This window comes from Oncorhynchus mykiss, chromosome 5 (genome assembly GCF_013265735.2).
Source record: "Oncorhynchus mykiss isolate Arlee chromosome 5, USDA_OmykA_1.1, whole genome shotgun sequence".
NCBI lineage: Eukaryota > Metazoa > Chordata > Actinopteri > Salmoniformes > Salmonidae > Oncorhynchus > Oncorhynchus mykiss.
In genome coordinates, this window is record NC_048569.1 from 28,489,421 (window position 1) to 28,633,599 (window position 144,179).

Below are 144,179 nucleotides of genomic sequence, written 5' to 3' on the forward strand. Positions count from 1 at the left end.
CCATGCAGATCTATGTGGATACAGTAGACAGTTAACTGTCCCTGAGCTTGGCGACATTGATTTGGATCTTTAGATAAATGAAATGTAAAATGTGTATTAACCTGTATATTTTACACTATAAGGAATACATTGAGGAATGACCTATCTGTTTTCTGAGTATATAAGAGTTGTTTTGTTTTCAGTATACTGCTCAAACAAACTCAATAATATCCAGGAGAATGTTGAAATCCCAGTTCTATTTTCTAAATCAAATCAAATCACTCAGTGCACAATAAACGTTAACAAACTGGTCACGCACTGTAAGTTCAGACTCAGAAAACGCACCACCATTCAATGATTATACACCTGCCTTCCTGACTAGCTCTGAGATGTGTGTGATCTGCCATCTGGTGAAAATAATAAAGTACTGCAGATATTGCTATTGCCAAATCCACTTTGCTGCTTCCCTCTTGTGTTGAATCAGAGAACTGTCATTGGCTACAACTGACTACAGGGTAAAAGCGCCATCTAGTGGACAAAAACAACACCTGCTCAGCTAAACCGCTATACTGCATTCATTGCATATACACAGCTTCAGTTCGTTTACAGAACATTGCCGTCGAAATAATAGCTAAGCATTTTTATGCGATTCCATTAACCATGATAATTCACATAGATTTTTCTATTGTGTTATTGACTGTACATTTGTTTATATGTAACTCTGTGTTATTGTTTTTCTCGCACTGCTTTGCTTTATCTTGGCCAGGTCGCAGTTGTAAATGAGAACTTGTTCTCAACTAGCCTACCTGGTTAAATAAAGGTGAAAAAATAAATGTAAGGACCAATTATCATATTGTATATAGTAGATCGAGTCAGGGTCATTTCAATGTGACCCTGACACATTTGGTTATAAGATGAGCTCAGAGATGGTAAGGAGAAGAAGAGTGATTTCTCATGTCAACAGCTCATTAGTAAGCTATAAAAATAAGTAAAGAGAGTCGCACACTCTATATGAATAAACTCCAAGTAATTTATTGTGTAAAACACCAATGTTTTGCCTTCACTGTGCCTTCTTCAGGGTGATGTCATGAATGCTTGAACCAGGTTGTGTAGACAAACAGTGCAATTAGTGCAACCAATGACAATAGTGAGGGGTGTGTCATTATTAGGTTGATTAGAATTAATTGAGTGAAACTGTTAAAAGACAATAGTTTACAGCATATACAGTGGGGCAAAAAAGTATTTAGTCAGCCACCAATTGTGCAAGTTCTCCCACTTAAAAAGATGAGAGAGGCCTGTAATTGTCATCATAGGTCCACTTCAACTATGACAGACAAAAATTAAATTAATCCAGAAAATCACATTGTAGGATTTTTAATTCATTTTTTTTGCAAATTATGGTGGAAAATAAGAATTTGGTCTCCTACAAACAAGCAAGATTTCTGGCTCTCACAGACCTGTAACTTCTTCTTTAAGAGGCTCCTCTGTCCTCCACTCGTTACCTGTATTAATGGCACCTGTTTGAACTTGTTATCAGTATAAAAGACACCTGTCCACAACCTCATGCAGTCACACTCCAAACTCCACTATGGCCAAGACCAAAGAGCTGTCAAAGGACACCAGAAACAAAATTGTAGACCTGCACCAGGCTGGGAAGACTGAATCTGCAATAGGTAAGCAGCTTGGTTTAAAGAAATCAACTGTGGGAGCAATTATTAGGAAATGGAAGACATACAAGACCACTGATAATCTCCCTCGATCTGGGGCTCCACGCAGGATCTCACCCCGTGGGGTCAAAATGATCACAAGAACGGTGAGCAAAAATCCCAGAACCACACGGGGGGACCTAGTGAATGACCTGCAGAGAGCTGGGACCAAAGTAACAAAGCCTACCATCAGTAACCCACTACGCCGCCAGGGACTCAAATCCTGCAGTGCCAGACGTGTCCCCCTGCTTAAGCCAGTACATGTCCAGGCCCGTCTGAAGTTTGCTAGAGAGTATTTGGATGATCCAGAAGAAGATTGGGAGAATGTCATATGGTCAGATGAAACCAAAATATAACTTTTTGGTAAAAACTCAACTCGTCGTGTTTGGAGGACAAAGAATGCAGAGTTGCATCCAAAGAACGCCATTCCTACTGTGAAGCATCGGGTGGAAACATCATGCTTTGGGGCTGTTTTTCTGCAAAGGACGACTGATCCGTGTAAAGGAAAGAATGAATGGGGCCATGTATCGTGAGATTTTGAGTGAAAACCTCCTTCCATCAGCAAGGGCATTGAATATGAAACGTGGCTGGGTCTTTCAGCATGACAATGATCCCAAACACACCACCCGGGCAACGAAGTAGTGGCTTCGTAAGAAGCATTTCAAGGTCCTGGAGTGGCCTAACCAGTCCCCAGATCTCAACCCCATAGAAAATCTTTGGAGGGAGTTGAAAGTCCGTGTTGCCCAGCAACAGCCCCAAAACGTCACTGCTCTAGAGGACATCTGCATGGAGGAATGGGCCAAAATACCAGCAACAGTGTGTGAAAACCTTGTGAAGACTTACAGAAAACATTTGACCAACAAAGAGTATATAACAAAGTATTGAGATAAACTTTTGTTATTGACCAAATACTTATTTTCCACCATAATTTGCAAATAAATTCATTAAAAATCCTACAATGTGATTTTCTGGAATTCTTTTCTCATTTTGTCTGTCATAGTTGAAGTGTACCTATGATGAAATTTACAGGCCTCTCATCTTTTTAAGTGGGAGAACTTGCACAATTGGTGGCTGACTAAATACTTTTTTGCCCCACTGTAGAATATATTAGGCTATTGTTATTATATTGCAACATAATTATATATTGTACATAATATTAGCATCAACATACATTGTTTAATTTAATTTCACACAAATATGTAATTGTTTCCAATTTCATAAAATTGTTGTCGTATGGTTCAACCATAATGCATAATAAGCATCATCAACATGGGTAACATATTGGCTGTATTCTGATAAGCTGTAGAAATCATATATTGTTCATAAAGAAGAGAGTAGAAAGAAGGATTGTTTGTTCATTAGAAAGACCTGAGATCAAAGTCAATATTCAGACCACTAGGCGTCAATGTTTTTAAATATCCAGTAGGCTTCCCTATGTATTAGTAGGATCTCGATGTTACCCCCTCTCCTTGGTAAACATGCTCAATTCATGTGAATTTGATGGAGGAGATTGGATGGTTAGCTTCAACAAAGTGAGCTGCTACTGGATAGTCAGTGTTCTTCCACCTGATTGAGCTGCTGTGTTAAAATCAAATCAAAGTTTATTTGTCACGTGTGCCGAATACAACAGGTGTAGGTAGACCTTACAGTGAAATGCTTACTTACAGGCTCTAACCAATAGTCCAAAAAAAGTATTAGGTATTAGGTATTAGGTGCACACAATGCAGATAGTCCGGGTAGTCCATTTGATTACCTGTTCAGGAGTCTTATGTCTTGGGGGTAAATACTGTTGAGAAGCCGACACCGCCTGGTGTAGAGGTCCTGGATGGCAGGCAGCTTAGCCCCAGTGATGTACTGGGCCGTACGCACTATCCTCTGTAGTGCCTTGCGGTCGGAGGCCGAGCAATTGCCGTACCAGTCAGGATGCTCTCGATGTTGCAGCTGTTGAACCATTTGAGGATCTCAGGACCCATGCCAAATATTTTGAGGGGGAATTGGCGTTGTTGTGCACTCTTCCCGACTGTCTTGGTGTGTTTGGACCATTCTCGTTTGTTGGTGATGTGGACACCAAGGAACTTGAAGCTCTCAACCTGCCAACTACAGCACGGTCGATGAGAATGGGGGCGTGCTCAGTCCTCCTTTTCCTGTAGTCCACATTCATCTCCTTAGTTTTGGTTACGTTGAGGGAGAGGTTGTTATTCTGGCACCACCCGGCCAGGTCTCTGACCTCCTCCCTATAGGCTGTCTCGTCGTTGTCGGTGATCAGGCCTACCACTGTTGTGTCGTCTTCAAACTTAATGATGGTGTTGGAGTCGTGCCTGGCCATGCAGTCATGGGTGAACAGGAAGTACAGGAGGGGACTGAGCACATACCCCTGGGGGGCTCCAGTGTTGAGGATCAGCACATTTCTACATTTAAAATAGTCTAATTTATTGTCCAATGATTGCACATTGACGAGTAATATTGACGGTAAACGGCAGCTTTCCCACTCGCCTTCTGCGGGTCCTCACGAGGCATCCCGCTCCGTGTCCTCTGTACCTGCATCTCTTCCTCTTGCAAATAACGGGGATATTGGCCCTGTCGGGTGTTTGGAGAATGTCCTGTGTGTCCTGCTTGTTGACGAAAGAGTCTTCATCTAATCCAAGGTGAGTGATCGCTGTCCTGATATCCAGAAGCTATTTTTTTCTGAAAGATACGGTTGCAGAAACATTTTGGACAAAATAAATTACAACCAACACAAAAAAACCACATGAAAGCACAATTGGTTGGGCGACCGTAAAACTGCTGCCATTTCTTCTGCCGCCATTTTATACTATGGGTTGTTATGTGTTGTTTTAATTGTCTTTTCGTTTGTCCTACGTATGCTTTCTCACATGAACAGGTGATGAGATAGATTACTCCCTTTGTCTAGCATGAGATGATCCCCCGAACATGGATTTTTTTTTACCTGTATGTGGGTGTCTGGAGAAGGATGTTGTTGTAGTGCTATTGCACTGTGCATATGAGCCACATTTGTAGTTCCCATTTGTAATGGGTGTCAAGAGTGTCTGAGTGGGCTCAGGGGGCAGGTCAGATCTCAGTAAGCTATCCCCAAACAGCTCATCAGTAACATTAGACTGCCTGAAGGCACATTGGACAGGAAATGTCAGAACAGGACACTTCCTGTGTCAAATGGACCATCCACAGTGAGGAGGAGGAACGGGTGGGTTTTCCACAATGTTGTTTACAGAGACAATACTACAGGCCTGTGGTTTTAGCTCTGAGAGACTGACTATGTTACAGGAAGACAGAAGGTAAACCATGCAGCATAGTTGCTTGCTAGGATGAAAAGATGGAGAAGATGGATGAATCTGAATATTGATGAGAACTATATGTGGAAAAATATATTTATACAGATTAGTCTAAGGCAGAGGAGAAATGTGATTGATGTGTTTGATGCCTGAATCCCACAAAGGGCTAGAAGACGTAATGTTTGACTCTTCACCTGTGCCAAATACTCACGGCCATACTGCCTAACATGAAAGATGTAAATGTGATTGACTAACTTTCCTATTATTTTTCTGTCCACAATTCTTCTGAAGTCAGTCCAGGAGCGCATCTCTTTGCAAATGTATGTGTGCAGCTCAGACACAAATTAAAGCTTACATCACTGTGTGCGTATCATCACGATCATACCTCAAGTACGTTTTTTGGGCAGTTCAAGGCATTCCAATGCGCTGACTATGATGCTATAGAAGAGAGAGAACCTCAGTAATTCATCACATTCCTCATCATTGCAGAGGGAGGAGAAGACAACCTGAGGTTGCTCTTAGGGGTGTTTCTGTGTCTGAACTGCATCACCATTAGATGGATTTATTTCACTCTGGGCTTATGTCCACCCCAGTTCCCACGCCAACACACGGCTCAGTAGCGACCCTCTCCTCCTTCACAGTCCCTCTGCTCCGCAGATAGACCCAATGGAAGTCATTTCAGAGGAGAATTAACACAGGAGGCTAATACTTCCACAGAGCAAATTGGATTTCTGCGCTCGGCTGCCTCCTGAGTATCACTGTATTACAGAAGACCAAAGTTGCTCTCCTCCTGGTCAGAAAGTGGACACATGAGACTAGATCATGACATTTTACCACAATTTATCACTTACACGCTTAGAAAAAGGGTTCCAAAAGGGATCTTCGACTTTCCCCATAGGAGAACCCTTTTTTGTTCCATGTAGAACCCTTTTGGGATCCATGTAGAACCCTAGGGAACCCTTTTAGGTTCTAGATAATATTTTTTTTCTAAGAGTGTAATGTGCTAGTGGTCTCAGGCTGTATCCAGCTTACAAGGTGTAGACTGGCCAAACCAGCCAATGGTCACTCTCTAGTCCCAGTCTGCAGTATTGGCATTCTGATTTTGTTTAGTGGGAATTGAATCCTCTGGCCCTCATAACACTGTGTGTGTGTGTGTGTGTGTGTGTGTGTGTGTGTGTGTGTGTGTGTGTGTGTGTGTGTGTGTGTGTGTGTGTGTGTGTGTGTGTGTGTGTGTGTGTGTGTGTGTGTGTGTGTGTGTGTGTATGTGTGTGTGTGTGTGTGTGTGTGTGTGTGTATGTGTGTGTGTGTGTGTGTGTGTGTGTGTGTGTGTGTGCTAACTCTGTAAATGATCCTCTGGGAAGTCGTTTTTCCTGCCATTGTCATTCACTTCTATAATTCTCAAAATTCACGCATAATCAAATAAATTAGCCTTTATGCTAATTCCTTATGGCTCAATTATGTTAAAAGCGTGGTTTGACTGACAGACTTAATTACAGTCATAATGTTGGCTGAGATATTACCAGCAAATTACTCTGTAATGGATATGAAAGCCTGGTTCCCTCTAGATGAAGACAGGCTGGGATGAGTAAATACACTTTGATGTGTTTGCAGTGATGAGCTGCCTGTGCCCCAAAGCAGTGACAGGACACCACAGAGGTCAGTGCTGAATGAACTAGCTTAAATAGCTCAAACTAAGGATTTGATTTGATGTGCACAGAAAGACAAGGAAGATAATTTACCCTAAAAGAAAATTCTGTGTTAGGTAATACTGAGTCATCAGACTAATCGTGTCCAGTCCCATATATCAACATATATAGTTTATTTGTTTACATATCATCCTACTTATGTAAAGGTCCAAATGTAGTACTTACTGTACTTTCCAAGCCCTTTATAAGGTTTTCCCCTTATAGGATAACAGTAACATTACTACTAGTGTTAGTTCATTCACGAAGATGACAACACCATTTCATCTGTCTCTTTAATTCCATATAATCCCTCATGTCAAAAATGTAACTGATGTTACCCTATAGAATAACATGAATGTGACAACACCTATTTATAAAGTCTGTCTGGTTAAGTGCCTTCAGAATTTGTTGCAGTAAAGTGCCTTCTCCCTTCTCCATTGTAATATCTAGCATTGTTCTGTTAGTATACTGTAGTGTTCTTGGCATTGCATTGAGACCTATGATGAATGTATTCAAAACAAATGTGAAGTCATTGCACATTTTATGCTCCTCAGATGAATCACACAGTGATGGTCTGTTAGCATGATAGTGAAACACAACCCGTCATTTGCAGTGAGGAATGATGCTCAACACTGGTATTTGGACAACTGCAGGGGGTAATAAATTAATCCAGCGACACAAACACATTAGTTCAACTCTTTCATCACATTCTCAAACAAGGTAGCGTCCTCCTCTCCTGCGGTGTGGATGACAGTAAATACCAGTCTCTCTCTCTCCCCCCCTCTCTCCTCTCTCTCTCTCTCTCTCTCTCTCTAGACCAACCACCCTACTTTCATTTTTGTCTTAAGTAACCTTCTGTCTTATGTAACCCTACCAAACGTGACATATCTTACTAATTGAGTGTCCCGGATTTACATTTACTATGTTACGTCTAGTCTATGAGACCAGGCTGGTCTCTCTAACAACTCATATACTATCCTTCTCCTCCGGAACAGGATATGAATCAACAGTCTCTACTGTGCTGCTGCCTCGCTCCTGATAACTCCGTCCAATTAGATCACACAGGGAACACACAGCCAAAAGCCAGCTCTTTTCTAAAGGTGACAAATATGACAATTACCTGCTTCTGCTGCTCGTGGCTTATTGGCTGATCCATCATGGCACTAATGTTAGGTTGAGACAAGGCATATTGGGAACACCTAGATGAATGCATCACTCGGTACTTCAATAAAGGACTGTATACCTGTTTTACTGGAGAATTACCTTGGTTATACAATATCAAATCTGTTGTAAGTTTCCTTTATTATGTGCTTATGCCTCTGGCCCTCATAGGTGCAGGGGGTTATGATGACTAGCCGTTTAGAATTATTTCTCTCTCTCACTCACTCACTCACTCTCAGAATGTGTACTGCATTCATCCAATGAGGGTTGGACATGTTGTTGCATGTGTGGTGTGTGTCAGAAAACCATCCATGGAAAATAAACTTCAAGTCCGGGTATGTTTTGATATGAGTGGATGAGTACAGGAGGCGTAGGTAGAGAGAGATAGATGTATGCCAAAATATACATAGGGTTTTCAGTTACTTTAGTTAGTCTTATAGCAGCTAGTAAGATGATCAGAGGACTCCATTCCATTGAGAGGCCATTCTTGAGGCCAGATTACATAACACACAAGTGAATGCGGAATATAAAACATCTCAGTCTACAGAAAACTGAATCCTTAAAACATAATAGATTTGAAATGATATAGTTCCATAAATTACAAGAACCACACAGAACTAAAAACACACAAGCCACAGCAGATACACTCCTTCCTAGCCCTTTCCTGCAGTCAAATGACCTAGTGGCCTCATGGGTGGAATGTTCATATTTTTCATAATTTCATCATTCATAAACGTTATTCTTTTAAACACTCTGAAAATCCTGTGATTCTATGTCAAACAGTTTTGTTATATTTCAGTCTTCTGTGATGTATATAAAGTGTAATATTGGGATGAAAACTGAAAAAAAATACATTTCAACTCTATATCTGACATGGTACAGGTGTCTTCTTTTTTGTAAGCCCATAACCATGTGTGTAAGGTGTATACTTTTGTTTCAACGTAGATTTGTTTAAGACTACTAAGACACACTCGATGTGACCCTGATTTAGTCCACTGCAGTAAAAGGTTAATGAGCTGTGGGACAGAATAGCCGACTACGTATATGTGGTCCTCCCTGCATCCACAGAACTAAAAAACTCTTCTAATATTTTTGTGGACTTTGATTCTTCTTGTCAGTCTGTTAACAGGATTAGAGAATCCAGGACAAACATGTTTATTGGCATAGATTAGAGCACTGGCATGAGAAGGGGGGGATTATTTATACTCTGAGCTCTAATATTCACCAAGGTTACACACAGACAGGTGTCAGTGATCATAGGCCCACAATATTTACATAATAAAAAAACAGACAATGAACATGGAACAGAAAAATGACCAAGTCTGTAGCTCAACCCAGGCTCAATCATACATAACATGGGACAGCACCTGGAGCCCAACTTCTCACCCATCCGGTTAGGACAGAATGACAGGGATTTAAATACTTTACCCATAATGCATTCAACCAATGGGAAGCCATTTCAGATAATGATTCATTAACATCCAAAAAGTAGTGAGTTACATTATAAACATCGTAAGATAATCAACATACATGTTACCATAAGCACACAGTTCAATGAAGGTGCTAAACTTATCCTCCCTGTGGGAATTGGCAACCTTTGCACTAGGCTACCCGCAACACAGGTTAAACCCTGCATTAATGGCCAATCATTGTTAAAAACCCACCACTGTTTGACACACCTCCCTGGGATGACGCATCAGGAACACCTCTCGTATAAAGGGGTTGTTTCACCAATTGAGTACTTTTTGGATGTATAAGTGTTTAATTTCACTACATTTTTACATTCTGTCATAAAGAGATCAAACTAAATTCATCCGCTGCTCTATGTTCACTACATACTTCAGTCTGAGACTACCATCGTTGAAGTCATTTGTAGAGGCGTCGAAAATGAAGGGTGCATCATCAGCGATTGCATCATCGCTAACCAATCAGAGTATCAAAGCCAATGACACATTTTTTAAACGCCAATTTATTGACCTGTGTGTTCTGGCTCTGGTCCAACCCATCGGTTGCTGGGACCAATTAGAACGGTTAAAATGTGTTTGTGTTTCAAAAATTGTCGGGGATGTACTCCGTGGGCATGACGTAGCTGGAGCAAGGAGTCTAGCTAGCCTGGCAAGGGGATGTACATCGGGGAGCTGATAAACTGGGCTAGTACAACTACAGGCAAGGAGTGAAGTTCAAGTTGGAATATGTGAACAATCTTCCAACATATACACTTTATCAGAGTGAGTATTTTCTGTATTTATCTGCATATACCTGGAGAGAGTGACTTTCCCTGTCATTGACTGTTTGATAAGAGTGAGACAATGAATGCATACAGACCTGTCATTGGCCTCTATTAGGCTACTATTTAGTGACTGCATTGTATCAAGCAGTGATATCCCCAGTTGTTGGAGAGTAGCTCAATCTTGACATAGACTTTTTATTATTTCATTTCATATTGACATAATGACAAAAAAGAAGTTGGCCACTTGTTTCTGGCAGCATATGAACCTCTATGTCAACACATTGTTGTACCATATCTGACTCCTGCCAGATGAGCCCCCCTGACTCCTGCATGATGGACCTTGACCTATGAGTAATATAACTTGTCACTCAAAAATCATCATTAGTTCTTAATTCTGAGGTAACTGAAATAGATGAGGGTTAATCCTTTTGATTTGATTACGTTCTGAATCAAGGAGACCACAGAGTTAGCTAAATCTGTGAATCATTCAGACAAGGATTGATATCCATTCATATGAGTTGGGTATTAGATCAAGTAATGGATGAGCTAGAAATATGGCATGGATTTCTTTACCCACATGCACTGGGTGATTCATTCATCTGGTACATTGGCTGCTGTAACGGTTTTCGTCCTCCTCTTCTGAGGAGGAGTAGGAAGGATCGGACCAATATGCAGCGTGGTAAGTGTTCGTCATATTTTTAATTAAAACTGAACACTACACAAAGTGAAAACGAAACAGTTCCGTGTGGAAAAACACAGACACAGAAAATAATCACCCACAACCAAAATGGGGAAAACAGGCTACCTAAGTATGATTCTCAATCAGCGACAATGATTGGCGGCAGGGTAGCCTAGTGGTTAGAGCGTTGGACTAGTAACCGGAAGGTTGCGAGTTCAAACCCCCGAGCTGACAAGGTACAAATCTGTCGTTCTGCCCCTGAACAGGCAGGCCGTCATTGAAAATAAGAATTTGTTCTTAACTGACTTGCCTGGTTAAATAAAGGTAAAATAAAAAAATAAAAAAATAAAAAAATTGACAGCGGCCTCTGATTGAGAACCATACCAGGCCAAACACAGAAATACAACATAGAAAAAAGAACATAGACTACCCACCCCAACTCATGCCCTGACCAAACTAACACAAAGACATAATAAAGGAACTAAGGTCAGAACGTGACAGTACCCCCCCCCCCCCCCCCCCCCCAAAGGTGCGGACTCCGGCTACAAAACCTGAACCTATAAGCGATGGTCTGGGTGGGCGTCTGTCCGCGGTGGCGGCTCTGGAGCGGGACGTGGACCCCACTCCACCATAGTCTTGGCCAACTTAAGTGGCGCCTTTGGAGCGGCGACCCTCGCCGCCGACCTCGGAATGGGGACCCTTGCAGCGGCCCCCGAATAGATGGGAGACTCCGGCTGCGGCGTGGTGAAGGGCGGCTCCGGCAGCTCCTGACTGACGGGCGGCTCCGGCAGCTCAGGACGGACGGGCGGATCTGGCAGCTCAGGACGGACGGGCGGCTCTGGCAGCTCAGGACGGACAGGTGGCTCTGGCTGCTCAGGACGGACGGGCGGCTCTGGCAGCTCAGGACGGACGGGTGGCTCTGGCAACGCTGGACAGGAGGGAGACTCTGGAAGCGCTGGACAGGAGGGAGACTTTGGAAGCGCTGGACAGGAGGGAGACTCTGGAAGCGCTGGACAGGAGGGAGCACCTGGAGGGAGGAGACGGAGAGACAGCCTGGTGCGTGGAGGAGGCACCGGATGGACCGGACCGTGGACGTGCACTGGAGGTCTCGAGCACCGAGCCTGCACAACCTGTCCTGGCTGGATACTCCCCGTAGCCCGGCAAGTGCGGCGGGGTGGAACAGACTGCACTGGGCTGTGCTGGCGAACCAGGGACACCGTGCGTAGGGCTGATGCCATATAACCCGGGCCGAGGAGACGCACTGGAGAACAGATGCGCTGAGCCGGCTTCATAGCTCCTGGCTCGATGTCCACTCTAGGCCGGCTGATACGAGGAGCTGCGATGTAGCGCACCAGGCTATACCTGCGCACTGGGGACACCGTGCGCCTCACGGCATAACACGGTGCCTGCCCGGTCCACCTCTCTCCACGGTAAGTTGGCTCAGATCTCCTACCTGACTTAGCCACACTCCCCGTGTGCCCACCCCAATACATTTTTGGGGCTGCCTCTCGTTCCTGTTGCGCTGCCGTGCTAACTTCTCATAATGCCACCGCCCTGCTTTGGCTGCCTGTGCCCAGGGTCCCTTTCCGGCCAAAATCTCCTCCCATGTCCAGGAGTCCAGAACCCTCTGCTCCTGGTTACCACGCTGCTTGGTCCGGTTGTGGTGGGTGATTCTGTAACGGTTTTCATCCTCCTCTTCTGAGGAGGAGTAGGAAGGATCGGACCAATATGCAGCGTGGTAAGTGTTCGTCATATTTTTTATTAAAACTGAACACTACCCAAAATGAAAACGAAACAGTTCCGTGTGGAAAAACACAGACACAGAAAATAATCACCCACAACCAAAATGGGGAAAACAGGCTACCTAAGTATGATTCTCAATCAGAGACAACGACATCGACAGCTGCCTCTGATTGAGAACCATACCAGGCCAAACACAGAAATACAACATAGAAAAAAGAGCATAGACTACCCACCCCAACTCACGCCCTGACCAAACTAACAAAAAATACAAAATAAAGGAACTAAGGTCAGAACGTGACAGCTGAATGGGGCCTGATTGACAAACCAAAACATTACACAAAACGAGATGTTTATCGGGCGTCATTTTAGAATCATATGTTCCAGATTTAATTCAAACTCATTGGATCCATTTTTCTGAGAATGGATAATGAAAATGTTAAAACTCATTTGTGATGGGATCAGTCAGATGCTGCAGTTTGCGAGGTCAGCCATAACTCAGACATTAAAGCACAGTAGGAGGGGATGTGCAAGAGGAGAAGAGACAGGAAATATTCTCCCATAGAGGAAATATCAGTTATTTCTAAGAATAAATGCTATGTTTTGTCCTCCATTCACTCCTTATCTTCCTCATCATAATCTTTAATGTAAATTATATATTTTGTCATAATTACGATCATTATCATGCCCATTACTGTCATTATTACCCTCTTTATGGTCTTCACCATCTTTACCATCGTCATCATCCTCCTCCAAAGTCTCCCTATAGGACACACAGAGTGTTGCAGTACATGTAAATGTTAAGGTAACTTATAGAATACATGGTTATGTTGCAGTAACTGACCGAATAATGGAAATGTAGGCTTGGCCCTAATCTATGTACTCTCTGTCACCTCTGGGTCTGCATGGCAAATGTCGCAGGAAAATGTGGAAAACACAAAGGACAATGATTTAATGACCAGTACATACCTACTCTGAGGGCACAAAATGCATCTCTCTCTCTCACACACAGTATCCAGATAACTGATTACTAGAATGTGTGATAGAATAATACTACTGCAGCCATGATTGGTATCTATTTGAAACTTCTTCCTTGAATATTCCTTGAATGATAGCCTCGCCTGGTTCACCAACGACTTCTCTGATAAAGTTCAGTGTGTCAAATCGGAGGGCCTGTTGTCCGGGCCTCTGGCAGTCACAGGGCTCAATTCTTGGGCCGACTCTCTTCTCTGTATACATCAATGATGTCGCTCTTGCTGCTAGTGAGTCTCTGATCCACCTCTCCCCAGACGACACCCTTCTGTATACTTATGGCCCTTATTTGGACACTGTTAACAACCCTCCAGACGAGCTTCAATGCCATACAACTCTCCTTCCGTGGCCACCAACTTAAATGAAAGTAAAACTAAATGCATGCTCTTCAACCGATCGCTGCCTGCACCTGCCCGCCCGTCCAGCATCACTACTCTAGACGGTTCTGACTTAGAATATGTGGACAACTACAAATACCTAGGTGTCTGGTTAGACCGTAAACTCTCCTTCCAGACTCCCATTAAGCATCTCCAATCCAAAGTTAAATCTAGAATTGGCTTCCTATTTCGCAAACAAAGCATCCTTCACTCATGCTGCCAAACATACCCTCTTAAAACTGGCCATCCTACCGATCCTCGACTTCGGCGATGTCATTTATAAAATAGCCTCCAATACCCTACTCAATAAATTGGATGCAGTCTATCCCCATTGCCATCCGTTCTGTCACCAAAGCCCCATATACTACCCACCACTGTGACCTGTACGCTCTCGTTGGCTGGCCCTCGCTTCATACTAGTCGCCAAACCCACTGGCTCCAGGTCATCTACAAGTCCCCCCCTTATCTCAGCTCGCTGGTCACCATAGCAGCACCCACCTGTAGCAGGTATATCTCTCTGGTCACCCCCAAAACCAATTCTTCCTTTGGCCGCTTCTCCTTCCAGTTCTCTGCTGCCAATGACTGGAACGAACTACAAAAATCTCTGAAACTGGAAACACTTATCTCCCTCACTAGCTTTAAGCACCAGCATCAGAGCAGCTCACAGATTAATGCAAAGTACATAGCCCATCTATAATTTAGCCCAAACAACTATCTCTTCCCCTACTGTATTTATTTATTTATTTTGCTCCTTTGCACCCCATTATTTCTATTTCTACTTTGCACATTCTTCCACTGCAAATCTACGATTCCAGTGTTTTACTTGCTACATTGTATTTACTTCGCCATCATAGCCTTTTTTTTGCCTTTACCTTCCTTATCTCACCTCATATGCTCACATTGTATATATACTTATTTTTCTACTGTTTTATTGACTGTATGTTTGTTTTACTCCATGTGTAACTCTGTGTTGTTGTATGTGTCAAACTGCTTTGCTTTATCTTGGCCAGGTTGCAATTGTAAATGAGAACTTGTTCTCAACTTGCCTACCTGGTTAAATAAAATAAAAAAATAGAACTCTAATGCCATCTACAGTATGTGGATGTATGATCTCTATGGTAATTTGTATCTATCTGTACAGAGTGAACTCTAAGTTACTCTATGCAAAGGGATTATTGTCTCTAGGAATTCTATCTTTTTACATTGGTCTCATCCCCCACACAAGCCTTTAGATGCCGTGACATCCTGTTGAGATTGGGCCTGGGTGATCATGTAAACTATCGTTTGATTGGTCAATGGTGGTTGGTTTTGGTTTGGAAGAGTTACACCTTCAAATGTAATAAATGCAATGACATGCCTTTGTTGTCTATTCGCTTCTCTGTCCTGCCCATTGAATAAGATTGTATGGAAATCATAGGAGGCTGCTGAGGGGAGGACGGCTCATAATAATGGCTGGAACAGAGCGAATGGAATGGCATCAAACACCTGGAAACCATGGAAACCATGTGTTTGATGTATTTGATACAATTCTGCTAATTCCACTCCAGCTATTACCACAAGCCTGTCCTCCCCAATTAGGTGCCACCAACCTCCCGTGACTTAAGCTTTATGCCTTGTATGTGATTTCATTCATTTTGCTAAGTTATTAAATGTCTGCTCCAAGAGTAAATAAATATCTTCTTCAAAGTTATTAAATATCTGCTTCAAGAGATGGTCTGATGAATGCATAGCTGCCGAAACACGTTAGCCTACCCGGCTGAAAATTGAAAGGTGACTTCATCTTGCCCTTTAAAAAAAAACTTTTGGAGAGCCACCGTTTCCCAATGTTCTTGAACTAAGGATGTAACTTGATGTCAATGTCATATATGGCAGAGAACTCAGCAATTAAAGTGATACAGTGCACCTGTTACCCACTCCACAACAAATGATTAAATATCTGCCTTTAGTATTCCACTCTCAGACCAGACCATTGCCTAATGCTTGCTTGCATGTTCTTTATGGAGTCTGATAAACATTGTAATAGGCTAATTGCATAGTCTTATCATAGGTTGCAGGTGAGGTGAAGTACCAGTCAAAGGTTTGGACACACCTACTCTTTCCAGGGTTTTCCTTTATTTTGACTATTTCCTACATTGTAGAATAATAGTGGAGACATCAAAACTATGAAATAACACATATGGAATCATGTAGTAAGCTAAAAAGTGTTAAACAAATCAAAATAGATTTTTATATTTGAGATTCTTCAAAGTAGCCACCCTTTTCCTTGATGACAGCTTTGCACACTCTTGGCATTCTCTCAACCAGCTTCATGAGGTAGTCACCTGGAATGCATTTAATTAACAGGTGTGCCTTATTAAAAGTTCATTTGTGGAATTTTTTTCCTTCGTAATGCGTTTGAGCTAATCAGTTGTGTAGGGATGGTATACAGAAGATACCTCTATTTGGTAAAAGACCAAGTTCATATTATGGCAAGAACAGCTCAAATAAGCAAAGAGAAATGACAGTCTATCATTACTTTCAGACTTGAAGGTCAGTCAATGAGACACATTTCAAGCGCTATGATGAAACTGTCTCTCATGAGGACCACCACAGGAAAGGAAGATCCAGTGTTACCTCTGCTACTGAGGGTAAGTTCATTAGAGTTACCAGCCTCAGCAATTGCAGCCCAAATAAATGCTTAACCAGCATGACTACCACAGCATTCAGCAGTGATACACCATCCCATCTGGTTTGCATTTAGTGGGGCAATGACCCAACACACCTCCAGGCTGTGTAAGGGCTATTTGACCAAGAAGGAGAGTGATGGAGTGCTGCATCAGATGCCCTGGCCTCCACAATCACCAGACCTCAACCCAATTAAGATGGTTTGTTATGAGTTAGACGGCAGAGTGAAGGAAAAGCAACCAACAAGTGCTCAGCATATGTGGGAACTCCTTCAAGACTGTTGGAAAAATATTGCAGGTGAAGCTGGTTGAGAGAATGCCAAGAGTGTGCAAACCTGTCATCAAGTTTAACACATTTTTGGTTACTACATGATTCCATATGTGTTATTTCATAGTTTTGATGCCTTCACTATTATTCTACAATGTAGAAAACAGTAACAATAAAGAAAAACCCTTGAATGAGTAGGTGTGTCCAAACTTTTGACTGGTACTGTATATACTGTATATACTGTATATAATATAAGATAAACATTACCCCACAAGAGAAACACTTGAGTAATTGAGGAATACAAAGTATATTGAAAGCAGGTGCTTCCACACAGGTGTGGTTCCTGAGTTAATTAAGCAATTTACATCCCATCTTGCTTAGTTAGGGTCATGTGTATTTTGACCATTATTTTGGCTACCAAAGCTATGCTCCAATCGGATGACAAAGCCCCCATCAATAGGGGACGAGTGGTGACTGAATGGTTTGATGAGCATGAAAATGATGTAAACCATATGCCATGGAAGTCTCAGTCACCAGATCTCAACCCAAATTGAACACTTGTGGGAGATTCTGGAGCGGCACCTAAGGCAGCGTTTTTCACCACCATAAACAAAACACCAAATTATGGAATTTCATGTGGATGAATGGTGTCACGTCCCTCCAGTAGATGTCCAGACACTTGTAGAATCTATGCCAAGGTGCATTGAAGCTGTTCTGGCTCGTGGTGGCCCTACACCCTATTAAGACACTTTATGTTGGTATTTCCTTTATTTTGTCATTTTACCTGTATGTTGAGAACAGTTCTTCCCAGAGAACATTATGAAACATCAAACACAGGCCCTAACAATCATGCTAAGGCTTCCTTACATGTTTGTGGCCACACAGAGTCGGAACTAGAGTTTTATACAGGGGGTGGCCAAGGCTACTTCAGGGGGTCCATAAACCATGACAGAAAATGAGTGTGTAACCCTAACCTGGCATCTAAGGAGCATGAATGAATTCTATGATTGCTGATTAGAGGTAGAAGTGGTAATTCACTTAACCCGGAGTTCCTCAATGTGGCAGATAGTGAAGTAACCCTTTTGGACCACAAAAAATCTTTAACATACTATGAACAGTCAGTGTCTCTACCTCGGAACTGCAACTCAATGTATTTCTCACACACAGACACACACACCACACACACACACACAGAGAGAGAGAGAGAGTACTGTACTCACATACTGGAGAGACTTGGGTCACTCTGTTTTCATGAATATGTAATCTGGGTCTGTAAGTGTTGAACATCCAAAATATTTTCAGAAAATAAAGCTCAAGCACCAAGGAGATAAGATTGCAATGTTTGTAGCCCACAAATGCTTATTTACAAAAAAATACATTTACAATAAATCACACTGCAATTTGACATACCAGGTATCAAGCAGAAATGGACATGAAAAATAAAAATAATTTTGGTGTCCATCCATATTACAAACTTACAGTATCATATTTATGCTCATATATATTATGTTAACTAATAGCAAAGACAAGTTTTGGAATTGGCCTAATCAAGACCAAATTAAATCTGTGTGACATGATTTTCTTTGGATGAATCATTTTAGAATGTCAGTGTACTAGTTAGTACACAGTGAAGGTTTTAATTATGACCAGAAGGACCGCCTAAGTGCCAAATTATCCTAGGTAGATTTAAAATAGCAGAATTATGCAGTTCTGGTGAGAACTGGCCAAATGTTTCACAAACTCATACATGTTGATGGTGTAACGGTTTTCTGTATGTGAAAGAGAGTCGGACCAAAATGCAGCGTGTCTATTGCGATCCATGTTTAATGAAGAAACACACTAAACACAAACACTACCAAAACAATAAACGTAACGAAAACCGAAACAGCCTATACTTGTGTAAACTAACACAGAACAAGGACATCAGGACACTAAGGACAATCACCCACAAACACACAGTGAAACCCAGGCTACCTAAATATGGTTCCCAATCAGAGACAATGACTAACACCTGCCTCTGATTGAGAACCATATCAGGCCAGACATAGAAATAGACAAACAAGACATCCAACATAGAATGCCCACCCAGTTCACGTCCTGACCAACACTAAAACAAGGAAAACACACACGAACGATGGTCAGAACGTGACAGATGGAGCGTGCCCTTCTTGACTCAACACTGAGAATTCTGAGGTGACTTAACCTGTGATCAACCATTGTTGTCCTAAGGTGGGTTTTTATAATGTTTAATGCTGAGAAGCTTCTCTCGCAAGAAGCACTGCTGACTGGTGTAACAACAGAAATCTTACAAAGTTGAAATAGCTCATGAAAGACCTATGTATAAGGTTCTAGAAACACAACAAAGTCAAGGAGAGTAGATGGTCTGTCCCTTCCACTTTTCACTCCCCTATCAAGAAGCCTCTTGGTTTGATGAACCTCATGTTTGAGGTCCTCTAAATCTGACCCAAAGGTCTGAGCAAAGGCAAACAGAGGCGCCTCACTATAGACTGTTGTACTTTTTGGGTTGAGAGACTGGACCCCTTGCATTATCTCGCAATTCTTCTTTGAAAAATGCCCCTGCTGCACAGCTGTGAGACTGTCAAGCACCTGATAAAAGATAGCTGTTTGGAAGCTCTCACCATCACTTTGGTCACTATTTTTCTGTCCTACACTGCTCATCATCAATGAGTTGTGAATTCTTAAGCTTGTTAGGCTGTCTTTTACACACTGTTTGTACACTTATTTTGCAGTGCTCTGCAATCTCTTCAACCTCTTTCCATAGTTCTCCAAAGTAACCCTCACCTCTGTAGTCCTGTAATGTGTCTGTAAGGGCACCTACTAGATCCACAGCCCTTGCTAGGTCAAGAGAGCTTGATTGGAGCATGTCAGAAAGACATTTGGCATCACCAAGCACCTTACAAAAGGTAACCAAAAGCCCTATGAAATGTACATTTTTCTGAGAAAGAAAGCCCCTTGCCTCCACTGATCTATCACCACTATTTTCAAGTGTGATATCCTGTAGCACTCTCAGAACTGCTGGAAGCCTGTCCCTCAGATTATAGCATGCCATGTATCTGCGTGCCCACCTTACATCAGTAAGTCTCCGTAGTTCCCTGGGCTGCTGCTGTGGATACAGCTCTTTCTGAACTGCAAGCCACTTGAGATGAACGTACGAGCCAGATACAAAGTTATAACGCTTCTGCAGGAGAGTAAAAAAGTTAACTGCCTCAGGCACTGATTTTACAGCATCGACAAGAACCAATTTCAAACAATGTGCATTACAGTGCACATAAAATGCCAATATTGTACTGTTTTTAATCCGTGCAGACACAGCAGAATGCTTTCCAGTCATGACGGATGCACCGTCATAGCTTTGCCCCACAAGATTATTTCTGTAGTCCAGACCATGTTTTTCAAGATAATCAATTATCATTTTGTTAGACCTGCTGCATCTAAGCTTTCAGCTGACTGAAAGTGTAAAAGCTTCCGTGGATGACCCTGTTGTAATAGCACCTCACAACTAAAGACATCAATTATTTTTTCTTCAAATCTTTGGTTTCATCTGCAATTACACTAAAAACTTCACATTCTTTTACTTCTCTTATTTCACTTTGTACCGTCTCAGCTAAGCCCTCAAGAACTTCGTTCTGGATTTGGTGGCTTGTGTACTTAGCATTGCCACATGCAATCATCCTTTTTCTATATGAATTGGTCATGCATTGCTGTTTCTTCTACGATTGTAAAAAAAATGACGCTTGCTGTGAGAGTCATCAGACTCTCGATGACCTCTCTGCGCTATATTTTGAGTGGCAGTTAATAGGAGCACATCTGCAATTGTTTTAATGTAAGTACAGTTTTTCTCCACTTTCTTTTTCCGGTCCTCATTTATGACATCTAACATTTATAAGTTGCTGTCAATATCCCTTTTATGCTGATTCCATTCATACATAGCAGGGATATGACGCTCTGCTTTCGAATGGAGCTTAAACCCAGGATCTTTAAACAGCGCCTATTTCCAGTTACAGAAAACCTGACTGTGATGTGAATAGCAAACATTTTATCTGCAAATTGTGGTAATCTTTTGAGTAACAGTAACAGATTGATAATAACAATTGTTCGATTTGAGTTCGAGTACGAAAATCTAACCGAGTTAATGGATTTCAAATTTCTGAATGTTAACTTGCTGAACACTGACAGCTGTAGCCTACTAGTTAACCCACATTAGCTAAACATTAGTATACTGTAACTTAAGACACTGCACTGTATATGCGTGTATGACTAGCCCATATGTAAACATAATGTTAGGCTCTCTCTTATCTGATTAACTGTCTGTTAATGGAGCCAAGGGTCTAACGTTAACTTACACAGAGACTCAACTTTCGTCAATGCTGTTCAGGAAACCTAAGCCCGATGCTAAACTTAAAAATTTACTTCAAATATGATGCTTTCACCAATCGCGAAAAGAGCTTGTAGAGCCGTGGAAATATTCTCTCTTCTTCTTCTGTATGTTCTTCTTATTCTTATGTATCTCGCAACCAACATTAATATTCTCTCTTCCTCGTCCTTGATTTGAAAACTTCTAAATAAACGCTTCCTTCAACAAGAGGTGAAATGAGATGTCAATCAACGTCAAACTGCCACCCAGGGGTGGCAAATCAGATGTCAAGGGTGTCCAGTGCCACCCCGGAGACCCCTCTGGCTATGCCCCTGCCTCCACAGCCCCTAAAATTGGTTGTGAAGGTCAAATGATCTTGTATTTCTGCTCACCAGTCGCTATTAAATGGCCGTGACAGCCATAAGATACAACAATAGTTTCATTCTGGAGTTGTTTTCACACGTTTCTGATAAACGTTTTTCTCCCATAGTGTGTGTTAATGTTCACCTAAGGAGTCTGTACCCAGGAGCCTACCAGACAATATGTGACAATAGGTATATACTGTAAATGTTCCCTCGTTTCATTTTAACCAGACCTCGCAAGACTGTTTATAAGCTTTTAAACATATTATGTCTGGGCCTAACTCAAAACATGTTTTTTTTATCAGCTAACACAGTTGAGTGGCATTCCTGTGAAACGTTATTCTTCCTTTTGGAAGTTCACTCTCGGTCTACCTGGAAAGTGTTTTTTCCAAATTCTGGGAATGACCAGAGATACATGATCCCATTCCAGGCACTTTGTGATCTTCCCAGCCAAAATTAAGCTCTTGTTTTATGGATAAATAAGGGCCAGGCTTGCTCCACGGGATCACAGGAAACATGATTTGAGTTAGTTATTCGCAGGAAGTGTGGACATAGATACTGCTGGGGATATATGATAAGAGTAGAAATAACATTTATGAGGAAGAGCTAACCATACCGTACATTGTCAAAACCCTGCATAAATCAAGACAGATAAACGGTGTGTATTTGATCTGAATGGAGAGCGATTCTTGTGCTATAAACATGACAGTGATATCATATGAGCTTATAACCTAAAGTATGATAAATCATGGATCTATAGGGAAATGCATATTCATCATGCAAAGTCAACTCTATCAGCAATTCAGATAAAGGGAGTTATTTTCATTACTATTCGTATGTGAACAAGGGCCTCCAGGGCCCTATACACCAGACCTGTGAGGGTTCCCTTGTCACGACCCTTTACTGTGACCCTCATTGCTTACCACTTCCTGTCAGATATTTTCCCACCACTCATGACCCGCTCACCCTGCCAGGATGACCTCGATGGTCATTTTGACGTGACCGCTCGCACCTCACTTAATCGAAACCTAACCTTAGTTCAAAGGTCAAAGTCATTTTCATGATTTCCTCTTTTTGGTATTTGGAATATAAACACTTTCCATGCCTTTCTCATGACAACAGATGACAATATACAAATTATTAAATGGAAATGGAACACAAACCTTGTGAAAATTGTAATTTGCAGATAAGGATCAAGTGTTTTACCATTGTTAAGATTGCAGGTGAAGTGTGTGTTCACAGGTCATTTCGTGGTTTACATATTGTCAAATAAACATCAAGTTGTAAAAGTGTGACCATTTTACCTTCATTTCCTCAGAGATGACCACCAAAGTCAAACATGGACTAGACATTTTTTATGATTCCAGTACGCACTTCCCTTGTGAGTTTCATATAGACATGCATACTTGTGCAACTAAATCTTAATGACTATGCATGATGAATATTTCCTGAAAGGAAGGATGTAAGAGAACTCTCGTTTAACGAGGCATTGTGTAGTTTAAGTGTCAAACAAATCACCTCTCTGACCGACCACCAAAGAGAAGACTCAGGAGATGTATGTACAAACATACAGTTGAAGTCGGAAGTTTACATACACTTAGGTTGAGTCCAGAGTAATTAAAATTCGTTTTCAACCACTCCACAAATTTCTTGTTAACAAACTGTAGTTTTGGTAAGTCGGTTAGGACATCTACTTTGTGCATGACACAAGTTATTTTTCCAACAATTGACAGATTATTTCACTTATAACTCATTGTATCACAATTCCAGTGGGTCAGAAGTTTACATACACTAAGTTGGCTGTGCCTTCAAACAGCTTGGTTAAATTCCAGAAAATGTCATGGCTTTAGAAGCTTCTGATAGGCCAATTTACATAATTTGAGTCAATTGGAGGTGTACCTGTAGATGCATTTCAAGGCCTACCTTCAAACTCAGTGCCTCTTTGCTTGACATCATGGGATAATCAAAAGAAATCAGCCAAGACCTCAGAAAAAAAACTGTAGACCTCCACAAGTCTGGTTCATCCTTGGGAGCAATTTCCAAACGCCTGAAGGTACCATGTTCATCTGTACAAACAATAGTACGCAAGTATAAACACCATGGGACAACGCAGCCGTCATACCACTCAGGAAGGAGACACGTTCTGTGTCCTAGAGATGAACGTACTTTGGTGCAAAGTGCAAATCAATCCCAGAAGAACCGCAAAGGACCTTGTGAAGATGCTGGAGGAAACAGGTACAAAAGTATCTATATCCACAGTAAAATGAGTCCTATATCGACATAACCTGAAAGGCCCATTAGCAAGGAAGAAACCACTGCTCCAAAACCGCCATAAAATAGCCAGACTACGGTTTGCAACTGCACATGGGGACAAAGATCGTAGTTTTTGGACAAATGTCCTCTGGTTTGATTAAACTAAAATAGAACTGTTTGGCCAAAATGACCATCGTTATGTTTGGAGGAAAAAGGGGGAGGCTTGCAAGCCGAAGAACACCATCCCAACCATGAAGCACGGGGGTGGAAGCATCATGTTGTGAGGGTGCTTTGCTGCAGGAGGGACTGGTGCACTTCACAAAATAGATGGCGTCATGAGGCAGGAAAATTATGTGGATACATTGAAGCAACATCTCAAGACATCAGTCAGGAAGTTAAAGCTTGTTCGCAAATGGGTCTTCCAAATGGACAATGAGACCAAGCATACTTCCAAAGTTGTGGAAAAATGTCTTCAGGACAACAAAGTCAATGTACTGGAGTGGCCATCCAAAGCTCTGACCTCAATCCCATGGAACATTTGTGGGCAGAACTGAAAAGGCGTGTGTGAGCAAGGAGGCCTACAAACCTGACTCAGTTACACCAGCTAAGGTCAGAAGGAATAGGCCAAAATTGTGGGAAGCTTGTGGAAGGCTACCCAAAACGTTTGACCCAAGTAAAACAATTTAAAGGCAATGCTAACAAATACTAATTGAGTGTATGTAAACTTCTGACCCACTGGGAATGTGATGAAAGAAATAAAAGCAGAAATAAATCATTCTCTCTTCTATTATTCTGACATTTCACATTCTTAAAATAAAGTGGTGATCCTAACTGACCTAAGGGATTATTATTAGGATTAAATGTCAGGAATTGTGAAAAACTGAGTTTAAATGTATTTGGCTAAGGTGTATGTAAACTTTTGACTTCAACTGTACCTCCAGATGTACATATACTGTAGTTCTACTATACATCTGTAAGTAATGTACTTTGTATCCCTTTCCTGCAGTCAAATTACCTTGTGGCCCCATGAGTGGAATGTCATTAATATTCTTCATAGTTTCATGCTTAATCAACTTCTGTTTTTTTACACCGATAATCGGGTGTTTCTATGTCAAGCAGTTTTGTTATATTTCAGTCTTCTGTGATGTATATAAAGTGAAATATTTGAATGTATACTTTTATTTCAAAATAGATTTGTTTATGACTACTAAGAAACACTATGTGACCTTCATTTAGCCCACTTAAGAGTTCATTACAATGATTCACAGGTCTTTTCAATGGTACACTTTTGCTTGTATTAGACTGTTTCAGTGTACATGTTCAATCCACATGACAGCTATTAATCCACACCATGGCTTGTTCTGTAATATGAAAATTCACATGTTAGGTTCTGTAGGCCATTACAAGACCACTACCCACCTCAGCAGCATCAATCAAACTAAACATTGAGTTTAGGAGCCCACGTGCTGATGGATTTTGTTTTTGTACATGCAAAAGGTAATTTGAAATGCTATAATCAAGCGACTATGACCATATCTGTGATTGTTGGTATTGTTGTTGGCAGGCAGGGCTCTCCACTTTAGCAAACCTGAGCAGCCTATATTTAGAGGAACATCATTGTGGTAAAAGAGTGATAAATAGTCTTAGCAAGGACTTATTTCATGGGGCAGGAAATAGCAGGATAAAGCTAAACGTTGAAGACTGTAATTATCCTTGGGGATAGATCACTCAACAACACAGGACAGGAAATGGATGGCACATGAATCATGGAAAAGCAACATGTTGAATTATACAGCCTATATTTCACATCGTAATGCTAATGTGCTCATGCCCAGTCTTCCCTAGACAGATGGTGGGTTAATAAATATATTTGCTCGGACATTGGAGTCATGTAGCCATCTTTGGTCTCACATCAGCTGCAGATTGATATTATGGTTTTACAGCAGGACCTACACTGGAGGACGTGATGTATTACTCAGCCAGGAGAGGGCGCCTTTCTTTATCAATCAGAATGATCCCAAACAAATCAAATCAAATTGTATTTCTCACATGCGCCGGATAGGTGTAGACCTTACAGGGAAATGCTTACTTACAAGCCTTTAACCAACAATGAAGTTGTAAGAAAAATAAGTATTAAGTAAAAAATAGATAAGTACATTTTTAAAAATAAAAGCAACAAATGATTAAACAGCAGCAGTAAAATAACAATAACGAGGCTTTATACAGGGGGTAACGGTGAAGAGTAAATGTGCGGGGCATTGGTTAGTCGAGGTAATTGAGGTAATATGTGCATGTAGGTAGAGTTAAAGTGACTACACATAGATAATAAACAGAGAGTAGCAGCAGCGAAAAAGAGGGGAGGGGGCAATGCAAATAGACTGGGAAGCCCTTTGATTAGCCGTTCAGGAGTCTTATGGCTTGGGTTTATAAGCTGTTAAAAATCCTTTAGGACATAGACTTGGCGCTCTGGTACCGCTTGCCATGCGGTAGTAGAGAGAACAGTCTATGACTAGGGTGGCTGCAGTCTTTGACAATTTTTTGGGCCTTCCTCTGACACCGCCTGGTGTAGAGGTCCTGGATGGCAGGAAGCTTGGCCCCAGTGATGTACTGGGCCATGCGCACTACCCTCTGTAGTGCCTTGCGGTCGGAGGCCGAGTAGTTGCCATACCACCAGCTCTCGATGGTGCAGCTGTAGAACTTTTTGAGGATCTGGGGACCCATGCCAAATCTTTTCAGTCTCCTGAGGGGGAATAGGTTTTGTCTTGCCCTCTTCACGACTGTCTTAGTATGTTTGGACCATGATAGTTTGTTGGTGATGTGGACACCAAGGAACTTGCAGCTCTCAACCTTCTCCACTACCGCCCGGTCGATGAGAATGGGGGAGTGCTCGGTCCTCCTTTTCCTGTAGTCCTCAATCATCTCCTTTTTCTTGATCACGTTGAGGAAGAGGTTGTTGTCCTGCCACCACACGACCAGGTCTCTGACCTCCTCCCTATAGGCTGTCTCATCGCTGTCTACCACTGTTGTGTCATTGGCAAACTTGATGATGATGGTGGAGTTGTGCCTGGCGATGCAGTCATGTGTGAACAGGGAGTAAAGGAGGGGACTGAGCACGCACCCCTGAGGGGCCCCCGTGTTGAGCGTGGTGGATGTGTTGTTATCTACCTTTACCACCTGGGGGCAGTCCGTCAGGAAGTTCACAATCCAGTTGCAGAGGGATGTGTTTAGTCCCAGGGTCCTTTGAGGGCACTATGGTGTTGAATGCGGAGCTGTAGTCACTGAATAGCATTCTCATTTAGGTGTTCCTTTTGTCCAGGTGGGAAAGGGCAGTGTGAGTGCAATAGAGATTACATCGTCTGTGGATCTGTTGGGGTGGTATGCAAATAAGAGTAGGTCTAGGGTTTCTGGGATGGTGGTGTTGATGTGAGCCATGACCAGACTTTCAAAGCAAATCATGGTTTCAGACATGAGTGCTACGGGTCAGTAATCATTTAGGCAGGTTACCTTAGTGTTCTTGGGCACAGGGACTATGGTGGACTGCTTGAAACATGTTGGTATTACAGACTTAATCAGGGAAAGGTTGAAAATGTCAGTGAAGACACTTGCCAGTTCGTCAACGCATGCTCGGAGTACACGTTCTGGTAATCTATCTGGCTCTGCGGCCTTGTGAATGTTGACATGTTAAAAGTCTTACAAACATCAGCCATGGAGAGTGTGATCACACAGTCGTCCGGAACAGCTGATGCTCTCATTTATGTTTCAGTGTTACTTGCCTCGAAGCGAGCACAGAAGTAATTTAGCTCATCTGGCATGCTCGTGTCACTGGGCAGCTTGTTGCTGTGCTTCCCTCTGTAGTGTGTAATAGTTTGTAAGCCCTGCCACATTCAACGAGCGTCGAAGCCGGTGTATTTCGATTCAATTTTGGTCCTGTATTAATGCTTTGCCTGTTTGATGGTTTGTCGGAGGGGATAGCCAGATTTCTTGTAAGCTTCCGGGTTAGAGTCCCGAACCTTGAAAGGGGCAGCTCTACCCTTTAGCTCAGTGCGGATGTTGCCTGTAATTCATGGCTTCTGGTTGGGGTATGTACGTATGGTCACTGTGGGGACGATATCATCAATGATGAAGCCAGTGACTGATGTGGTGTACTCCTCAATGCCATCGGAAGAATCCCGGAACATATTCCAGTCTGTGCTAGCAAAACAGTCCTGTAGCTTAGCTTTTGCTTCATCTGAACACTTTTTTATCGACCGAGTCACTGCTTTAGTTTTTGCTTGTAAGCAGGAATCATGGAATTATGGTCAGATTTGCCAAATGGAGGGCGAAGGAGAGCTTTGTACACGTCTCTGTGTGTGGAGTAAAGGTGGTCTAGAGTTCTTTTCCCTCTGTTTGCACATTTAACATGCTGTCAGAAATGAGGTAAAACGGATTTAAGTTTTCCTGCATTAAAGTCCCCAGCCACTAGGAGCGCCGCCTCTGGATGAGCGTTTTCCTGTTTGCTTATGGCCGTATACAGCTCATTGAGCGCGGTCTTATGCCAACATCAGTTTGTGTTTGGAAATAGACAGCTACATAGAATATAGATGAAAACTCTCTTGGTAAACAGTGTGGTGTACAGCTTATCATGAGATTCTCTACCTCGGGCGAGGAAAACTTAAAGACTTCCTTAGATTTCGTGCACCAGCTGTTGTTGACAAATATACATATCTCGCCACCCCTTGTCTTACCAGAGGCCGCTGTTCTATCCTGCCGAAAATGCGTACATCCTGCCAGTTGCATGTTATTCATGTCGTCGTTCAGCCATGACTCGGTGAAACATTAGATATTACAGTTTTTAATGTCCCATTGGTAGGATATACATGATTGTCTATTGTATTATCCATTGATTGTACGTTGACTAAAAGGACTGATGGTTAAGGGAGATTACCCACTCGCCGTCAGATCCTTACAAGGCACCCAGACCTTCGTCCTCGATATCTCAGTCTCTTTCTCCTGCGAATGACGGGGATGAGGGCCTTGTCGGGCATCTGAAGTAAATCCTTTGCGTCCGACTCGTTAAAGAAAAAGTATACCTCCAGTACGGGGTGAGTAATCACTGTCCTAATATCTAGAAGCTCTTTTCGTTCAAAATACACAATGGCAGAAACATTATCTACAAAATAAGTTAGAAAAAACGCAAAAAAAACCCACACACAATAGCACAATTGGTTAGGGAATCGTAAAACAGCAGCTATCTCCTCAAGTGCCATTACCCGCCAAATACCACTGCCACCTACCTACATTGTCTGTGTTTTAAGTGGTAAAAACCTTGGGCCCTGCAATTGTTATTTCGGTCCAAAGGCCATAAGGGGTATTTTCTCAGCAAATCTGTTGATCTGTGTGTGTGTGAGTGTGAGTGCGTGTGTGTGTGTGTGTGTGTGTGTGTGTGTGTGTGTGTGTGTGTGTGTGTGTGTGTGTGTGTGTGTGTGTGTGTGTGTGTGTGTGTGTGTGTGTGTGTGTGTGTGTGTGTGTGTGTGTGTGAGAGAGAGAGAGAGAGAGAGAGAGAGCAGCCTAAGTAATGTGAGCTGTTAGGGTTAGCTTTGTGTTTGGCCATTGTCGCTCTGAAGTAAATATGAAAATAAAGCTCTTCACAGGAAGGCCCTAATTAGTCTGTCACACCCTGCTTACCATGGAGGTTTTTTTCCTCCTCTTTCGTTTTCCCCCTGTCAGGCGCGGTCACAAGTGTCAGATTTAATCTGGCACAGGGGTCGACTGAGCCCTGAGGTGTGTGAAGAAACCCATACTTTTTGACACTTTGGTGTGCGTGTGCGTGCATGTATGTGACTGTGTGTGTGATGGATAGACCAGAAAGAGTGAGGGATGTTGGGTAGCTAAACGGAAACAAACTGCTAAATTCAATAAAACACCATAGAGGAACTCATCTTCTTCCCCGAAAAATCTGTGCATTACCATTGTAAATAATTGTCTCATTCTTTCTGGATAGTTTCCTGTTGTTTCACAAACTGAATCGAATTACAGGTGTCACCATCAGTCAGGGCCCTAGACAGGCCAGATGATGTAGAGATCTGGGGGATTGATTAGTTGTTTTCAGTGAGATCACATTTATTACCCATAAGACAGACAGACCAACAGAATCCATCACTAACTCCCCAAATGAGGCTCACAATCCCCATATCCTGCTATAAGGTACACTTAAAGCCTTAAAGGTACACTACAGGGGAAATGGGGTTTTATCAATGACCAGACTGCACGTCTAGGGGGTAGGGTCAGGGCCAGGAGAGGAGTATGGAATTTGGGATAATATGACATAAGAAGCATGAGAAACAATCACTTGTGTATGACACAGGGTCCAAAGCAACAACAAAACATGTTTAAAACATTTTGGGTGACATATGCCAAGTCCCACTCCAGAGCCCTGTTGACCTCTCCTGGGTGACAGGAGTAAGTGATGGGGGTGAGGCCGTAAGGGGTTGGGGGCAATGGCTCAGTCTCAAGGTTACAGGGGGCAGGGTGTGGGGCAGGGCTCCGATCTCACCCCAACAGGTCCGGTACTGAAGGGGGATGGGTGAGAAGGTGTGGACACAGCATGTTGCTACGTTCTTTTTATAGGCTCAAATTGTAACCAGTGATATAACCATCATGATTGTATTTCTGTGGATCTAAACATGCTGGATAAAACCATAGTTCTCCCTGTTGATGATCAAGCACAATGTTCTATTTTGACCAGCCCTTGGTCCTATTAACATCGTCTCGAGAGTGAACTATTCATTTTTGTTGCAATAATCAACGTTTTAATGCATTCTCCTTCCTTTTCACATGAGACTTCCTCCATCCATCCTGGACCAATAAGATCAGCTGTATGAACATACACTACCTTGAACTGTTCATAATCAATGCCCATCACAGTAGAGACGTACACTGAGTATACCAAACATTAGGAACACCTTCCTAATATTGAGTTGCAACCCCACCTTTTGCCCTCAGAACAGCCTCAATTTGTCAGGGCATGGATTCTACAAGTTGTCGAACGCGTTCCACAGGGATGCTGGCCCATGTTGACTCCAATGCTTCCCACAGTTTGGTCAAGTTGGCTGGATGTCCTTTGGGTGGTAGACCATTCTTGATACACACGGGAAACTGTTGAGCATGAAAAACCCAGCAGCGTTGCAGTTCTTGACACAAACCAGTGAACCTGGCAACTACTACCATATCCTGTCCAAAGGCACTTAAAACTTTGGTCTTGCCCATTCACCCTCTGAAGGGCAGACATACACAATCCATGTCTCAATTGTCTCAAGGCTTAAAAATCCTTCTTTAACCTGTTTCCTCCCCTTCATCTACACTGATTGAAGTGGATTTAACAAGTAATATAAATACTGTAAGGGATCATAGCTTTCACCTGGATTCACCTGGCCATTCTATGTCATGGAAAGAGCAGGTGTTCTTAATGTTTTGTTGATGTGTCTTACTTATGATATCCAGCATGCAGAGATGTGCTCGCCCCGGTCCTGAGGGGATCAGTAATCGTCTGGAATAACTTCCAATTAATGAACCAGATGGTATTTTCACAGTAACACCTGGGATGTCCTGGCACTCACAGCCCAACAATTAATTTCACTTACAGTAATATTTCAAAGTGTGTTAGCCCCTACATCACAGTGTCTTGTTTTTGTACACTGGTTATATGAAAGCTGATAGATAGGTGCAAGGGTATTTCTAATACTCTGTTTGATCCGACTAGCCTCGTTTTTTTGCGTGTCTGGCATGTTTTTCCCCCTGTAATCCCGTTGAAAGACACAACTGCCTGCGATGACTTCCAGCGAACCATAGGGGCACAAAATGGAAATAGCTAAATTAAATTTTTTGGGTACATATATCTTAATATGCAGCTCGAGTCCTGCAGTGGGGAGCTGCAGTGGCTGGCCCAGTGCACAGGGTCAATTGTGTTAGCTGGGCAAATACAGCGATATGACAGGAATACAGATGGAGTTAGAGCGAAATTTTAGTTTTGGTCTTCTACTCATATTCATTATTTTGTCTCCTGTAAAATGAGCAATTGCTCTTAAGCCTACTCAATTTGTCGATTACATTGGTATGTACCTATGAGAATGAACAGTATTATGTTTCAGTTTACTCATAAGGGCATTCATGTCATTTAATTAATTGTACTGTATGTAGTTGAGAGCAAACTGAAGGAGGTACACTTAGAAAAAGGGTTCCAATGGGGTTCTTCAGCTGTCCCTATTTTGGTTCCAGCTAGAATCCTTTTTCTTTTCCAGGTATAACTATTTTGGGTTCCATATAGAACCCTCAGTGGAAAGGGATCTACATGGAACCCAAAAAGGTTCTACCTGGAACCGAAAGGGTCCTATCTGGAACCAAAAGGGGTTCTTCAAAGGATTCTCCTATGGGAACAGCCGAAAAAACGCTTTTACGTTCAAGATAGTACCTTTTTTTCTAAGAGTGTACGTATGTTATAGAAAACAGAACACCACTAACTGGCCTACATTTTATTGATGATTGACACTGTGTATGTCACAGGCGGTCAGATTGATTGGAGATAGGGGAAATGACCTCAGTATGGGTAGTATGTCAAAAACATTATAGACCAGAGAATATGGTGGAGCAAATGATCGGATGGAGCTCCCAGCCACAACGTTGAGGTTAGCCACTTCACTGTGAACTCTAGCGAGCCCTGCTGCATGTTCCCCAACCCATGGTGATTTAAGATCATCTGGCAGAGCACTGTGGGACAGTTTAGGAGGATACTATGGGAGAGTCTTGGACGACAATGTAATATCCCTCTCTGAAAAAAGGTCCGCAGAAGAGGTTTCAGCAGGAAATGGAGAATGAGTTTACGATGAGAACATCCTCCTGGCTTCTTCTCCTCATAACATCATTAAAGTTCTCCTTTGATATGAATCTCAGTCAGGGTCACCCAGCACCGTCAATTTGATTTGTCTAATACCAGCCCTCCTACAGATGGCCTTAAGTATGTCTGTAATGGAACAGGGCAGGGGAAGGGGGATGACTAGCCTGACATTTCAGTGATTAGGTTGTGCCCTAGAGTATGACTGGAATCCAACCATTTTCACCACAGCAACAGGATAGAAAGTTGGAACAGATGACTTACCTAAAGGTGATAACGGTATAATCGGAGGTCTTATGAAAAGTAATCTCCCACAAAGGATAATAGCTGGCTTTTAAGGTGATAGGCTGAATGATTGCATGAACTTTTCTCACACAACCACAGGCTTTTGAATGTATTACATTCACAATTTTATATAGCATGATGTCTTTGCAATTATATGATGTTCATTGTTGTGCAGAAAATGTGATCTCAAAACAGATTGATTAATAACTATGGACTATGAGTATTTTTCATGAGTTGTTCATCACCCACATACAGTAAAGTAAATTACAGGCAATAGAAACAAGAAACTAGTATTGTTAGTATGGAGGGTACATGCACACAGCTCTTTACTTTCCTGTTCATATTGAAACAAACTTAGAGGCTGAATGATGTAATTAGTAGCTTGCTCTGGTAAGGATGAGGTTACTGTTGATCTAAGACGACCTCTGTCCATTAAATCATTATTATGTGACCAATCCAGTGTCTGATAACCAAATATTGGTTGCCTCTGAGTGTCCAATAATTGATAGCTCTGGCTTTCCGTAAAGAGTGGTTAGTGTGCTGCGGCTTCCATAGGCTTGAAACCAATGGAAACACGAGCTAAAGGAGCGTATGAGTCATTGAAGGACACAATATGTCCACGGACCGGTCATATGAGAGGCAGAGGAACCATTAGACGTCAACTCTGTTTCTCCGTATTTCACTCCTGAACATATTAGAGGGACATTAGAGGGACACTCCCAGGGTGGGAGGGAGGGAGGGAGTCAAGCTTTTTTCTCTACATTTTCTTGTCCACTGTGGCACAACACAATACTGAACTTCTCTGTACTTAATACAAGGACACTCAAATCTGACCTTTTAGTGATGTCCATCAAGCCTGTTTGTTTTGTTGAAATCGAGGCACAAAAATATGCATCTTGAGAACATGGATTTCCATGTACTTTGGTGCATTATTTAAAATGTTATGTTATGTACTAACTACATCCGTGTGACTCTGAAGAAGAGTCTGAGGACATCTTAGGTCTGTCTTCAGTGTCCCTAAGTGGTCCTAAGTGGTCCTAAGTCTGGCTCTGTAGGCACCATGCAGTGAAGCATGCTGGGAACCTGAAGCTTGGAGATTTTAATTAGAGAATGGTAAATAATATTGCCATTTAACTGACTCACTGTGACTGTACGGGGGGATGCCCAGCATTTCAACAGTTGGAAAAAGTTCCTTGATTTAGTGGTTGCTTACACGTTTTAATTGTGAGGATTGGCAAAGGAAGTTGACATCTTAAAATGCATCTGCATAATTCTGTAATTAAGTATTTTCCAGTGGATCCATTTATGACTGAGCACTTAGGATTAATCTAATGAAGAATGAAGCTCTGAAGTTGATACTTGCTTCTTACGAAAATTAACTGCTTTAATTGCAGTGCAGGGAAAATGCACTCATGTGGTCCAGAGATTGTTCTGAAAGCCCCACAATCTAGACCTCTCAGCATTTTGTGTGGCATCACGTTTCTCCCATTGCCACTCATTTCTCATCAATTTATGGAAATGCAAGACATCATGAAAATCTGGCAAATCAACATGGAAGATTGACTCAGAGTTAGGCTATTTATGAAAATGCTTTGCAGAGAGACCATTTGTATTGAAGATGGATGGCCATTTATTAGAGGGCATTTGTTTCAAGTGCATTTCAGTAATTTAACAGACAATCTTATCCAGAGCGACTTACAGGGGCAATTAGGGTTCAGTGTCTTGCTCAAAGGGACATTGGCAGATTGTTCACCTAGTTGGCTCAGGGATTCAAACCAGCAACCTTTCAGTTACTGACCCTGTGCTGTTAACCGCTAGGCTACCTGCCACCCACACATCTTCCACGACACTGAAGCTTTTCTGAATGTTTCACTGCCAAGGCCTCCTCATGAAATGTAGGCCTACTAAGCACATTGCTCCTTGAAGACTGGAGGGTTCATATATTATTTGTGAACCCCAATTGCAATCACAAGACTTTCTCAGAAAGCAAAGCTTCACTGTGCTCTGAAGGGTTTAGGCTCGATGAATAGTCACCTGGAACATCGTTATTGATCTCTTGAAGTTTTACTGGCACATGCCTATTAATTTAGAAATTATTCAAGCTTGGATCTTGTAAAAAAAAAAATGAAATAATGACTAATCTATGAGTCATTCCTCTACTTACACACCTCATTGTGAGTGTTTTGTTAGTACCTCTACTGCTCCTCTTCAGCCTGGGAACCTAATGATTCAAGCACTAGAACTCCCCACTGGGCACACAACATCATTTCAACGTGGAGAATTTAGTCACATTTAGTTGAGACATTGATCAATGAGATTAAATCCCATATTTACCCATTACACAGCCAGAAGTTAGTTGAAATGTCCAATGTGTTATCACTATGCATTCAACCATGTAAAAGCACAACAAAATTCCAATGAAAAAACAATGTTTGATTTTTCGTTTAGTTGTCACCCAAATGTCTATCGCTGCTCTATCACCCATTTAAAACACAGAAAAGTTCAAATGGGAATACAATGTCTGATGTTTTGTTTATATATACACAACAGATTCATGTGTTATCACTGTGCTTCATCTAATAGCAGAACCAAATTACCTGGATTGTGCAGATTATTACAGCAATTGTGAAGATCTTCACAGAGCTGCGATGAACTATCTTGGATATACACGTTTTATAAGATGAATGTACAATGTTTAATAAGAAGATATGTATAGTTACAGTAACCAAAAAATGTGACCATGGATGTCTTACTCCTTTTAAGGTTGAATGTTACATTCGTTTGCAAGATAGCCTTAACTTGATTTACTGCATTATTTACTGTAATACAAAATGAATAACCAGAGCTTGAAACCCTAGTCCTATTGTACTGTCTATTTTTGGTTGAATTCTAGGTTGAATTGAAACAATAGCTGTTGATGACTTGGCAAATGCTACATAGTTGATATTTGAGTTGATGTTGCTTCAGTGTGATTAAGTTTAATTGGAGTTAGGATTTAAGCCGTTTAGATGTTTTGGTGTATAAAGCCATAGTATGACATGAAGACTAGACCGGCATGTTGATTTTGTCCACCCACACCACTAGCGATCAGGACACGCATGTCACGACTTCCTCTGAAGGTGGCTCCTCTCCCTGTTCGGGCGGCGCTCGGCGGTCGTCGTCACCGGTCTACTAGCTGCCACCGATTCCTTTTTCTTTTCTGTTGGTTTTGTCTTGATTGTTTTCACCTGTTCTGCCCCCCAGCACTCCCGCTCCAACACCCACGGAGTTAGGGGGTGCTGCAGCTACGGGAACCGGAGGAGGAGTCTCCTCCTGCATCAGTTGTGGTCAGAGAAGGCACACTGCCGATCGGTGCTGGAGGATCTCGTCTGGGAGTTGAGAGGGCAGGCAGAGCACTGCTCGGACACCCCAGGTGAGTCAGCACCAGACTCACCCAGAGCTCCCTGTTGGTCACAAGTTCATACTAATCTCTTTTCCTGAATTTTCCCCCTCTTTCCAGCATAAGGCGCTAGTCGATTCAGGTACAGCTGGGAGTTTTATGGACCATGTGCTCGCTCATAGATTAGGGATTCCGCTGGTGCAGATAGGCCAACCCTTCCCCCTGCACTCCCTAGATAGTCGACCGTTAGGGTCAGGACTGGTGAGGGAGGCCATGGTTCCACTGGACATGGTAACGCAGGGGGGTCATAGGGAGCGGATTAGTCTCTTCCTCATTGATTCTCCTGCGTTTCCAGTGGTGCTAGGGATTCCCTGGCTATTCACAATCCTAAGATTTAATGGAAACAGGGGGCTCTAAAGGGGTGGTCAGAGGAGTGTTCAGGTAAGTGTATAGGAGTTTCCGTTGGTGCAACGATGGTGGAGAGTCCAGACCAGGTTTCAACTGTGCGCCGTCTCAGTTGAAACCGTCTTCTGCCGTCTCAGAATATGCCGATTTGGCTATCGCTTTCTGTAAAAAGAGGGCGACCCAATTACCACCTCATCGACGAGGAGATTGCACGATAAACCTCCAAGTAAACGCAGCACTTCTCAGGAGTACTCGCTGTCACCGGAGGAGACAGTGGCTATGGAGACATATGTCACTGAATCTCTGGGACAGGGGTACATTCGGCCCTCCACGTCACCCGTCTCCTCGAGTTTATTTTTTGTGAAGAAGAAGGAGGAAGGTCTGCGTCCATGCATTGATTATAGAGGTCTAAATTCCATCCCAGTGAGGTTTAGTTACCCGCTACCTCTCATTGCTATAGCGGTGGAATAATTTCACGGAGCGTGCTTTTTCACAAAACTGGATCTCAGGAGCACGTATAACTTGGTGCGTATCTGGGAGGGAGATGAGTGGAAGACTGCGTTTAGTACCACATCTGGCCATTATGAGTACCTCATCATGCTGTATGGGTTGTAGAATGCTCCAGCCGTCTTTCAATCCTTCGTTGACGAGATTCTCAGTGACCTGCACGGGCAGGGTGTGGTGGTTTATATCGAGGACATTCTGATCTATTCCGCCACACGCACCACGCATGTGTCTCTGGTGCACAGGGTACTTGGGCGACTGTTGGAGCATGACCTGTACGTCAAGGCTGAGAAATGTGTGTTCTCCAAACAAGCCGTCTCTTTCCTGGGGTATCGCATTTCCATATCTGGGGTGATGATGGAGTGTGACCACTTTGCAGCCGTGCGTAATTGGCCAACTCCGACCACGGTAAAGGAGGTGCAGCGGTTCTTAGGGTTTGCCAATTACTACCGGAGGTTTATCCGGGGTTTTGGCCAGGTGGCTGCTCTCATTACCTCACTGTTGAAGAGGGGGCCGGTGCGTTTGCGGTGGTCAGCGGAGGTGGGCAGAGCTTTTAGTCATCTGAAGGCGCTGTTTACCGATGCTCCCGTATTGGCTCATCCGGACCCCTCTTTGGCATTCATAGTGGAAGTGGATGTGTCCGAGGCTGGGGTTGGAGCCGTGCTCTCACAAAGGTTTGAGTACGCCACCGAAGCTCTGCCCCTGCGCCTTTTTTTCGAGGAAGCTCGGTTCGGTGGAGCGAAACTATGACGTGGGGACCCGGGAGTTGCTGGCTGTGGTAAAAGCTCTAAAGTTGTGGAGACATTGACTTGAGGGGGCTAAACACCCTTTTCTCATCTGGACTGACCACTGTAATCTGGAGTACATCCGGGCAGCGAGGAGACTGAATCCTTGCCAGGCAAGGTGGGCAATGTTTTTCACCAGATTTCGGTTCACCATCTCCTATAGAGCAGGTTCCCTTAACACTAAGGCCGACAAGCTGTCCCATCTCTATGATACCGAGAAGCGTTCCATCAATCCTACTCCCATACTTCCGGCCTCATGTCTGGTGGCACCGGTGGTAGGGGAGGTGGAAGTGGACATCGAGCGGGCGTCATGGTTAGAACCCGCGTCACCACAGTGTCCACCGGCCCGGAAGTACGTGCCGCTTGGTGTTCGTGACAAATTGATCCGGTAGGCCCACACACTACCCTCTTCGTGTCATCCGGGAATTGGGAGGATGGTGCAGGGTCTTAGGGGGAAGTACGAAGTACTGGTGGCCCACTTTAGCTAAGGACGTGAGGTTTTATGTCTCCTCCTGTTCGGTGTGCGCTCAGAGTAAGGCTCCTAGACACCTGCCTAGAGGGAAGTTACAGCCCCTCCCCGTTCCACAACGGCCTTGGTCACATCTGTCGGTGGACTTCCTCACCGACCTTCCCCTGTCTCAGGGGAACACCACGATCCTGGTCGTTGTGGATCGGTTTTCGAAGTCCTGCCGTCTCCTCCCTTTGCCCAGGCTCCCTACTGCCCTGCAGACTGCGGAGGCCCTGTTTACCCATGTCTTCCGGCACTACGGGGTGCCTTAGGACATTGTTTCTGATCGGGGTCCCCACGTTCCGGGTTTGGAGGGCGTCCATGGAGCATCTGGGGGGTCAAAAGGTGGCGCTACAAAGTATTAACTTAACGGGGCTGAATCATTTTGCACGCCCAATTTTTCAGTTTTTGATTTGTTAAAAAAGTTTGAAATATCCAATAAATGTCGTTCCACTTCATGATTGTGTCCCACTTGTTGTTGATTCTTCACAAAAAAATACAGTTTTATATCTTTATGTTTGAAGCCTGATGTTTGAACCCAGATGAGAAGAGGAAGTGGCCCCAAGATCTATTGAACCCAGACGAGAAGAGGAAGTGGCCCCAAGAGCTATTGAACCCAGACGAGAAGAGGAAGTGGCACCAAGAGCTAATGAACCCAGACGAGAAGAGGAAGTGGCCCCAAGAGCTATTGAACCCAGACGAGAAGAGGAAGTGGCCCCAAGATCTATTGAACCCAGACGAGAAGAGGAAGTGGCCTCAAGATCTATTGAACCCAAACGAGAAGAGGAAGTGGCCCCAAGAGCTATTGAACCCAGACAAGAAGAGGAAGTGGCCCCAAGATCTATTGAACCCAGCCTAGAAGAGGAAGTGGCCCCAAGATCTATTGAACCCAGACGAGAAGAGGAAGTGGCACCAAGAGCTATTGAACCCAGACGAGAAGAGGACGTGGTCCAAGGGATATTGAAACTATTGAAATGACTGAAAAGGTCTTATATCAGGGTGAAAGGGTTTATGTTCAGTCACAAAACTACTGAAGTATTTCATTGTATGGGCGTGGGTGAGCTTTGCTTGGATATGAGAGAGCTGTGCCTCTCGAGAGGTACATATACAGTTGCACCACTCGAGGGGCGCATATTCAGCCGTTGCGTCTTTGGTAGTAAACAATTGAACTTCATTCGGAGTTGACTCTGTTTTTGTCAATAAGTTGATTGCATATTGAATCAGACTTATCAAATGCTAAAGTTTGGTCACATTTCATTTGCAATGTTTAACCTACCCTTTGGAATGACTTTGATAGCAACAGTGAATCTATTTCGTTTTTAAGTGGAGATCTCTAAACAATCATTCTCATTATAGCACATTGGTCATAGTCAGTGACAAATATCATAGCTAAACAGGCTGGGCTTAGTTAAACCCCTGAATGGGAGACTAAAGGGTAGCTGTCTAGATGCTGCCCAGCCTATAGTTTTTCATGATAGTGGATATAACGTTGAACATCTCTGATGTTGTTTTAGAGGTGCAAATTCAACATATTTTATGCAAGTTTGGTCTATGTTAAAATGTAGTTACCATGACAACATAATCCTGTTGTTGAAATGATACACTCAAAACTACAGTTTGTCAAATCCAATGTATTTTCCACGTAGATTCCACGTCACAACACGTTGACAAATGATGTTGAAACAAAGTTGATTAAACCAGTTTGTGCCCAGTGGGTCTGACACACTAATAAACAGCGGTCTGAATAGAGAGCTCCTTGTGATTACAGTATAACCCTGCCTTTTAAACTGTCTTCGTAAACAGTCAAAGTGATATCCTGCCTCCACTGCTGATGAATTGCCACATTCATGAATCTGTAGATTGAAGGGTTCAGCCAAAATCCTGTCAATCATGCATTCAGAAATGCAAGCTAACTGTCTGCAGCAGAGCACTTCAGCAGGTTCAGAGGGTCTAAATGGGAGGGTAGAATGAACGTTCAGCATAATGGGTTTCTTAAGGCTTCACTTCCCCAGGTGGGTCACTTTTGTGGTGACTAAGCTGATGATAGCTGGAGTTTAGACAGATGCACGGTGCTCGGTGGACTCAGTGATATGTCTACATTTCCATGAACAATGTTGACACCTGCAGTCAGCGGATGGCTATATAGAAAGGTGATTTACCATCCCTCTAAAAACTCAAAGGGCTGTGGAAGCAGGGAGAGAATGAAGCCGGTGCGTTCCTGTGCCGAGGTGAGAGCCGTTCTCAAGAGATGGCATAACAAGCTGCGACCGTAGCCGCGATATCCGCCCATTAAACAGAAACCCTGGGTTCGCCATCGTTAAGAAGCAGCTGTGTTTGCGTGGGTCAGGACTGACAAAGCGCCGGCTGGCTTCTGATAAGCTAATTTTGAAAAGGCTCATTATGTCTGATAAAGACTCACATAAATCACAGAGCAGCGCTGACCTGCGGCCGGCCTCAGACGTTTGGCAGGGGAAGCAGGGGGGAACTCTCAACGGGGCTGACTCCGAACGCCTCACATCTCATTACGTTTCTTTCTTGACAGAGTTCCAGCCGCATCTTTGATTCGATGAAGGGTTCCAGCTTTACATACCAGTTCTATTCTGTTCTGTGAGTCTAGATAAAAGGAAGCTGAGAATGTTATGATACATAATCTCCTGATTGTGGTGGGTGGATGTGTTCCTTGTTGACATGAAAGACTACGATAAAGACCTGTGTAGGAGTTGGACAACCATTAGCGCAAACATACCGGCCAGATAAAAAGAAGTAATAGACAGTTAACTAGGTCTACCCTTTCCTTGATCTAAAAAAACTAAGGATGGTGGTTTGAGTTCCTTCACAGTTCTTCTGCAGTTTAACCTCTGTAACTTTCCACTGACATGTTCCCTCTCAATGGCATAGACCACATACTGCAGACCATTTACTGTTCTCATATATGAGAGAACATTGGACTGAGGATAGAGAACACTGATGAATGGAGTATTCATTCACTATCACTAGATATGAAACATTGGCTTTATTTGCTTTCTCCTGAGTTTTGTCCATCTGAAGGCTGCACCCTATTGGCAGTACCACTGGTATGAGCCCAGAGAAAGATATTAACTGGCTCATTAGAAAACATGCTGGGAGAGGAAGCCATAACTGGCTCGAAGTACAACATGAGACTTGGCTCATTGAGTTATATATCTGATTATTTACTAATGGTCTGTTTCCTGAACAGATACAAATTGATCCGGTTGACTTCTGTTACTGGGTTTTATTCACCACTGAAACATGTTTTATCACAGTGCTGTGAATTGTGAATGGGCATAAAACAGTTGGCTGTTTCCCTACTTGTACTATAAAAAGAGAGCGAAAAGAAATATAGTGGAAAACTAAATGTACCGAAGCCTCTGTCTTAGTCATCATTCTTGTGGAAAACCAAAGTGTTTCCCTAATGCCAGAGTTGTGGTGAGTGGGAGAGAGGGTAGCCTTTGTGTGGGAATATTAGTGTAAGGATGTGTATGACCTTTGACCCCATACACACTGACTGGGTACTAGAAAGCCAACAGCCTCCAACTGCTCCTTAACACTCCTCCTCTCTTCTTTCACTAATGGGACATTTCAACATTACCGCAGAACTTTGACATGCCTTGTTATTCTTAAACATGCCTAATTTCTGCCTGGCACATTTGAAGCCAAGACAAATATTCTCTTTCACTCGCCTCTGTGAGTTTAGATTATCGAGGAGGTTTTGACAACGTATGGAAAAAGCATTGTCAGACAGAAAGCAAATGCTGTGTGTACATTGCTTCAACCCAGCTGAGGGAGCTCAGATCTGGACAATGCCTATATTGCAGAGGAAAGACTAAGAGTATCATTGTGTCTACCCAGTATTATATAACACCTGGCTTTTCCTACCTTCTCCTTTCCACCTTTTCAGCAAATGTGTTCATAGGTAAGGGGTAATATTTGGGGTCTGAGGGAAGAACTGTTACCGTCTCATTTATAACATTTTAGTAAATTGACAGACACTCTTATCCACAACTACCCAGTAGTTCTCTCAGTAACAACACATCTCATTGGCTGTGTCCATAACTCCCTACCTGCTCCCAGCATGCACTGGGAGTTGTGCCTGTGAGTAGCAGTGGGTGAGTAATGAACCATAGTCAGTCATCTGTCAAACCCTACAGCCTCTGTCTGCTAGCCACAACACCCTTCTGGACCACAGCTCACATGGAAACTCTGTGTGTCACTTCTGAACATGCATTTTGGTCAGGTGTCACCAAACTGTAACGCCATGCTAATTAACTGAGCAATAAAATCATTCACCCTAATTAACAAAGGACTGGCCTATAAAAGGAGGGAATGTCAAACACTGGGAGATCACTGGATTTCTGCACACAAAGGACGGAATGCAAAGTGTGTGTGTGTGTGTGTGTGTGTGTGTGTGTGTGTGTGTGTGTGTGTGTGTGTGTACCTACTGTATATATTATCAGTCAGTAAAGAGAATATCTACCCCTTAACAAGACAGTATAATCTGTGCTCTAATTACACCGACTACTGCTATTTAACAACTGAATTACTGTTAATTTACCATCTTTTTGACTCTCTCTTTTCTCACACAGACACAAGCACTACAGACTGGCTCCCATACTTAAACTCTGTCTGACACATACCATTGACTGTCCCATTTAACTTTGTTCTAATTCTGCAGAGCAGAGACTGTGGCTGTTTCCTCCGTGAATTTGTGTGTTGTTGAGCTGCTCTGTCCTGTCTGTGAGCCGGCTCCTGGGATGTGTGTGTGAGTGTATAGTGGGCCAGGTGGCCCCCTGGGGCCTGAGGCTGCTGAGAACACCTGCTGCTGTAGCCTAGAGGACTCTGCTATCCCAAGTGCCCAAGCTTGTGTAAAGCATGTTGTTTGTGGTCTTGTTATGTTATTATCCCACAATGCAAAGCAAAAGTGGAATCTTACTGGGAGCAGAAACTCCTCATGACCCATCAGTACTGCCCAGAGCACTGTAGGATGACTTTCACCATCTAATACATGTGATGTTACTACAGAAGTTGAACTATCTCCCCTGTTAAAGTGGGAACTTCCAAGAATTAAAACTTTTCCACGCCTGAAGTAATGCCTTATCACAGGTACGTAGGAGAATCAACCATTCTAGTTCAAAGTGAAAACATTTCAGCAATTCTCATCGATTCGGAAAAAGAGGCCATTCTTCACTTGTTCAATTAATTTTCTTGTCCGGACCTACATGTGTCTGTCTGGATTATAGATTTAGGACTCCAGTCAATCTGAGAAACGTATTCTCTGTTTTCTCTGTTTTCTCTTGCTCTGTCTCTCTCCTCAGAAATCCCATTCAGCTCAGGGCCATCTCTGCCATTGAGAGAAGTGGGAGATGAACACCCCATCTTATTTATAGAGTTTTGAGTAGAGTTCCAGATGGCCTATATAAAACTGAATACAGTACCACTTCATTTCAGTAATAGGGCCTAAGATTAGCCACTGAGCCATTGTGAAGTCTATTATCTAACGTCCAGTAAACTGTCCCTAGCCAAGTACAGTACGGCGGTAGGATTTCTGAGGATGATTTTAAAACAGGCTTTCTCATCATGGGAGTTTCCTGTCACTCAGCCATAGGGGGCAAAAGTTTTGTCTTCTAAAGAGATGATACCATCTTTTGGGTACTGGTTTCACATCTTATTCCTGGACCATTCTTTTTCCTATGTCAGTCAGAGTGAGAATCCCATCTGCTTAAACCGTTAGCCAAATTGAAGAGGACAGAATTAAAGTTTGAAAATTAAGTGTCTAGAATTAAAGTAGATATTATAAGCTTCCCCGGTGAGATCAAATTAAGTAGCCATGTGAGGCGTGACAGTGATATGAGGCGGAAACAAGAATATCAGGAATTAGAAGACATCTAATGTAAATCTTACCACTCAGTTAATTATGTTTCACATAAACAAAGTTTGAATTTGTTCATCAAATCCCATTTTGCTCTCAAGATACAGTGTATCTGTACCTGGATCCCTCAAAATACATACTTCAATCAGAACATCCAGCTGCTAACTATTGAGAACATGCTCCTATATGCATGGTTAATGAATACTTTCCATAAGTCTCTCCTTCATCTATGCAGGATGCAGATCTCCAGTCTTAAGCAGCTGACCTTCCATTGCTGACTGCGTAGATCCAACAAAGCTGTGATATCATGGTGCCCCACGGTTATCGGCCAGACTAAACATCAGGCAGACAGACTACAGTACGCTTCCTGTTGTTGACATTTCTCAAGGCGGCAGGTTTTCCTTGCGACTGAGTTAATGAACGTGATGCTCCCGAATGTCACAGCGGTCTAAGGCACTGCATCTCAGTGCAAAAGGCGTCACTACAGTCCCTGGTTCGAATCCAGGCTGTATCACATCCGGCGAGATTGCGAGTCCCATAGGGCGGGGCACAATTGGCCCAGCATCGTCGAGGGTAGGCTGTCATTGTAAATAAGAATTTGTTCTTAACTGACTTGCTTAGTTAAATAAAGGTTAAATGCGCTCATACCTCCCGCTAAGGCATCTGTTGGGTGAGACTGAAAACAGCTTCTAGGCTTTCATTTCAAAGAAAGATGATCCAGCTATACCACCTCATCTTTTTACTCTCTCTCTCTCTGTCTGTATCTGAGGTGGTTTATATTTAATAACACATTAATAGTAATCCAATCTTACACTGATCATGTAAAATTAAGTATGTACGACACACTCCCATGGGTGGAAACATATCCCTCGCATTAATCACTGGAGTTTCATTGTCAGAAGTTGATCCACAGAACAGACATAAATCTCTCTGCCTAATCCCGTTGAAGAGAACAGGGCAATTTACTCATCTGAACCAGAGAGAGGATGGATATGGAAAGTGATTATACTTCACCTGACCCTCCACAACGCAATACAGAGCTATTTGGAGTCTGGCTCACTGTACACACTGTACAGACATTCATGAGCGAGGATAACCCTTATCCATTGTATACTAAAAGTCAATTACATTCTGTTAGCATACCAGACCACAGTGCTGGCTGAGAATAGCAGTGTGGATGCTACCCTAAAGAATATGATGAAGTGTGGTCATGGGCTTAGGTGTCACTGGATTAGGAGAGGAAGAAAGGGTCAAAGAAACCAAGGGGCCTCTCGAGCGGCTCAGCGGTCTAAGGCACTGCATCGCAGTGTTAGCTGTGTCACTATAGATCCAGGTTTGATTCCAGGCTGTGTTGCAGCCGGCCGCGACTGGGAGACCAATTAGGTGGTGCACAATTGGCCCAGCATCGTTCGGGTTAGGGGAGGCTTTGGCCGGCCGGGTTGTCCTTGTTCCAACGCACTCTAGCAACTCCTGTGGCAGTCCGGCCACATGCACGCTGACACGGTTGCCAGGTGTACAGTGTTTCCTCTGACACATTGGTGAGGCTGGCTTCCAGGTTAAGTGGGCATTGTGTCCAGAAGCAGTGCAGCTTGGAGGGATTGTGTTTCGGAAGACGCATGGCTCTTGACCTTCGCCTCTCCCGAGTCCATACGGGAGTTGCAGCAATGGGACAAGACTGTAACTACCAATTGGGGAGAAAAAGGGGTGTAAAAAAAGATATACATTAAAAAAACTATTCACAGGTCTTCTGCCTTAAATGAGGCAGCTCTTTTCTCCACCAATCTTGTATACTGTTGTTCAACTGTGTCTTGTTGTTGAAGACGAAACACATGATCGTTATAATGATTCTCTCTTGATTGAGAACTCTCTGTTCTTTTTCTTTAGTTGTTGTTTGGTTCCCAGGGTCTCTATTAGGATGTAGCCTAAATGTCTGATAAGGTCTCTGAAGCTCTCACTTGTATTGTAATTGGCAGAGATATCAGAACATGAACTACACTGCTGTTTGGCAAAGGGCTTCAGTGTCAAAACCACGGTCTGCTCTCATGAGAGAGAGAGAGAGAGAGAGAGAGGGGGGTGGGGTGAGAGACAACACGGAGAGAAAGCAAGGGTAATGAGAGCGAAGCCTAGCAGCTTTTGGCAGAGATCCTAGGAAATCACTCAACACATTGCAGGTTCAAGCATGATTGTTTGAAGTTGTGTTGTTTTTCTAGTTGTGAATTCATTTCAGATAATAGAGTGACAGCTGTTCAGTAGTAGGGCGTGTAATTAAACAACTTTGTATGCCTAACGCATACTGCTAATTGACAGTTGTTGTCATCTCTTCAATTTTTTGTCAAAGAGCAATGAACAAAAGCTTGGCATCTATTGGATTTTCCATCCATTAGGCAAAACAGTTGGGATTCAATTTACATAAAAAGGAAAAGATAATACAAATGAGAGACACAATAATTACAACAATGACAAATAACTTTTATTAAATCTTTTTTTGTAGTTAGTCATAGCTGCTCCAACACATTTGTGTATTTACAAATAATGGCCTTCGTATGAAATACAGTACATTTGCAGAACATTCTGGTGAAGAGAGTTGGACCGGGAGAGAGGGAGGAGTTACAACAGTCTGGGGAGGTGAGGACAATAGGGCTGGGATAACAGACCGTCACTGGGGACAGGGACAGAGGACAGGGACAGAGAACAGGGACAGACAACAGGGTCAGAGGACAGCGACAGAGGACAGGGACAGAGGACATAGGAGGGCACAGTGGTGTCAGGTTCAGGCTACATGGCTACAGTAACAGGTGCCAGGTGAAGAGCTCCTCCTAAAAGACTCAATTCACCCTGTAACACAACTGCATCTCATACTGTACATCAACTTTTGAATGGAAAATTACACAAGTTAACTGATTCATGACATTGTGATATGGACAGAAAACCAACACTTAACAAGCTTTACAAAATCTCCTGAATTCAGATAACAACATGGTGCTGCTGACTACTGAAGCTTCCTCTGAAACCATTGTAGTGAAGATTAAGAGGGACCACAGACAAACTAAGCATGTACAGGGACTCAAAACATTAGGCGCCTAAACCACATTTCAGATGCAAATACTACTAAGCTCTGGTCAAAAGAGGAGGGCGATGGGAGTGCAGTATGGTTCTTGGATGAGCATGGATGGATATAGTGCACTTCCAATAGTAGAGCCCTTAACTTGGGCACTTCAACCTCCACACACACACTATAACATTGATATGTGAAAACCTTACACAAAAGATATTAAACAAATGTAATCAACAGTTTTTGTTATCCAACATTGACTTTATTCCCTCACTAACAGCATTAACAATGTGTCTTTGTTAACTGCGGTTGTCCTTCAAAGAGGTGTGAGATCCACTGCTCTAACACTACAGCTGGATACACAGTATCCATGAGACAAGCTGATCCTTGTTTCCCAACATTGACTGGCTGAAGTGAATGATGTCAGTCACAATGAATTTCAGCTTTTCTTATTTAAAGTCTTGTTCAAACTGAATCCCACACTTGCAGCCAACAGAGGCAGAGGCTAATGTATTTCTCAGTGATAGTCCATCCCCTTTACAAAGGATGTGAGTTGGTCTCAGTACACTAAATAGACTGTGTATCAGACAGTGGAGGGAAATATTTACCGTGTTCCTGTGTTTGAGAAGCCCATCACTATTGATCTCAGCTGGCCTTCTCTCTCTCCTCATTACTCATTCCAGTCCTCTGGTGGTAAAAATTACCTCTGGGCTGAACAGGACACCTCTCTCTCCCTGCTAGTGAGCCTATCCAGAGGCTGAATAGGACACCTCTCTTCCTCACTCTCTCTCATCTCTCGTTCTCCCTCCTGGTGGTCGATTTTTCTCATTCCAGAAATAACTAGCGCATGGCCCCCCAGCATGTGGTCTGCTTGGACACCGCTCCTCACGACATCAAAGACACGGCTAAATCACACTAGAGCTGCAGCTGCTACAGATGAAACTAACGTTGCCACAACCTACCTTCAACTTTTGGAGAAAGGTTGGAGGTGTTGGGACGTGTGGGTTGATCATCACTGAATGGTCGCTAACCTATCAATATCAATGAAGGTTTTTGTTGTTTGCTTGGGGAAAAACTCAAGAATATTACTAAGAACATAATTGAAACTAATCGTACTAGTTATAGAGTCATCCCTGAACCTTTTGTTTATGTACAGTACATAATTGTAGTTTTGTAGAGGTTATGACAATGTTGAAAAGAAGTAGTGGATGGTAATATGGGCTGACTTGTTAGGACACATACAGTTTGTGTTTACTGTTACAGGGAAGAAACACAGTTATAACACACATTCTTACACCCTGATACAACATCCAACTATGTCCTCTTCCCTGAACTCTGTTAGATAAAAACAATCCAATTCCATTTTGAGTCCAAGCCCAGATATTACATGTGTATGAAATATAACTACACCTTTCCAAAATGAAAAGAGAGACTGGTGCTTTTAAGTGGTGGGATGTTTTGGGCTTGTCTCTGCACTAGTTACAGTGACTGAACCAGAACAATCAGAAAAGGGAAAGAGCACAAGGACTCAACAATAAATAGGAAAATACATTTGCCTGACAAAATACCATATCAACTCCCAGGCTCCTCGCAAATATACACCCGTGTTGCTTGCTAAATTTGAATTACGTGATTCATTTAAAAAATACATGAATTGATCACTAATTCCCCTAAAAGGACACAAATTTCTAAACATGAGTGCTTCTTTTTTTCCGGTTCAGCTAAGATCGTTCACTCCCAGTCTCTGAATCATCAAATCCAACCCCCATCTCATGAACTTCTAATGGACTCTTCAAAGGCAAGAAAAGAGAGCCCCCTCCCCTTGGCAACAGGACTTCTCCAAGCAACAACCATGGCTCTGGATCCTTGATTCACCATTGATTGACCAGCATGCCTTGTCCTCATTTGATTGGCCAGTATGTCTTGGCCTCATTTGATTGGCCAGTACTCCTTTACTTCATTGCCATTGGCTGATCTGATCAGTCACAAGCCATCTTCAAATTATCATAGTTATTCACTGTAAGACTTCATCATATTCTAAATCAAAGTCATTTGGGGGCCTGAAAAAAAGTTATTTTTAGTAGTTCTTGTTCTGTTGTTTCATCTTGCAAAAGGTATGGTGGGACCACAGAGGAGAGAGTGATTGTGTGTGTGTGTGTGTGTGTGTGTGTGTGTGTGTGTGTGTGTGTGTGTGTGTGTGTGTGTGTGTGTGTGTGTGTGTGTGAACGTGAGAGAGAGAGAGAGAGAGAGAGAGAGAGAGAGATGATGGGGACAGCAAATTCACTGGGAAACTATGACCTTCAAATATTAACATCTACAGGAAAGTAAAATGACAAAATGAGAGTCAAAAAGGCTTTTGGCATCTTAACTCCCCAAAGCAAAGTTTATAAAAAGGTCTTCCCCCTTAGAAGTCCACCTCTCCCCGGCACTCAGACTGTCTTTTAAAAAGTGCACCTTGGGGGTTGTATGGTCCAGTCAGGGCGAGTCCACTCCGCCCTGTCTAAAACCCTCAGGCTGGGCGCTATAAAGACAAGATGGCTGCACAGAGAACCAGGGCGGAGGTGACCAGCAGGCCGGTGGTCTGAACCCAGCCCACCGAGTTGACGTCACCTCGGGACGGCTCGGCTGATTCGTGACTGGTATCATCTAGATGGAGGAAGAAAGGAGGGAGAGAGGAGGAGATAAGAATCCCTGAGACATCAAGATATATCATCATTTAGCTGCAACGACTGAAACATTAATGTATGAAATGGAGTGGTGGCTTTGTCATTCCATCAACTTTCTATGTGACTGACTCATCCATTCAGCTGGTACAATGGGAAACTATGAGCCCCTTTGGAATTCTGTATTAGGAAATATAATTTGTCATACCCGGGTACACAGACACTCTGAAGCATGCAGGCAGGCACGTACCCCTACACACAGTTTATGGAGTCTTACAAACCTCTTGGTTCTAGGGAATTGTCCACCCTCTCATTGACGTCAAAGACCCGATCGTGAACACTGACAGTTTTCACACAATTGTCTGCAACAAAAGGAAAGGGTGGGACGTGAACATTCACAGCGAGCACAAGATTGATATTCAACTCTCACACAATGCATTTAAAGTTTTTTCACAGTTTGAAAGAAATAGAAAATAGAATGTTCTTTCAGAAATCCACTTACTTGCTGGTCTGACGAACACCTTCAGTCGAAGGCAACTTCTCCTTCCATTGTCAGCAACGGTGGATGCTGTGAAAACAGTTATGTTAGGAACAATGCTTATAGACATACGTCAAACAGAGAGCTATCACACCCCAAACAGGGTGAAAATTCCACTGACTTGAAGGTTCTCAATGGATGCAATTTGTGATAAATGTAGCATACTGTCTGTCGATCAAATGCCTGAAACACATCTTTCTATTGGCTACTGAGTGAGGGCAACATCTGCACCTCAGACTTCCATTAGCTTCAAATAACAAAAACACATGCTCCCGAGTAACATCCACATCTGCTACTCAAACTTCCATTGGTTCAAAGAACAGTCTGCACCTGCTACTCAAACTTCTATTGGCTCCAAATTTCATCCACATCTGCAACACAGAAATCTATTGGCTCCGAGTAACATCACCATCTGCTATGAAGTATTTGATTGGCTGCAGAGACCGTTCTATTAGCAGTAAATTAGCACAACCCTGCTACACAGACGTCAACTCTGGATAACTGGAATATGACAGCTGCTTCACAAAATCTCAATGGTGGCAAGTCACTTCGACTCAGGCCGCTCCAACTTCTGACCTGCAACAACTAGACAATGCCACCTAGGACATAGTCACCAAACAAGACTGCGGCGGTTTCATATTGTGTGATGTCTTGAGAAGCAATAGTTCTGAAGTCCCTATCACTCTTCTATACGGAAAGTAGGTTGTGACTGAGATCTTGTTCTTGTTGCTAGTTTGACAGACTCTGACCTGTGCTTGTATTAATCTATAGAATGGCTCTGTTCTTCTCCCACCCCACCCAGACAGTGCTCTGTGGACCTCTGTGTCCTGACCACATCATTTCCGGGCCTGCCTGGGGTCTCAAGCTGCTCTTAATCTAGTCATAAACCCCCACCAACCCCTCAGGGCACCATCATGCTGTGTGTGTGTGTGTGTGTGTGTGTGTGTGTGTGTGTGTGTGTGTGCGTGCGTCAGAGATAGAGCGAGAGAAAGGGAGAGCGAGAGGCAGTTTGTCCTATAGACTATCCCATATCCTGAGATTCTCTTCTTCAAGCAGCAGTCATCGAAATTGTTAAAAGGTTTTGAAAACAATTCTAAAAAATACAACAGGACAATGGATGAAGATACTCCAAACGTTTAGAATTTAAAACATCTATCAGATATTGACAAAGCACATTACACATTTTACTCATGCGGGCAAATAATGAGTTCAGGGATTTTGGTGGGAATCCAGGTATTCCATTTATTGTAAAAAAAAATATTATTTGATACACTGCCGATTTTGCAGGTTTTCCTACTTACAAAGCATGTAGAGGTCTCTAATTTTCATCATAGGTACACTTCAACTGTGAGAGACGGAATCTAAAACAAAAATCCAGAAAATCACATTGTATGATTTTTAAGTAATTAATTAGCATTTTATTGCATGACATAAGTATTTGAAAAGCAGAACTTAATATTTGGTACAGAAACCTTTGTTTGAAATTACAGAGATCATACGTTTCCTGTAGTTCTTGACCAGGTTTGCACACACTGCAGCAGGGATTTTGGCCCACTCCTCCATACAGACCTTCTCCAGATCCTTCAAGTTTCGGGGCTGTCGCTGGGCAATACGGACTTTCAGCTCCCTCCAAAGATTTTCTATTGGGTTCAGGTCTGGAGACTGGCTAGGCCACTCCAGGACCTTGAGATGCTTCTTAAGGAGCCACTCCTTAGTTGCCCTGGCTGTGTGTTTCGGGTCGTTGTCATGCTGGAAGACCCAGCTACGACCCATCTTCAAAGCTCTTACTGAGGGAAGGAGGTTGTTGGCCAAGATCTCATGATACATAGCCCCATCCATCCTCCCCTCAAGACGGTGCAGTCGTCCTGTCCCCTTTGCAGAAAAGCATTCCAAAGAACGATGTTTCCACCTCCATGATTCACGTTGGGATGGTGTTCTTGGGGTTGTACTCATCCTTCGTCTTCCTCCAAACACGGCGAGTGGAGTTTAGATGAAAAAGCTACATTTTTGTTTCATCAGACCACATGACCTTCTCCCATTCCTCCTCTGGATCATCCAGATGGTCATTGGCAAACTTCAGATGGGCCTGGACATGCGCTGGCTTGAGCAGGGGGACCTTGCGTGTGCTGCAGAATTTTAATACATGACGGCGTTGTGTGTTACTAATGGTTTTCTTTGAGACTGTGGTCCCAGCTCTCTTCAGGTCATTGACCAGGTCCTGCCGTGTAGTTCTGGGCTGATCCCTCACCTTCCTCATGATCATTGATGCCCCACGAGGTGAGATCTTGCATGGAGCCCCAGACCGAGGGTGATTGACCTTCATCTTGAACATCTTCCATTTTCTAATAATTGCTCCAACACTTGTTGCCTTCTCACCAAGCTGCTTGCCTATTGTCCTGTAGTCCATCCCAGCCTTGTGCAGGTCTACAATTTTATCCCTTATGTCCTTACACAGCTCTCTGGTCTTGGCCATTGTGGAGAGGTTGGAGTCTGTTTGATTGAGTGTGTGGACAGGTGTCTTTTATACAGGTAACGAGTTCAAACAGGTGCAGTTAATACAGGTAATGAGTGGAGAACAGGAGGGCTTCTTAAAGAAAAACTAACAGGTCTGTGAGAGCCGGAATTCTTACTAGTTGGTAGGTGATCAAATACGTATGTCATGCAATAAAATGCAAATTAATTACTTAAAAATCATACAATGTGGTTTTCTGGATTTTTGTTTTAGATTCCGTCTCTCACAGTTGAAGTATACCTATGATAAAAATTAGAGACCTCTACATGCTTTGTAAGTAGGAAAACCTGCAAAATCGGCAGTGTATCAAATACTTGTTCTCCCCACTGTATATACAATGTCTTATTGTATCAGGTATTTTTAAATATTTTGTGTTAATACATAGAAAATTATGTGCCTCATTTGCATAAATAATGTATTTGCATGCATTCATTCTAATCAAATCAAATGTTATTTGTTTTAAGAAAAATACATGTTACGAATGTATTTATTAAAATAAACTGAAGTTAAAAAAAATAAGAAAATAGAAAAATAACAAATAATTAATGAGCAACAATAAAATAACAGTAACTAGGCTACATACAGGGGGTAATTCATTAACATCAAGGGGTGGAACAGGGCTGCAGCCACCAAACACCTTCTCTGTCTACCCTACCTGCTCTGTCTACCCTACCTTCTCTGTCTACCCTACCTGCACTGTCTACCCTACCTGTACTCACCTGCACTGTCTACCCTACCTGTACTCACCTGCTCTGTCTACACTACCTGTACTCACCTGCTCTGTCTACACTACCTGTACTCACCTGCTCTGTCTACCCTACCTGCTCTGTCTATCCTACCTGCACTCACCTGCTCTGTCTACCCTACCTGCTCTGTCTACCCTACCTGTACTCACCTGCTCTGTCTACCCAACCTGCACTCACCTGCACTGTCTACCCTACCTGCACTGTCTACCCTACCTGTTCTTACCTGCTCTGTCTACACTACCCGAACTCACCTGCACTGTCTACCCTACCTGTACTCACCTGATCTGTCTACCCTACCTGCTCTGTCTATCCTACCTGCACTCACCTGCTCTGTCTACCCTACCTGCTCTGTCTACCCTACCCGAACTCACCTGCACTGTCTACCCTACCTGTACTCACTTGCACTGTTTACCCTACCTGCACTCACCTGCACTGTCTACCCTACCTGTTCTTACCTGCTCTGTCTACCCTACCCGAACTCACCTGCACTGTCTACCCTACCTGTACTCACCTGCACGGTCTACCCTACCTGCACTCACCTGCACTGTCTACCCTACCTGTTCTTACCTGCTCTGTCTACCCTACCTGTACTCACCTGCACTGTCTACCCTACCTGTACTCACCTTCACTGTCTACCCTACCTGCACTCACCTGCACTGTCTACCCTACCTGCACTCACCTGCTCTGTCTACCCTACCTGCTCTGTCTACCCTACCTGTACTCACCTGCTCTGTCTACCCTACCTGCTCTGTCTACCCTACCTGCACTCACCTGCTCTGTCTACCCTACCTGCACTCACCTGCTCTGTCTACCCTACCTGCACTCACCTGCTCTGTCTACCCTACCTGCACTCACCTGCACTGTCTAGACTGCCTCATTAATTACTGTTGTTGTCACGTTCTGTTTGTGTTAATAGCAGTGTGTCAATAGCAGGATACCCTCGGATTAAAAATCAACATGCTTGGCTACATATTACACCTACTGTATCTATACATACTTTACATTGTCTGCGAGATCAGACATAATATCACTATAATCTGAGTATTCATTTTTGGAAGTTGCTTTCATTTCAGTGCATCTCATTTGTATGCATTTCAACTGTATTAAATGATTACTTTTTTAAATTCCACCCATCAAAATAAAGTAATCGTTCTTGTGATATAAGTGTTAAGATGGTGCATTATCTCCCTGACAAAGCTTTATTGTTCTCATAAATGCAACGGAAGACTGTGTTCCATTGAGCCCATTTCAGCCATTACCGGTGTGTTTGGCAGGTGATTACAAACATTTCCGCAGTCGTAACGTTAATGGAAATAAACGACAGGCACACGCAAGAGTATGAAGGACTTGTAGGAGTGAAATGAAAGCAATAAATCCAGCGAGATTTAAGTGACAAGTGGATTTTGCAGCCCCAAACACATGAAAAAGACAGATCCTCAGGTGGGTGGGGCATGGTCGTTGATACTTCTTCCCAGTGAATGATACTGGCAGTAAATTCCAGATAAAAACTAGCCTTGTCAGTATTTCCACAGCGGAAGACTGGACTTCCCATTTCAAAGCACTTAGCGTGACTATGAAACAAGATAGAAATTGTCTTTAAAACTTGATGATGAGAGTTATATTGGCAGTGTGTTGGGGGAAAAAACAGCCAGGGGTGTCAATCATGACTCTTTTGTCTGTGTCAGCAAGTATCATGTAACTTACCTCACACCCCTACAGTGGCAGGCACACAGGCCAGACTGCACTAGCTCCCTTTCCATTCAGACAGACAGACAGACAGACAGACTGTCTGTCTGTCTGTCTGTCTGTCTGTCTGTCTGTCTGACAGACAGAGTCTGGGCTCCACAACACACACCACACAGCCAATAAACTGCTTTTCTACGACTCTGCCTCACGCGCTGCGACACTGGATCTGTGGTTAGTCATGCCATGCAGCCCAGCAGAGAATAAACTAGCAGGGCAGAATAGACAGACTGGAGGACAGTAAACCTCATGCAGACACTCAGAGTATACAAATAAAGTACAAATTCAGAAAACATCCTCTCATGAACACACACCATCCTATGAACGTGTCAAAGATGCTCCCACATACACAAAAAAACAACATTTAACCTTTACTTAAATAGGCAAGTCAGTTAAGAACAAATTCTTATTTACAATGACGGCCTACACCAGCCAAACCCGGACAACGCTGGGCCAATTGTGCTCCATCCTATGGGACTCCCAATCACAGCCGGTTGTGATACAGCCTGGATTCAAACCAGGGTGTCTGTAGTGACACCTCTAGAACTGAGATGCAGTGCCTTAGACCTCTGTGCCACTCGGAAGCACAGACATACACAACACCAGACACACACAGACATACGCAACACCAGACACACACAGGCATACGCAACACCAGACACACACAGACATACGCAACACCAGACACACACAGACATACGCAACACCAGACACACACAGACATACGCAACACCAGACACACACAGACATACGCAACACCAGACACACACAGACATACGCAACACCAGACACACACAGACATAAGCAACACCAGACACACACAGACATGCGCAACACCAGACACACACAGACATAAGCAACCCCAGACACACACAGACATAAGCAACACCAGACACACACAGACATACACAACACCAGACACACAGACATACACAACACCAGACAAAAGCTAGGGGCTCAGATGCCGTGTAACTTAAGTCTGAACAGGGTTCATCTCATTATCTATGTAGATCTTCAGACTGTATCTACGGAGCAGGACCTGGGCTTTTGAAGCCAGGGCTTTACAGCAGACAGTCATCCCCAGACACACAGGGAGAGCCAGACTCTCAACTGTCTCCCCAGAAAATTGGATTTCTATCCCCTGAGATTAGGATCAGACTTCCCTATTGGCTCTATTAGAAAAACATGCAGCCCTAAGCCTGGGAGAAGCCCGGGTTCACATCCAGACATCAGGACAGGCTGAACTCTGACCCCCTCAGGCCACCCCTTCTGATCCCCCTGATGGCTTCCTGCAGGCGTCTGTCTGCCAGACGGACGGAGACCCAGAGCCAACCAACCGCAGGTGTCATCCATTTGATTTAACCCACCCGTTCCTCTCTTCTCCTGGGGGGTTAACTATCCACAGGGGGGACCAAGGGGTGTCTGTCTGTTTTTGGCGCTGAGTTGTTGACACCAGCACACATCAATTCCCAAACATTTGACTTACTTGTTGCAAGTTCACAGCTCCATTGTCCAATAGTGTTAGAACATGTGCTAGTATCATCTAATAATGTAACTATTTTGTTATACTTGACAGATCAGACGCATGCAATGTGATACTGAAACGAATATCACATGGTTTATTGTGAGATATCCAGCTTTTATGGAACTACATAGAGGGACAAGAGTTCAGAGGATGTTGGAGTAGATTAGTGTACACCTCAGTATGTTCCCCGGGGTGTGATTACGTACACCTCTGTTTGTTATTTCATCTTCCTCTCAATGTTCTGGGTGAAAAACAACCTCTTTTCTGAGTGAATCTCTAACTGTCTAACAGTTGATCTCTAACTGTTGTCAAGGAGGGAAATGCCTTTAGGCCGTGTGGCCTGTCTCTCTTTCTCTTTCTCTCTCCCTTAGTTTCACTGTAAAAGCCCTACTGTATATATACTTGATGGCTATTTAGACTTCTTGGCGCTCCTATCTGCACATTAAACAGTCTGATAGACATCCTAGGGTAAAGTCCATTACCTACTCACAGATATACACAGAAGCACCATACCACGCTCTGTATATTCAATCCAGTAGAATAACATCCTAGGAGATTAGGCAAATCAGTAGATCATGTGTCTTTAAGGACTGGCGATTCGTCAGGCAGCTTGGGTCTGAGGCGTGCGGCTGAGGCCGGGGCTGATGCTACTCAGGAGTGGGCCTAAGTGAAGCCATCTCTGTAGGGGGAAGGAGACATACTGTATCCTAGCAGGCCACACCTTGCTCTCCTATTTAGTCTCAGCTCTCTGCTCTGTAGGGCGCCGTGTCCTCTTGTAAAAACATGGCTTCAGATGCTTGTGTTCAAGAGGCCTTCTCACAAGCAGCAGAAAGCTGAGCCTGGCGAGTTTGTAACAAAGACTCTTCAGAGGGAGACCACGAGAACGGAGATGTTTTCCCCTCAGGCAAATGTTTAGGTTTGAACCTCTTTGCCAGGGCTTGCAAAACAAAGTTCTACTTTGCTATTGTTTCCCCGTTGTCAGTTCCATTGGATGGACTCCAAAGAATGTTTTCTCACATCATACCCTTATATCATCTAAGTATGTTCTGCTCTGCCCAAGTAGACTGAGGTCACAAAATACTGTGTTAACTCTCCACTGATATCATAAATGTCCATACCACGCAGGATAACTGTGGTAGCCCTCTGTCTCTCTCTCTCTCTGCCTTTAAGCGAAGCTTTCACGTATCCCATATCATAGTACTGTAGTAGCAACAGCGTTAACTCAGTTTGTTGGGGCATGGTGCTTGCAACAGCAGAGCTGTTGGTTTGATTCCCGCATGGAACATACTTGATACTGAATGCTTTTGTTAACTTGGTTTATTTGAATATAAGCATGTGCTAAATTACCATAAAGATAATAATAATGAAATGTACTCACAGATGTAGTAGTACTCTCTGCCGGAGCGGAACTCGAAGCCCAAAGAGAAGGGGGTGAAGAGCTGGAACTTCTCGGAGAACTTCAGGGGTCCGTTGGGGGAGTGAGGCCTGTTACACTCCCAGCGTTTGAAGCCCTTGGCGGTGTGGTCACAGGAGCTGTAGCCGTCGTAGTTGACCATGTAGAGGACATAGCGCTCCATCCGCTCTTCAGGGACATAGTCCAGGTAGTGGGGACAGAAGACGTCCAGGTAGTCATTTATACACACGTCGATGTGGTAGTCACCCCGGTAGAACCTGAAAGGAAATCAGAGAGGTTCTGAGTAAGATTCTTCAGGACTACAACGTCTAATAGTACTGATACTAACATGCATTTCCATGATTCTACCTTTCTGGACGTCATCACTGATCAAACACTATAGGGCACTATAAGGCAAGGGCTTCATTGTGTAACTTTCATCTACTGTATCTAGTCATGTCAGATCAGTGATGTCTTCAAGAAGGGGAGTATCATAAGATGCATACTAAAAGTATGTGACCTAAAGCCCTAGACAAGAAAAAATGTAACCAGATGTGTCTGACAGAGACACTGCAGAACGATCTACAGAAGACACATCTACGTCCTACTATCTAGTTTTGTTTACAGGATCCCACCATGTCATTCTCAATCCTCTCACCGCTCTAGAGCGGGTGCTCAAACCTCTCCTCTACCACCAGCCAAAAAGTATCTTACGACAGACTGCCAGTCAGTCATAAGCCACATATCAATGTTTGAGCTGGGCTGCGATGACTTATGAGAGTGCTGAAATTAAAGTCCCCCAGCGCCAAATTCCAAATCCTCTGGTTAGCACGGGCCTTTGGCAGATTTAAGAGGATCCCCTCAAAAGAGGGAAATTTTCATTAGACCAATATGACATGCTGATGGAGGAGACCCGGTGGAATCTCTCTCAGCGCTGGGAAAAAAGTGTGTTTCTCAAGGCCCCAGAAACAGCCCCAACCAGATTTACATGGAGCGTCAGGGTAAACCGAGCGACCCTCCAGAGGAAGGAGGACATCAGCCAGATATGCCAGGTATTCATTCCTGGGGAGTGATGCGAAACACATATTCCCATAGGCCATATACGGTTGCATTTCTGATGCGTTTATTGGAGACAGATTGGTTTAGGTTGGCCAGCGCATCTCAGAGTCGCTAATGGCCGAGCTTGGTATCACTGACATACTGCGGATGTCTTCAATACTCCACCTCTGTTCATTGACACACTGGGGCCATGGGGAACAGGCTGGGGACCGTTACTGTGCATACTGTGCGGTGATGATTCGATACGGATGAACTCACTCGCGCTCTGTGGGAGGTTTCTCAATGTAAGGACTGAGATTCGCTGACCGAGGAGCAGACCTTACACCCACCTAACAACCTCTCCAGGGGGAGAGAAGCATTCTGAACTGATTCAGGGTCAGGTGAGAGAGGAGGTTGCGTTGGACGGCAGTGCAGCTGTTCCCACTGACACGTACATTTCCAGGCTTTAAGAGGCGTGAGGAGTATAAAGGGTGGTGTGTGTTGGCTGGGACCTGCTGGGAGTATCAGGTTGTCCTTATACGGATTGCAAATGTGCTGCAGGATTAGTGACTCTCCTACTGGGTTTGGTGCGGCCACAGAGGAGGGTGTGTGGCTGTGTGTGTGTGTGTGTGTGTGTGTGTGTGTGTGTGTGTGTGTGTGTGTGTGTGTATTCCATCTGTGTCCTATAGGCTGTGTGAGATTGTGTCTTTGTGTGTGACTTGTCAGCTAAATTCTCATATTTTTCTCTAATCATAGCCTGGTCAAACATGAAACTGTAGCCTTGTTTTCTCTCTAATTATAGCCTGGTCAAACATGAAACTGAAGCCTTCTTTTCTCTCTCAAAGGCCCACTTTTCATGCTCCAGCTGAGTGCTGTGACTCCAGGCAGCAAAGCATGGCCTCAATCAGCCTCAGTTTCTGAGCTTTTCACTGATACCATAACTGACAGAGAGCATCCAAACCCCAGAGAGCCACTAGCAAGTACTGTATCACTTCCTCAGCCAGCGGCATTGTGGGATAGCCAGCTTGGTCTGTCCATCTCTCTAAGCTTGTAATGCTACCTTTCAACCTGTGTGTACCTTTAGCTGCTCTCACCTGTCACTCAAATCTGACCTGGGACCTGCCATAAAGATTAGCATGGATTAGAGAAGAGAGTTAGACTGAGAGGTGTGGGTGGTCACCATTCTGAAAGTGATGAGCAGAAGATTTATGTCAGGGGAGCTAAGCAGGGACCACAGAGAGGATTACTCTGACCCTCCTAGAGACACCTGAGAGAGCTTTGTGACGGATAGTACCAAATATCATTCCACACTGAGCCATAATCCTGAACCATAATGCTAAAACATATGTCTCGGTCTGACACTCAATATCACCGCAAGTGTGAGTTTTCAATCTTTAAGTGAATGTCTTCAGACTACAGTAACGCTTCACAATGTACCAACAGAGCTCAATGGGGAAATCAGCATCAGGGTTTTGTCAGTGTTATTTTGTGAGTTCGCTCAAAGTCTCTCACAACGAACATCAATGTGGCAGACAAGGAAATAAAGAACTCTAGCTGTGAGGCTGACAACTCAAAAACTAATGACGTCATTAACAAATCAACACCTTCATTTGTTAAATTCATTCATGTGACGCGATGAGCCAATAGAGTTTAAAAAATGAAGACACACAAATCCTATATCTATCCGTCTTTGGGATTAATGATGCCTGATTGGCTGAATTACTCACAGCCACTTAGACAGGCTCATGCATGATTCAGGGACTACCACTTTTAACAAAGCACTCTCATAACAATAATCCTTCTTTTCACTCCTCTCCTCCTCTCTTTCCCCCCTTCTCTTTCTCTCTGGTGACCAAACACAGGTAATGAATGGTTTGCACCCTGGTTCAGTGGAGGGGAGGATGAGAGGAGGGGAAGAGGGAGAGAGAAAGCCTTCCTGGTGTTTTCTATAATACATGATTACAGTGGTGTCAGAGCGAGGTCAAATTCCAATGGTTTTATAACAATAGGAGAAAAAAGGAGACACTTTCCCTCCACAGACCACATGAAACCGCTGACCTGTTCCAAGCCACATAATGGAACAAACGACTAAATACAAACTAAGCGGTTGTGCGGGCAAACCTTACGGGTTTCAACTGCACTGTCTCTCACAGAACGACATTGTTTTTTTACATTGCTAAAAGCAATGTGTCTACACACACGTGCACACACACACACACACACACACACACACATGCACACACAAACACACAGACACACACTCCGTAGTTCATGTCCCTGACCTTAGGGGGAGCTCTTTAGGTAGGTAATTACACCACTGTGGCTAACAGGCTAATGCCTCTCTGGTCATTTGGCCCTGGGCACTGATGTCACCATATGGAGTCTATTTATCCCTCTGCCTGGTGTTTCCCCCTCTCCCTCAGGGCACCAGGCCTGACCTCCATCTACCTGGCAGATCATTCATAGCCCTGTGCCACCAACACCACCAGCACTAGCCATGGTTCAGACATCATTACCTCCACTGATCACACACATCTGTGCAGACACACGGGCCGAGCTGTCTGCCAGGGTTCAGAGTCAGACTGGGCGTTGACAGCAAAAAGAGATGAGAAAAGAGAAAACTATAAAATAGACACTTTTCTCTTTTTTTGTGGTACATTTCCCTGAGAACAAAACGTTTTGTCTGAGCTGCTCAGACAGGGACGAAAGTTATTGAATTTTAGATTGAAAACACATGGCTGTTTGTGTGAGGTAGGTCCTACATGGCAAGAACATTACAATGTGTTACAGTCAGTAAAAGCAGGAGACAGAGTATTTAGAGTATGAGAGTGAGAACCAGCGTGAGAACCAGAGTGAGAACCAGAGTGAGAACCAGCGTGAGAACCAGCGTGAGAACCAGAGTGAGAACCAGAGTGAGAACCAGTGTGAAACAGTGAGAACCAGAGTGAGAACGAGAGTGAGAATCAGTGTGCTAATGAGAGCGACAAAGAGAGAAAGAGAAGTTAACAGTGATTCTCAGCTGTTTTCTATGAATGACATAAGAAGTTAACTCACAGTACAGGACAGGTTAATGAATGATGATGCTATTCTGGTGGTCAAAGGGTGAAAGAGGCAGCATGTGGTGAGTGTCACTTAACACACACGCACGCACACACACCGCGGGGCTCGGTCACTCACTGCTTAACACCAGGGGATGACAGTCAATACCATTACCCTCTGGTCTCAAGGCCGACCCTAACACAGGTTGCCATCACACTGACTTACGACAATGCTATGCTCTACCTATTTTTACATGCGTGATGTGCTCAAACCCCAGGACACACAGACACACACACACAGATCTCAGGGTGCTTTCTGTCTATCTCAGAAGCCACATAACTCAAGAGGCTCCAAGTCTTGTTAAAATAACCCCACAAAGAATGGCACACTCAGTACCAAGGACCAAACTACCAAGTGTAGCATATAGCCCTAGCATAGGTCATAGAAACACAGACACCTAGATCTACAGCAGATAAATACATTGATGGAGCGTGAGCTGAGAGCACTAATAGATGCCTGTCTAGATGGCTAGACGCTACCTATCATTATCAGACAATCCACTCCCATAGGACAGGAGAATATTGATCTGCCATAAGAGCCAGGCCAGGGGTTAGAGGTCACTGACAGACCATTATTCAGCCAGGGCCTCAGTATTTGGCCAGTGTCTGAGTGAGGTGACGGGTATGACCCCGGGGTCGTCCATCTTAGGTGCTGCTGAGTAGGTGGCGGTGCTGCTGAAGGAAGGAAGGTGAAGTTTAATATGGTGGATGGATGAGGCTTCACCTTAGAGCAAACAGAGCTGCCCAGCCCTCTCATTAAACACAAACTTGCACACACGCATGCATGCGGACATGAGCGCGCACAAACACACTCACACTCATACGGTAATGGTATAAGCAGCAGGGATCTGTAGAGGAAGGGTCTACCTCATCCCTTGTTTGACTATGGTGACCCTGACCCCCCTCATAGGCTTTGACATCTGACCCCTCTCTCCGGGGGCGATTTGAACCCCTGCACCGCCCTATCACTTTACTGCACCCCAGGGAACTCCAACCCGCCCTGCCCTGTGCCAAACCAACCCTGAAACCAGTATAGCAGGGAGGGGGCAGTGGTGAGAGAGAAAACCACAACGTCTGGAATCAATCACCCACCCATGACAAGGCTCCACAGCATTCACACACACCACAAGTCATCCAGTAGGGAGGTCTCACACAAATCATAGTTTGGTGAAATTGACTAAGGAGAGTGATAGTGTTCTGTGGGGAGATGGAAGAAAAGTAGGCTAAGTGCTTCTGTTGGATATTTGTTGTATTAAAGGTTGTATTCGTATTGGTTGTATTCAAGGTTGGGAAATGAAGGGATACGACATCTGCTTGTGTTAGATGTAGCATGGGTACAGTGGAACCAGAGGGGACGGTAGATGCCAGTGAGAGTGTGAGAGGGGGTGGTCTTTCCCCCACTCTGTCCCCTCAACAAACACCAGCAGCCCCAGGAAAAACAGCACATGTAAAATCATGTAAGGGCTAAACATAGAACGTCTACTGAGTGCCAGGCATGCCAGTGCCAAGCCACAACACCTGGCCCCCTCAATCTCACCCCTCTAGGCCCCCTAACCCGCCTCTACTGACCCCCTCTCCTCGACACCAAGTGTCTGTCAAAGCCTCCTCCATCAGTCCACAACCAGAGCCCCACGGATACATCCACATCCTTAAGAGGACCAAGCTCAAATGAACACATACCACCTTAAGGGAACCAAGCTCAGATTCACACACACCACCTTAAGGGAACCAAGCTCAGATTCACATAAACCACCTTAAGGGGACCAAGCTCAGCTTCACACATACCACCTTAAGGGGACCAAGCTCAGATTCACACATACCACCTTAAGGGGACCAAGCTCAAATGAACACATACCACCTTAAGAGGACCAAGCTCAGATTCACACATACCACCTTAAGGGGACCAAGCTCAGATTCACACATACCACCTTAAGGGGACCAAGCTCAGATTCACACATACCACCTTAAGGGGACCAAGCTCAGATTCACACATACCACCTTAAGGGGACCAAGCTCAAATGAACACATACCACCTTAATAGACAGTGTTTCACATTCACACATTCTGCAGCATTACAAGTGTGTTCAAATAGTTTTTTGTTTTTTTGCTAGCTGCCTTAGTAGTATACATCCACATCCCCCACACACACCACTCCAAGAGGACATATCTAGAACTCAGCCATTGTGACTTTTCAAAGGGTAAGTTCATCTTCACATTTAAAATGGATTTAAAATGCCAACACATGGCTAGTATTTACACAGTGGGCCCATTAAAGAGTTTCATAGCCAAACGCTCACACAGGGAGTTTAGCGATGCAGCTCATATTGTTCTGAGCTCCAGACCAGAGGACAGCAGGAACAAAGGCTGGTCCAGAACCACAGGCCAAGACCCAGTGGACCAAAGCAGCTCGCCCTGATATCATCGATTGAACAGCCCAGACATTACCAATACCAGCTGGTCACATAGCCCTATAGCACCTGCTCAGGTCTGGCTGAAGCCAACACTGACTCCTCCTCATACTCTGTGACCTTCAAACCTGATTCCAGATCAGCTCTTCCAGCCCCAATCCTAACATTGACCATTATAAATACAGCAACATATCTGATCCTGGGCAAGCTGTCTAAGGGCCAATACGAATCACATGTCACTGGCTGTTCATATCCATTTGTCCAAGGATTTGCAGTGTCTTTCTGATGATAGACGAGGTAATAACAGAGCGGGATAGCTTCTTTTGATAGATCACCTCTTGACAGGCCAGTTTCCATCCCAAAGAACACTGAGTCAGGCACTTCTCTGTCTGAGGTACGACGCCAGAGGAATAGAGACATACCGTAAAACAGATGCTCTGTCTCCCTCAGTCCATCCATCCACTTAGTGTTGGATCAGTGTATGTGTGTTTTTAAACCTGGCCTAGAAGTTTGGATCTCATCTCAGTATCGTCATGGACGGCAGAGTTGAGCACAGGTTAAAGAGCCTTCATTTAATCTGGGCATGGTTCCATCTATTCCCTACACGAAAGGAAAGCTGTTGGAAGATGTGTGTTGACTATGTGTACATGTGAGTGAGTGAGTGAGTGAGTGAGTGAGTGAGTGAGTGAGTGTGCGTGCGTGTATTCAGTGTGTGTGCACATTTTCGCATGTGTGAATGTGCATTCATATGTGTGGTGCAGACTCTCTGTGTATCTGCTGATAACAGTGCAGGACTGTGTGTTAAATCAAGCATTGCCAGCAGCAGCTGAATCCTCCTCTGCCTACTGCCTATCATTATCACTGTGTTCTAGTTAGCAGACTGTAGAGATTAGCCCCAGTCACTGAACCATGGGCCTCCTCATTTACCACACCACTTGATGTAATTGTTATTGGAGTGGAGATACTACCCTGATGAGCAAACTGCTAACGCCACCTCTCCTCTCACTTCCACATTGTCACTGAGTGTCCTTGCCTCAGACAGAGAGAGAGAGAGAGAGAGAGAGAGAGAGAGAGAGAGAGAGAGAGAGAGAGAGAGAGAGAGAGAGAGAGAGAGAGAGAGAGAGAGAGAGAGAGAGAGAGAGAGAGAGAGAGAGAGAGAGAGAGAGAGAGAGAGAGAGAGAGAGAGAGAGAGAGAGAGAGAGAGAGAGAGAGAGAGAGATCCTGCTTTAGATGAACACAGGTAAAAAACAAACCAAACCACCATTGACACTCTATCATCGATTTTGTGGTTTGAAAAGACACATTTCACCCAGGCAGAAAGGGCCTTGTGTTGAGTGTCCCTGGGATTGTTCTGTCAGAGAGGACAGAGGGGCTTATTTTAGGTTTGCATGTTTTTGTGTAAAGCTGTCACTCAATTAGCGTACACATCTGTCCTTCCTTTCAGGAGCACACGGTGGGCAGTGACCTGTGTAAGGACTGTGACTGAACGCTTCAGAACAGGAGTCTCGAAGACCACCGCATCCATGACCACCAACGAAATAGTATCTCCACATGCGTGTGCATGTATGAGGGGTGGTGGGGGCAACGTTTAAAATCACTGTGAACCCACGTCAGTCAACATGTACGCGTTGAACACACACGGCTAAACACACACGGCACTCATCGCACACCCAGGAACACACAGTGAACACTTGACGTGCTCAAAACGTTGTAGATAGTGTTTTATCCTTATAACAACACCCAATTACAACAACATGAAGGCTTTTCACCAGCCCTGCTCCCATATGCACTGTATCCCTGTTATACTGATGCATGAGACATAGTGGACATGTTCCATAGGGTTAGAGTCAATGGGTCTATCATCATACATAATAAGGATTTTAACAGAGATGAATCAATAGACTCCAATATCTCATTTAAAGGCCTACCAAGGTGGTCTTGATCATGTGACCTGACCATGAAAAACGCTGACCCTAAATCAAAACTAGAACAGTGTTATACATTTGACACCCCAGAAGGAGACTGGACTCTACAGCCACAGGTCAAGAGGTCATCATTAGGGTCTAATCCAGCCTATCCCTGTTAGTAACCCTAACCCAGCCTATCCCTGTTAGTAACCCTAGCCCAGCCTATCCCTGTTAGTAACCCTAACCCAGCCTATCCCTGTTAGTAACCCTAACCCAGCCTATCCCTGTTAGTAACCCTAACCCAGTCTATCCCTGTTAGTAACCCTAACCAAGCCTATCCCTGTTAGTAACCCTAACCCAGCCTATCCCTGTTAGTAACCCTAACCCAGCCTATCCCTGTTAGTAACCCTAACCCAGCCTATCCCTGTTTGTAAACCTAACCCAGAATAATCCACCTTTACAATGCTCCTCTCTCTCAGACAGCAGTGGGTGATAATCCCTCAGGACAAATACACTCAGCTGGTCCACTCTACACACAGGAGCGATTACTGAACAAGCTGTGTTACTGGGAGAACACTCAATGGGGACAGGTAGGAGGATGTGGTATAATGTGTGTATAATGGGGTTGGACATGATCTGTGAGTGAGTGTTGAAGAGTAGCGGTTTGTAGATGTAAGGGGTTGGATGATGGCTGTGTTGTGTTGTGTGAATTAATTATGATCTGTGTGTGCACATCCATTTGTGTAAGAGGGGTAGTAGATGGGTGAGAGACAGGTTTGGGCTTGTTATACCTTTACAACGCCAGCAAACCGTACCCTGGGACTGTATCAGGCCTGTCACAGGTAGACTGATGATTTAGCCTTTTCTCACAGTAGGTAAAGACTCTAATACCCATAATCCCCTAAATGATCTGACCCAGGTCAGGAGGGATAACACACATACACTCACGCACACACGCACCAACGCAGGCAGGCAGGCACGCACTACAATGAGGAATAGAGAATTTGTCATGGAAATGGAGAGGGACATTGTACATAGAAACATAGAGCTGGTTGGTTAGGGAAACAAGGCTGATAAAGGCAAACAAGCAGTACTGCAAACCAAACAAGCCAGTCAGTACAATTCCATTCAAAAACCGCACACAGAAAGAGACAAACACACACACACACACACACACACACACACACACACACACACACACACACACACACACAAAGTATGGTCTGGCACACAGTGTGCACTGCATTCCTCTGTGCCTGCTGGCTCTTGTCCCTCCACACTTGTCACCGGGCGGTTCTGGCCCAGTGTGTTGGAGTTTCTGAAGAGCCTCTCACAGGCCTGTTAGCAGGCGAGGGGCGTCAGCGGACAACTCTGGCCTTGAGGACACACAGAAGGGGACCCTATGGCTGCCTCGGCCACTCCCAGTATACAATACACACACATACACACAATACACAGTATACAGTGAAGACAGGCGGCTGGACGGGGGGACACAGACGGACGCAGTTGCTGAAACTGAGCCGTAGTATTTGGTTTGGGGCTTAGTTGGAAGAATAACAGTGCCCTTTCAACTCTCAACAGATGTGGAACAGGGCTTTCCACTGAGGCAGGCAGGACGTGGAGAGAGTGCAAAACTACAGTAGTGGGGATTTGACCTTATCCCTCCTCACCCCATTCTCACCTTTTAAAAACACATGAACATCTTTCTCTGTCTAACATCCTGTCTCTTCTGTCTCTTCTCTGTCTCTTCTGTCTCTTCTGTCTTCCCTCTCTCTTCTCTGTCTCTTCTGTCTTCCCTCTCTCTTCTCTGTCTCTTCTGTCTTCCCTCTGTCTCTTCTCTGTCTCTTCTGTCTTCCCTCTGTCTCTTCTGTCTCTTCTCTGTCTTCCCTCTGTCTTCCCTCTGTCTTCCCTCTGTCTTCCCACTGTCTTCCCACTGTCTCTTCTGTCTTCCCTCTCTCTTCTCTGTCTCTTCTGTCTTCCCTCTGTCTCTTCTCTGTCTCCTCTCTGTCTCTTCTGTCTTCCCTCTCTCTTCTCTGTCTCTTCTGTCTTCCCTTTGTCTTCCCTCTCTCTTCTCTGTCTTCCCTCTGCCTTCCCTCTGTCTCTTCTGTCTTCCCTCTGTATCTTCTCTGTCTCTTCTGTCTTTTCTCTCTCTTCTCTCTATTCTATGTATCTTCTCTGTCTCGTCTGTCTTCCCCCTGTCTCTTCTGTCTCTTCTCTGTCTTCCCTCTGTCTTCCCTCTCTCTTCTGTCTCTTCTGTCTTCCCTCTGTCTCTTCTGTCTCTTCTCTGTCTTCTGTCTTCCCTCTCTCTTCTCTGTCTCTTCTGTCTTCCCTCTGTCTTTCCTCTGTCTCTTCTGTCTTCCCTCTGTCTCTTCTCTGTCTCTTCTGTCTTCCCTCTCTCTTCTGTCTCTTCTGTCTTCCCCCTGTCTCTTCTCTGTCTCTTCTGTCTTCCCTCTGTCTTCCCTCTCTCTTCTGTCTCTTCTGTCTTCCCCCTGTCTCTTCTCTGTCTCTTCTGTCTTCCCTCTGTCTTCCCTCTCTCTTCTGTCTCTTCTGTCTTCCTTCTGTCTCTTCTCTGTCTCTTCTGTCTTCCCTCTCTCTTCTCTGTCTCTTCTGTCTTCCATCTGTCTCCTCTGTCTTCCCTCTGTCTCTTCTGTCTTCCCTCTGTCTTCCCTCTGTCTTTTCTGTCTCTTCTCTGTCTTCCCTCTGTCTTCCCTCTGTCTTCCCTCTGTCTCTTCTGTGTCTTCTCTGTCTTCCCTCTGTCTTTTCTCTGTCTCTTCTGTCTTCCCTCTCTCTTCTCTGTCTCTTCTGTCTTCCCTCTCTCTTCTCTGTCTCTTCTGTCTTCCCTCTGCCTTCCCTCTGTCTCTTCTGTCTTCCCTCTGTCTTCCCTCTGTCTTTTCTCTGTCTCTTCTGTCTTCCATCTCTCTTCTCTGTCTCTTCTGTCTTCCCTCTCTCTTCTCTGTCTCTTCTGTCTTCCCTCTGCCTTCACTCTGTCTCTTCTGTCTTCCCTCTGTATCTTCTCTGTCTCTTATGTCTTTTCTCTCTCTTCTCTCTCTTCTCTGTATCTTATCTGTCTCTTCTGTCTTCCCCCTGTCTCTTCTGTCTCTTCTCTGTCTTCCCTCTGTCTTCCCTCTCTCTTCTGTCTCTTCTGTCTTCCCTCTGTCTCTTCTGTCTCTTCTCTGTCTTCTGTCTTCCCTCTCTCTTCTCTGTCTCTTCTGTCTTCCCTCTGTCTTCCCTCTGTCTCTTCTGTCTTCCCTCTCCCTTCTCTGTCTCTTCTGTCTTCCCTCTGTCTCTTCTCTGTCTCTTCTGTCTTCCCTCTCTCTTCTGTCTTCCTTCTGTCTCTTCTCTGTCTCTTCTGTCTTCCCCCTCTCTTCTCTGTCTCTTCTGTCTTCCCTCTGTCTCTTCTGTCTTCCCTCTGTCTTCCCTCTGTCTTTTCTGTCTCTTCTCTGTCTTCCCTCTGTCTTCCCTCTGTCTTCCCTCTGTCTTCCCTCTGTCTTTTCTCTGCCTCTTCTGTCTTCCCTCTCTCTTCTCTGTCTCTTCTGTCTTCCCTCTCTCTTCTCTGTCTCTTCTGTCTTCCCTTTGTCTTCCCTCTCTCTTCTCTGTCTCTTCTGTCTTCCCCCTGCCTTCCCTCTGTCTCTTCTGTCTTCCCTCTGTATATTCTCTCTCTTCTGTCTTTTCTCTCTCTTCTCTGTATCTTCTGTCTCTTCTGTCTTCCCTTTGTCTTCCCTCTCTCTTCTCTGTCTCTTCTGTCTTCCCTCTGCCTTCCCTCTGTCTCTTCTCTGTCTCTTCTGTCTTCCCTCTGTATCTTCTCTGTCTCTTCTGTCTTTTCTCTCTCTTCTCTGTATCTTCTGTCTCTTCTGTCTTCCCTTTGTCTTCCCTCTCTCTTCTCTGTCTCTTCTGTCTTCCCTCTTCCTTCCCTCTGTCTCTTATCTGTCTCTTCTCTGTCTTCCCTCTGTCTCATCTGTCTTTTCTCTCGTTACATTCCCTGGTCCGATCTCCTCTTCTCTTTTTATTATCCCCTCTCGTCTGCCTTCATTCTTTTCTTCTACCTACATCCTTATCCCTGTCTCACTCAGCCTGTTTTTTTTACACTTACATTCCTCTCAATTCCTTTTTACTCCTTCCTTCTTTTTTCTCTTTGTCTTTCTCACTCTCTGAAGCCATTCTGTGTCTCATTGATTGAGGCAGTCCTTATTGAATCCTGTATGTGTGTGTGTGTGTGTGTGTGTGTGGGGGGGGGGGGGTTGTTTTCTGGGTACAAATAGAGGCGGAATCGAGAGGGGTTTGGGGATTCCAGGAGCATAGAGAGACCCTGGTGAAAGGTTACAAAACAGCTGTGTACACTCTGCCCAATATCACTCTGGAAAAGATGGTGGGAGCGAGGGAGTGGAGAAAGAGAGAGACACATAGGAAAGGAAAGGGAAGGGAAGAGGTTGGGGGAGAAAAGTTGACTGACGTTGCAAAATGCAGGGATCTTACCAAAAACAACTAATCATCCTAAAAACTTGGCACGGTTCTTTTTTTAAGCAAGTTTGAAATATTGCTGATTGAGATTGCAAATTCAAAGAGATGGAAAAAGAGACTGATCCGATGTAATCCTGTACAGTATATCTATCCCTGAGCTATGCTGATGAATATTTGTGTCCTAGTTGTGTATGTAATTTAGATGTTGAGTGGTGTTTCATCCCAGATTCCTCTTTAAGAAGGGGATTCCCCAGTAAATGAGAGCCTTGTTTGGAGTAAACATGTTCTGTTGTTACCACTATCATCTTCCTCTTTCTGTCTCCTGCATGAAATAACACTGGAGATGAGAAAGCTGAGACACCTTTAGGCTGGCACCACATCTCATGTAGCCTAGCAGTTGGAGCTTTGGACCAGTAACTGAAAAATCTGTAAATGTGCCCTTGAGCAAGGCACTTTACCATAATTTGCTCCAGGGGCCCGTACTACTATACCCTGTAAAACAACACATTTCACTGCACCTATCCGGTGTACGTGACAATAAAACAATGATTTAATTAACACTCTACCATATCCAGATACAAGTCGCTAACACATTCACGCCCACTACAACCCAAATGTGGCTCTAAATCCTAGCAGAGATCAGAGATACTGTGACTGTACTGTAACTAACTGACAGTTTACCTGGACAGAGCAAGGGTAGGGAATGAGGATTAAATGTGTGTGTTGTCATAATAGCCTGGAAACTGTCAACACCATCCACTTACCACAGATCAGCACTTCTCCATAATGTAGCCTGCTCTACCCTGAGTTTATCCCCAGCTCTGACTTTATCACCAACCCCCTGAGGGATGGAAGACAGGGCAGAGAAAGAACAAAGCCTCACTGTAACAGATCCAAGTGTGAATATTTCCCAAACAAACTCTGATGTGAGCGCGACCGCCCGCTCGCGGGAACTACAGCTACATGGTGGAGAAGTGCTGTGCTGTGGTAAGTGGATGGTGTTGACAGTTTACAGTATAGGGGATAATATTACACTCAATAAGATCTTAAATGCCCTCGAGTGGTTTCTGAAACACACAGGGCGTCACTGTTTATGCTTGGGTCGCCATGACACTACAGATGGACACTGTTATGGGCACACATCATGTGGTCGGAAGGAAGACAGAGAAAAAAAGGAATGGAGAGATAGAGAGATGGATAAACGAGTGAGAGCGATGGAATTGATGGCTTCCATATGATACAGGCATTCCGTCACCCATGTCATCATATCCTGCAAAAAGAAAGGGGGTTCTCTCTCTCTTATCTCTCTCTTCTCATTCTCTGTGTCTTGGTGGTTCTCAGTTGCACACCATGAGCTGTCAGGGCCAAATCCAGGCAACAGATCAGAAACAAATGGGTTTTGTCTGGCACACATGAGGGAGGGAGATATGCCTTATCTTAGCTTTAGTGGGGGCTTTAGGGACGCACTTCCAATCACACACAAGCTTCCCCAGCCCCGATCCCTCAGCCCCGAGCCGGAGGACGAGCAGCTTCCAACCGCTTTATCAGAGGAATGTGGGAATGTGGTCTGTGGAGAGTTGGGACGATAGAGGGATGGGAGAAAGGGAGAAAGGGACAGGGCTCACTGGGAGAGAGGGATCGGGGGTGGATGGAAGACCCCTGTGTGGTGACAGCCCCCCTCTCCCCCTCACACACCGCCCTACCTCCCCCTCTTCATATCCCATCCCTCAACGCATGCCCCAATGCTGGGACCCACAGGCCCGGGACATAGAGCAGCTGTTTCAAGAAGACCAAATGCTCTCATAACCCTCAGCTTAGAAAGAGCAACTATTAAGAGAGAGAGTGGAGGGAGAGAGAAAGAGAGAGAGAGGGAGAAAGAGAGAGAGAGACAGTTTGTCCTAAAGACTATCTCATATCCTGAGATTCTCTTCTTCAAGCAACGTCGTCAAAATTGTTAAAAGGTTTTCAAAACAATTCTAATAAATGCAAGAGGACAATGGATGAGGATACTCCAAACGTTTAGAATTTAAAACATCTATCAGATATTGACAAAGCACATAACACATTTTACTCGCCCGGACAAAAATTGAGTTGAGGTGAACCTGAATAACGAGTGAATAATGAGGTGAGAGGAGAACCTCTATACTGGTTTTTGTATGAGCCCTCCCTCTCTCCGCCCTGATCCCATTTCAGTTGATCTCTCTGCCTCTCATCCCTCATAATCCGTTATCCAAACAGCGAAGTGTAAGTATTGACACACGGCCACATTGTCTGTCTCTGCCCTGTCTGCCGGGGATTCACTTCCTAAACAAATGCCTGAAGATAGGAGGTACGGACTGACTAGCCCGACACACACTCCCACACACACACACTTGCAGTTTGCAAATACCCACACACTCCCTGCACACATGGAAACACATTCACATACACATACACAGAGGTGTGCTCACAGCAGAGCCTCTACAGCGGCAGGACTGTGTGTTATTGTCCGAATTGGGACGTATTTCTCCTTTAGAATTCTGTTCCAGTGGCGTAAACAGGTCCTTTTGTGATAAATGGCTCCCAAGGGGGCTACTTCTACTTCAATGTCTCTCTCTCTCTCTCTCTCTCCTCTCTGTCCGTTCCTGTAATGACCGTGCTGGTTGCTGGCACACGGACCCTGCCCATCCATAACCACCCATCTGGCAGATCAAAACCATTGTGTGTGTGCGTGTGCGTGTGCGTGTGTGTGTGTGTGTGTGTGTGTGTGCGTGCGTGCGTGTGTGCGTGCGTATATCTGAATATGGAACCATGTGTGTGAATGTGAGTGTGTGCGGTGCGACTTCACACCACACCTGCCACAAACACCAGCGTCTGGCCTGTTAGCTCATCTCAACACGCCGTGTTCTGTGTGAGCCAGCGTGGCGTTGCTAATCCATACCATTAAGGGTTAGCTAGCGGTTATGGCGCTGCTGCTGTATTTACAACAGGATCCTCCACATGTGTGAATGGGAGCGGAATGCACCACAGATGTTAGCCTTATGCATAGCCTACTGTAACAGTACTTAGCCATGGAGGCTTAAACCAGTGAGACTGATCATGTACAATTGGCCTATATTAGTAGGGCAAAATGATAGAAGAGTCATATGTATGCTAAAAAGAAATGCCACTAAGTCAGTGTGTCCAATTTCATTTCTGGAGAGCCACACATTTTGCAGGCTTTGACTCCAGCCCAGATTTACGGTAACACACCTGATTTCATTCATTGTTTTTGAGATTAAAGACCATGCTAATCACAATTAGCTGAATCAGTTGATATAGTGCTGGGATGGAACAAAGGCCTGCACACACTGCAATTCTCAAGGACCCAGATAGCACCAGTAAAAAGACACTGAGACAATGGGAGCTATAACTCTTCTCTGACTGTTTGAGTGTCGTTATGGCAGGAGGTGCATTAGCTAAATGGAGAAGATGTACATACTGGAGCAGTAGCCCTAAATGAGCAGTAGCCTGACCCTTAACACACAGCACTCTGTAGAATCAACCCGGACTAATTCCACACAGCCCATAATAATCCCAGCAGGTCAGGCCACAGTAAATCTCAGGGTGATCAAACTGAGGTGACACCCAGGAACGTCCTAGCAATGACATATTGTCACACGCCATGAGATATGCCAAGGACTTCTGGGGACCAAATGTGATTAGTAGAGTCGAGTGGTCAATGACTCACGTGGGCCATTCACTGTAAATAGTAACAGCCTAACATTTTTTTTTAAACGTAGTAGTTGCTACTCAAACATCTCCAATGGTCAGTAGAATTAAAATCATAAAAATGGTACTAACTCATATGTCAATAAGATTTATTATCATTTAATTAATTAATTAATTATCACTTTTGAGTACTGTTAACAGATAGTAGGTTATTGAGTAAATATCACTTTCTTTATTTGTGTTCTGCTAATGGAAAGTTGAGTTTTTACAAGTTATGATTATTTAATATTTCAAATTTAATCTAAGTTGTTCTTACTTGATTCTTTTACGTTTTACATCTTTACTTAAAATTCTAAGGTTGTAGTCAGTCACATTGCCATTTGATTAAAAACACTTGATTTATCTGTGTTGTACTGATATATAATTATTACGTTTATGCAAGTTATGAATACTTAATAGTGCCACGTGGCTGTGTTTTAAGAGGATTGTGGGTAATTCACCATTTTTTTGACTTTATAATACTTTTACACAATATTGTATGCATGTTTGAAGAAAGAAAAGTATATTTCTAAAATGTCTAAAATTGATCATGATGAGCGTGTATCAAAACTTTCGGGCAAATTGATGTTCAATATTGAGACAAGTCATTCCCACCGTCAACAAGGTGTGCAGCACTCTTAATGAGAGGTATATGTAGCATCCTGTAATGCTCACAGCTCTGCTAGAGGAATGAGTACTGTGCTCAACAATGCCTGCTAAGGTGGGTTAAAATACGAAATCTTCAAATACATAAAAATGTTAAACATTAAAGACAAACTATTCTAATAGTTTGCCGAATTTCAGTTTATGTAACAAAACAGGCAAGAATAGTGTAGAGAATCATTACCAAAAATATTGTGTTTTCAGCCGGTGAACAAAACCGAAAGTAAAAGATGCAAAAACAAAACTTAAGAATGAGAAGCATAGACACAGCGCACATAGAACATACCTACATTTAAAAAAAAACTTTATTTAACTAGGCAAGTCAGTTAAGAATAAATTCTTATTTTCAATGACGGCCTAGGAACAGTGGGTTAACTGCCTTGTTCAGGGGCCGAACGACAGATTTTCACCTTGCCAGCTCATGGATTTGATCTTGCAACCTTTCAGTTACTAGTCCAACGCTTTAACCACTAGGCTACCTGCTGCTTCTTAGAATTACTTTCAAAGAGAATGACAGCTCTATAACACACATTTCTATGTGAATTTGGCCGGGTCTCCCAAAAAGTTACATATTTCAGCTTTAAGACATGACCACTGGAAATTAATTATCAGAACTACTTATTACTCTGTTAGAGGACCCAGTGTCGTGGCCAAGACTGGGGTCCTGAGTTTTTCCTGACCACAAGAACTAATTGAGAAAACTCAGGGCCTATGACTCTTGGTTAGAGCACTAGAAAACCAAAGAAAGAGGTCTGAAGTTCAGTGTTCTAACTGCCTCACACACAACCCACCAGCACTATCTAAAAACCCACAGGTCAACGCATGGACCAAAACCATCACACCATGATCTGAGAGCTCACAGGTCAATGCATGGACCAAACCCATCACACCACGATCTGAGAGCTCACAGGTCAATGCATGGACCAAACCCAACACACCACGATCTGAGAGCTCACAGGTCAATGCATGGACCAAACCCAACACACCACGATCTGAGAGCTCACAGGTCAATGCATGGACCAAACCCAACACACCACGATCTGAGAGCTCACAGGTCAATGCATGGACCAAACCCATCACACCACGATCTGAGAGCTCACAGGTCAATGCATGGACCAAACCCATCACACCACGATCTGAGAGCTCACAGGTCAATGCATGGACCAAACCCATCACACCACGATCTGAGAGCTCACAGGTCAATGCATGGACCAAACCCATCACACCACGATCTGAGAGCTCACAGGTCAATGCATGGACCAAATCCATCACACCACGATCTGAGAGCTCACAGGTCAATGCATGGACCAAACCCATCACACCACGATCTGAGAGCTCACAGGTCAATGCATGGACCAAACCCATCACACCACGATCTGAGAGCTCACAGGTCAATGCATGGACCACTCACGCCACTCCTCTGGCCACATTGCATTGAAGTCCAGCTGTTATTATAATCAGCTGTCTGGCTGGCTTCCTATACACTGCTAGGTATCGTATGTTCTCATAAAGTGTCACTGTGATGTATTGACCTGTTTGGGAGCGTTGCCTCTGATCTAAGGTAACACAACAGGCACACGAGCCGCCCAGGTTGCGCGAGCGTGAGTAAAGTAACGCTCCCTATATTTTCAATGCATACTTCCACAAAAGGAGGGTAAACTCTCGCCCAAATAAAAAAGTTAAACTGTGTGTGTGTGTGTGTGTGTGTGTGTGTGTGTGTGTGTGTGTGTGTGTGTGTGTGTGTGTGTGTGTGTGTGTGTGTAAGAGAAGAAGTCAAAGTTACTCCCTATGATAAGGTCCACGCATCTCTGTTTGCGTATCAACAGAATACACACACCTACACACACTGTCTACACAGCCACACCAAGCATCAGAGCAATGATAAGAAACCTCTTACAGTATATCTCCCCGTTGTGTTCCCCAAGACTATAATACAATGCAATACAAAATAAAACACTGACGTGAAACAGGAAAGGCATTTCAAATCAGCTCTTTACATGAGGAGGCAATCTGGGCTTATCCAGCCCAAATCCATTCTGCCAACTGTTTTACCTTTGAGGTCAACACAATTCTGAAGGAACAAAGCACGGTATCTGTCAGAGTTCATCTGTTAACCTGGTCTGGGTTTATACTGTATTTACTATGGCCAACTGTCTCATGAGATTCCCTTTGAACTGTTTATAAACCGTTTATAAAACACACATATATTTAAGAGCCAACCCAAGCCATTGTGATCCTTTTACAGATAGGATATGAGGTTGTTTCTAGGAGATGAGGTTGGACAAATTCCACAATCACATCGTGCCCTTAGAAACTAATCTCACATCAGCTTTGACTTCTGCCAGTGCCAACGTTCATCATTCTGAGGCTCAACAATAAACCTGGCGCCAGGCCAGTTATTAACGGTATAAAGCAATAACATTAGTGAACCTAACCCCTAAGGATGCCCTGGAACACAGAGGGGCAGTGCCATCCGATCCTGGAGTCACCAGACTGTAAATCAGGAGGGCTGTGAGACGCTGATCCGGCCGTGAGACGAAGACGAGGCGAGACAGACAGGAACGCTGATCTCTGTCTCTAATAGCACAACAACACAGAGCCCCCGACTCCTCCAGTTCTCACACGACTGACAAAAGGCCAGGCGTAAAGAGACAAACAGGGAGATCACACCAGGATTGACATAGTGGTGTACACACTAATTATCTCCGCGCCACGCTGGCAGGGACACAATGGGCTTTTCATAGCCGCCTCGTACACTACACACAGGAGACGCTGGTATCAGGGTCGGGACTGCTGGCATGTATCTGATACCCCCTTTGATCTAATGTGAGTGGTGCTCTGCCCCTAAATACTACACTACACAGAGAGGGGAGAGGGGGGAGAGAGAGGTGGCTGGCCTTGTTCGAGGGGTTGTGACTGTCACAGCGTGAAAGGGGGATGCTGAGTTTTGTTTGGGGGTTGACAGGCATGTTATGAAAAGACGTTGCTGGTTTGTTCGGCAGTTGACATTCGCACAAAGAGAGGGCCAGAGGGGACTTTGTTGTCTGTGTCCAATGATATGAGTGACATTCAGGACCTGGTCCACCGCCAAAGGGGAGAGGTCAGCAGGTTAGTGCCTGATGACATCACTTCTGACCTACAAATATGGCACTCACACTCTGTGATACGTTTCCAAATGATGCTCTACTAGTATGTACTTAACTTGTTCAACCAAACTGATTTTTTTTTAAGTATTCAAGATAAGATAAATGCATAATCTAAGCAACTATTTGTGTATAAAAACAACTACAAGGAAAATTGTGTTTAACTTGTTCATAATATTTCCTTTCAACTTAAGAATTGTAAGTTCTTCCAACAAATTGCCATGTGGCTCTGTTTTTAGGGGATCGTAGGTAATAATTTTTTTTAAGCTTGACAATACTTATATAAAATGTGGTTTGCATGTTTGAAGAACGAAATGCACATTTCTATATTAGTATCAAAAATGTTGTTATGCTATGCGGTGAAATTATTCATGATGATAGGATATCAAAACCGTCTGACAAATTGACGTTCAATGATGAGACCACCCATTCTCACCATTAGTGCCTGGATGCAGTCCTTAGCCGTGGTATATTGGCCAAATACCACAAACCCCTGAGGTGCCTAATTGCTACTGTAAATTGTTTGCCAATGTAATTAGAGCGGTAAAAATAAATGCTTTGTCATACCCGTGGTATACGGTCTGATATACCACAACTGTCAGCCATTCAGCATTCAGGGCTTGAACCACCCAGTTCATAATGAGCTTTTAGCGTTTCACAAACAGTGATATATTAAGTCCAGCATAAAAAAAATGGCCAAGATCCAAATGAATTTGAACAAATCCAGACCTGTTATTGTACATTAGATCTGATTAGTTACTTTCATTGATCGTATCTTAGCCCGGTCTAGTCAGCATGTAAGGGCAGCCCTTAGCCGTGGTATATTGGCTTATTGCTTAAGTATATTATATGTAAAAATACATCATGTTGATGCAAATAGCTGACTCCATTTTTTAAAGTGGAACAGTGCACACATACACACACCAACATACATACACACACACACACACACACACCAACACACACATACACACACCAACACACACACACACACACACACACACACACCAACACACACACACACACACACACACGCACAGATACTCATCTGTGTATACAACAGCGAGTTTAATGAGTGACACCCTGCCAGCTGTATTTCTGTATCTGTTAACCAGAGGCTGATGGTTGTGATACACTCATACTGTTCTATCACACACACCCAGATGGCTGGCATTGGGCCTAATCTAAAGGATTGTCTTCTCCTCCACAGGTGACCTAAACAACAGTCCACACCAACATGAACACATCAGATGTAGAATATTTCAGATCAGACACTCAAATAGTGAACAATGTCACGTTCTGACCTTTATTTCCTTTGTTTTGTATTTAGTTAGTATGGTCAGGGCGTGAGTTGGGTGGGCAGTCTATGTTTGTTTTTCTATGATTTGGGTATTTCTATGTTTCGGCCTAGTATGGTTCTCAATCAGAGGCAGGTGTCATTAGTTGTCTCTGATTGAGAATCATACTTAGGTAGCCAGGGTGTCACTGTGTGTTTGTGGGTGATTGTTCCTGTCTCTGTGTTTTGCACCAGATAGGGCTGTTTTGGGTTTTCACGTTTCTTGTTTTTTGTTAGTTTGTTAGTTTGTTCATGTGAAGTGATTTATTAAAACATGAGTCAAAATAACCACGCTGCGCTTTGGTCCGCCTCTCCGTCAATGGAAGAAATCCCTTACAGAATCCCCCACCACAACAGGACCAAGCGGCGTGGTAACGGGCAACGGCAAAAGCAGCAGCAGGAGAAGCAACAGCGGCACAAAGAGGAATGGACTTGGGACGATGTGTTGGACGGCAAGGGTTGCTACACATGGGAGGAGATCCTGGCGGGAAAGGATCGCCTTCCATGGGAACAGGTGGAGGCAGCGAGGAGAGCAGAGGCAGCCAGAGAGAGGAGCCGGCGATATGAGGGAACACGGTTGGCAAGGAAGCCCGGGAGTCAGCCCCAAAAATTTCTTGGGGGGGGGGGGGGCTCACAGGGAGTATGGCTACGCCAGGTAGGAGACCTGAGCCAACTTCCTGTGGTTACCGGGGGGCTAGAGAGACCGGGCAGGCACCGTGTTATGCTGTGGAGCGCACGGTGTCCTCAGTGCGGGTGCACAGCCCGGTGCGGTATCGGCCGGGCTAGAGTGGGCATCGAGCCAAGTGCCATGAAGCCGGCTCTACGCATCTGGTCTCCAGTGCGTCTTCTTGGGCCGGCTTACATGGCACCAGCCTTGCGCACGGTGTCCCCGGTTCGCCTGCATAGCCCAGTGCGGGCTATTCCACCTCGCCGCACTGGCAGGGCGACCGGGACCATTCAACCGGGTAAGGTTGAGCAGGCTCGGTGCTCAAGAGCTCCAGTGCGCCTGCACGGCCCGGTCTATCCGTCACCACCTCCATGCACCAGCCCTCCGGTGGCAGCTCCCCGCACCAGGCTGTCTCTCCGGCCCATCCTTACAGGGGCTCCCTCCTCTCCAGCGCTGCCGGAGTCTCCCGCCTCTCCGGCACTACCAGAGACTTCCTCCTCTCCAGCGCTGCCGGAGTCTCCCGCCTCTCCGGCACTACCAGAGACTTCCTCCTCTCCAGCGCTGCCGGAGTCTCCCGCCTCTCCGGCGCTACCAGAGACTTCCTCCTCTCCAGTGCCGCCAGTGCCGCCCGTCTGCCCAGTGCCGCCCGTCTGCCCAGTGCCGCCCGTCTGCCCAGCGCCGCCCGTCTGCCCAGCGCCGCCAGTGCCGCCCGTCTGCCCAGTGCCACCAGTCAGCCAGGGGCCGCCAGTGCCGCCAGTCAGCCAGGGGCCGCCAGTCACCCAGGGGCCGCCAGAGCCCTTCAGCCCAGAGCCGCCGCCCCTCTGTCCCGAGCCGCCGCCCCTCTGTCCCGAGCCGCCGCCCCTCTGTCCCCTCTGTCCCGAGCAGCCGCCCCTCTGTCCCGAGCAGCCGTCCCTCTGTCCCGAGCAGCTGTCCCTCTGTCCCGAGCAGCTGTCCCACCTCTGTCCCGAGCGGCCCCTCTGTCCAGTGGGGTCATGGAGAAGGGGGGCCATGGTGAGAAAGCCACGGAGGCGGACAATAAGGCGGACTAAGACAATGGTGAAGTGGGGTCCGCGTCCCGCGCCAGAGCCGCCACCGCGGACAGACGCCCACCCAGACCCTCCCCTATAGGTCAAGGTTTTGCGGCCGGAGTCCGCACCTTTGGGGGGGGGGGGGGGTACTGTCACGTTCTGACCTTTATTTCCTTTGTTTTGTATTTAGTTAGTATGGTCAGGGCGTGAGTTGGGTGGGCAGTCTGTTTGTTTTTCTATGATTTGGGTATTTCTATGTTTCGGCCTAGTATGGTTCTCAATCAGAGGCAGGTGTCATTAGTTGTCTCTGATTGAGAATCATACTTAGGTAGCCAGGGTGTCACTGTGTGTTTGTGGGTGATTGTTCCTGTCTCTGTGTTTTGCACCAGATAGGGCTGTTTTGGGTTTTCACGTTTCTTGTTTTTTGTTAGTTTGTTAGTTTGTTCATGTGAAGTGATTTATTAAAACATGAGTCAAAATAACCACGCTGCGCTTTGGTCCGCCTCTCCGTCAATGGAAGAAATCCCTTACAAACAACTTGGGTGGAGAGACATGTTGATAAAGGATGGGGTCTGGATTTGGAGAGCTCAGACTTTTTCCACTGTGGATGGTTCAGGAAGTTAATAATGAATGTGTTTGTGTCTGCAGACAAAATCGAGATGAAAAGATCTTGAGAACAAGCGAGAAAGAGACACATACGTGTAGATGGAAATATGAGGTTGGCATGCCTGCTCTCCTCCACTCTCCAGGTGTTCTTATCCCTCTCTCCTGTTCTCTTCTCCCTCCTGAGGTAACGTCGGTCCACAAGCGGACATCCAGTAGGGCCCTGCTAACCCCCTAAGCGCCACTGATTTAAAACCCCTCATCAATCTAGCCTTACACCCCGCAAAAATAGAAAACTGTTGATTTTATTTACTGCTCATGGAAAATAGCTGTCCGTGAGCCTCCAGCGCTAGGTAACCTGGGTTATCAGTGTGCTAGCATTAAGGGAAAGCACATGTTTGGCCTGACATGAGAAAGGCCTGCCAGGAGGAATGGAGAGACTGGGGGAGAAAGAATGGAGGAGTGCAGACTGGTTTCACTGGTCCCAGTCCAGCCAACTGCAGCCAGGCATGCCTCATTTCATATGGCTGCTTCGCAGAATTTGACCAGTCTGAAAATAATTCAAGGTAAACGAGAAACACATTTTCTATGGTTTTTATTGGGTGTATAAAATACTGGGTGATAATAAAGAGAAGTTTGGCTCAAGGAGATGGCTTTATGTTAGCTACAGATCTAGGGTCAGTTTCCCATCCGGTTCTCTCGCTTAAAGGACCATTAAGAAGGACTGAGGACAACAGAGAGAGAGGGCTGAGAGGGGGTGACCCGGCATCCATCTCCCCCACCGCTTCAAAGTCTGGCACAAGAGATACACACCACAAAGAGGGCTAATGAAAGAGTGTGTGTGTGTGTGTGTGTGTGTGTGTGTGTGAATGTGTGTGCGTGTGCAAGTGTGTGTGCATGTCTGTGTGTGTGTGTGTGTGTGTGTGTGTGCGTGTGTGTGTGTGTGAAATCCTATCAATGTCACAAAGGTCACGCTTCCTCAAGATAACCCATGGAGATTGTTGTGGGCTCCTGGGGGATTTTTCTCCCTGTCTTCTTGTGATTAGGTGTCACGAGAATTTCCTTGGTGTAAAGACGAACCCTTTCATGGTGTGGGTTTCTCAGGATTTACTGGGCCATGTCTCAGGCCATTCAGCCCCATGCAAAGCAGGGTTGCAAAGCAAACTACACAATGTTCATTCATTCTACATTTGCACAAAGACAAATCCATATTTACCTAAGGAGTTGTTCTGCATCCTAATAGGTTTTTTGACCTGTTTTGGTTGTCAATGGGTGGATGGATGTGTTATTTCAAAGGAAACCAGGGCTGGTACAAGAGGCAACATGTGGCATTTACTGGTCACCATGATCGTGCTTATATTCAGAGTGTCCTGTTTGTGAAGGCTTTTTAGGGACCAAAGTCAATGGTTCACACAGGACACGATGACGCGCAGTCGATTCCAAGATGGCGCTGCAGTAGGACGTGTGTATCTGTCTTTGTCTTATCCCTTGTCTTATCCCGTGTAAATAGCCTATCTTTTTCGTATATATCTTAATCTCACTTTCTGAAAAAACTAAATATACTTCCCTGAAACCCGCCTCACACAGTGGTACGGATCTACTATTTTTATTTCTTATAACTGGAACTTCCATATCAGGAGCTAGCCAGCTAACTAGCTACTAATCATGTTAGCCACGGCTAGCAGTCCTCACATTTTTTCCCGTCATCAGCCAGCCTTAGCTCGGACAACACCTGGCAGTCTGCACAGGGCAAAATCAAACCAGAGCATATCGGACTGCTTCTCTCTACCATATCACCGGATTCCTGCCGCTCTGGATCATTACACCGGATCGTTACTCCGGATCATCGCAGCTAGCTATCTGCAAACGATTGGATACTGTTAGCTAACGCCTCTGTCCCGAAGCAAGCACCAGCTAGCCTTGAGCTAGTCTCGAGCTAGGCCCATATACCAGCTAATTCTAGGGCTACAATACCTCCTTTGACAATTGGCCTGGACCCTTTATTGTCCACACGGAGCCCCGCCGAACCATCACGACTGACTTACCGACGTGATCGCCCGATGTGGTCTCAACAGGCTTTTCTGTTACGATGTCACCGAAGAACCAGCTACTAGCCCCAGCCCGCCAGCTTTTCTGAACACTGTGTCCCTTGCTCACCTAGCATAGTAGTGACTACCGAACAGCACCCTGACTCACCTATTGCTGCTCTTTTGACCCTATGATCACTCAGCTGATGCCCCCTGGACTGTTTCAATAACACGGTACCTCATTTTGTTTGCCTGTCGGCCCCAGCCTCGAACTCAGGTCCTGTATGTACCTAACTGACCCGCTCTGCCCATTCATCGCCATTTACCTGTTGTTGTCTTAGCTCTGCTGATCAAAACCTCTGATTGCTTTATGCCTCTCTCTAATGTCAATATGCCTTGTCTACTGCTGTCTTGGCTAGTTTTAACTTTTTATTTCACTGTAGAGGCTTCAGTCCCACTCCAAATGCCTTAGATAGCTCTTCCGTCCCACCCCACACACATGCGGAGACCTCACCTGGCTTAACTTGTCCAGAGATGAAACCTCTCTCATCATCACTCAACGCCTAGGTCACATCCTACCATACCATTGACTGTACATTACACCTTGAATCTATTCTACCACGCCCAGAAATCTGCTCCTTTTATTCTCTGTCCCCAACGCACTAGACGACCAGTTCTTATAGCCTTTAGCCGTACCCTTATCCTACTCCTCTTCTGTTCCTCTGGTGATGTAGAGTTTAACCCAGGCCCTGTAGCCCCCAGTTCCACTCCTATCCCCCAGGAGCTATCATTTGTTGATTTCTGTAACCGTAAAATCCTTGGTTTCATGCATGTTAACATCAGAATAAATAAATCAAATGTATTTATAAAGCCCTTCTTACATCAGCTGATGTCTCAAAGTGCTGTACAGAAAGCTTCCTCCCTAAGTTTGTTTTATTCACTGCTTTAGCACACTCCACAAACCCTGATGTCCTAGCCGTGTCTGAATCCTGGCTTTGGAAGGCCACCAAAAATTCTGAAAATTGACACCATATGTGAATTAATTGCCTCCCACTTATCTTCAGAGTTTGTACTGTTAGGTGACCAAAACTGGGATATACTTTTAACAGCCCGGCTGTCCTACAATCTAAGATTGAGGCCCTCAATCTCACACAAATTATCATGGAACCTACCAGGTACAACCCTAAATCCGTAAACACGGGCACCCTCGTAGACATCATCCTGACCAACCTGCCCTCTAAATACACCTCTGCTGTCTTCAACCAAGATCTCAGTGATTCCTGCCTCATTGCCTGTGTCCGTAATGGGTCCGTGGTCAAACAACCACTCCTCATCACTGTCAAACGCTCCCTAAAATACTTCAGCGAGCAGGCTTTTCTAATCAACCTGGCACAGGTATCCTGGAAGGATATTTTTTATTTTATTTAACTAGGCAAGTCAGTTAAGAACAAATTCTTATTTTCAATGACGGCCTAGGAACAGTGGGTTAACTGCCTGTTCAGGGGCAGAATTACAGATTTGTACGTTGTCAGCTCGGGGATATGAACTCGAAACTTTTCGGTTAGTAGTCTAACACTCTAACCACTAGGCTACCCTGCCCTCCCACATTCTGTCAGTAGATGATGCCTGGTTATTCTTTAAAAGTGCTTTCCTCACAATCTTAAATAAGCATGCCCCATTCAAAAAATACAGAACTAAGAACAGACGTAGCCCTTGGCTCACTCCTGACCTGACTGCCCTTGAACAGCACAAAAACATCCTGTGGCGTACTACATTAGCATCAAATAGCCCCTGCGATATGCAACTTTTCAGGGAAGATAGGAACCAATATACACAGGCAGTTAGGAAAGCAAAGTCTAGCTTTTTCAAACAGAAATTTGTATCCCGTAGCACAAACTCAAAAATGTCCATGGAGCACCAGAGACTCTGGGTTCGCGCCTAGGCTCTGTTGTAACCGGCCGCGACCAGGAGGTTCCAAGCCCGTACGGGAGTTGTAGCGTTGAGACAAGATAGTAGTTACTAAACAATTGGATACCACGAAATTGGGGAGAAAAAGGGGTCAAATTAATTTTAAAAAATTTAAAAAATTAAATAAATGTCCATGGAGAATAAGAGCACCTCTTCCCAGCTGCCCACTGCACTGAGACAAACAAACACTGTTACCACCAATAAATCTACGATAATCGAGAATTTCAAAATGCATTTTTCTACGGCTGGCCATGCTTTCCACCTGATTACCCCTACCCCGGTCAACAGCTCTGCATCCCCCACAGCAATTTGCCCAAGCTTCCCTCATTTCTCCTTCACCCAAATCCAGATAGCTGATGTTCTGAAAGAGCTGCAAAATCTGGACCCCTACAAATCAGTTGGGCTAGACAATCTGGACCCTCTCTTTCTAAAATTATCTGCCGCAATTGTTGCAACCCCTATTATTAGCCTGTTCAACCTCTCTTTTGTATCGTCTGAGATTCCCAAAGATTGGAAAGCTGCAGTGGTCATCTCCCTCTTCAAAGGGGGGGGACACTGTTTTGAAAGCCAAGTTAACAAACAGATCACTGACCATTTCGAATCCCACCGTACCTTCTCCGCTATGCAATCTGGTTTCCGAGCTGGTCATAGGTGCACCTCAGCCACACTCAAGTTCCTAAATAATATCATAACCGCCATCGATATAAGACCCTACTGTGCAGCCATATTCATCAACCTGCCCAAGGCTTTCGACTCTGTCAATCACCGCATTCTTATTGGCAGACTCAACAGCATTGGTTTCTCAAATGACTGCCTCGCCTTCTCAAATTACTGCCTCGTCTGGTTCACCAACTACTTCTCAGATAGAGTTCAGTGTGTAAAATCGAGGGCCTGTTGTTCGGACACTTTTCTCTGTATACCTCAATGACGTTGCTCTTGCTGCTTGTGATTCTCTGATCCACCTCTACGCAGACGACACCATTCTGTATACTTCTGGCCCTTCTTTGGACACTGTGGAACAAACCTCCAGACGAGCTTCAATGCCATACAACACTTCCATGGCCTCCAACTGCTCTTAAATGCAAGCAAAACTAAATGCATGCTCTTCAACCGATCGCTGCCCTCAGCATCACTACTCTGGACGGTTCTGACTTGTGGACAACTACTTGTGGAATATGTGGACAACTACAAATACCTAGGTGTCTGGTTAGACAGTGACCTCTCCTTCCAGACTCCCATTAAGCATCTCCAATCCAAAATGAAATCTAGAATCGGCTTCCTATTTCACAACAAAGCATCCTTCACTCATGCTGCCAAACATACCCTCTTAAAACTGACTATCCTACCGATCCTTGACTTCGGCGATGTCATTTACAAAATAGGGTCCAACACTCTACTCAGCAAATTGGATCTAGTCTATCACAGTACCATCTGTTTTGTCACCAAAGCCCCATATACTACCCACCACTGAGACATGTATGCTCTCGTTGGCTGGCCCTCGCTTCATATTCACCGCCAAAGCCACTGGCTCCAGGTCATCTATAAGTCTTTGCTAGGTAATCTTTGCTAGGTAATCTAGTTTATCTCAGCTCACTGGTCACCATAGCAGCACCCACCCGTTGCATGCGCTCCAGCAAGTATATTTCACTGGTCACCCCCAAAGCCAACACCTAATTTGGCTGCCTGTCCTTCTAGTTCTCTGCTGCCAATGACTGGAACGAATTGCAAAAATCACTGAAGCTGGAGACTTATATCTCCCTCACTAACTTTAACCATCAGCTGTCAGAGCAGCTTACCGATCTTTGCACCTGTACATAGCCCATATGTAAATAGCACACCCTACTTCATCCCCATACTGTTATGTTTTTTGTTGCTCCTTTGCACCCCAGTATCTACTTGCACATTCATCTTCTTCCCATCTATCACTCCAGTGTTTAATTGCTAAATTGTAATTATTTCACCACTATGGCCTATTTATTGCCTTACCTCCCTAATCTTACTACATTTGCACACACTGTATATGGATTTTTCTATTGTGTTATTGACTGTACGTTTGTTTATCCCATGTGTAACTGTGTTGTTGTTTTTGTCGAACTGCTGTGCTTTATCTTGGCACGGTCGCAGTTGTAAATGAGAACTTGTTCTCAACTGGCCTACCTGGTTAAATAAAGGTTACATTTTTTTAAAATAAAAACACACACACACAAACACATAGCGGCTTCACAGTGACAACTGTTTTCAGCTGATATGTAACCCCCCCTGCAGATACTTACATTTCATCTGCCTGTGTGTGTGTGTGTGACTGAGGCTCTGCATAAATGTAATCTGTGAGCATCAGTCCTAGTTCTGAAAGATAAAAACTGAGCAGGGTCAGGAAATTTTAGAAGAAGTGATGGGGATTGTGGTGAGAGTGATGGAGAGAAGGAGTAATGGGGATTGTGGTGAGAGTGATGGAGAGAAGGAGTAATGGGGATTGTGGTGAGAGTGATGGAGAGAAGGAGTAATGGGGATTGTGGTGAGAGTGATGGAGAGAAGGAGTGAAATATTGAACTGGAAAGATAAAAGGAGGAATACGAGACAGAAAGCAGGACTGACCAAGTGAGAGAGAGAGAGAGAGAGAGAGAGAGAGAGAGAGAGAGAGAGAGAGAGAGAGAGAGAGAGATCTAGGGAACGAGGGTGAGAGGAAGAGAGGACGACAGGACACTAGTGAGGAGGAGAGGAAGAGAGAGAGAGATCTAGGGAATGAGAGGAAGAGAGAGAGAGAGAGAGAGAGAGAGAGAGAGAGAGGGGGGGGGTCTAGGGAATGAGGGTGAGAGGAAGAGAGAGAGAGGTCTATGGAATGAGAGGAAGAGAGAGAGAGAGAGATAGAGAGAGAGATCTAGGGAATGAGGGTGAGAGGAAGAGATGAGGACAGGACAGTAGAGAGGAAGAGAGAGTGAGAGAGAGTGAGAGGGAGAGAGAGAGAGGTGGGATTTCCTCAGTGTGTGAAAAAGTCGGGACCGTTTGAAGCGGTTGTGGACTCTGCTACATCCCTCTCTGACCTCCGATCCCAATCAGTCATAGCGACACTGGCTGTTTATTTATCCTGCTCCACAATGGTACTGAGCTGGCAACTCATGCCTGTTTACTCCACAGTAAGGCCACAAGCCCACACGGACCGACCCTGCCCCTACACTGGGTTCCTTCCAATGAATGGACAAAGCCATCGATCATGTGACACCATATATTCCTATGTGAAGACTCAGTGGCGTCTCCTGGAGACATAAAATGCACAGTTTGAGCTACTCCAGGAAGTGACATTGCAGACTAGCTCAGGACTGCACCCTCTCATTGTAATTCAAGTTACTCAAGTTAAAGGCCAACCGGGGTACTGCAGGCTGCCATTAGCAACTCAATTATCCTTATATCGGTGAGTGATTTTAAAATAATCGGTTCAAGGAAATACATCTGGTGTATTAGAAACAATTATTGGTACCATGATTGTCTTCAAAAACCTTTTTTTATTTACATGATTGACTACAAAGATTGCAATTTTTCTATTCACTAAAACAATGTGTGCGCATGTCAAAGGGGCAGAAGGCCATGTGTTGTTATGTTTCTGGATGGCCAGATAGCTAGCAAGCAACAATGACAAGAAACTGCCATGTGGTGAATCGTAAGTAGCTCGTTTCAGCTTGTTGGATCTTGTTCTTGACACCATGTCTTGTTTTAAGGTGTTTGACTGATGTCACATCTATGCTAATATGGCAAAATAAATTATTGCCAGCTAGCTAACCAACAACTGGAATGATGTATTTGAGAGACAAGTGCTCATTGTGCAACTTTATTCCTTTTCAATAAACATTGGACTAAATATAGTTCACATATTATCAACAATCTAAGCCAACCCTTTCTGTTTTGCCCGATAGTTGCACACGTGTTAGTCTTGTTGCTAAACAACCAACCCGCCTATAATGGGGGATCCTGTTTACTGCTAACAATGCCTGCTGTACCACAGTCGGCCTTGAACTACAGTGGATTCAATGAGAGGGGGCGTTCTCCCCTGTTTCCTTCCCTCAGACAAATGTACTGCTGCTGCTTATCCTAATATGACAGAATGACAAGCTAAATAAACAGAGTGATGTGATGTAGAAATACAAATAAATGCTGTGGTGTACACTTACATACATTGGAGTGGAGTTGGATTGTAGCCCCTTGGCGATGTGCTGAAACATACAGGCCGTGCCACTGAGAAAGGTGTCAGACCCCGTTAGAGGCCTTTGGCTGGACGCAGCTCAAGTACAACTTGGACAAAAGCGCTGCCTGTCTCCCCTCATTAAGTGATTTAAGTCCCATGTTCCCCGGTTCCTTTCATCGGCCGCCAAAGTGAACACACTTAAAAAATCCAACAAGAATGCCGGGCCGCGGAGATGAATAGAACGAGGGGGAAAGCTGGAAGTTAGGGCCAGGGAACTGGGTCTAAAGCTGAGAGGATATGCTAGCCATGCCTATTAGCGTCCCCAGTACGGAGGACCATATGTGAATGAACGGTATGGGCCTACAAAACAGCCCCTCACTGGGAAAAGGAGTGGCCACTTAATCCATTAACAGTTTTCTCCCCACAGAACCAGATTTTCCCATGAAGGTTTGGTTTAGTAAAGTGCTGCTATTTCCACATTCCTTGCTAATGAGACAAGGTTGTCACGGGGGACACTATACTGCTCAGCGCTCCGACCAGCCCCAGGGGAGTGCTGCATCAGTGGACTGGTGTCATAATTACATCGGATTAACATAACCTATTGGATATCACACAGTTAGCATATGTACTCTAAAAACACCATTACAGTGCTCTGGGATGTGAGTGAAGTCCCTGGGCTTGGCAGAAGGAATGTGGCCAGAGAGAGTACATTAGCATTTGCTAGTTGGGATGAGCTCTCTGGCAAACACAGCCTGTTTCAATTAGCACCTGAAAGACAGCAGGCTCCTCCGGGCCATTATGTCATCTGTTTGTGAACTCTCTAATTGGAGCGCTGTGGAAGGAAGGCCCCCTCTGTTCAGCACGGGCGGCCTCGCCAATGCCTGTTCTGCTCACCATGCTGCTGCTGCAGTACAGTCCTCTGATGTATATTGGTAGTACGAGCAATTATCTCCGAATGATCTGGGATGATCTGAGATCAGTTTGTCGAGGGAAGGGATATATTCAGTGCTGGTCAACACCTCACTAGAGAGTCAGTCTCTGACACATAAGGTGCAGAGGGATGATGCATAATACAGTGCAAAAAGCAGCACTTCCACATAGTTCTGTAAGTTTCCGTAGCGAAGTCTCTCCAGCAGAGGCTGGAGGTCTGTAGTCCTGACCTTTTCAAGTTTAGTTTATTGGTCTTTCAGCATTTTTACAGGTTCTTAATAACAGTTGTGATTAAAAACACTAAATTACTTTGCTGGTACAATAAGAAAACAACATTTTAAATAAATACAACAAATTTAAAGTGCTAAAAATGTCTAAGCTAAAATCTCAAATCCATTTTCAGACAGGCTCAGGGAGGGTTCCATAGTTCTACAGCCCACTGGGTGTGGCCACACCCTAGCAGCCAACCTCAGGCCCCTGACATTTCACCACAACCATGAGGTTAGAGAGAAACTCTTTCTTCCTCCTTACAAATAAGTGACTTTTAACTCTCCCCATGAAAACAGAGACAAATAATGAACATTTGGACTGGAGATATCACGTTCACTTTCACACGCATCAACTCCATTCTGAACCGTAACAAAAGACAACAAGAAAACACTGGTGAGGAGGGAATGGGAGTCAGGGTATGCTGAAGAGCATTTCTCTTTGTCAGACGTGAGTAATGGGAGGGGGGGGGAGTAATGGCATACAAGTTGGGAAAATGTCTATGTGTGATGGCCATACAATGCATACTATCAGTCCTGTGGGGTCACACACAGAGGGAAGAAATGACATCAGATGTGAACTATAGCCATTCCAGCTGGGTCGGAGGTGGAGGGTTGAGGGGTGGAGAGTTGAGGGGTGGAGCTTTGAAGGGTGGGGGAGGAAGGCAGTGAAGTCTGAGACATCTTATCCCCTCTTCATATCTGATATCAGCCCAGGAGTGGGAGTCAGCATACAGTATGTGACAGACATCTGGACACCCGGGAGAGGGGGGAGAGATGGAGAGACAGTAAAAGAAAAGGGGGAGAGAGATATGGAGAGATAGGGATACATATCATTAATTAGAAAGAAAAGGGTAAAGGAAAGAAAGTGAGAAAAACCTGAGAGAGAGCACGGGTGGTTGGGAACCTGTTTTCTATAACTGTCTCACATTTACACCAGATTTCTTGGGCTAAGTGAGGGCAGCTGTGTGTGTGTGCATGTGTGTGTGTGTGTGTGTGTGTGTGTGTGTGTGCCACAGCACATGGTTACCATGCGGCATGGACACAATGCTGCGGATACTGATTTAAAATGATTGCTCCATGCCTTTCAGTGGTTATATGCCCCAAAATAAACTCTCACTACCATGCAGCAAAAATCCAACAGTGCATTAATGTCCTGCCTCCTATCAGGCATGGGTACAGATGGAACACAATTCACACCCCAATGTATCTGCCACAGTTTTGGTAATTAGGGCTGATCTTCCAATGAAAATGCAGCTCCTCTACGCCTCATTGGCTGTGGCAGGTTCTGGCTTAAACCTTATTGGTGAGTTTCTGGCTGATCACACCTCCCACTTCCATTGTCTTTGGGCTTCAATTTGCATAATTCCTATCCCTTACACTAGTTTCGAGGATGTGAAAAAGAAATACTCTGGGATTTAAATTACAGGAACAATGGTAACCAAATGGAGGAGCCCATTAGAACAGCACAGGCAAGTACTGCAAGCCACACTGTCAGCTGAAACTGAACACCAAAATTATTAACAAAAATATCTAAATCTATTATATATAAAGCCTTGATATATAAGGCTCTATCTCAATTATCTCAATATTTCCCTGAACAATTGAGAAAAAAATCAGTTGGAGATGGTAAATCTTTAACTAATAGCAAAGGAGAATTGGAACCAGCAATATTAGGTCGGCCTACTATATTTCCTACCATGTTACTGGGTTGCTGGGCAAAATGTCAAACGAGCCTGCCTCCGTCATACTGTAGTGGCTTGGTTGGTGGATGGTAAATGTGTGTGACGTGTTAGCCGGTGCACTTATTTGGCCCCTTGTGTATCGCGTGTCTAGACCTCACTAACAGAACCTCTGTGTTGGACCATGTGACTGACCAAAGTAACAGTCATAAGACTTCAGCACCTAACAGACCAGGGGCCTTTTCAATCAATTCTCTTTTTAGTAGTAAAAAAATTTGAAGCCGTCACAAAACACCCGTGGTTGGTACCAAGGTCCATTCAAGCACTGAAATGCCAACTTCCTATTTATAAAACTACATTTTTCTCTTAGACTGAGAGATAAATAACGATTACATTTCAAATGCACCATTCACATGACTGTGGTATATAATCATTCCACAATATCTGATTAGGGCCTCCTTTACACAACTTATCAAATAACTAACTCAGCATGGGAATCAAAATTAAATCGTTTTTATTTATTTTATTACCTTTTTTATTTAACCTTTATTTAACTAGGCAAATTCTTATTTATAAAATGTTATATATCATTGATATAAAGTCTTTAAAACAATTCAAAGGTAATGTTTTGTATTGTCCACTTTTGTAACATTTTGCCTGAGGTCAACTGTACATTTAATTTTATTTATACCCACCACAAGACACTTATAAAAATGTATGTTACCAATAAAATGTCATCAGTATCTTCCTTAATGAATACTCTGTCATTTAAATACATTTTAAATGTATATAAAAAATTATAATTGTGAACTATATTTAAAATGGTTGCATAAAGTTATCTTTATCTTTTTTTAAATCCGTTGGTTTATAATAAAATATAATACTTATATTTTTGGGGAATGTAATTGTTGAAATATATCACAGTCTAATAATTTTTCTTTCGTATTTTTTTCTTCACTTTAGTGTATGCCTAAATTTTGTTTATGCTACAGCCAAATGTCGTATAGCGAGTGCAAACCCTGATATTGGCATATTTTCCTCAGAAAATGTGATGACCAACATATGAAAACCATCAATTGTGGTAAATCCCACTAGTAGTATCATTCTATAAGCACTATCTGGGTTGGTCCATGTCTGGCCCTAAAAATCTCTGTCCAGAAGTGCACTTAAAGGCCATTGGGCCTGGGCTTTGGTCATTAAGATCATAAAATCCTGCTCATAAAGATGGTTTATTTTTTCCGGAGTGTGCTCACTGCTTAGGTTTACATCGGAAGTCTTTATGGCAGAGCGGTAATATTTCTGTCTCCAGACGGACCTGCCCATTGAGTTATTATGGAATACTGTAACTGGCCAAACCATAGCATGGCTCATGCTGAAATATAAAAAGTATTTTTTAAACTCTAAGAAAGTGCTATAATATACAATCCCCTGAGAATCTAAGTAACATTTCTTAAAATATGCAGTAATAAATATACAGTACATTGCTTGCAGGTCTGATGGATTGATTCCATAAAATAGATGTTAGGATTTAATAAACACAACTAAATATAATTGCCTTGTTAGATCACTATTGGTCATATTCAAATTACATTTTGATGGAAATTAAATTGCTATCAATTTCTAACTACTAACTACTTTTTTCAATATTAAAAGATACGTTCATTTATCAATCGAAACCGAACGCTTGTTTGTTGATAAAAAAAAATGTGCAGCCGGATGAAAAATGACTACATTATTTTTTATAAAAATGTATAGAACATAATTGTAATTCTCTCATACATCTATCTGGCACATCTGTTCTCTCTTGTCTGTCCCCTGGTATAGTGATACTAGTGGGAATGATACAGAGTGGTTTCAGGCTCTAACCGCAGCATCCTAACCAGGAACATAGGTATTTCAGATGGGTTTCAGGTGAAGTCCTGCAGCTTTTATTGCAGTTTTTTTGTCGTGAAAGGTAGTTGGCTGCTTTGAAGAGGGACGGGACAGGTAATCTGCGACCTGGCCTCTTTGTTTAACAGACAACAGAGGGTTGTTTGCCCATTAGTGTCTCTTTGTAGTTGCTTGTCTAGGTGTGATATACACCCTGTCACTGCTACATCTACTAACTACGTGATGAAGGAACAAAGATGTTGGAGAGAATGCCTTGTGACTCAACGTACCACATAAATACCACAGTCCAGGCCTATTCAAATGACCACTAAAATGTTACATTACTTCAATTATAACACATTTTATATAACAAATGCAATGCTAGTCATTTTCTGTCTCAGTTGAATTTAGTCTGAGAAAGGGCTAATAAAACCTATTAATATCCTAGCACATAATCTGCAGACTGCGAACTAATAACTGCGGTCGGTTGTCTGATTCATGGGGAACATAGTATTCTGCTTCAGCGAAGACATCTTATTGGGGGGGGAGACGCTGAGCTGTGATTGGCTGGAGGATGACATTTTGTGTTGACTCTGCGTGCCAAAGCGCAGGGACCTGTTACTCCAGATGCCCTCTCGTCGTCCCCTCCAATGTTTGCAGCCCCACGCACGCGATCCCTCGCTCCGCCTGGCTGCACCCTCTCATCGCATTACTTCTGCTATTCTAACTCCTCCATCAATTATGCACTAGAATAACTGAGGGCCCTGGCGGAGCAAAGACATAAAGGGAGATCATCAGCCCAGGCGCTGCCAGCGTCTGCCTGCGTGTTCCCACTGTGTTGCCACGAAGAGTGATATGGGTGCCAGGCCGCCAGCTCAGCTAGGGCACCAGCAGCCATGGCATAGATACGGCTAGGCAAGCTAGGCTAGCTAGGGCACAAACACAACGTGCCTATGACACAAACACAGCCAAGCAATGACCATGTTGCCTCGAACATTGACTTATAGCTGAGCGAGACCCCTGGTTTGCATCGTTTTGTTGCCCCCCTCCTCACAGCCCCTAAACCCCTTTACCCCAAGATTCAATTTCACTGTAAATTAATGTTGTAAAGCAATGCATTAAAATTGCAATATAAAAATGTAGTTTTATCATATCTAAAGCTGTTCATTGTGTCCTATGTATCTTCATGTTGAATTCAACAAGGGGTGGAGCCTGTTCACTAAGGGTCCCAGGATTTTCAACCGACCTTTGTTTCTTGGAAACAAAATGGAGTCTGATTTGGAGGGAAATGGCGGTCTTTGCTTCCCTCCCTGTCACAAGACACAGCTGAAAGTCAGGCAAGAAAAGAGAGCCACGCCTATGAAGACAGAACAAATCCTAGCAGTCTGAGATTTCAATCAACAGTGCTTAACTTAGGGTGATGACAAAATCATATGATTTCATCGAAGTTGCTTATTAACTTCAAAGAAACATGGGGGGTGAGAAACCATGTATGAAAGATGGAGTGAGACAAAATGTCGACCCCTGCATTAAAGTCACGGTGGTCCTGACCTGGATTTCTTCCGGTTGCGTGTCCAGGCTCTACTGTGAGATCGCAAACAGCTTTTTAATATTTCAGGGTCCCAAAGCACCAAGCATGCTCAAATCCAACAGGAGGAAACTCTCCATGGGCCAGTAAGCCACACTAAAGGTCCCGCAAAGTGACAACAAGTTCATGAAAATAACACTGTTCTTTCCACACATCTAAATGTCACTTGTGTTTTTTGTATTGACTAAAAAAAATCACATTATCAATTATCAATCAATTATCAATGCCTAATTTGTCCACGGGTGCCTGAAATGACACAACTATGCTAAAGATTACGGCATACACTGACAACACCCTAGACATGTTCTGGAATGCTATGGAAAATAATGCTACAAGGGGGTGGCAGGTGGTCTAGGGGTTAAGAGCGTTGGGCCAGTAACTGAAAGGTTGCTGGTTTGAATCCCTGAGCCAACTAGGTGATTAATCTGTTGATGTGACCTTGAACAAGGCACTTAATCCTAATTGCTCCTGTAAATTGTTCTGGATAAGAACATTGATAAATGTAAAGACATTATTACAGGCTTTGGTTTTTCTATTTAGGTTTGGACTTTAGCAGGTATAGCTCCTCAGCACATAGGGCGCACCGATTGGTGTCACCTTGTTAGTCAGTATGTGTTACACCTGTGTTGGTTGACATCTTGTTAGTGGGAAGGTGATTCACCTGTGCTGGCCCAGGTGCTATCTAAGAGTGGCTGGCCCAGTGCCCCAGGTGTCTTGATGGATGTGGAGGTGCTCCCTATTTTTATTTATAGAAAAACATTCCTTTGTCTGATTTCCCTGATGTTGTCTTGCTCCACCTTTTTGGTTTGTTTCCTGTCTTTAAATTTAGTGTGGGTTTTTCTTTTGTTCCCTTCTCCTTGGGCAAATTTGGTTGGCGCCCATGTTGGGTCTTAGATTCCACTTATTGTTGCTAGTCAACTGTCAGTGGACACTCAGAACCCCTCCTAAAACCACACCTGTTTTGTTTTGGTTGTTGGTCAGTGACTCTTTGTTAGTTCCATCTTCTGTTTGAGTGCCATTTTTTGTTTTCTTGCTGGGGAACGTAACACTATCATCAGATTTCTTTTTTGAGTCTTATAAATAATGTCAATTAAAAAAAACATCTACTCTTCATCTACTCTGGTTTTAAAAATCATGATTGGAAAAGTCTGATGCAATCACAGTAGAAATTCTGTAGAAGCAAAACGTATTTTTTCCTCTCCAAAAGTTTGCCACCAATGACACAGGGAAACATTGCCTCATGGAGAGGGATATTATCTTTTTCTGTCATTTCAAAAGCCACATTGAACCAAATGAAGTTCCAGAAGCATTTCACGGATGCTTGGCTGTACCGTCACATTTGTTTTATATCGTGCATACTTTCCTTTCAATTTGGATTCATTTTGAATAGATTATACTAGGGTCTATATATAGCTCCGCGTGCCAATATGCTTGATTGGTGCCACTTGTGTGCCATAGACTGGAGAGACAGCCCTGCCATCGTCCCTCCCCATCAGTAGAACTGGGGGGATTCCAGCAACACTAAAACAGCCGTCATGGCTGACCACACCCTTCTGGAGCTATCTCAGACTGAGCACTACTTACAACAATCATTACTAACTAAAGACAGAGGATGGACCAGTCATCTCTGACTAACCTGGCTCTAGGTACTCCAGCTGCAGAGAGAACTGCTGTGCTCAGAGGGAGAGGAGACAGAACACAGAGGAGATCATTCCAATTCTCTTTCTGCCTTTCTCTCTCTCTCTAGCCATCTTCCCCTGAATTGTACTCAGCCAATTTGTTCTATTCATTTATTTGATCCATTTGAAACCTGCAGTGCAACATACAGCCTTCATTTCCTTTATCTTAGGGAATGTTCTGTAATAGGAGGCACACAGTAGATAATACAGCTAACTGCAGTTTAAAGTGTTCAGACCTTACACTTTCTTTGTGGATTCTCTTTGTGGAGTCCATTTTCATTATCTTTGCCTTGGCCTGCTGTATAAAGTTATCTTTCATTATGGGCTTGTTCTGCTAAAGTGTAATAGGAAGCCCAGATAGCCACTCACCACACTGATAGAGAGCGTGGTGCATAGAGGCCGTCAATACAGCAGCCTTCCCAGCCCACCGCTATACTGTCTGTCTGTCTGTCTGTCTGTCTGTCTGTCTGTCTGTCTGTCAGGAGGCCTTTTAGCAGCAGTTCCAGAGGCTTTACTGCAGTCATTAGGGGCTGGCCCTGATTAATGTGAATGGTCAGGCAGGCCCTGGCTTTCTGGGGGAAGAACAGAGCAGGGTGAAGGGTCCCACAGGAAGTGTTTTGTGTCTCCACACAAAGGGAGACTGACCTCTTAAGCCCCTTAGAGCCTCTCTGCTAATACCGTCACCGGTGCCTACAAAGACACAGGGATGCCATTTCACCACTCACATTTAAACAGCACACAAAAAGCCCAGTCGAGAGTTAAACCTTAAGAAACGGCAGAAAAGTGAACCTTGGAGCGCTGGAGTGAGACTTGGAGATTAGGGACTGGAGGGTTGGCTCTAATCCATTGGCTGACCCACGCATATGAAATGGAGGATGCCGACTTGCTGAGCTATAACACCGATCGAGAATTAACTGAAAACAAGTTTACAGAAGCTGCTGAGAATGTGATCTATTCAAATCTTAACAGAAACAGCATGGCAAACACCTTATATCCAAATCCAAAGGATTCGTTGTGTGGCGCTATGAATATTGAGTGTTGCTGTAAGGTAACAAAGAAATCCTTACCTACACACAGTAAACACAATAAATGTTCACCAACAAGACACCGACTTTAGTTGCTGTCAGTCAAACAGAAGCAGCCTTGTTAGTTTGAAAAGAGCAACAGAGGCAAGGCACCTCTCTCTCTGCGTGCAGGGTCGCAGAGCAGTGGACCTGGCTGCTTTCTCCACAGGAGGACTATTTTCCTCTTCACAGAGGGCCAGAATATATCACCTCACTCTCTGACGCCAAGACATCCCTGAGAAGATGGCTGCAACATGCCTGTCTCCATCCGCAGGCTTAGCCGGGGCAGGGGTGGAAATACGGGTTTTGACCTCATGCAGAGGACCCATGGCATGGCCACTGTTTCCCTGTGTAACCCTGTGACCCCTCTCCGGAAGCTTCTGTTAACCCTGTGACTGTGTGCCCCTTCCCCTTCGCCTCGTAACATATTCACCCTCACAATAGTCCGTCACAACTACCTCTCTCTCTCTGCCACTCACCTCTCCTCCCTCTTTCTGTCTCTCTCTAAGAGCATGCTGGCCATGGGCCGCTGAGTATGATAGGAACAATAGTGTCCTTTCACACTGTCCGAGCCAGGGCTGGGAGAGGGCTGCGGTCCTGAGACCCAGTCAATATTTGGACTCGGCTCCTTTTATGTGTCCGTTTTTAATCCAAGCGGAACCACGCAGCAGGGAGCCGGGAAAAGGCTGAGGGGAAAAGCGAGGGTAAACACTCTGAACAATGCAGACGGAGCAACTCTCAATGCCACTGGGAAACTATCACAACATCAACTTGCCACAAACTGAAAAATTGTGTATTGTTTCTTAAGTGGAGATTAAAAATGAGCCGGAATAGAGAAAGCAAACGGCCAAGGTCATTTCGCTCAGTGGAGAACTATCTGTGTCTGTCAGGACAAGGATGTTATGAAGTGGAAAGAGATGCCACGGAGGCATTTTCACATTTCTGAGGTGTCCGCTAAAGGACTGCAGAATCAAATCAGAGTATAACTACATCCAACAATTTCCTCAGAAAAGGACGAGCACTTTTGATCCCCGAACGGATAGTTACCACAGCTACCAGAGTAGTTGACCACAAGGCAAATAGATGAAAGTATTTTGATTGTCTTCAACAGAAATATGTCACATCTGTTGTAGAAAGCTTTGAGGGGCATTATCGGAGCTTAAACTGCAGCCCCTGGGGTGACAGTGCTCTTGTAGAATGCTGGAATCCCTCTCCCCAGCTGTCAGGTCGTTAGTCCCACCCCAATGAGGCTCTTTGATGAGGAAGGGTATCGGTTTCCATGGCATCGGAGACACAAACAGCAGGAAGATTAGGGACGGAACTCAGCCCTGATTCTTCACTGATCCCACCTATCAGCAACAAATAAACACCTTCGCCATGGCGATGGGTGCATGTGTCCCATATGGAGCCTGACGGTTTTAATGAAGCAACTATCAAACCTGATACAGGCCAGGTGGGGAATTGTCTAATGCCAACTGATTAATGGGCAATAAGCCGATCATTTACTTTATTTACTCATCTTGTTGTTAATTACACATGTATGAACAGAGTATTACTGAAGAAAATGCCTGAGTGGCCCCTCAACCCTGTATTACCTACATTTACACAGCATTCACACATGTATGTTTTTTATTTGGTTATTTTTATTTATCCTATATTTGTGTTAACCAACATCCATCCAAAGACACCGCAGCCCGTCTCTTCCCATCCTTAAAAGACATTATATTTTGTCTTCTTTAGCTAATTACTACTAATATAGCACATATTTTAAAGATGGGCATTTCAAATGATGCTGTCTTTAAATCAAATCATTTTTAAATAACAAGTCAAACACTCTCACTTATAATATTCATTGTGGCTCAGTGGTTTTATGTCTCCTCAACCAGATTGTGTGTCATTCAAGCACTTCATTTTTTTTTAATTAAGGAGATTATAATGACTTGAGCGCCTCAATGTCACTAATTGAGGAATTTGTACCTCCAAGCATGACTGAATCATCATCATAGTTAAACTCCTGCTCCACTGCTTTTGAATCCCACTGTTTGAGTGCATCAACTAAGTGCATCAGAATGTTGAGGTTTTGGGAGGAAAATAGGAATAATGTTTATTAAGTTTGCAACAAACTTGGCACCATTATCAACCTACATGTGTTTGAGACAATATAAAATACGTGAAAATGTCTTCACCATTTCCATTTTTCACGAGTCACTTCCCATTTCAATTTCAGAGTCCCTGTAGGGGATTTCATGAATGGCTGAGTATGGACTGCAGGACTACTGCATTGGGTGCTGTTTTTCTCCTGTGGTCATAAAAAAAGCCTCATCTGGAAGTTGTGACTATACCCCAGCAGGCTTCGAGCTCTGATGGCTGAGTATGGTTACATTACCCAGCAGGGGCCAGGGGCCCAAGGTCTAACACAGAGTATGGTTACATTATACGGCAGGGCCAGGGGCCCCTGAGTCTTTGCATGGTGCACGGTTACTTTATACTGCGGGGTCGGATTTGGATTAGGCCCCTGAATAAGAAAAAGGAGACAGTCATTTAGTTACTTATTTATTTACCCGAGGAGCGCTATTCTCCTCAGACAAAACCCAGGCAGGGTGCCGTTGCATGGCCGTCACAGAGCCTCAGAGGAGAGGTAGGTTCTGCCCCAGCTTTAACCCTAACTACAGTCCCCTCTGTGCCGCTCTGTGATGGTTATCCCAGGGCCAGTTTGGTTACCGCAGAGTGTGTGACCTCAGCATGTGTGTATCTCTCCCAGGAGCATGCACCACGCTGGGCCTGGGCCACTGCTGAAATACCCCTCTGTGTTCCCCTCATTGTCTGTCACACACTGGGTGTGGGGGGAGCAGGGACGGGGGGCATGGCAACGGAGGAGCAGGACTTGGGAAGTTGGGAAGCTTTTCCTTTTTTTTAGGCAGGAGCTATAGGAATGAGCTGAGGCCACTATGGGAGCATATCAAAGATGTTATCTGTTTCAGGAAAAGAGCCGCCACACTTGCGTTTATATCTCACCTGTTCCCTTTCTTTTTAATTTAACTAGGCAAGTCAGTTAAGAACCAATTTTTATTTACAATGATGGCCTAGGAACAGTGGGTTAACTGCCTTGTTCAGGAGCAGAACGGCAGATTTTTACCTAGTCAGCTCGGGGATTCGAGCTAGCAACCTTTCGGTTATTGGCACAACGCTCTAACCACTAGGCTACTTGCCGTCTCCTAACTAGTTCATTGCACCCACTTTACCTCAGAGTTACCACAAAAAGACAAACAAGTACAGCATCATCTGTTGACTCTGTGCAATGCAAATCACCCCAAAGGACCAGTTTCTTCTCTCCAAGTAAAAACAAACTATTTAGAGGAGTCATGTCGATACTATAACTGTCAGGAAAAATCTGATCAGGTACAATGGTGGTGATGTGTTAAGTATGACACAAAACAAAGTGATACACTCATACTACAAACTATTTGCTGAGGTGCAAGTCATCCAGTGTGAATAACTGTTGAGTTACCAGAGCTGTAGGGTTGATGGGATTAGAAATTCACAATTAGCACCTCTGTCAAATAGAAGTCACATCTGCCCATTCATTACAGTGGGTCATTCCAGCTATTATGAAGCCATTGCTTTACCCTTGTGAACACACTAATTGGCAACTTTAACTAATTAGAATAAAATAGAAACGGCAGATGGCAACCTAACCTACTACTAAATATTTTGTGAATTTTATTGTAGAACGACATGCAAAGGCTTCAATTACATGTTATAAGCACACACAAGCTTGCAGTTTATGTGCGTCATAAGCAACACGCCTTATATTTTTCCAAGTCAAACTGGCAGATAATATTTAATTTCATTCAAGGCAACATTTTAGATGTTTAACGCTTCATATGTACAGCCATTGGTTTAATCGACACTGGGATACGGTCGCAGAGAATTCTAACAGAAATCAACAGAATAATTTTCCTACTGCCGACGCACTAAAAGTGGACGCGGTAACAATCCGCCACAGCAACACATAATATCTTAAATCGGCTGTTAGTGTGATAATTTATCTCATTAAAGAGATAAGACACATAATTTTCCATTAGTAAAATTATAGCTAAGGATGCCTACCAGGAAACTCCTTTTCGGCGCATTCAGCAGAACCAGGATAATATTATCTATGGATAGTCATTCTGGTGTATTTACAGTATAGGATATAAAACACTATTGATGAGAAGCTTTTTTTTTTTTTAGATAACATGTATGTCACCCGACATACAATTTTTGTATATTATTGCCGATGTGCATCAATAAAATGTATGTTTATAGGCTATTGCCAAGTGACCATTGATCAATGAATCATGATGAACATTTTCCAAATAAATGCTGTTACAAATGTCATATATGGTCCAGGGGCCATCCACCTCTAACCTATGTCAACAATGAAGTTGATGGCACATGAAGTTGGTGACCCGTGGCCCGTCCTTGACACAATTTGCGATTACGCACGAGACTCACCTGGGGTTGGTCCGGTTCCAGTAGACGGCATAGCGGTCGGACACCACCTTGGACGCCGGCTCTTGGCCATATGCACACATCCATAACACCAGGGAAACGAACAGGATCATTTCCACCTGCGGCAAAGCTCCCGAACTTGGCCACGCCAAAGTCCCTCTCGATGCAGCGTCTCGCGCGATAAAATTATTCGAATGAACAGACAGAATGAAATGATATTCCCATCTGAAGGCTTTTAAATTATAATTGCCTTATATCTCAGTTGATTCCTCTCTGGTTATAACGAACTGATTGGATTACTTCGCGAGGAAGTTATTGTGCTGAAGCTTGAATTGACATTTGGAAAAAGTTCAGTATTTGCATTCAGTTTTAGAAAAGCACAATCCGTTTTTTGTGGAATACAAAATAATTGCAATCGGTGAAAAAAATTGCTGAAATATTAGTTGAGGGTCCGTTTGAAATAAATATTATTTCAGTCAATGCTCGTATAATGTATTCATAGCAACAAGCGCATCCTCTTCAACCACAGATGTGGAATGCCACAAATATTATACACATGAATTTAGAGCCTTAAAAAAGGTATCCTTCAGTAGGTCTACCATGAATAGCCTTTTAAACACAATGAGGAATAATGATCTCCTCGGAACAACTCTTATTTGCGCACTAATAGTTTCTGCAACTATAGGTTACGCAGCTATATAATTGCTGATATTAAAGGTAATAACAGGGTAGTCCATGCATAAATCTGTTCAATTGTTCTAGAACTTTGGAATAATAAGTAACTCCAAAGAACCTGTGCGCTACAGACAGTTCCGTGTCTTCCTTGACGTTGTCCTCCCTCGGATCTGTGTCCGTGTCTTCGGCGTTGTCGCTGGATTGTCACGGCTGGATAACTAGGATCAGCTCTTTCCTTACTCGGACCGGAGTCATTCAAATGTGCCGTGGCATAAAACGAGTTTATAAAAACCTCAGCATGGACGGAGATACTTCGATGTGTCGCATGAAACGAGGCAAATGTAAGCAGGCTCGGTGGAAAGTCGTATAGTTCGGCCTGAAGAAAACCAAGTCAGCGCAGCGCCGGCTCGGCCATGCATGCATGCTTCCCCACTGTGCCAGCGCGGGTACGGTTTCAGGCTTGCGCACAGTCTCATTGGTTTGAAATGTGAATGATGGGCGTTTCGCTTACAAAAACAACATCCCTCCTCGTGAGGAGGTACATCTGCTTCCTCAAGCGACATATAATTTATTTCACAAGGTAGACCTACTAGGTATTAGGGCCACGGATCCTAAACGAGATAAGAACGATCTGATATTAGCTCTGCTCTGTATGTCGGTTTACAGGTTTACACCTTTCACCGAGGTCCATACTGTCTTTACGCACACAAAGTATTTTGAAATCAACAATGTTTTGCATTATCCAGAATTGTGGAAAATGATGCTACAACTAACCACTGAATCCTTATTGCCCACGACTGTCTATTATCATCCATTGAGCTCCAGGAGTTGATTTACTACAGTTTTTGATCCTATTAAATTCCATGATATGCCACTGTGTGTCTAATAATAAACAGTTCTGGTAAAGATGTAAACGCAGTGCACTCTGCATTACTTACCCAAATATTTGTTAATATTTGCCTACTACGCATTTAAAATTCAAACATTGGGCAAGGGCATTTGCAAAATGTTTCTGTCTTGTAGATTTTGTAGCCTGTCAGACTGGTTCGCCATCTTTTCAGTTTGCGCCCTTGACATGCTTTACGCACTAGCCTTTCAATGTTTATTGGCGCCCCGCAGTGGAGATAAGGAGAAGCGCTTCCTGGATAGCAGAAAGGTAGGTTATAAATTAAGTAATTAGATCATAGACCAGGTAAACAAAAGGCATTTGATATGTGTTCTATATTATTTGATCAAGATGACTATTTTAGGTATAACATCATAGGCCTGTAGTAGGTATTTTCTTGTTATTGTAGTAACATGCCATCCGGCAGACAACAGGAGGTCCATTAAGGCAGTACTAGACACAGGAGGGTCTGGTGTGTCAAAGATAATTCCTAGTATAACCAGTACCACGAAGGAACCTCATCTCAAAGCCTGGATAGTCAACTAGAACAGTATGCAGTCATTAATCGTTCAGGATCAAGAATATCTCAACATTCCTAACCCTCAAAACAGTCATTAACTCTTGAGTACCATTAACTACTGAGAACCATTATCATGGCCAGTGTTCCAGCTGGAATTGAACTGAGCTCTTTCATAGTCACATGCACTTTCCAAGGCTGAGATCCCACTCACACATGTTGCCCGGTAATAAGGCAAACACTATATTTTTGCAGAATAAATAGCCTGTGCCTGCTTTTCATACACAAATACACAAGACCAATCTATTGAGGAAATCTAAGAAGGGACTTTTATGTACAAACTATTAGCACAATCACACAGGACAATTTGTGTAATATGGTCCTCTTTGGGTTGTGTTGACCAGTCTGGCTAAATGACCAGTCTGGCTATATGACCAGTCTGGATATATGACCAGTCTGGCTATATGACCAGTCTGGCTAAATGACCAGTCTGGATATATGACCAGTCTGGATATATGACCAGTCTGGATATATGACCAGTCTGGCTATATGACCAGTCTGGCTAAATGACCAGTCTGGCTATATGACCAGTTTGCCTCAATGACCAGTCTGGCTATATGACCAGTCTGGATATATGACCAGTCTGGCTATATGACCAGTCTGGCTATATGACCAGTCTGGCTAAATGACCAGTCTGGCTAAATGACCAGTCTGGCTATATGACCAGTCTGGCTAAATGACCAGTCTGGCTATATGACCAGTTTGCCTCAATGACCAGTCTGGCTATATGACCAGTCTGGCTATATGACCAGTCTGGCTATATGACCAGTCTGGCTAAATGACCAGTCTGGCTAAATGACCAGTCTGGCTAAATGACCAGTCTGGCTAAATGACCAGTCTGGCTATATGACCAGTCTGGCTAAATAACCAGTCTGGCTATATAACCAGTCTGGCTATATAACCAGTCTGGCTAAATGACCAGTCTGGCTATATGACCAGTCTGGCTATATGACCAGTCTGGCTATATGACCAGTCTGGCTAAATGACCAGTCTGGCTAAATGACCAGTCTGGATATATGACCAGTCTGGATATATGACCAGTCTGGATATAAGACCAGTTTGGGTATATGTGATGCGTATGTATTGGTCACACCAACAGGCCCAGCCTCTCACCCAAATAGACTAATCCAAGCCTTAACCACCTCATCATCCCCCTATAGCACTTGTCCTTCTTCATTCACACCCCATTTACACCCCATATACATCCATGTTACCAGAGACAATGGACTCATTATAAATTAGGGTCAGGGCTGCAGTATGCAATGATACACAGCGTCGTGTTCTAATGTACTCTCTTTCTCATGATCTTGCGTGGCTGCCTCTGTCACACACACAAAGAAATGTGATCTCTGCCTGTCTCCACATATGAACTACATGTACATATCACACACACAGAGGGAGAAGGAGGAGATTGGATCTGCCTTGCACAACTGAGATTGCACACAAAGGGCAGCAATGGGGAAAGGGCTTGTTTTGACCCTTTTTTCGGTGGGTCATAAATATTCCTCATAGCCCATTGCTATCCAATGTGTTTTTGTTGTAATACACTCATAATGCCCCTAGAGTCCTATTCCATTAGCAAGGGATAAGCAGGCAGTAATCACATTGTAGCTGTGTATAAAACCAGATTCCCCCAACACATTTCATATCCTCTGATAATCTCCACTGTAATGGTTATGAATTCACTGAGGGACAACTCCCTGTTCACCAATTGGTGGGTATTGAAGATGTTTGACACAGCATAGAGCTGGGTTACCCTGAGTTTGGTTTACTGCTGTGTTGTTCTTGCCTGGCAAATACCTGGAGAGTCATTACAAAGGATGGTCATATAATCTATGCTAGAAACTGAATGATGAATGGAAATGTTTCTGTCTTTTCATTTCTTTCTTTCTTTCTCTCTCTTACATTTTTGTCTTCGCCTCTTTCCTCCCTTTCTCTCCTCCTCTTTCCGTGTCATACTAATGCTAGCTCCTCATGGAAAAGTAAATGTTTATCTCTCCCCCGGTGGAGCAGTTTATTTCTTGATCTCTCCCCATCACTCCTCTGTCTAAAACTCCACTGTGACCCATTCCAGCTGGCCACCCAGCTCATACAAGACTATAGCAGAGGTAAGACGATGGATAGCCTCTAATGAGAGAGAGAGAGAGAGGCTGAAAATACACAAGTGGTAGAGTAACAAAAGTTCAGAGAGAGAGAGGAGTGTATATGAGATGCAAGCTATGGGAGGTCTGATCCATTCATGTTGAGCTGGCAGTTACAGGTCTGTGTGTGGCACCTAGGTGAACTATTTTCTATACATGACCTCTGGAATACAAACATACACACAGAAACACACATGCCTTGCATGTTTATGGACAAAATAATAACTTCATTCCATACATGTTTTCATAAGTGATGGTTCCCTGATCCAAGGTCAGTAATGCCTGTGAGCCACTACTGCTTTGCTGTTTAAAGTCATTGTGAAGAAAATTAGGACTGCTGACATTGGAATGCCAGCTATTTCAGTGGGGGAAGTTCTCACCAAATTTCTACATTTCCAGATTTCTACATTGAAGAGTAAGAGTGGGTCAGAACCAATCAGCCTCAGGCAGTCACATATCACATAGTAGAATCATTTGATTTGTTCATCATTGTTATATGCTTTGTAAACAACAGGTGTAGGCTAACAGTGAAATGCTTACTTATGGGCCCTTCCCAACAACGCAGAGAGAATAAAACGATAAATAATCAAAAAATAGCCTCATGTTGAGGGTCAGCGTGGCGGATGTGTTGTTGCCTACCCTCACAACATGGGGGCAGCCCGTCAGGAAGTTCAGGATCTAGTTGCAGAGGGAGTTGTTTAATCCCAGGGTCCTTAGCTTAGTGATGAGCTTGGAGGGCACTGCAAAGTTGAACGCTGAGCTGTGTCAATGAACAGCATTCTCACGCAGGTGTTTCTTTTGTCCAGGTGGGAAACAGCGGTGCAGAGTGCAATAGAGATTGCGTCATCTGTGGATCTATTGGGGCAGTATGCGAAATGGAGTGGGTCCAGGGTGTCTGGAATGGTGGTGTTAATATGAGCCATTACCAGCCTTTCAAAATATTTCAAGGCATTCTTGGGCATAGGGACTATGGTGGTCTACTTGAAACATGTAGGTATTACAGACTGGGTCAGGAAGAGGTTGAAAATGTCAGTGAAGACATTTGCCAGCTGGTCAACGCATGCTCTGAGTACGCCTCCTGGTAATCCGTCTGGCCCTACAACCTTGTGAATGTTAGCCTGTTTAAAGGTCTTACTCACAATGGCTACGGAGAGCGTAATCACACAGTCGTCCGGAACAGCTGGTGATCTCATCCATGGTTCAGTGTTTCTAACCTCGAAGTGAGCATAGAAGGTCTTTAGCTCGTCTGGTAGGATCATCAGCTCATTCATACATTCATATTGCCCTCTGTCCACTGATGACATTGTTCTCTCATCAGTTATACAGTTTGTTAAGTGAAATTAGCTTTGTTCAAGGACACAATATAAGATCAGCTTTGTTCTAAGAATACAAAATTGTGCACTGTTGAGTGGTTTAAAATGTCATACAGGCCCCCTAAAACACTAGGAGACTACTGATCCACACCCAGGTTTAATACAGTCTGTCTGGGGTTTTGGTTGCTTCTGATGACCGAATAGAGATTGATCCAGCTCTGAAACAAAGCACAAAATGGCCCAGCCATGGAATTAACCTTATAAGCAGCTTTTGTGTTTGCCAATCTTTAATAACTGATTAATTATGCATCATACACTCAAACACACATCTAAACCTCCTTAATGAAAAGGCCTAGAAATGAGTTTTGCTCGCTTTTATTCATTGCCCTTTGATCTGAAGAGTTTCAAGTTGAAGTAAGTACTTGTTCATAACAGGACTGTAGGGAGGTTATGAATTAGATGTGTAAATTAAGAAAACTCAAAGCGGTGTAAAATTGATCTGAGGCCACTAGTGTTGAAGGGACATCAGTTGTCCAATGAAAGGAGAGGGGATCATGCGGCGCGGGGGTCGTGATCCAGGCCTGACAGGGTCTAGGGGAGAACAGGAGGGAATACATGGAGGAATATGAATGTCTGGTTTCACTTCCGACAGATACCTGATCCTCCATGGGGATGGGCAATCGGCTGTGTGTGAATGAAACAGACACTTTTCAATTAAGAAGAGAACCCAAAGGTGGCCTTCAAAACACGCTCTGAAAACACATGCCTTGTGCTCCGGTCACACATGTATAGTGGGCCCAAAATTGGTTTAGAAAAATCTAGGCTTAATAAGAATGCCTAATCAAATGTACACTGTAGAACATAAGATATGTTGATGTAAGGCTATGATACAGCCATGGAGGGAAATTAAGATAGCCCTCTAGCCTGTGGCTAATACTTTTCAGACTTGTAGACAATGTGCCCACCGAGCCCGCCGGCAAGAGTCGTTTTGTTCTCTTTTCAAATTGTAGTCTATTAGCGCTGCTGGCCAGTTTAAAAAAATCCATGAAACAGTATTTTTGTTACACATGCGCTACATTGTTTGGTGTAAGAGTTGTACAATATCCTACAAAGTTATTTTAACTACACAAAATACATGTAGCGGTATATGCTCAATACAACTGCAGTGAGTATGAGTAGTGCATGATCCTAAACTCCCGTAGTAGTGCAGCAGTATTGACCTCATAGGAGTCAGACCTCATAGGAGTGAGTGGATCGAGTCTTCTGTTATGGCCTTAGGATAGTTTTATTAAAGCCTTGAGATGGAGCAGCCTGCCAGGTGAAACACTGAATGGTCCATATGGAAAGGCCAGACTAGCCATTTGGAAGTCAAGACCATCTTATTTATCTTATTCATGAGCTTATTTCATAGTTCTAAGGCACACAACTGACATGTATAAAGTGTAATACCCTGTTAAAACCATATATTAGAAACACTTTGTTTTACTACAGCTTTTGCTGTTGAGCCTATTTTCTAATTGCATTGGGAAAGGGCATCAAACAAATGTGTTTACTTTCATGTGCAAACTACAAAGAAACAACATGTAAATCGTTTGACAGTCACTGTTGTTTGAATTTTGAAAAGGTGATGTCCACTTCATTTTTACAGTAAACTAAAGTAACCTGGTTTGGTTTAGCAAACGGCCAATCGTGTGATTTCTGGGTTTGCTGTGGCACGAGAGACTTTTAAGTTTCTGCTCAAGATGTTAGAAGAGAGACACGGATGCTGCCGTTGTTAAGTTTAAAGTTTTACATCTGAAGAGATTATGAACTGAATTAGCAAACAGACTGTTGCTTAGTTTTACTTGCCTGTTACAAATCTATCGAACCTACTTGAATTCGCCTGCTGTAGAGGACTTAGCCATCGTCACGTCAACAACAGCTAGCCTAGGTTTTATCAGATTGAGAGTTCAAGAGGACGGTTTTGTTTTGAGATGAGTTGAGGACTTATTTCGTGACCTGGACATCTCTTCTTTTATTTTATTTTGCATTGTACCCCCCTTTTTCTCCCTAATTTCAATCTTGTCTCATCACTGCAACTCCCTAACGGGCTCGGGAGAGACAAAGGTGGAGTCATGCGTCCTCCAAAACCCGCCTAACCACACTTCTTAACACCCGCCAGCTTAACTCAGAAGCCAGCCACACCAATGTCTCAGAGGAAACACCATTCAGCTGGTGACTGGAGTCAGCCTGCAGGCACTCGGCCCACCACAAGGAGTCGCTAGAGCGCGGTGAGCCAAGTAAAGCCCCTCTGGCCAAACCCTCCCCTAAACCGGATGACGCTGGGCCAATTGTGCGCCGTCCTATGGGACTCCCGGCCGAGGCCGGTTGTGGCACAGCCCGGGAATGACTCTGGGTCTGAAGTAACGCATCTAGCAATGCGATGCAGTACCTTAGACCGCTGCACCACTCGGGAGGCCCTGGACATCTCTTCTGTTGCATGCAGGGCATTTTCCGCCATGGGTTATAGATGGGCATCGGCCTTGGAATTATTGTTTCAGGGAGTTCGGTACCGTGAGTAACATTAGGTTTCCATTCCTTTTGCTGGATCATTCATCATGTCTTTGTTGGGCTCCACAGTGTGCCTACTATAGTTTGCAAGTTGGCTATGTCGAACAGTGTCAATAACTGAGTTTTATAAGCATGGACTCTAATCACCGGAGGTTTTCTAATTTTATTTCTATACACATGTCCATTGATTGTGTTGTGTAACCGATAATTTCTATTTGTAATACATCCAAGTCAAATTGCAGTCAGTGTATGGTTGTATTTCTTTGTCATACTGCAGTTATTCTTATTTGATGGGAAAACATTCTGGAAACAGTCATCTAAACCTTTAAATATCTATTAGTTATATCCCTAGCCTCTTGCAGTTTTCATACAAGTTAATTTCTTGAGTTGTCCTTATTCCCATGCTGATTTAGGCGAGTCGTGGTGAGAGAGTAACACACAATATAACATGTAACCCTATGTGTGTGTTCATTTGTTTTGTTCATCCAATCATTTTTTATTTATTTTTTATGTCTTTATAGCCACATCTTTTGAGTCTTTAACTATCTTTAAACACATCTTAAGTCCCCCGAGGGTGGTGTATTTGTTAAATTAATCTCCCAGGGAATCCTAAAGCCGCTCATATGGTCAACAATCAATGGGGATTAAGGGCAAACCGAGAGGTGCACCTTAAGGTATACACAGGGGGCAGAGTTTTTGGGAGGAGAATCCATGCTTTCGTACGCACAGTGAACAAATTCCATTTCACCCCTGGTTTGTGTCCCACATTGGTCACATGACTGTAATAATGCAGTGAGAGGTGAATAGGAGGAGGCAAGAACAGGACCACAGTCATGGGGAAAGGGAGGACCTGGATAGTGTACCATGCTATGAATGGATTCCCATAGTGGGCTTCGTTAGCTAGTTACAAAGATTAAGTTCCTCTTCTACACCCCGATATCTCAGAAAAAACTATGTGCCAGTGTGTGAGGTTAGGTAAATGGTTCAGACTAGGTTGCTTTAATTCGGCATAGCATAGCAGTACTACATAAAGTGTTTTTGGCCTACATGATGAGAAATAATGGAAGACTTAAACTGTAGCACACAGCCATCCTTTGAACCATTCAAGCAGATGCATATAGTCATTTGCATATATTCACATAAACACACACACACACACACAGTGTGAGAGAGTGACACACCACACACATGACCTCACTGTCACTGTTAACACATGTTATGACCTGTGGATCAGCAACAGTCTGAGTGGAGCTGTGGTTCACCTCTCCTCCTCCAGCTGTGCTCCCCAGAGGCTTACACACACACACACACACACACACACACACACACACACACACACACACACACACACACACACACAGGAGAAGGGGCTTTAACAGGGCTGTGTTTTCCTTTCACAGGAGACTATGAAACGTGCTCCCCTGGGTTAGAGTGAGACTCTAATGAGGATAAGGTGAGAGCCGGGTCACGGTGACTAGTCGCTCTGGCCCAGCTCGGCCAGGTCCTTTCCTCAACAACCATGTCTGTTCTGTGGTGGGAGAACAGCTCTGAAATCATACTTTGGTATTTTCTGGTCTAAATGTGAGTTCCATTTGACAATGACAAATGGAAGGAGAGTGATCTAATCCTGTAGGTCACAGTGTTACAGTTTATAATTTGTACATTTGTAGGTGTAAATTTAGATATGATAATTATATGAAATTAAATTATACTGTGTGGATATGCTATACACATTGAAATTGTTTCAGAATACAGATAAGTATGCTGTAGATATAGGTTGAACCCTTTTGGGTTTAATGTAAAAAAAAAAAAAAAAGGGTTGTACATGGAACCCAAAAGGGTTCTTCAAAGAGTTCTCTGTGGGGACAGCTGAAGAACCCTTTTAGGTTCTAGATAGCATCTTTTTTTCTAAGAGTGTATGTGACTGTACTGTAATAGAGAGCATGTCAGACACACAGTAGAACAATCAGAGGGGCAGCAGCAGAACTATTATGACTGCATTTCCTCCCTCGCCTATTGGCACTTTATGAATATGACTGTGATTAAATTTTTCAATTTGATCTGAATAAAATTATAATACATTGAGCGGGCTATTGTTGTTTCCCCCTCTGCCAGCTGTGATGGAAGATGAATGCTGTCACTATTTCAATCTCCTTCCTTCAACTAAATGGTCAAATTAGATCTGGGCATGGTTATGATACACTCTCTGGACCATGATGGCTTCATCAGTACATGTCTTTGGGCCAGTAACTGAAAGGTCACTGGTTCAAATACCAGAGCCGACAAAGTGAAACATTTGTTGATGTGCCCTTGAGCAAGGCACTTAGACCTATAAGCTCCAAGGGCGCCGTACTGCTATGACTGACTCTGTAAACCAACACATTTCCCTGCGCCTATCTGGTGTGTGATCCTAAAACGGCTTCATTTTATTTGTATTATTATTGCAGAAGGTTGTGTTTGTGTGTGTGTGTGTGTGTGTGTGTGTGTGTGTGTGTGTGTGTGTGTGTGTGTGTGTGTGTGTGTGTGCTTGGGTCAGGAAAACAGTGGGAGTTTGCATATGATGTACAGTGCCTTGCGAAAGTATTCGGCCCCCTTGAACTTTGCGACCTTTTGCCACATTTCAGGCTTCAAACATAAAGATATAAAACTGTATTTTTTTGTGAGGAATCAACAGCAATTGGGACACAATCATGAAGTGGAACGACATTTATTGGATATTTCAAACTTTTTTAACAAATCAAAAACTGAAAAATTGGGCGTGCAAAATTATTCAGCCCCCTTAAGTTAATACTTTGTAGCGCTACTTTTTGCTGCGATTACAGCTGTAAGTCGCTTGGGGTATGTCTCTATTAGTTTTGCACATCGAGAGACTGAAATTTCTTACCATTCCTCCTTGCAAAACAGCTCGAGCTCAGTGAGGTTGGATGGAGAGCATTTGTGAACAGCAGTTTTCAGTTCTTTCCACAGATTCTCGATTGGATTCAGGTCTGGACTTTGACTTGGCCATTCTAACACCTGGATATGTTTATTATTGAACCATTCCATTGTAGATTTTGCTTTATGTTTTGGATCATTGTCTTGTTGGAAGACAAATCTCCGTCCCAGTCTCAGGTCTTTTGCAGACTCCATCAGGTTTTCTTCCAGAATGGTCCTGTATTTGGCTCCATCCATCTTCCCATCAATTTTAACCATCTTCCCTGTCCCTGCTGAAGAAAAGCAGGCCCAAACCATGATGCTGCCACCACCATGTTTGACAGTGGGGATGGTGGGTTCAGGGTGATGAGCTGTGTTGCTTTTACGCCAAACATAACGTTTTGCATTGTTGCCAAAAAGTTCAATTTTGGTTTCATCTGACCAGAGCACCTTCTTCCACATGTTTGGTGTGTCTCCCAGGTGGCTTGTGACAAACTTTAAACGACACTTTTTATGGATATCTTTAAGAAATGGCTTTCTTCTTGCCACTCTTCCATAAAGGCCAGATTTGTGCAATATACGACTGATTGTTGTCCTATGGACAGAGTCTCCCACCTCAGCTGTAGATCTCTGCAGTTCATCCAGAGTGATCATGGGCCTCTTGGCTGCATCTCTGATCAGTCTTCTCCTTGTATGAGCTGAAAGTTTAGAGGGACGGCCAGGTCTTGGTAGATTTGCAGTGGTCTGATACTCCTTCCATTTCAATATTATCGCTTGCACAGTGCTCCTTGGGATGTTTAAAGCTTGGGAAATCTTTTTGTATCCAAATCCGGCTTTAAACTTCTTCACAACAGTATCTCGGACCTGCCTGGTGTGTTCCTTGTTCTTCATGATGCTCTCTGTGCTTTTAACGGACCTCTGAGACTATCACAGTGCAGGTGCATTTATACGGAGACTTGATTACACACAGGTGGATTGTATTTATCATCATTAGTCATTTAGGTCAACATTGGATCATTCAGAGATCCTCACTGAACTTCTGGAGAGAGTTTGCTGCACTGAAAGTAAAGGGGCTGAATAATTTTGAACGCCCAATTTTTCAGTTTTTGATTTGTTAAAAAAGTTTGAAATATCCAATAAATGTTGTTCCACTTCATGATTGTGTCCCACTTGTTGTTGATTCTTCACAAAAAAATACAGTTCTATTGCTTTATGTTTGAAGCCTGAAATGTGGCAAAAGGGCGCAAAGTTCAAGGGGGCCGAATACTTTCGCAATGCACTGTATACACGTCTCCCTGTCTCCAAATTGCATAAACAATAATATGTTCTCAGCTCAGACAGAATTGAGCATCACTTTGCACTCATTTCTGAAAATAAGTATTCTCTGAACTTTTTCTGGTGCGTTTTCCAAAGCCATCTCTGTCTCTAAAGCCAGGAGAAAGAGAGACAAGCAGATGAAACATCACAATTATTAAAATAATGTGCCTCTTCTTGCCTCTTATTGTCACTCAGCTCTGAGTGAGGAGTCAGTCTTTCTCCGCTCGATATCACCTCTGTTTTCAAAATGAAAAGTATTGATCCCTTTTACCTCAAGCAGCTTGGCTGATTGAGCCTGAGAAAACCTGTATCAGCTGCCAACACTCACAACCACGCCCTAGAATGATACACGGGGCGGGCCACAACCATCTCACAGTTCATTTCAGGCGACACATTTCCTGTCAATATGATTTGGGGCTGAGTAGAGCCCAGTCCGCTGCTGTCCTATATGTTACCATGATAACAACCTTATCTATGGGATGACCAAGGCTTCTCACGTCACACCTGGACATCCATGGTGGCTGAGATTGTGGCGTTGCCCAGACGTGACCACTTGTTTCCCCTTGCATACCTCGCTAGTGAGATCTGCTGCTATGTTGACTGGAACTGGGTTCACACTGTAATCTCTATGGGAAGCAGACAGCCTATTTGAATCATCACAAACCGACCTTGTCATTGAGGAAGGTAATGCGGTAAGTCGGTGACAGGCCAGATTCTGTGATCTCCGGACCTCGCTCCTGACTGTCTTATAGCTTTAACTGGGCTGTGTTTCTGTTCTCTCAGCTCACTGGCTGCCACTTAGATTTGTGTGACCTGTAATCCAATGACAAGGTCTGGTGACCAGCAGCAAGACTGGCACACATTCCTACCATGTATATACGTATGAATGAATAAGTAGTGAGTAATGTCTCTGTCACCAGTTCCATATTGATGAAGTGTGTGGTTCACAGTGCAATACATAGGCCACAGTTCAGTGTCTGACCAGCAGAAGTATCTTATGGAGTTTGCAGGGTGTGGAGATGGTGTACCCATGTGGGCTAAATTCCACTCCAATTCTGTCAACACAGACATTTGCATATGTGTGTCATTCTGAGTTGACACCATGGAACTGACCTCAAACCCTGGTACCCACACTCTGACTGGTTGATAGTATATTACTGTTAAATGGATGTTACACTGCAAGCCATGTGGCTGATGTAGCTGGGCATGTGTGAGTGGCATTGACATACAGCAGTCTGATGGAGCTGGACAAAGTGAGGAGGAGGAGGACAGATGAAGCCCATTTCAGGCTCTGTTGGTGGCTTCAGACACTAGGTTAGTGAGGTCACAGCTGAATCCACAGATTACTCCGCTGCTCAGTGAAACGGAAGGACTTGATGGTGATGGTGATGGGGATGGTGACCCCCCTCCCTGAAAGAGGAGGTGATTCATCCTACAGGCTATAAATCACCCAGACTGACCCCTCAACCTGTTTATTTTACCGCCCAAACTATCCATTATACTACAACTGTCAGGAGGACCACAGCATAGATACATGGACCAGCCGGACTGAGATGTGAGTACATGTACATTCATGTTTGCATGCGTGCGTGTGTGTTTGGGCTCTCGTGTAGCGCAGTGGTCTAAGACGCTGCATCTCAGTACAAGAGGGGTCACTGCAATACCTGGTTTGAATCCAGGCGGCTGTGATTGGGAGTCCCATAGGGCGGCGCACAGTTGGCCGGGGTAGGCCATCATTGTAAATAAGTTTGACTTAATTGACTTGCCTAGTTACATTTTTAAAAAGAAGGCTTGTTCCGACTGTATGTGTGCTCAAAGTGCTAATTAAGCTAAGCTAATACACTTGAGCTAATCAATGTTTATTACCTGAGAAACGGAGAAGGTAAACAAACACTTATCTCATGGCCAAAGGGGTTTGGTTGTGTTCTCACAGAGAATGGCTCCGCTAGTGACTGTCTGCTACCTCTGTCTCATTGTCATCAGGGACTTCAAGTAAACACACTGAAACCTTCTTACGACAAACGAATAAAGCAGTTCAGACTATGAGGAGAGAACTAAGATATTCATTCCATCAATAAACTCTTCATTGGCACAGTAATCTCCACTTTTTATAAGGTGAAGGGAAATCAAATAAAATAGGAGAGAGAGAGAAAGAGAAATAGAGGGATAGAGAAAAGAGAGAGAGAATTAGGAGAGAGACTCTGTAGACCTCAGCAAAGCGCTCAACTGTTATGGCTTGTGTCCAGTGACTGTGACTTCTCGTGACTGTGAGGCACACAGAATGTGCCCCACTCATTTTTAGCAGCTCTTTGTAACTTTTCCCATGGGAACACATGGTCTGGGTGCGGAGTGATGACATGGCTGTTCCACTCTGTTTCAGTTGGGATCAACACACACACAGTACTCTTTCACTTTGTATTCAGCCTCTGCTACTGAGCCAGGATATGTGTGCTCTGAGATCATGAGAAAGGCTCACAAACTTGAAAGAGATTACATCATCTTCGTCTTCATTCTGGTCCTAGTCCCAGTCCCCATAGATTCACAGTGCGAGCAGCGCCTCCTGGTTGGGAGATTGGGTCACTGCAGGGCAGGCCATGGCAGGACAGGGTTCAATAGATTATTTTACTTTTAAAGTATCCACACACATGCACATGTCCATGCACAAACAAGAATCACACACAACCAAAGCATTGGCAGAAACAAAACTCCCTAAACCCTCTTGTCAGAAATGTTGACAAATTTAATACATGGACAACAATCACTCATCCAGTAATTACATTTCCTCATAAAAGTTGTTCCTAATAACCTTTCCCCTGTGTTTATGAAAAGTCCACATTCCACAGCCTGGGCTCTCTCTGTCTATGCAGAGAAGGGTCCTCATTAGCAATGATATTTCTGTTAATAGCTCTTCATTTCATATGAGCGCACCGACCTTTAGCACCACCAAGTCAGGGATCACGACCTGCCTCTTGTTTGCTCTCTGAGGGGACATTGGCTACACTTGATATCCCAGTGATTAGAACCAAGCCTCGGCTTTTCCCTTTATAAAGGCTCTTTCTGGCAATCAGGCGCTCCCTGTGAGTTTACCCAACCCTAACACTCTGTTTCGGCCCACAGTGCCTTCAGAGGGAGAGGTGACCTCAAAGCCTAAACCCGGCACTTGGAGAAACTGACCCACCGCTGACCCTGAGCCTACCCCATAACGCTCACTGTCAAAGAGGGATACAACCCCTAACCCTAACACAAACACTTTCACACACAGACGGATAGACCTTCAACGCTAATGAACGTAAGACCCACACGGCCCTTATACAGACACCCATTCACAATAATTGCAGTGCCGCAAAAGCTATAGCTTTCATATATGGATAAATACATTTTTCGGATTCTCATCCTTAGTCTGAGGAAGAGTGATATAAAAAGAGTGTTTTAAGGAGTGTTGGGTTTTTTGATCCTAGTCAAGAGTGCATCTCTGGGCCTCCCAAGTGGCACAGCGGTCTAAGGCACTACATCGCAGTATCACAACCGGCCATGATTGGGAGTCCCATAGGGCGGCGCACAATTGGCCCAGTGTCGTCCGGGTTAGGGGAGGGTTTGGCCAGGAGGGCTTTACTTGGCTCATCACTCTCTAGTGACTCCTTGTGGTGGGCCGGGCGCCTGCAGGCTGACCTCGGTCGTCAGTTGGACGTGTTTTCCCCAACACATTGGTGCGGCTGGCTTCCGGGTTAAGCGGGCGGGTGTTAAGAAGCGGGTTAGGCAGGTTTCGTAGGATGCCTGAGTCGACCTTCGCCTCCCGAGCCCGTTGGGGAGTTTCAGCGATGAGACAAGATTGAAAAGGGAGTGAAATAAAAAAAAGAACAAAAAAAAGAGTGCATCTCTACAGGATTTATGATTGGTTAGAATGGGTTAACATGTTTACAGGTATGATGTCATAACAAGATGTGCTTCCTCACCATTTTAGATAAGCATGCTCCGTTCACAAAATGCAGAACTAAGAACACATATAGCCCTTGGTTCACTCCAAACCTGACTGCCCTCGACCAGCACAAAAACATCCTGTGGCGGACTGCAATAAAATTGAATAGTCCACGCGATATGCAACTGTTCAGGGAAGTCAGGAACCAATACACGCAGTCAGTCAGGAAAGCCAAGGCCAGCTTCTTCAGGAAGAAATTTTCATCCTGTAGCTCTAACTCCAAAAAGTTCTGGGACACTGTAAAGTCCATGGAGAACAAGAGCACCTCCTCCCAGCTGCCCACTGCACTGAGGCTAGGTAACACGGTCACCACAGATAAATCCATGATTATCGAAAACTTCAACAAGCATTTCTCATGCCCCCCCCCCCCCCCCCCCCCCGCAGCTACTCGCCCAAGCCTCTCCAGGTTCTCCTTTACCCAAATCCAGATAGCAGATGTTCTGAAAGAGCTGCAAAACCTGGACCTGTACAAATCAGCCGGGCTTGACAATCTGGACCCTCTATTTCTGAAACTATCCGCCGCCATTGTCGCAACCCCTATTACCAGCCTGTTCAACCTCTCTTTCATATCGTCTGAGATCCCCAAGGATTGGAAAACTGCCACAGTCATCCCCCTCTTCAAAGGGGGAGACACCCTGGACCCAAACTGTTACAGACCTATATCCATCCTGCCCTGCCTATCTAAGGTCTTCGAAAGCCAAGTCAACAAACAGGCCACTGACCATCTCGAATCCCACCGTACCTTCTCCGCTGTGCAATCTGGTTTCCGAGCCGGTCACGGGTGCACCTCAGCCACGCTCAAGGTACTAAACGATATCATAACCGCCATCGATAAAAGACAGTACTGTGCAGCCGTCTTCATCGACCTGGCCAAGGCTTTCGACTCTGTCAATCACCATATTCTTATCGGCAGACTCAGTAGCCTCGGTTTTTCTAATGACTGCCTTGCCTGGTTCACCAACTACTTTGCAGACAGAGTTCAGTGTGTCAAATCGGAGGGCATGTTGTCCGGTCCTCTGGCAGTCTCTATGGGGGTGCCACAGGGTTCAATTCTCGGGCCGACTCTTTTCTCTGTTCATATCAATGATGTTGCTCTTGCTGCGGGCGATTCCCTGATCCACCTCTAAGCAGGCGACACCATTTTGTATACTTCCAGCCCTTCCTTGGACACTGTGCTATCTAACCTCCAAACGAGCTTCAACGCCAGACAACACTCCTTCCGTGGCCTCCAACTGCTCTTAAACGCTAGTAAAACCAAATGCATGCTTTTCAACCGTTCGCTGCCTGAACCCGCACGCCCGACTAGCATCACCACCCTGGATGGTTCCGACCTAGAATATGTGGACATCTATAAGTACCTAGGTGTCTGGCTAGACTGTAAACTCTCCTTCCAGACTCATATCAAACATCTCCATCTCCAATCTCCAACTTACCCTAGTAAAACTGACTATCCTACCGATTCTCGACTTCGGCGATGTCATCTACAAAATAGCTTCCAATACTCTACTCAGAAAACTGGATGCAGTTTATCACAGTGCCATCCGTTTTGTTACTAAAGCACCTTATACCACCCACCACTGCGACCTGTATGCCCTAGTCGGCTGGCCATCGCTACATATTCGTCACCAGACCCACTGGCTCCAGGTCATCTACAAGTCAATGCTAGGTAAAGCTCTGCCTTATCTCAGTTCACTGGTCACAATGGCAACACCCACCCGTAGCACGCGCTCCAGCAGGTGTATCTCACTGATCATCCCTAAAGCCAACACCTAATTTGGCCGCCTTTCGTCCAGTTCTCTGCCAGCTGTGACTGGAACAAATTGCAAAAATCGCTGAAGTTGGAGACTTTTATCTCCCTCACCAACTTCAAACATCTACTATCTGAGCAGCTAACCGATCGCTGCAGCTGTACATAGTCTACCGGTAAATAGCCCACCCAATTTACCTACCTCATCCCCATACTGTTTATATTTATTTACTTGTCTGCTCTTTTGCACACCAGTATCTCTACCTGTACATGACCATCTGATCATTTATCACTCCAGTGTTAATCTGCAAAATTGTAATTATTCGCCTACCTCCTCATGCCTTTTGCACACAATGTATATAGACTCTCTTTTTTTCTTTTTTTCTACTGTGTTATTGACTTGTTAATTGTTTACTCCATGTGTAACTGTGTTGTCTGTTCACACTGCTATGCTTTATCTTGGCCAGGTCGCAGTTGTAAATGAGAACTTGTTCTCAACTAGCCTACCTGGTAAAATAAAGGTGAAATAAAATAAAAAATAAAATTATGAAACCCTTGGGTGTAACAGCATAACCTGGTGCATTATGGAAAAATAACCCAAGAGACAAAATAGTTCTAACAATGTAAATGGAGAGATTCGGTTACAGAAAACAAGCATCTGGAGGAGCACAAGGAAGGAGTCTCTGTGAAATAAACTTTCTCTGGGCTTTTGTGATTTTGTGTGAATATTCCTGTCCTCTTCTGCTCAAACAAATAGGATTTGTTACAGGATCCCTACACTGTGTGTGTGAGATGGAGAGAGAGAGGCTACTGTAATAACACAGACAGAGTGTTGTCGCAACCTGACCATCTATAGCCATCATGCATCATCCATTTCCACGTTACTGACACAATGATCTTAGTAGAAATAACATCATCAGTGTAGACAGATAAGATGGAGAGAGTTGAGTTTGGACATAGACGTGTATCTCAGTTGGTGGTGCAGAGGAAGAACTCACACTGTTCTAAGACTGATAGAGGACATGGTTTTGCATACACAGTGGTGATATTAGCGAACGCCTGCGCTTCTGCACAGCAGGAGTATAAAACACTAATGATGTTTGCAAATGCAAGCTACAAAATCATTAAACATTGTGACAAATACTGTTTGTTCTATTTAATGTGTACGCATCATATATGGTGATTTTTTTATTTGGTCCACGTGTTATTTTATGCCCCAAGACCAGAGAGAATACAAGAAGATGAGTTATAATTAATTTGATGACAACAGCAGTTAAGACATGGGACTACCGAACTCTCCAATTTGGAAGAGTTTTGACAATTGAGGTGGATCAGAAGTGAACATTTTATTTCAGACTAATATCATGGATATTAGATTAAAAGTAATACCGTATGTCCTTATAGACATGGAATTATCTCTCTTTCCTAATCAGTTCTTGTTTCATCATTCCATTATGCTTTGGCTGATTAGGGGTGCAGTCTTTGTGGATGTGTTTTCTTCAGGGAAATTGTATGTCTATCTCTCTCACAACACCGTGTGACATCACACTATCAGGTGGTTACTAATATGCCATATTCATACAGCACTACTCTACCACAACATATAGATGAGACTTGTTCATGTTACTAAAATACATACTGTATCCATGTATTCTAGCTAAAAATCGAAGCGAGAAATCCTGTTGACTGCATTGAGAGAATTACCATAGAACATCAAAGGTCATGGTTTAGAGCAGGAGTTTCACTCTGCAGAGGACAGCACTGGGGGCCAGGGTAATGCATTTACATTGACCTACTTCAATATAATGTTGATCAAAACAACCAGATGTACCCAGTGTCAATATTTATGTAACTAATGCTAATGTGATCTTAGAGGAAAGTGGAAGATGGTATGGCTGATTAATATGATGCTGAGGGGGAAATCTGTGCAGAAAAACAGGCAAAAATGCAGTGTTGGATTTTTTTAGGGAAAGTGGAACAAAAGCTTTGGGACTGCAGGCACATGGATTTGAGAACAGGGGAGGGAAGCCATTTTAGGAGCACATCAGCGCATCAAGGCAGAAAGGAATTCAGCATGAAATGGAGGGGAGTCCATCATCTTATAAAAGGCTGGTGTTTACACACCTGCACAGTGCACACATGCATGCAGGCACACAAAGCTCACGCTTCGCTCTACTGATGCTTATATAACGACATTAGGGACGACATCTTTTTCTGTCAGTCTGGCTGGACTGACATGTAATGTAACAGATAACAATAATGTAAATGCCTGCGCCAAAGCATGCCACCTTATCCTCCAATGGAGACGTTTCTTTATAAGTACCTAAGTGTTCATTTATCTACTGTACTTAGTTTTTTGTTAGTGCATACATGTGTATAGACTACCTAATGTATAAAAACTCAAACCAATGTATAAATTATGTGATGTATTATAGATGATGCCAAAGTAAACACTGTACCATGTTTGAATATGATTGTTTTTGATGTCTCAAAACTATTTCTGAGTGGTCCACAATGTGTTTACATTTTTGAAATATGTATTTTGTGTTGTCAATTATTGTATCATTGTGGAGTGATACTATAATACATTTTTCTAACTCGAACACACACAATCACACACACAGCCTCTTAGGCCTTACAGTAAGTCTCAAAAGTCTCTCTGAGAGGCTAATCCTTTGGCCAGCAGTCTGATGATGCCCAGTAGAAGCAGCCAGTCTTACTGTAAGCAGGAGTAGCAGCTTGGGTTGTGTACGTGTGTTTGCAGGCCAGCACTGCTCTTCCCAGGCCCTGGATCTCACAGTCTCAGCCCTAAGCAGGATTCAAGGCTTTAGGCTGGTTTACTTTATCCAGCCATGTAATGCTGAGAAGCCTGGGTAGACATTCCTTTGGAAGCACAGAGCAGCATGGTGAACTGATGTGGTTGGGCTCTATATACTGTTAGGCCATACACAGAAATGACAGGGCCTTCAAAAATCCATTATATATACAAAAGTACGTGGACACCCCTTCAAATTAGTGGATTCAGCTATTTCAGCCACACCCATTGCTGACATGTGTATAAAACCGAGCACACAGCCATGCAATCTCCATAGACAAACATTGGCAGAAGAATGGCCTTACTGAAGAGCTCAGTGACTTTCAACGTGGCACCGTCATAGGATGCCACCTTTCCAATAAGTCAGTTCGTCACATTTCTGCCCTGCTAGAGCAGCCCTGGTCAACTGTAAGTGCTTTTATTGTGAAGTGGAAAAATCAAGGAGGAACAATGGCTCAGCTGCGAAGTGGTAGGCCACACAAGCTCACAGAACGGGACTGCCAGGAGTTGAAGCTTGAAGCGTGCACAAATCGTCTGTCCTCGGTTGCAACACTCACTACCGAGTTCTAAACTGCCTCTGGAAGCAACTTCGGGAGTGTCATGAAATGGGTTTCCATGGTTGAACAGCCGCACACAAGCCTAAGACCACCATGTGCAATGCCAAGCATCGGCTGGAGTGGTGTATAGCTCACCGCCATTGGACTCTAGAGCAGTGGAGACGCGTTCTCTGGAGTGATGAATCACGCTTCACTATCTGGCAGTCCGATGGACGAATCTGGGTTTGGCGGATGCCAGGAGAACGCTACCTGTCTTAATGTAACTGTAACGTTTGGTGGAGGAGGAATGATGGTATTGGACTGTTTTTCACGGGTCGGGCTAGGTTCCTTAGTTCCAGCGAAGGGAAATCTTAACGCTACAGCATACAATGACATTCTAGACAATTCTGTGCTTACAACTTCGCGGCAACAGTTCGGTAAAGGCCCTTTCCTGTATCAGCATGAAAATTCCCCCCGGCACAAAGCGAGGTCCATACAGAAATGGTTTGTCGAGATCAGTGTGGAAGAACTTGACTGGCCTGCACAGAGCCTTGACCTCAACCCTATCAAACACCTTTGGCATGAATTGGAACGCCGACAGTGAGCCAGGCCTAATCGCCCAATATCAGTGCCCGACCTCACTATTGCTCTTGTGGCTGAATGGAAGCAAGTCCCCTCAGCAATGTTCCAACAGCTAGTGGAAATCCTTCCCCATAGAGTCGGGGCTGTTATAGCAGCAAAGGGGGGACCAACTCCATATTAACGCCCATGATTTTTAAAAGAGATGTTTGACAAGCAAAGTGTCCACATACTTTTGGCTATGTAATGAATCTAGCATGAATCCTCAGTGAAACATATTTTCTACTTCATGTATAGTAAATACAGTAACAGTCTGCTCACTGCGATCCATGTGGACCTCAAGGTAATTTATATTGTACAGATATTAGATCTTAATTTGACCTATATTGTCACAGCAAAATAATCCTGCAGCAACAGGATTTTAACGTTTAGTCCATAATGTTGCTTGATTGGTGATTAGGCTATTAGCTGGCCAAAAGGAGGCTGCATGAAAAGGTCAATACTGTTAATATAACCGTGTGTTAGTGTGGATTTTAGGTGAATTCATGTTAATCACAAAGCTCATCTGCATTTCCTGAGATGCAGGAAAATTCTGTCACAAAAAGATATTCTAATTCAGATCCTACATCTGTACTGCAGCATAACAAGCTGTCAACTGGTGATTTACTTGTGTATGGGCATGAATGCACGTGCCTCATACATGAGTATAAGCGTGCATGTGTATGAAACGGTGGCAATGAACTGGGCACCGTGCTTTATTCTGTGCAAGGCTAAGAAGAATGTGTGCGCACGTGTGCTCATTTCTGCCAGTAACGTGAATAAACAATCATTATAATGGAACCTAATAGTCTCTCCAGCACCGCTCACTTACACATACAGTGCTCTCTGTAATTATTGGGGTAGTGAACAATTTTTTCTTCTTTCTGCTATATACTTCAAAACTTTGGATTTGAAATCAAACAATGACTCTGAGGTTAAAGTGCAGACTGACAGCTTTAATTTGAGGGTATTTTCATCCATATCGGGTGAACCGTTTAGGGGGAAAATGTAAGTATTTGGTCCCATTTTCATAGTACGCAAATAATACATTATTTACCATTCATTTTTATTGGGCACAAAATAATCTGAAACACAACCAAAACAAACAGCACATGCATCCAACAAATTTGGAGTCACAAGCTTGATGTAGTCGTTGTTGCTGTGAATATGGGACCAAATACTCAACTTTTGACTATTTTAATACTCATATAAGTTCATTCGTCCCAATAAAATGGGGGGACTATCTACAGAAATGTCTAAACGGTTCACCCGATATGGATGAAAATACCCTCAAATTAAAGGTGACAGTCCGCACTTTAACTTCATAGTCATTGTTTGATTTCAAATCCAAAGTTTGAAAGTATAGAGCCAAAAGAAGAGGACACTATACATGTGTGTGTCTGCCTCCTCAGTGTTAATGACCAGAGCCTTTCCCCTCCTCTCCTGCCCCTGACAACATGGCACCACTGTGTGAGGATAACAATGATTACTCATATGTACACTGCATGCATATTGGCGATATTGATCATTTGCCAATTACACTACATATGGACAGGTGGGGGACTGAATGTTTTCAGTGTCTCATGTCCAAGCCAGTGCTCTACTACACATTGCTAACACTAACACCCTCAGGCTAGCAGAAGGTTTGACCTGTGATCTAAGTGGCATGCTCTCAGAAATGCACCTTTTGTGTTTATCAGGACGCCATAGGGGGTTTTCTTGTTTCGCTATAATTTGTCAAATTCACTGTGTAATTGGCTAACATGAAGTATAATTGTGTATCCATCAGTAACTTCACCTACAATATTATGACTGTTCAGCAAGGTATTTATCTTCTCTCTAATCTACTGTCTTCAATATGCAGTCCGGCCCCTGTAGTGCTGGCCTTGTTATGCTCTGGGCTACTGTAGTCCTCTCAACAGTACAGTCTTTGTTCAACATTGACTTCTATTCCTCTTCTATTTGGTGACCTACTTCAGCTCTTTGTTTGTTTCTTCACCTGGCCTCTCTCTCTCTCTCTCTCTCGCTTTCTCTCTCTCTCTCTCTCTCTCTCTCTTGCCTCCTCTGGCCCTCCTCTCTCTAGGCCCCAGATCACTGCAGGAGAGGCAATCTAAACCAGCACAGGAATCCAGTCAGCCTGTTATTCCTGGCAACCAATTGCGCTACAGTGTTTTAATATTTATTCACCAAACCCCTGGTACCACATAAATCAGGAGCACGAAGGGGCAGTACCAGCTCTAACACACCATTACACAGACCACAAATGTCCTTGGACAAGCGGGAAGGTAAATATTTGAATGGATTGGCTGAGTGGAGGGGGATCAGTGTTTTCCAAGATACAAATCTGGTTGGTAAATTGAGAAAAAGGGAAGGGGAAAAAAGAGGAGAGAGAAGATATAGGAGATTGCTTTGCAGGGCTGGAGTGATTGAGAGACACTCCTTGCCTCTTGATTGAGAATCAGACCACATGTGTGGACTCAGGACAATCATATGACACAGAGGTCCACTGGGGCAAGATAATGTAGAGTAGCTCAGGGGTGAATCACGTCTGGGAATGTATCATTCCACACCGCATGTACTGGACTGGCTTATTCACTGAGTTTATCCATCATCCTCAATGTGGAGAATGTCTTAGATGCAGAGCCAGTCAGGGTATATGCAGGGCCTCAGTCAGCCAAGAATTGCACTCACACCTCTCCTCCTTTTCAGATCTTTCAGATAATACATTGCTATGATACGGTAGTGTCTGTAGTTTAAACACATAAAGCCAATAGCATGTCATATGTGAGTTAGCGGGTCCCTGGGTCCTATCCTCAGTGTCAGCAGTGATCAGGAGCAGGGATCAGGAGCTTTCAGTGTGTAAACTTGAGCCCCAACATGGACCCTGTCACCAGGTAATATGTCAGTCACTGCCTTTTAATCCTACACCTAACAGAAGGGAAAGGCTTCAAGCCCCCGTCCCTCCAGGAGGCCTTTTGCTTCTTGGTAGGCCGTCATTGTGAATACACATTTGTTTCTTAATTGACTTACCAAGTTAAATAAAGGTTAAAGAAATGAAATAAATATAACAGTTTACCCTCAACAGACCAAAGCTGAAGGAACGTTTTGTTTTTCAGCAACTTCTACTTCTCTCCAGGTCAGTGAAAGGCCTGTATATCTGAAAATCCCCAGGAGCGTATAATATAGTGTTACATAGAGTAATTGATCAAGAAGACAGACATTATATATTTTTTTATTTTCAGTTGTATATAGATTATAATATGAAAGGGGCAAAGGTGTGTGGAAACATGGTGCACATTTCCCCCATAAAAAGTTAGCCAGAGTAACACAGGCTGCTGAACCAATCTGAAGGACAGGAAGTTGCTCCTAGGTGTCCTTAAGCCTGTGTGTCAAAGGGAGTATCAGGTATCCTGCACACGGTCAGCCGGCCCCTTTTATAGAAAGCACAGATGTTTTTGGAGAGATTTATATGGCTTTCAGCTTCAACTAAGGTTCTATAGCTGACACTGAACCAGACAAGGGCAATATCCAGTTCTCCATGACTGTGCACGTGACAAATAAACTTTGATTTGATTTGATTTGTTAGGTTACCGGCTCTGTTAGGAGCATGCAGGGCGGGGAGGTTATTGGGTGCCAAGGAAAGTAGTGACCTTGGGGATAAATAATGTCAAAAGCACCCATAATCAAACCTGGAATTGTTTTAAGAATGTCCTTAACAGGATCATTTTGCTATTTGATTTTGAGTTTTAAGAAACATTTTTGATGGACCTTACTGCGATCAGCCCATACAAACACATTGAATAACAGATTCACTAAAGATAGTCCTGCCCCAAAAAAATCTAAAAGAAGTTTGTGTTTCCTATATCTGAGCGATATAAGAAAGATCAGGAAACATTTTTTATTTTTTTATTTTTAATGTGTATTCAACTCCTTATTATTGGCACTAAACTGACTCCATATATTAACAGTGCCTTCGGAAAGTATTCAGATCCCTTGACTTTTTGCACATTTTGTAACATTACAGCCTTTTCAAAAATGTATTAAATTGTTATTTTGTCCTCCTCAAGCTACACACAATACCCCATAATGACAAAGAAAAAAACAATTTTTTTCAATTTGTTTCTAATTTATAAAAACAATAAACTGACCCTTTACTCAGGTGTTGAAGCACCTTTGGCAGTGATTACAGCATCAAGTCTGCTTGGGTATGACTCTACAAGCTTGGCACACCTGTATTTGGGGAGTTTCTCCAATTTATCTCTGCAGATCCTCTCAAGATCTGTCAGGTTGGATGGGGAGCGTTGCTGCACAGCTATTTTCAGGTGTCTCCAGACATGTTTGATCAGGTTCAAGTCCGGGCTCTGGCTGGGCCACTCAAGGACATTAAGAAACCTGTCCAGAAGCCACTCCTGCATTGTCTTGGCTGTGTGTTTAGGGTCGTTGTCCTGTTGGAAGGTGAATCTTCACCCCCAGTCTCCTGAGGTCCTGAGCGCTCTGGAGCAGGTTTTCATCAAGGATCTCTCTGTACTTTGCTCCGTTCATCTTTGCCTTGATCCTGACTAGTCTCTCAGTCCCTGTCGGTGAAAAACATCACAGCATGATGCTGCCACCACCATGCTTCACTGTAGGGATGGTGTCAGGTTTCCTCCAGGCGCGACGCTTGGCATTCAGGCCTAAGAGTTCAATCTTGGTTTCATCAGACCAGAGAATCATGGTCTGAGAGTCTTTAGGTGCCTTTTTGGCAAACTCCAAGCGGGCTGTCATGTGTCTTTTACTGAGGAGTGGCTTCTGTCTGGCCTTTCTGCCATAAAGGCCTGATTGGTGGAGTCATATGTGCTCCCTCTCCGGCCTCTAGGTCACCGGGCTGCTCGTTATGGCGCACACCTGTTACAATCGTTACGCGCATCAGCGCATTATGACACTCACCTGGACTCCATCACCTCCTTGATTACCTGCCCTATATATGTCAATCCCTTTGGTTCCTTCCCCAAGCGTCATTGTTTCTGTTTCTGTTTCCTCTCTGTGCGTTGTTAGTGTTTTATATTATGTTTTCATTTATTTATTCAACCACTGAACTTGCTTCCCGACTCTCAGCGCATTCATTACAGGTGGAGTGTTGCAGAGATGGTTGTCCTTCTGGAAGGTTCTCCCATCTCCACAGAGGAACTCTAGAGCTCTGTCAGAGTGACCATCAGGTTCTTGGTCACCTCCCCCGATTGCTCAGTTTGTCTGGGTAGCCAGCTCTAGGAAGAGTCTTGGTGATTCTTTCACTTAAGAATGATGGAGGCCACTGTGTTATTGGGGATCTTCAATGCTGCAGATATTGTTTGGTACCCTTCCCCAATCCTGTCTCGGAACTCTGTGGACAATTCCTTCGACCTTCTGACTTCGTTTTTGCTCTGACATGCACAGTCAACTTTGGGACCTTATATAGAGAGGTGTGTGCCTTTACAAATCATATCCAATCAATTGAATTTAACACAGGTGGACTCCAATAAACTTGTAGAAACATCTCAAGGATAATCAATGGAAACAGGATGCACCTGAGCTCAATTTCAAGTCTCATAGCAAAGGGTCTGAATACTTATGTAAATAAGATATTTCTGTTTTTCATTTGTAATACATTTGCAAAAAGGTTTGTCATTATGCGGTATTGTGTGTAGATTGCTGAGGATTAGTTTTTATTTCATCCATTTTAGAATAAGGCTGTAACGTAACAATATGAAAAAATGAAGGGGGCTGAATGCTTTCCGAAGGCACTGTACTTCCATTCATTTTTTCAACTGGTACCGGGGACCTTCAGACGAGTCTTGTGAGGCCTGTGGACGTCCTAGAGCAAAACAACCAACAGGTATGCGTTTGTGAGAGTCTCACCTTTACGCAGAAGGGTATGCGTGTGTAGCCCAAACTATTCGGACGCTACAGAAAGAAGTTGGCAGATCGGCTGTGCCGACTTCAAATGGGTCCCAAGACACCATCATGTTCGTGAGAGTCTCTTCTTTCCATAGAGGGGTCATAATAGTTTGTAGGCCAGACCGTTTGGACGCTACAGATGATACCAATTTTCAGGATGTGGTGCGGTGGATTGAGATGCATCCAATGCAAAAAAACTGAGATCTTTAGCTTAAACTGACAGTTTTATGGGGATTTTTTTATTACGCTAATTAGATTTCCACGGAGGCATGGACATCTAACGTAGGGGGTTAAGATGTACAGAGATGAGATACAGTGCCTTGCAAAAGTATTCGGCCCCCTTGAACTTTGCGACCTTTTGCCACATTTCAGGCTTCAAACATAAATATATAAAACTGTATTTTTTTGTGAAGAATCAACAACAAGTGGGACACAATCATGAAGTGGAACGACATTTATTGGATATTTCAAACTTTTTTAACAAATCAAAAACTGAAAAATTGGGCGTGCAAAATTATTCAGCCCCCTTAAGTTAATACTTTGTAGCGCCACCTTTTGCTGCGATTACAGCTGTAAGTCGCTTGGGGTATGTCTCTATCAGTTTTGCACATCGAGAGACTGAAATGTTTTCCCATTCCTCCTTGCAAAACAGCTCGAGCTCAGTGAGGTTGGATGGAGAGCATTTGTGAACAGCAGTTTTCAGTTCTTTCCACAGATTCTCGATTGGATTCAGGTCTGGACTTTGACTTGGCCATTCTAACACCTGGATATGTTTATTTTTTAACCATTCCATTGTAGATTTTGCTTTATGTTTTGGATCCTTGTCTTGTTGGAAGACAAATCTCCGTCCCAGTCTCAGGTCTTTTGCAGACTCCATCAGGTTTTCTTCCAGAATGGTCCTGTATTTGGCTCCATCCATCTTCCCATCAATTTTAACCATCTTCCCTGTCCCTGCTGAAGAAAAGCAGGCCCAAACCATGATGCTGCCACCACCATGTTTGACAGTGGGGATGGTGTGTTCAGCTGTGTTGCTTTTACGCCAAACATAACGTTTTGCATTGTTGCCAAAAAGTTACATTTTGGTTTAATCTGTCCAGAGCACCTTCTTCCACATGTTTGGTGTGTCTCCCAGGTGGCTTGTGGCAAACGACACTTTTTATGGATATCTTTAAGAAATGGCTTTCTTCTTGCCACTCTTCCATAAAGGCCAGATTTGTGCAATATACGACTGATTGTTGTCCTATGGACAGAGTCTCCCACCTCAGCTGTAGATCTCTGCAGTTCATCCAGAGTGATCATGGGCCTCTTGGCTGCATCTCTGATCAGTCTTCTCCTTGTATGAGCTGAAAGTTTAGAGGGACGGCCAGCTCTTGGTAGATTTGCAGTGGTCTGATACTCCTTCCATTTCAATATTATCGCTTGCGTGCTCCTTGGGATGTTTAAAGCTTGGGAAATCTTTTTGTATCCAAATCCGGCTTTAAACTTCTTCACAACAGTATCTCGGACCTGCCTGGTGTGTTCCTTGTTCTTCATGATGCTCTCTGCGCTTTTAACGGACCTCTGAGACTATCACAGTGCAGGTGCATTTATACGGAGACTTGATTACACACAGGTGGATTGTATTTATCATCATTAGTCATTTAGGTCAACATTGGATCATTCAGAGATCCTCACTGAACTTCTGGAGAGAGTTTGCTGCACTGAAAGTAAAGGGACTGAATAATTTTGCACGCCCAATTTTCCAGTTTTTGATTTGTTAAAAATGTTAGAAATATCCAATAAATGTCGTTCCACTTCATGATTGTGTCCCACTTGTTGTTGATTCTTCACAAAAAAAATACAGTTTTATGTCTTTGTGTTTGAAGCCTGAAATGTGGCAAAAGGTCGCAAAGTTCAAGGGGGCCGAATACTTTCGCAAGGCACTGTACCTCTGTACACCCCCCCTTTTTCTTCCCCTGCCTGCTCTCTTAATTTCCTTTCTTTCTCTTTCCATTTCTCTCACTGTCTTTTTATTTCTCTCTCTCTCTTTTTATTTCTCGCTCTTTCTCCCTGTATCTCGCTCTCTCTCTTTTTTCTCTCTCTCGCCCTGTGCTTGGAGAGCAGCTTTCAGATATTTAATCAGCCTCATTTCACCATACAGAGAGTAGCTAGCTTTCTCGCCAAAAAGAGGAGCCTACCTTTCACAGAAAAGAGCCCTTGCCCCTGAATACAAGGTATATTAATAGAAGCACCAAGAATGCATTCCCTATGCTGTGGCATAAGTGGATATGTTTGGTTGGGAGAGGTGCAGAGCTCACCAGCTCTCTCAAAAGTGTGAATGGCAGCACAGTACTGAGCTGGAAAGAGATCCATTATAAGCAAAGACACATGTAAAGATCTATTTTAGTCCACGGCTAAATTATTTATTCATGTCAACCTAAATGACAGCTCACGAATCAATACCAGCCTTTTATGTTAAGCAAAGCTCCATTGTGTGAAATACTGTCATTTTCTCTTTACTGTACATGTGAATATGGTGCTATGAGTACTTTAGCTCGGTCTGTATAGAACCAGACCCTATATCAATCAGATAAGTCTCCATCTTCACCAGACCAACCAATGGCCTTTTAGTGGTCCATCTAAAATGACTCAAAAAGCCTATTAGAGTGAAAACTGATCCATTTGGTGACATAGGAACCTGCCTATAACAGCCTCTCTTAGTGATGTCAGAGTGCTGCTCTATTAGTGAACCCAGCATTAGTGTTGTTACTTGTTAGTGTAGTTAATGTTGACTGCAGCCTGGCTGGCTCCTGTAATTGTGGGATGATTTCTCTCCCTGGGCTAATGGAAGTAGAGGCGAACGCTGCTCATGACCGATAGCCCTCCACATCCCATAATGGCACTTTGATGCGGTTGCCATGCAGATGACCACACTCCCCAGCTGAGCGAAGGGCTTGATTTACTGGATTGCTCAAGATCTTGTTTCCATTTCTAGTAACTAGCAGTGTGTGACACTTCATGAAGGTGTGTGTGTGTGTGTTTATCTGGCCTCAGCAGGGTTCCATCAGCATCATGGGTCACAGACTGTGACCAACACAGTGGCTGGGAATCTTCTGCCATTGTAATGAGATGCATATGGAAACACCAGCTGTGGCTCATCCACCCTCAATGGTTTGGCTTGGTTTTATTGGCATTACTGTTAGTATTTTTGTGCAAGAGATAAATAGAGAGTCCTTTTTTGAACACGGATCACAAACAGGAAAATCACGAGAGCAGTGACTGCAGTACATGGTGGACACTTAACAAGACATGAGTTAGAGGTTGTGTCTCAGGTTGTCTCTTTGGAGGGACTGAGGGTTCTGTGCCAGGCAGGGACGTGCGTGTGTGTGTGTGTGTGTTTGTATCTGTGTGTTAACAAAGCAACCATTATTCACTGATGAATGATCTCACCATCAGTGGTGGTGGTATAGGCAACCTCAGGTTATGTTCCTACAGAGTTCAACAGCTGGTTAAGGAATAAACAGGGAGTAGATGTAAATAGGAAACCTTGCCTATTGATTGTGTGTCATTTAATAGATACAAAGCTAAAAAAAGAAGGTAAAAGAGGAGCTGTGTTTACCAGCCACATGGGTCCTGTTCTCATTACAGGCTAGCTTTACAGGACACACTCTAAACCTGCAATCCTCTCTGCCCAAACAGCTCCATAAAATAATTAAACTGAATCCGAACTTTCATATTTTCTCTTGTTTATTTTCAGACTTGGAAAGGAACTGCACGTGACTACCAAACACATCTGTGTTATACAGAGTGCATATTAAAAGTCAGCCACTCCGATTGCAATACATATTTAGAATTTTCCTTCTTGAATAATCTTTCCACCTCTGTTCAGTTTTGCATATCATTCAAGCACTTCTCTGATGCCACTCTTCACAGAGCATCTTGTTCTTCTGTGGTTACCAGCCAGGATACCCAGGTGTAGCATTGAGGTACCCAGCTTTGAGGCCACAAGACAAGGCAACCCTGTCACACAGTCAGTCACGGCTGACAGAGGCCTCAGCAGAGCACCAAGCATGAAGGGCGGGTAGTGCGTGGAAGGGTTGGGTGGGTGTTCTGTGTGTGTGTGTGTGTGTGTGTGTGTGTGTGTGTGTGTGTGTGTGTGTGTGTGTGTGTGTGTCTGTCAGCGTGTCTGTCAGTCTGTCTGTCTGTCTGTCTGCCTGCCTGCCTGCCTGCCTGTCTGTCTGCCTGCCTGCGCCAGGATACAGTGTGTGAGCCATGATTTGTGCATGCGTGAGTCAGTAAGGGAGTGTGATATCATGCCCTGGAGTGGGTTAGAGCCTCTGGTGTACATTATGTGAGGTTTTGTGTGGCGTGCTATTGAAGTGCACTGGGTTAGTGAGAGAGGTTGCATGACCACTCCCAGCTCCCTTTCTTTTTCTCACCCTCAATGTATTTGAAATACGTATTTTAATTCCTTCTGAGTATTTTGTCATTTGAATTACACTGGGCTGAACTACACTCCAATGTATTTTGTATTTTCCAAATATTTATATTTTCAAAATACAAAATAATTTTCTATACCATTTTTAATAGAGGTTCACATTTTGTGGCCCCCATTTCACCCTGCATTGGTATCAGAAGTCTGATAGCACTATGGTGTGATAAGAGTGTCCGCCAAATGAACTAAATATACATGTATATGCAAAAATGTTGATAAATACTTTGTTGAGGGAAAATGTACTTGATAGGATGGTGATGTGTTGTTGTCTCACCTAGCTATCTTAAGATGAATGCACTAATTGTAAGTCGCTCTGGATAGGAGTGTCTGCTGAATGATGAAAATGTTAATGTAAATATAAAAATGAACAATAGCAAAGCTTGCTGAGTATTATTCTAATGAGCTCCTCCCCGAAACAAGGCCAATAATAATACTCGGTATGTTAATTTTGGTATGTTAATTTTCGCATTCACTACATTTACATTTTGGTAATTTAGCAGATGCTCTTATCCAGAGTGACTTGCTCAACGAAGGTAGATAAACAGCAACATATCACAGTCACGTTTTTGTAACTGTTACTGAGAATATTGTTGCTGTTCGGGCAGGCTGCTTGCAAATTTATTTTTAATTAAACACATGACAAAATACAAGTACACAAGCATTTTGTAGTTTCTTTTGATACATTGATCTTTATGGTATTTTGTATGTGGAATTTGTAATTGTATATAGCAATTTGTACCCATTCCTGTTTCTAACCTTCTTTGCCTTTGCTCTCAAAATCTCTCCCTTCCCCTATCTCCATCTCTCCCTCTCTATCCCTGCAGCTCTCTCTCCCTCTCACTTCGTCATTCATGGAGCCCAGTCATGCGGAGTAGATGATCTGTGATTCTGCCTCAGACTCCATGTTGTGCTGGAATGACCCATTATTCCACACCAGGGCAAGCAGCATGAGTGCATACATATGAACAAGGGACTGCTGCCGCCGACTCTGAGACTGAGAGAGCACTTCTCTCCCTCTCCACCACCCCACCCCTCCTGAAGCAAACCTGATGAGTTCAATCACTAGGGGAAGACAGTACAGATACCGTGAGGAGAGAGAGGGGAAAAAGAGAGGGAAAGAGGGGGAGAGATATTGGAAAAGGAGTCCATCAACTAAATGTCATTAAGTTAAAGGAGATGATGTTTCTAATGGCCCAATGTTTCTTGGTTAGACATGGTGGGATAATGCCAATGATTCTGGTTGCAGCTGATTTCTATGCTAATGTGTCTAAATAGCTGTGAGTTATAGCAACAAAATGCTCATGTTTCGCCGCTTATGACGATTCTAATTTGATTGAGAAGAACATAGAACATGTGCCGTGAATGCAGTCAATAAACATCAAATAGACATCAGGAGGACATAATGTTGCACTGTTCCTCGGGGCAGATAAATACCCTGCCATATGCGGGCCGGCAGTGCGGTCATTTAAATTATCACCCAGGATATTAGAATTAACCACAACGAGCAATTACAGAAGGCTAAGGCTATTAGTGAGAAATGTCAATCTAATTATGCATGGGGATGGGACATTATCAGGTAATCCAGGAGAGAGCCTGGCCCAACGTGGAGACGTTATTGTCCATGCCTGCCACACGCCTTACGTGGAAAATCTACCAGCTGTTACTCTGCAAAGGTCAACCTGCCATGCCTGATAACATTCATGTTCTGCATTCAATTATGATCATCAGCTGCCAAAACAATTATAGAAGGAGCAGGGGAGAGACAGAGGGGGAGATCTGAGCCAAGGCTTCATAGCTCTGTTGAGATGGGTGGCCAGTAGCTGAGTCTTGACAGTATTGTGATCAGGCATTGTTAGAGGCATACGTTTAACCTGGGCATGAACACCAACACGCTACAGGTTATCTAAAACCAAAGTGGCGCCCTGCTATTGATCTTCGAGTCACACTAATAGGGACTATCTTTCATTTCTTCTGTCTGCATTCATTGGACCCAATCGGAACCATTTTGGCTGACCAAATGATTCTTAAATATCATCTCCATCAGAGTGGATTTGCAAAAGGGCCTTGAAATCCTTGCTGAGTGTTTGGATGCGAATAAATGTCTTGTGTGGATCTGAGATAAACTCTCTCCAAGTGTCTGTCCCTGTGTGTGGGGAAGTCTGGGTAATTGAGTTGGGGAAGAGGCCATGTTTTTAAGATTCACGGGGAGTGTCATGTGTCTTGAGCTGGTAATGGAGCCATTTGTTGCTGCCATTTGTCATTTGAATGTCATTAGAACAGCAGTGCCTACTGTTTGTTGTGAATATTCATCTGTTTTACAACAGACTGAGGACTTAGACTGGAACGTGAATTAGACTGAAAAATATCAAGACGCATTTCAGTTACATTTTTAGTCTCCTTTCAAGATTCTCAAATGCAGGTTATTCAATAGGAGACAAAAGTCAAGTCTCTGTACTGTATCCTTACTGGGCAAACATGAATGTCCAAAATCAATGCCAGGCATTCAAGTAAGATGCTGTTTTTCCCATTCGGGAAATACAGACAGGGGATAGACAGTGGTAGGGACAAAGACTGAGTGGCCGAGACCAGCCTCAAACCTCTGTCGCCACGGGGCTATGTGTGGTCCGGAGTCAGGAGCATTAACGCTGCGCCAGACGTCGACACAATAAGACTCATTCTCTGACATATTTATTGTCTGGTCTTGTTCAGCGGTCATGTGTACCCTGGCAGTCTCTGTCTAAGTATGCTGACTGTGACCGATTCTCTAAAACCCCAATTTAAATCAATAGCACCTTTCCACTCCCAGTGTGGTTCTGTGCGAGTCGCATTGGCATAAGAAAACACACTCTTCTTCTATTCATTATTCATACCCAGACCTCCCCTCAGGTACTCATAACACGGCTCTCCTTGTTGACATTCCGAGACGGGGGTCTGAGCCCCGGCTCTCCCGGCTAGATTGAAGAGCACACTGCGAAGGCATAGGGTGAAAGCAGAGAGGATTAAACAAGGGTAAGAGGCAAAGACAGGAGAAGCATCACCTTATTATAACCTGACCCCAGGCCATAGGTCTCACCCAGGGGAGGCACACAGAGATTCTGTCACACATATACCATAGTACATACTGTTTCAACTGTTTCAACTCTTGCTTTGAGAATATTGGACATACAGTATGTTCGCATTGGTAAAGAAAAAACATTTGTGAACCTTTATTTACAGTCGAAGTCAGAAGTTTACATACACTTAGGTTGGAGTCATTAAAACTTGTTTTTCAACCTCCACAAATTTCTTGTTAACAAACTATGGTTTTGGCAAGTCGGTTAGGACGTCTATTTTGTGCATGACACAAGTCATTTTTCCAACAATTGTTTACAGACAGATTATGTCACAAATAATTCACTGTATCACAATTCCAATGCGTCAAAGGTTTACATACACTAAGTATACTGTGCCTTTAAACAGCTTGGAAAATAGCAGAAAATTGTGTCATGGCTTTAAAATATTCTGATAGGCTAATTGACATCATCTGAGTCAATTGGAGGTGTACCTGTGGATGTATTTCAATGCCTACCTATAAACTCAGTGCCTCTTTGCTTGACATCATGGGAAAATCAAAAGAAATCAGCCAAGACCTCAGAAAATAAATTGTAGACGTCCACAAGTCTGGTTCATCCTTGGGAGCAATTTCCAAACACCTGAAGGTACCATGTTCATCTGTACAAACAATAGTACGCAAGTATTAACACCATGGAACCACGCAGCCATCATACCACTCAGGAAGGAGATGCGTTCTGTCTCCTAGAGATGAACGTACTTTGGTGTGTAAAATGCAAATCAATCCCAGAACAACCGCAAAGGACCTTGTGAAGATGCTGGAGGAAACAGGTACAAAAGTATCTATATCCACAGTTAAACAAGTTCTATATCAACATAACCTGAACGGCCGCTCAGCAAGGAAGACGCCACTGCTCCAAAACCACCATAACAAAGCCAGACTACGGTTTGCAACAGGACATGGGGACAAAGATAGTACTTTTTTGAGAAATGTCCTCTGGTCTGATGAAACGAAAATAGAACTGTCTGGCCATAATGACCATTGTTATGTTTGGAGGAAAAAGGGGGAGGCTTGCAAGCCAAAGAACACCATCCCAACCGTGAAACCGGGTGGCAGCATCATGTTGTGGGGGTGCTTTGCTGCAGGAGGGACTGGTGCACTTCACAATATAGATGGCATCATGAGAGAGGAAAATTATGTGGATACATTGAAGCAACATCTCAAGACATCAGTCAGGAAGTTAAAGCTTGGTCGCAAATCTGTCTTCCAAATGGACAATGACCCCAAGCATACTTCCAAAGTTGTGGCAAAATGGATTAAGAACAACAAAGTCAAGGTATCGGAGTGGCCATCACAAAGCCCTGACCTCAATCCTATCGAACATTTGTGGGCAGAAGTGAAAAAGTGTGCGAGCAAGGAGGCCTACAAACCTGACTCAGTTACACCAGGTCTGTCAGGAGGAATGGGCCAAAATTCACCCAACTTATTGTGGGAAGCTTGTGGAAGGCTACTTGAAACGTTTGACCCAAGTTAAACCATTTAAAGGCAATGTTACCAAATAGTAATTGAGTGTATGTAAACTTCTGACCCACTGGGAATGTGATGAAAGAAATAAAAGCTGAAATAAATAATTTTCTCTACTATTATTCTGACATTTCACATTCTTAAAATAAAGTGGTGATCCTAACTGTTTTTACTTGGATTAAATGTCAGGAATTGTGAAAAACTGTGTTTAAATGTATTTGGCTTAGGTGTATGTAAACTTTCGACTTCAACTGTATTTTTTATTATCCTTCTTACCTGACCTCATCTTTTTCTAAAGTCCCTATGTCTGAATGTGTCACAAGGTGGAAGGTGACGTGTTCTGGGTCTGGGTTGAGCAGACAGAGTGAAGCAGAGGCATTTAAAACAAATTTAAGGCATGGTTTTCTATATTTACGTTTCAAACACATTCCAGTTTCTCATTTCCATTCAATTGCATTGTTTCCATAAATATCATTTATTTTAACTATAAAACCATGCTACTCAAAATCATCTCAAGACTCAAAATCATCCCAAGACCATTTCATCTCACTAAAACTACCTCCATTAGCCATGCACTGACCAAACAAAAGCCCTACATGTACTAGCAAAACCTGGGATCCACCATGCTATGGACTGCATTCACTACCTGTGGGTGGCCGCTTAGAACAGAAAAACAGGAGGGTTTAAATACACAGAATCCAAATCACTTGACTCATCAATTATCCAAAATAAATTCTTCATCTAGATTTCATGCAAAGAGATCACACTAGTGATATCAAGCGAGCGTGCTTCAGTAGTGCTTCAGTAAGAAGCGTCTTTGGATCCAGAGGCCCCAGCTTTATCTTGGGGCGGCAGGGTAGCCTAGTGGTTAGAGCGTTATAACGAAAACATTGTAACTTGAAGAGTTTTCACAATATGTACCTGATGTTTGAATACTGTACATTGTGGGGAAAATGTTAAGATTTTGTAAAATGTCCAGATTTTGTAAAGATGAAATGTGAATTTAGTTGTCTGAATTGGATCTGTATAAAATCCAGACCTTGCCACATAACTAGTTACGCCCAGAAAACTTGCCTTGAAGGCGAAAACGGCCATTTTTGACCCGAGAGTCATAAAACATGCGAGTTAAGAAATAACATCATGACTAGGTGACCAAGCGCTGCAGCCAAGGTCTGAGTAGTCAACAACCCCAAAACGCAACATGAGGTTGAAGATGACAAAGGAACCTTTTAAAAATCTATGCTATGGATGAGTAGCTGTGTCTAAGAGGGTGAATTCAAGCAGGACCACCCGGTTATTCTCTCCAAGGAATCGTGTGTCTACGCTGCTTTCGTTCCCACTCTGGAACCACCTATATGGCTGATTAGCCATCCTCAGAAGACCCCTCTTTCAGAACAAGGACGAGGAAACAGACCACTAAGAGAAAGGACACTGACATCGAGTGGACAATCAGAGAGTTACACCCGGTAACAACAGAAGTGTCGCAATCAAAGGAGAAGTCAAAACTCGGTCCATGAGGAGATACCCCATTGGAGACCTTTAACACGTAATTACATCATTATATTCTGACCCATAAGAGCGGCAGTTTGGGGCAAGTTTAAGGTTAAACTAAGCATGTAGAAAATGTAGCCAAGTGTGCTTTTCTCTCGTGCACTCTCTCTTTCTCCCTCTTTTTAAATCCCTGTTTTGTGTAACACGTGTCATATTGTGTTGGCCCGCTAGGGACTGTTTTCATTGTACTAAGTTCTAATCAATAGCTCAGACTGTGTATGTGGTGTGGTACGGACTTATTTAGTGGGACTTGTGCAGATTCCAGGATTATGCGATGTTCAGAATGAGACTGTAGAGGAAATGAATGAATTTGGGAAATAGAAACTCAATAAAGCCAAACTTTCCCATGGTACCCCAGGTAACTAAGTTAATAATTACCTGATTAATTTAATCACGTAATTATAAACAGTTAATCATTCGATGAACAGCAGTTGTCACAATCAATCCAAGGTCACAACAGTAACAACACATCTGCCAACACGGGGGCCCCTCAGGGGTGTGTGGTTAGTCCCCTCCTGTACTCCCTGTTCACCCACAACTGTGTGGACACGCACGACTCCAACACCATCATCAAGTTTGCTGCTGATGCGATGGTGGTAGGTCTGATCACCGACAACAATGAGACAGCCTACAGGGAGGAGGTCAGAGACCTGGCAGTGTGGAGCAAGGATAACAACCTCTCCCTCAATGTCAGCAAGACAAAGGAGCTGATCGTGGACTACAGGAAACAGAGGGTCGAGCACGCCCCCATCCTCATCGACAGGGCTGTAGTGGAGAGGGTCGAGAGCTTCAAGTTCCTCGGTGTCCATATCACCAAGGACTTAACATTGTCCTCTCACACCAGCACAGTCGTGAAGAGGGCACAACAGCGCCTCTTCCCACTCAGGAGGTTGAAAATATTTGGCATGATCCTCAAAAAGCTGCATCACCCCTTGGTATGGTAACGGCACCACCCTTGATCGCAAGGCGCTACAGAAGGTGGTGTGGATGGTCCAGTATATCACTGTGTCCCAGCTCCCTGCCATCCAGGACCTCTATACCAGGCGTGATCAGAACAAGGCCCGGAAATTTGTCAAAGACACCAGCCACCCAAGACATAGATTGTTCACTCTGCTACAGCACGGCAAGCGGTAACGTAGTGTCAAGTCTGGGACCAAAATGTACCTGAACACCTTCTATCCCCAAGCCA

General features: G+C 43.9%; 1 protein-coding gene across 2 annotated transcripts; it reads right to left on the reverse strand.

Annotated features, from left to right (window-relative positions):
- Nucleotides 1-46,866: 46,866 nt before the first annotated feature.
- LOC110523550 (ephrin-A5b) lies at nucleotides 46,867-105,548 on the reverse strand. Of its 2 annotated transcripts, none has more exons than XM_021602341.2 (5): nucleotides 104,416-105,548; nucleotides 58,576-58,868; nucleotides 50,636-50,701; nucleotides 50,415-50,498; nucleotides 46,867-50,116 (listed from the first exon to the last, which is right to left on the reverse strand). In XM_021602341.2, exons 1-5 carry the CDS (start codon nucleotides 104,523-104,525, stop codon nucleotides 49,992-49,994), a joined length of 678 nt encoding a protein of 225 aa, XP_021458016.2. In that variant the 5' UTR covers nucleotides 104,526-105,548; the 3' UTR covers nucleotides 46,867-49,991. The 2 variants fall into 2 exon arrangements, with proteins under 2 accessions (XP_021458016.2, XP_021458017.2); XM_021602342.2 differs by having other exon boundaries at nucleotides 50,415-50,495; nucleotides 104,416-105,547.
- Between the last annotated feature and the right edge of the window lie 38,631 nt (nucleotides 105,549-144,179).

Excerpts from the sequence above, each read along its gene's own strand:
- LOC110523550 (XM_021602341.2), bottom strand. The coding sequence starts at position 104,525 with ATGATCCTGTTCGTTTCCCTGGTGTTATGGATGTGTGCATATGGCCAA. Across the intron at positions 58,869-104,415 it reads TGGAACCGGACCAACCCCAG|GTTCTACCGGGGTGACTACC; the intron begins GTGAGTCTCGTG and ends ATTTCCTTTCAG. Across the intron at positions 50,117-50,414 it reads CAATTCCCTAGAACCAAGAG|ATGATACCAGTCACGAATCA; the intron begins GTTTGTAAGACT and ends TCCTCCATCTAG.